Source organism: Xyrauchen texanus, chromosome 42 (genome assembly GCF_025860055.1).
Source record: "Xyrauchen texanus isolate HMW12.3.18 chromosome 42, RBS_HiC_50CHRs, whole genome shotgun sequence".
NCBI lineage: Eukaryota > Metazoa > Chordata > Actinopteri > Cypriniformes > Catostomidae > Xyrauchen > Xyrauchen texanus.
In genome coordinates this window covers 8,906,877-9,051,055 of record NC_068317.1, presented here as the reverse complement: position 1 = coordinate 9,051,055, position 144,179 = coordinate 8,906,877, and the positions used below count along the sequence as shown (strand labels likewise).

Sequence of the window (144,179 nt, the reverse complement as noted above, 5' to 3'; positions counted from 1 at the left end):
AAAATATCTACCAGTGCTGAAGAAGAAATTCAAAGTATTTAGAATACGTTACTGACCTTGAGTAATCTAACGGAATACATAACAAATTACATATTATAGCATGTATTCTGTAATCTGTATTGGAATACATTTCAAAAGTAACCCTCCCATCCCTGGTAGCTTGTAGAGTAGCTTGTTAGTTCTCTGAAGAGTAGCTTTTAGCTTAGCTTAACTTATTTTACTGTTGAGTATTTGGTAGCTTAGCATGCTAATTTTATTTAGTAGCTTGCCCAACACTGCAAAATGTATGTTTACATTTTATTTATGAACAACTACAAATAATAATGAGATCAGGCTGAACTGTAGCAAGAGTAGCTTTCAATGTGAATTAAAAATCCATGTTATCATACACACAATACATTTGGTATTTTCATACTGGTGTAGTGATGATATAAAAAAATGAAATTAATGCATTTAGATGAATAAATGCCACCTATAGATATGTATGGGATATTTCATTTATTTATTGGGCTACAATAATTTTTTCCCTTCAGTAAATTCCTCTTTTATCCCTTTTCAAGTTCCAATTCATTGGGGTGTGGTAAATTGAATAGAAACTCCAACTTGGCAAACTCAATTTTCAAATTTTCAAATTTTGGCTTGATGTGGAAACTTTGTGGTCCTGATGGGGTAAAATGGAAGAGCAGAAAGTGGCAGGGTGGAGGAAAGAGAAACAGCATAAACATTCCAATTATGCTTTTGGGACCATGAACTATTTTAACATTTAAACATTCCCTATCCACTTCGGCCTCACTGTCCACAACTCTTTGCCATGTTGCTTCAAGTTCTAAATGTATTACTAACACAAAGCAGTTTCTAAAATCTTGCTTGTCTCATGCAGGCCTTACAAAGTGATTTGCTAACTCAGAGAAGCTCTAGAACAAGCCTGCTCGGACATCTCATAGAGCAACACTGAGGAAGAATTGCCCTTTTAATTCACTATATAACGGATAAAAGGGGTTCACCGGAGGGACAAAGGGTCAATTTGTAATGTCAAGTGCTGCATTTGTAAATGCGAGAGAGGAACAAGGCTGCCAAATTAGCTCTCACTGCTACAGCTTGTTTGTGTATGAGTCTACAGTGTTTCTGGACAGGTTTGCAAATGGTTTATAACTTTTCATTGTGGGATGCGGGAAGTACTCATATCTGTAAACAAATGAGAATTATTTGCTTGATTCTCATCAATTTTAACCTAAAATAATGATGTTGATAAAACCACACACATGGACGCATTATGCATCAGCCACTCATATGCAAAATGACAATCTCCATTAAAGGAAGTCAGGAGAAATGTAAAGTGTCAGAAATTAGGTAGACATTGAACTGGAAATAAGTATGCTTTGCAAAAAAAAAAAAATATTTCAGAGATCTATGGTAGATTTAAAAGAAATATCAAAACTACCATAAGAAATAACTCTTTTGCAATCCCATATGACCCACATCCATTCATAGATCTGCATCTATTATCTTACCTTGTCTCTGTTAAGACAGGAGAAGATGGATCACTGTAACAATTTCTCTAAATCTTTCTCTTCTGCACACACACACACACACACACACACACACACACACACACACACACACACACACACACACACACACACACACACACACACACACACAGGACAGGACATAGAAGTGGAGGCAGATGTCAGTCCTTGGAATCCCTAACAAAGGCAAAATCAGATTTGACAGGTGGAAGAACCAAAGGAAGATTTGCAAACTCACAGACACCTACACAGTTAAAGATAAACTCACTATGCAAGACACTTTCCATGAATGGAGCACGAAATCAGGCCTGAAACAAATGATTACATTTTTTTTTTTATTAAACAAACGGTCAGTGAAAGCTGGTGCTTTATCTTTGGAAATTGTTAAACTTCAATCTCAGGAGGTCAGACTAATTATAATCCGAGTTTTTATTATTATTATTATTATTATTATTATATATATGAGGTTTGCAATTTCTGCAGTCATGTTACCAAAATCTGGGACATATTTAAATTAGGGCTGTCGATTTAAAAAAATTAACACAATTAATCGCACCATAATAAGAAAGATTCCTGAGAAATGCAAGCTTGTAATACCACCTGTTTACTCCAGAGGGCAGTAAGTGAAATTTCAGCTGTATGAGCAACACACAGTTTATACAGTGAAGAAAACAACCCACAACACAGACATGCGTTACGTTCTTGCTTTCAAAACACTTGAAGGAGCGCAAATACGAACTAAGGGATCTCAAGATGTGTTTAAATATTGAGTATTAAACTATATTTAACTTGAAACAGTGAACAAAACATTTTATGTTTATGATGCAACTCACCGGAGACGCTACACAAGCATGTCTGACGCAGGTGTAGATTGACGGGCTCTTAAACAAGCCCTCATAATAAATCTCCAACTGATTGACAAATTCACTTGTGAAATGGATTGCTGTGAACTGTGTGCCAATGATTGAATTATGATCAATAATATGGTAGTAAACAATACATTGTATTCTAAAGCCGCTTTTTGTATTGTCTTATCAACGATTAACTCTTCTGCTACAAGAATGTAATGCACTTTAATTATCTGAATATTTTTTGTTATATAAATACAGGTGAAACTCGAAAAATTAGAATATCGTGCAAAAGTTCATTAATTTCAGTAATTCAACTTAAAAGGTTAAACTAATATATTATATAGACTCATTACAAGCAAATTAAGATATTTAAAGCCTTTATTTGATATAATTTTGATGATTATGGCTTACAGCTTATGAAAACCCCAAATTCAGAATCTCAGAAAATTAGAATTTTGTGAAAAGGTTCAGTATTGTAGGCTCAAAGTGTCACACTCTAATCAGCTAAACACCTGCAAAGGGTTCCTGAGCCTTTAAATGTTCTCTCAGTCTGATTCAGTTGAATTCACAATCATGGGGAAGACTGCTGACCTGACAGTTGTGCAGAAAACCATCATTGACACCCTCCACAAGAAGGGAAAGCCTAAAAAGGTAATTGCAAAAGAAGTTGGATGTTCTCAAAGTGCTGTATCAAAGCACATTAATAGAAAGTTAAGTGGAAGGGAAAAGTGTGGAAGAAAAAGGTGCACAAGCAGCAGGGATGACCGTAGCCTGGAGAGGATTGTCAGGAAAAGGCCATTCAAATGTGTGGGGAGCTTCACAAGGAGTGGACTGAGGCTGGAGTTACTGCATCAAGAGCCACCACACACAGAGGGGTCCTGGACATGGGCTTCAAATGTCAAACGTCTTACCTGGGCTAAAGAAAAAAAGAACTGGTCTGTTGCTCAGTGGTCCAAAGTCCTCTTTTCTGATGAGAGCAAATTTTGCATCTCATTTGGAAACCAAGGTCCCAGAGTCTGGAGGAAGAATGGAGAGGCACACAATCCAAGATGCTTGAAGTCCAGTGTGAAGTTTCCACAGTCTGTGTTGGTTTGGGGAGCCATGTCATCGGCTGGTGTTGGTCCACAGTGCTTTATTAAGTCCAGAGTCAACGCAGCCGTCTACTGGGACATTTTAGAGCACTTCATGCTTCCTTCAGCAGACAAGCTTTATGGAGATGCTGACTTCATTTTCCAGCAGGACTTGGCACCTGCCCACACTGCCAAAAGTACCAAAACCTGGTTCAGTGACCATGGTATTACTGTGCTTGATTGGCCAGCAAACTCGCCTGACCTGAACCCCATAGAGAATCTATGGGGCATTGCCAAGAGAAAGATGAGAGACATGAGACCAAACAATGCAGAAGAGCTGAAGGCCGCTATTGAAGCATCTTGGTCTTCCATAACACCTCAGCAGTGCCACAGGCTGATAGCATCCATGCCACGCCGCATTGAGGCAGTAATTAATGCAAAAGGGGCCCAAACCAAGTACTGAGTACATATGCATGATTATACTTTTCAGAGGGCCGACATTTCTGTATTTAAAATCCTTTTTTTTATTGATTTCATGTAATATTCTAATTTTCTGAGATTCTGAATTTGGGGTTTTCATAAGCTGTAAGCCATAATCATCAAAATTATATCAAATAAAGGCTTGAAATATCTTACTTTGCTTGTAATGAGTCTATATAATATATTAGTTTTACCTTTTAAGTTGAATTACTGAAATTAATGAACTTTTGCACGATATTCTAATTTTTCGAGTTTCACCTGTATATAATTTTTTAATATTTAAAGATGACTATGTATAATTTATATATTGATATAAATATGTATAATCTTTATATATTGAATTATTGTTATATTGTCTTATGGAAAGGAACTGGTACTTTTATTAAACAAAGTGTCAATCAACTGATCTCAAAGTATAGTCAGGACATTAATAATGTGAAAAATTACTATTACAATTTGAAAAACAAAATGATCAGAACTACTTCAAAGAGTTCTCATCAAAAATTCCTCCACGTGCAGCAATGACAGCTTTGCAGATCCTTGGCATTCTAGCTGTCAGTTTGTCCAGATACTCAGGTGACATTTCACCCCACTTTTCCTGTAGCACTTGCCATAGATGTGTCTATCTTGTCTGGCACTATTCACTAACCTTAAAGTCTAGCTGATCCCACAAAAGCTCAATGGGGTTAAGATCCATAACACTCTTTTCCAATTATCTGTTTTCCAATGTCTGTGTTTCTTTGCCCACTCTAACATTTTCTTTTAGTTTTTCTGTTTCAAAAGTGGCTTTTTCTTTGCAATTCTTCCCATATGGCCTGCACCCCTGAGTCTTCTCTTTACTGTTGTATATTAAACTGGTGTTGAACGTCCAGAGCCAGTGCTGTAGCAGTCTCATATGCATCAACCCGAGCGGCGTGACCGTCGCTTAGGATGCAATATGCCCCAGGAGCCTCTGATAGTACTTCAGTGGGAATGACATTTGGTGCCTGGATAAGTTCAGGCAGTTCAGCACTGACTGCGCACGCTCATTTGTGAGGCGCGCTATCATTGACACCAAGTCTAACTCCATGCCGAGAAAAGATATGCTCTGAACCAGGGAGAGCTTGCTCTTTTCCCAGCTGACCTGAACCACTAAACGACTGAGGTGCGTGAGCACTAGGTCCCTGTTTGCACACAGTAACTCTCGAGAGTGTGCTAGAATCAGCCAGTCGTAGAGGTTGCTCAGTATGTGTATGCCCACTTCCCTTAGCGGGGCAAGGGCAGCCTCCGTGACCTTCGTGAAGATGCGGGGGGGCAATATCCTCCCGAAGGGGAGGATATTGTACTGATACGCCCGACCATCGAACACATTAGTTCTGTGACAGAATCTTGAACGGGAGCCCAGTTCAGGACTCGCAGGTCCAGTATTGGGCACAACCCACTGCCCCTCTTGGGAACAATGAAGTAAGGGCTGTAAAAGCTGCTCTTCATCTTGGCTGGAGGGACAGGCTCTCCGCATGCAGACCGGCGGTGCTCTCGTTCTTCACCGATGTGAAGAGAACTCCGTGGAACCGGGGTGGACGCCTGGCCGAGTCGATGGTTCTGGCCAGCCAGCTCGACGGGTTGGGAAGCGATAACAGTGCGCCCAAGCTCCGGGCGAGGGGCACTAAGGAAAGGATTGCATCCAATGGTCCTGGGGTTGGGGCCTCAAGGCAGGAGCACTGAGGGGAACCTCCAAGCACTTACATTGCTTCGCACATTCGGCACAAGGCGTGGCGGCGACTGAGGAGGAGGACCTCTCGTGGAGTCCTCGAAACTCATCACTGATGGCCGGCCAATGATGTGGTTTGTGTGGTGCAGCCGGGCACGAGAAGGCGGGTGGGCGCATTCGTGATGACAGGGCTGTAATCGCCCGGTGTTCAGTGGCCGCAGGGGCTGCGACCGGGAACGCCGGCGATTTAACTTGAGGAGAGAGGAGACTGCTCTTTTCTTGACAATGTGGGTACTGAGGCAAACAGAAATGAAGGGAACAAAAGACTTACCTCCCGGTCCTCCACCTGGGAAGGAAGTAGTTTGTATAACAGTTCCTGGGTTCCTGCAGTCAGCTCCTTCCTGAGGTGGCCCATCTCAGGGACTCTTGGGAGCCCTTTTAGGGGTCTTGGTGGCCGGCCGAGAAGCGGGGGGCATGCAGGGGAACGCCCTCGGCGAACAGACGGGGTGCACGCGCTGGGGCAAGATGTGCTGTATGGCCTCCGTCTTTTACTTCACCGCCAAGAACTGCTGGGCGAAGTCCTCGCCGGTGTCGCCGAACAGGCCAGCCTGGGAGATGGGGGCATTAAGGAAGCATGCCTTGTCTGCCTTCCTCATCTCAGCCAGGTTCAGCCATTGATAGTGCTCCTTGACCACGAGTGTGGACATCGTCTGCCCGATGGCTTGTGCTGTGACCTTCAATCGGAGGGCGAGATTGCTCGCCGTTTGCAGTTCTTGCAGCACATCAGGATCAGAACTACCCTCGTGCAGATCTCTTAGCACCTTGGTCTGATGAACTTGTAAATTCTGCCACACGAAGGCAGTCCGGTCGAATCTTCAGCATCCAACACCGCTAGGAAGCCCTCCTATTCAGTGAACGACATCTCATCCGGGTCTCGGGCTCCGGAAGAGACATCATCCCAGAGATGGATGGAGGCCAGCGAGCGTGCTGCGGGGTGGGTGGCCCACGGGGAATTACCCGGCAGGACTTTACCCAGTGAAGCCCACAAATGTCTCCAGCGTCAGTCACATCGGCGCCGTACCAGTAGGTAGGAGGGTCAGGAAGGGGGATGGCTGAAGAAGCTCGTAAAGTGGCCATGGCATGTTCTCGCAGTGAGAAAATGAACCATCCACGAACGCTTCCTCAACGTGACATTGGCCCAGATACGTGAGGCAGTGTTCGTGACCATCAGAGGCAGAGAGGTAACAACCACATCCAGGAACTGCACAGAGATGAAATGGCATCTTTAAAAAGACTTGTCTTTAAAAAGACGTTCAATGTCACTGTGCACACTCTTTTAGAGAAAATAAAACTCTTTTAGAAGCGCTGTTGAAGCCTAGGTGTAGTCTGCAGTGGAGTGCAGAGTGGAGAGAGACCACTGGAAAGCACAGTAGATCCAAGAGCAATGCTCTGAGAGGGAAGGTGAACGAGTGAGCAGACGACTTCAGCTTGCTGTAGTGTGACCACTTGACTCCGAAGAAGAAATCTGAATGAACTTGACTGCTGGAATCCCTTTTTATACAATATATAATACCCGTATGTCAGGGGGAGTGGCATGCAAATTCAACTCGCCAATTCTCATTGGCATTTTCTCAAAGATGTGAAGGTGTTTCGGGCTCTCAAGAACAACCCCTAGTGTCACTTCATCGACACAACGTCGAGTGAGTGACAGAAGGGGAACTTGTACTATGTATATTCTCTCTCTCTCTCTCTCTCTCTCTCTCTCTCTCTCTCTCTCTCTCTCTCTCTATATATATATATATATATATATATATATATATATATATATACAGTGGGTACGGAAAGTATTCAGACCCCCTTAAATTTTTCACTCTTTGTTATATTGCAGCCATTTGCTAAAATCATTTTTCATTTTTTTCCTCATTATTGTACACACAGCACCCCATATTGACAGAAAAACACAGAATTGTTGACATTTTTGCACATTTATTAAAAAAGAAAAACTGAAATATCACATGGTCCTAAGTATTCAGACCCTTTGTTCAGTATTTAGTAGAAGCACCCTTTTGATCTAATACAGCCATGAGTCTTTTTGGGAAAGATGCAACAAGTTTTTCACATCTGGATTTGGGTATCCTCTGCCATTCCTCCTTGCAGATCCTCTCCAGTTCTGTCAGGTTGGATGGTAAACGTTGGTGGACAGCCATTTTCAGGTCTCTCCAGAGATGCTCAATTGGGTTTAAGTCAGGGCTCTGGCTGGGCCATTCAAGAACAGTCACGGAGTTGTTGTGAAGCCACTCCTTCGTTATTTTAGCGGTATTCTTAGGGTCATTGTCTTGTTGGAAGGTGAACCTTCGGCCCAGTCTGAGGTCCAGAGCACTCTGGAGAAGGTTTTTGTCCAGGATATCCCTGTACTTGGCCGCATTCATCTTTCCCTCGATTGCAACCAGTCGTCCTGTCCCTGCAGCTGAAAAACACCCCCACAGCATGATGCTGCCACCACCATGCTTCACTGTTGAGACTGTATTGGACAGGTGATGAGCAGTGCCTGGTTTTCTCCACACATACCGCTTAGAATTAAGGCCAAAAAGTTCTATCTTGGTCTCATCAGACCAGAGAATCTTATTTATCACCATCTTGGAGTCCTTCAGGTGTTTTTTAGCAAACTCTATGCAGGCTTTCATGTGTCTTGCACTGAGGAGAGGCTTCCGTCGGGCCCCTCTGCCATAAAGCCCCGACTGGTGGATGGCTGCAGTGATGGTTGACTTACTACAACTTTCTCCCATCTCCCGACTGCATCTCTGGAGCTCAGCCACAGTGATCTTTGGGTTCTTCTTTACCTCTCTCACCAAGGCTCTTCTCCCCCAATAGCGCAGTTTGGCTGAACGGCCAGCTCTTGGAAGGGTTCTGGTCGTCCCAAACGTCTTCTATTTAAGGATTATGGAGGCCACTGTGCTCTTATGAACCTTAAGGGCAGCAGACATTTTTTTGTAACCTTGGCCAGATCTGTGCCTTGCCACAATTCTGTCTCTGAGCTCTTCAGGCAGTTCCTTTGACCTCATGAGTCTCATTTGCTCTGACATGCACTGTGAGCTGTAAGGTCTTATATAGATAGGTGTGTGGCTTTCCTAATCAAGTCCAATCAGTATAATCAAACACAGCTAGACTCAATTGAAGGTGTAGAACCATCTCAAGGATGATCAGAAGAAATGGACAACACCTGAGTTAAATATATGCGTGTCACAGCAAAGGGTCTGAATGCTTAGGACCATGTGATATTTCAGTTTTTCTTTTTTAATAAATGTGCAAAAATGTCAACAATTCTGTGTTTTTCTGTCAATATGGGGTGCTGTGTTTACAATAATGAGGAAAACAAATGAACTTAAATGATTTTAGCAAATGGCTGCAATATAACAAAGAGTGAAAAATTTAAGGGGGTCTGAATACATTCCGTACCCACTGTATATATGCACACACTATACATACAATTAATGACATTATTGTCATTGTCATGTTGTAGAAAGTGTCCAAATTATGTTACTATATAACATTTTTGTTAAAGAGGGAAAATAGTCTGGTAACAGACAAGTTGATCTAAATTGTCTTGAATATCAATTCAACAGAATATGTAAAAAATGTGGATATAATTTTTTTTTTTAATAGTTGAAAGCAGTTTAACATATCTAATAGTTCTAACAATAAAAAAGGGATTTGTGGCTCTAATACTTTAAAAACCAGGACTCCAAACTGTACCCAAGGTGCCACAAACACACATGAGAAAGTGAGATAGGTAGAAATTGAGAGAGCAAAGAGCAATTTCAATTCAAAACTTCATAAAATGTATCTTATCAAAGATGAAACCCCACCGGTTGTGACGCACATGAGCAAAACAAAGCCAAAAGCAATTGAGTAGAATTGGACAATGAAATCTAGTTATGAGTCACTTACTGGTATAGCAGTTCCCATGCCAGGATACCTAGGGATAACAGGAAAGAAACATGTTCAATCTATGTCGCATTTCCCTTGCAAAGTATTATAAGTGATGTCTTTGTTTTCAATGACACGTATTATCTGCCCTTAGAAGAGACAGTGAATAATATCATGAATATCTCTAGAGCTCCTTACTCTAGAAACATCACTTAAAAAAGGCAAAAGGGTAAATTGTCTGTATTTAATGCTATCTGATTGAGCTTTGATTTTAAGAATAATCTTTGCAGAGTAAAGCATTGAACCATTTCTTGCCCTTTTTACCTTCAATCCATGGTTTCACCTTTATGGTGTTGCGACATATACCAATTGATTTAAAGGCCAGTTTATTAAGATATTCTTCAGCAAAATAAATAATTTTAATAATAAACCATTCAAATTCAAATCAGTCCCTCAGCTTGAAAAAAACCAAACAAAAAAAGCAAATTTACAGTTACATGATTACAATGCATATATTGTATTTAACACAGGGCATTCCTGTAACTAGATTATCTAGTTGATTCTTTAAAAATTATTCACTGCTTTGACTTAGACACATATAAAAATACAAATTTGAACAACTTTCACTACTTTTACATTACAACAAACCTGTAGCATGTCAACAAACAGAGTATTTGAATATTTTTTTTTCAGTATTTCCTGTGCTGTATATTTCTACAAAAGTCTGTTTTACCACATTGTTTTCTAGTAAGTTGATAAATGGTATGGCAGGTACCTCCCTCAGGTCCTGTTTGGCCATGGATTCAATGCAGGTGCTGATATCTTCATTGACTCTCTGTTTCATAGAATTTAGATGTTGAGATGCAGAATGTCTGATAGCTGTATGTCAGCAGTTGCTCAACACCGCTGCCATAAAATATATAATTGCAATGCTTTGTGTCAGAGATTGCAGACACTGTATTGTTATTTGAACGTGTGGTCTCTTTTTTGTGTGCAATGGCTTGAGAATGAATAAAGAGCCTCTGAGACCATATAATATATATTTTCATTAGTAACATACAAACCAATGCAGGGCTCAACATAATTTTTTTGGCTGGCAGTTTTGCTAGTTGTTCAGATTTGTACTGGCCCTGGCGACATTTTCACTGGTACTGAATTGTTGATATTTTTGCTATTGTTAAATGTGTTATAATGTTATAAAGTGTTTATAATTTGCAATAATTGCTTTAAATTAAACAGCTACTGTTTCCATGCCACCACTATACATCTCAAGAACCTTCTGTTCTGTTCCATTCAATGGCGATTGTTCTAACTGTTTTTGAACACAAGAATATTGTGTTGCATAAACCCTGCTGAAAAAATAAACAAAAAAACAAAAGAAGCCTAAGCTGGTTTTCTGGTCTCAACTGGTTTAAATGGTAAATGGTCTGCACTTATATAGTGCCTTTTTAACCTTAGTGGTATTCAAAGCACTTTACACTGCATCTCAGTGTCTGACAATACCTCTAAAACCAGCAGACTAGCATGACAAGACTGGTAGACCAGCAGACCAGCTTAGGCTAGTTAAAGAAGTTTTATTTCAGCAGGGTAATACAGGAATGGCCGATTGGGCAAATGATAGTTCTGAAAACTGGCCAGCACTGGCCCCCAACCATTGGGCTATCCTTATTGTCAAGCTTTGCCCTTGGGAAACCTTTCAGCTGACTTGTAATGAAATGCATTGTTTAAAAAAAATACACATTGACAGTTTTGATTTACAAATGAATGCTTGAAAAAGACAAAAAGAGAAAAGAGTAAGGGAGAGAAAGGGAGAAACAGCTCTGCATTAATTAAAACTGACAAGAAAATCACCACAAATGCTGGAGTGCTTGTGTCAAAAATAAACGAGGAGGTCTTATTGTTTTGAGAGTTCATGGAAGTTCTTCACACCTGCGTTGCCGCTGTCTTTGGTTTGCCTTCCTGTAAGAGGTCAAAAGGGTTTGAATCTTATAGCTTTATGAGTCATGGACCCCTTAGACCACTTTCATCACCAGGGGAAAATGAACGACAATACACAAAGAGCTTGTCTTGTTTTTCCCCGTTTCTTTGTGCTGCACTCCCCTCAGTGAGATCAAGGAGTTCTTTTCATCTCTACTCTTCACCTTCCGTTTCACACTTTATATAACCTTGCAGCATCACCGCTTTCTCTTTGCTCTGTCAGTTTGTTTGGCCTTTGTGTACATGTGAAATGCGCCCATCTAGAAAGATCTCCTGTGTGCATGCATAGGTGTATGCGCCCCTGTGTGCATCCGTGCCTGTTTCAATGTACACCAGCCAACGAAACCTATAACCCCGCTCTCTCTTTCTAGTACCATATTGGTTACACTGACAAAGAAACAGCTCATTCAGTTCTCTACTTCCTTTACAGTATGCTTAGAACTGTGAAAGGTCTTCTACAACAGCCTTTCACCTGCTAATTAGCTAATTAGGGGGTCGCACAAGTCGGCCATAATGATTTGAATAATTTTCATAGGGCTGCAACAAAGGGCTATGCGCAGAACGTGTTCTGCAAATTAGCTCTCCGAGCTGCACTATGTGGCATGTATGTGTGGGTCACACACGTTAGACTCACCGTTCACTGTGGAGAGAGAGAGAGATAATTCAGAGTTAGCGTGTAATGAGGTTTGCTAGGAGAGGATGGCCGTGTCATGGCTAAATGAGTTTCATTCATGACATACACATATATGAATGTGGCCATGCCTAATAAATCCCTTCGCCAAACAGTGAACTTAACCTTGACCTTAAAGGGCCCTGTAGCAATTTTCAAGGGACATCTGATTGGCATTAATCAGAGTGTATGTGCATGATGGGTCATGGTGTTTGGGGGGGATAGATGGTGTGTTTTAGACAGCTTCTGCTTCAATGCGCAAAGAGGAAGCCCTTGAATTTCCTTCATTGAAACTCTCCTGAGACTGTCTCATGCATGGGTGAACCTCTCCTCAGCTACAAGTGATAAATGACAGCAGTCGCAAGAGGAGTAAGGGATGACTTAGGATTCCACATACACACTAATCTGTTTTTGCTTAAAAACTTTAACCCATCAGCTGCATCCCAAATCAAATATTTCTGCTCTACTGTACGCCATTTTGAAGTGTAAGTAGTGCGGGTAGTGTGTTCACACTGAAAATGCAATTAAAAGAAAGAGCAGTCCAAGTACCCGAATGACGTACTCCTTCAAGTGAAATAATGGTGAGTGGAATGTTGGACACTTCATGCACTCAGTGCTCATGGCTTGCCCTACGTAGCAGGAAAAATTTACCTGGCCGAGATGCTGGTCTGACAAAACAATTGTAATTAATATTAAATGTGGCAACTAGTGAAACTTCTTTGAAGGCAAAACCATACAAATGTTAGTTGAATGTTTTACCACCCAATGCTGTGTGAATATATATGTTATTTGATATAAGTGTTGAAACTGAGATTGAATTACATGTTAAATGTAGCAGCAACATATCGCATGCCTTTGAAACATCACTTCTGGCATTGAAATAACGGTGAATGCTTCTGTGTAGTAAAACAATTTTAATGTTACATTTGGATGTTCCATCTATGCTCCTGTTGAGCTACCTACTTGCACAGTTCCGGTCCATCCCGGCGTGTGTTTGATTAGGGTTGGGACACATCTATAGTTTTCCTTAGTACTATAAGTGAAGGTGGTAATGGAGAGCGTTGTTTCAAAATACTCCAAAATCCTTGTTAGAGGAATAAGCTTTTGTAGTGTGGATGTGAGACATAAATGTAGCAAAATTAATGTGTTTTCAAATTAAAAGTTATTAGTGTGGACGTGCCCAGGAGTGTTCTATAGATGGCCACAGAGTCAACTGACTTGTCTTGAAAGGGACATTAGTGTGACCAGGAATATGCAAATATGCAAATTATAAATCATCAATAGAGGTTCACTTTCAAAAATTAGAACAGATTGCTTTCATACCATTTGACAAATGGATTCGGGTCTGAGCCCAAACCTGTAATGTGAAAGCACCTGTAAAATCAGAGGAGAAAGACTGGAAAGTTGATAGCCAAATGTCCACTGAAACTAACGAGAAGCGCTTCCTTTGACATAACTGCACAACACAAGGGTCCTGTGTTTTTCCAATCAGAAATGGAAGACCAAATGGGAAGTAAACCGGACATCCCCTGAGCACAGTAACAGAGGAAAAGACAACAGGGGATTGAGTAATTTTGTCAGATACTGACACTTCCTATGAGCACTTTTATTACTTCTGGTACCACGTATGGAACCTGTCTTCTCAGTGTTTTTTTTTACCTTTGCAGTCCTGATGGCTCTTATGGTGATACAAACTGTCCCTGTAGCTTTAGTTCTTTTTTTCAAGGTTCACATTGTGGCTATTTTGTTTACATAAGATACTCTTAAGATTCCTGGATAGATCTTACCAGCAGCCACTGCAATAGAAGATATTTTTCTACAAAACTTAAAATGTGAATGCATGATATATTTCAAGAGGTGAGCTTTTGCTGTTTCATTGCACATTTACATATTTTTAAGAATACTGACAAACTCCAGAATGTTTTTCAATCAAACATTGGCTAATCTCTTCAGGTCATCTTTTACTCCAGATTCGATCTTGACATCTTGACAAAAGAGTTGAACAAACATTCACCTTGTTGTCCCACCCATCATAGGTCAATTTCTCAAAGTCACGACACATTATTGATGTGGTTTTCTTTGTGTACTCAAACTGAGTTCCTCTCTGCACAACAAGGGCTAATAATGAGCACCTCGAATGAACCACTTGTTAATTGATTCTACAAAGGCTTCCAGACCTGTCCAAGTAAAGCATTAATGCCTGCTAAACAGGGGATGCACCTCCTGATATATTTGGGGATGCATTGGAAAGAGATTTATTTAATAACTATTGAAATAGTGACATTTTCTGAGAGCACCATATAAAATGGAGGTTGTATGGTATCCTGTAATTGTTTAAAAAGTTGGTGGGTAATTGGACAGTTTCTGGTTTGATTGACGCAACAAGCAAGCCATGAACTATTACCATTGGTCCCTTAGGAAAGTCACTTAACCCCAGGCTCCTCCAGATGGATTGCCCCTGCTTTGGATTAGCATGTCTGCCAAATGGCTACTTCTTTCCTGCAGAAAAATGTATGCTTTTAGGCAAGAGACAAACAAGTTCTTGTTACGTAATATTTGCTTTTTTTCAGTATGTTGCCTGGCTGTGTGAATGTAGCCAGAAATATGTAACATTTCATTTTAAATTCAGTGACATATCATGTAATTAGTTGAATGCAACAATTACTGTAAACTTCATATCCAGCATTTCATTTGTTTTTAGCTGACTAAGCTTCAAACCTGTGACAAATTGACTGCCACTCCACACAGCATAGTGCTACACCACTGGCAGCATGCGATGTGGCTCTCCTTATGTCAGTGGAACCAGTCACTACTGCCAGAGTGCCGGGCCTCCATTTTCATACTTTATTCAGGATGAAGAACAGCTCGATATGTATCACTGCGCAGCCGTTTGTTATTTTTATTGCATAGAGTAGCAAAATTTAGTTTACTGCCTACTGTCTACAAGGACGATAGCCACGTCCACACTTTTTTCTATTTTTATAAGCGGCATAAAAGTATTAAAATGGTTGGTCTAGTAATAATAATGATTAAATAACTTTTTAAATCAGCAATTCTGACAACAACCATATCATAAATTGGGCTTATTTAGCTCAGATCACGCTAATGCACCTAATGCACATGCACGTTATCCAGTTGACTGAAAGGCAATGTTACGTCAACATATTGGGTGTACCAATTTCTATCATTCATTTTAATACAAGTAGTCCACCTCTGGCTAAATAGTCTCTGGTCACATTTACTATAGTGTAATGCCTTTTTCATAGCAACTTGTTTCAGAATAAATTGGCTTTGGAGAGCAGGTTGCGTTCTTCACATCTCTTGCAATGCATTAGCAGTTTTGGTAGTAAATCCAAATTGACAAATACTTCAATAACTCATTGAAACCAGCATCTTCTCCTCCTTACCTGTTGGTTATCTGGTATTAGTTGGTCTCTCATCTGGTCAGGCTTAGGGCAGACTCATAAGGAAGGCATCACCATATCGACTTTTTGCCTGCATCATTAAAATGTCCTTGTCATTCCTTTCTCAACTCAGTTCATAGGATTCCATCATGGGCTTGGCAATCTTTGGATTTATAGTTTGTGTTTTGACCACATTGTTTTATTACAGTGAATCCCAACCAGGGGTATGTAAGTAGGTTCCAGGGGAAATGCGAAAATAATTGAATTTAGCTTTATTTAACCTATTAATAAAATGTGACTTAAAAATAATAGAGATTAGAGCTTGATCTTTTAATATACAAAGTTAAGCACCAAGATCCTTTCACTGAATGTTGGGAATAAAAGTTGTATCGTTCCATGAAACGTGTGTCCAATGCAATCCATTTGTCAGTGAATAATGTATTTTTTCATACCCTTTCTGTTCTTTACAGCCAGTTGTTGATCAAAAACACATTGTGATTATGAACATAACCAGCCCACAAACATACACAGCAAATAACGGTCTTTGTTTATAATGAGGCAGAGCCGTTGTGCCAATACAGATGAATGAGAAACAAGTGACTAAAAAAACAATATATCCATGTTTTCAATCACAACACACCAAACATAAAAAAAATAAATATATATATATATATTTTATATATATATATATATATATATATATATATATATATATATATATATATATATATATACTTTATATATATTTTACAATTATATAAAAAAATTGAACATAAATCAACTCCAGCCACTTGTCCTCACCAAGTGTGAATTATCTAATATTCCTCCTCAAAATGTAAAACTTCAAGCCTGCAGGCACGCAAACAGGATAGTTTGGTCAGTCTTCAAAGTTTGGTCTGCATCACAGGAACTGTGCTTGGCTCAGGTTGGTCTTTCAAGGTCATCTGGAGATGTGGGGGGTCCAAGTCCCATAAGCTACTTAATGGGGTATCTCAGGGCTCAGTGCTTGGCCCACTTTACTTCTGGATTAACACAACATCACTGGGGCCCATCATTCAAGAATACAGGTTTTCTCACAACTGCTACGTAGATGACACCCAGCTCTACTTTCAGTAATTCCGGCCTGATGACCCCACCGTGATTGCTCAGATGTCAGCCTGACTGGCAGACATCTCAGTCTGAATGAAAGAACAAAATTTTAAACTCAATTTAGCAAAGACTGAGCTTCTCATCTTTCGAGCCAAACCTGCTATTGAGCTCAACATCATTGTTCATCTGGGTTCATCTGCAATAACACCATCTAAAATGATCAGAAACCTAGGGGTAACCATCAACAAATAGCTCAACCTCACCGATCACATCTCAAAAACAGCTTGATCATGTAGATTTGCACTCTTCAAAATTAGGAAGATAAGACCCTTCCTCTCTGAACATGCCACACAACTCCTTGTCATATATAGACTGGATGCACAATTATACCTCTGAAAATGATCCAGAATGCGGCAGCATGGCTAGTCTTAAACAAACCAAAGAGAGCATGTTACACCCCTCATTGTCTCTCTTCACTGCCTGCCGGTTCCTGCATGTATCAAGTTCAAGACTCTGATGCTGGCACACAGAACAGTCACTTTGTCTGTGCCAGCTTACTTAAAATCATTCAATATTAGGCCTAAAGGTACAGTATATATATATATATATATATATATATATATACACTCACATAAAGGATTATTAGGAACACCATACTAATACTGTGTTTGACCCCCTTTCGCCTTCAGAACTGCCTTAATTCTACGTGGCATTGATTCAACAAGGTGCTGAAAGCATTCTTTAGAAATGTCGGCCCATATTGATAGGAGAGCATCTTGCAGTTGATGGAGATTTGTGGGATGCACATCCAGGGCACGAAGCTCCCATTCCACCACATCCCAAAGATGCTCTATTGGGTTGAGATCTGGTGACTGTGGGGGCCATTTTAGTACAGTGAACTCATTGTCATGTTCAAGAAACCAATTTGAAATGATTTGAGCTTTGTGACATGGTGCATTATCCTGCTAGAAGTAGCCATCAGAGGATGGGTACATGGTGGCCATAAAGGGATGGACATGGTCAGACACAATGCTCAGGTAGGCCGTGGCATTTAAACGATGCCCAATTGGCACTAAGGGGCCTAAAGTGTGCCAAGAAAACATCCCCCACATCATTACACCACCACCGCCAGCCTGCACAGTGGTAACAAGGCATGATGGATCCATGTTCTCATTCTGTTTACGCCAAATTCTGACTCTACCATCTGAATGTCTCAACAGAAATCGAGACTCATCAGACCAGGCAACATTTTTCCAGTCTTCAACTGTCCAATTTTGGAGAGCTCTTGCAAATTGTAGCCTCTTTTTCCTATTTGTAGTGGAGATGAGTGGTACCCTGTGGGGTCTTCTGCTGTTGTAGCCCATCCGCCTCAAGGTTGTGCATGTTGTGGCTTCATAACTGCTTTGCTGCATACCTCGGTTGTAACGAGTGGTTATTTCAGGCAAAGTTGCTCTTCTATCAGCTTGAATCAGTCGGCCCATTCTCCTCTGACCTCTAGCATCAACCAGGCATTTTCGCCCACAGGACTGCCGCATACTGGATGTTTTTCCCTTTTCACACCATTCTTTGTAAACCCTAGAAATGGTTGTGCGTGAAAATCCCAGTAACTGAGCAGACTGTGAAATACTCAGACCGGCCCGTCTAGCACCAACAACCATGCCACGCTCAAAATTGCTTAAATCACCTTTTTTCCCCATTCTGACATTCAGTTTGGAGTTCAGGAGATTGTCTTGACCAGGACCACACCCCTAAATGCATTGAAGCAACTGCTATGTGATTGGTTGATTAGATAATTGCATTAATGAGAAATTGAACAGGTGTTCCTAATAATCCTTTAGGTGAGTGTATATACATGTTTTTATATATATATATATATATATATATATATATATATATATATATATATATATATATATATATATATATACATACACTCACCTAAAGGATTATTAGGAACACCATACTAATACTGTGTTTGACCGCCTTCAGAACCGCCTTAATTCTACATGGCATTGATTCAACAAGGTACTGAAAGCATTCTTTAGAAATGTTGGCCCATATTGATAGGATAGCATCTTGCAGTTGATGGAGATTTGTGGGATGCACATCCAGGGCACGAAGCTCCCATTCCACCACATCCCAAAGATGCTCTATTGGGTTGAGATCTGGTGACTGTGGGGGCCATTTTAGTACAGTGAACTCATTGTCATGTTCAAGAAACCAATTTGAAATGATTTGAGCTTTGTGACATGGTGCATTATCCTGCTGGAAGTAGCCATCAGAGGATGGGTAGATGGTGGCCATAAAAGGATGGACAGAAACAATGCTCAGGTAGGCCGTGGCATTTAAACGATGCCCAATTGGCACTAAGGGGCCTAAAGTGTGCCAAGAAAACATCCCCCACACCATTACACCACCAGCCTGCACAGTGGTAACAAGGCATGATGGATCCATGTTCTCATTCTGTTTACGCCAAATTCTGACTGTACCATCTGAATGTCTCAACAGAAATCGAGACTCATCAGACCAGGCAACATTTTTCCAGTCTTCAACTGTCCAATTTTGGTGAGCTCATTGTAGCCTCTTTTTCCTGTTTGTAGTGGAGATGAGTGGTACCCGGTGGGGTCTTCTGCTGTTGTAGCCCATCCGCCTCAAGGTTGTGCGTGTTGTGGCTTCACAAATGCTTTGCTGCATACCTCGGTTGTAACGAGTGGTTATTTCAGGCAAAGTTGCTCTTCTATCAGCTTGAATCAGTCGGCCCATTCTCCTCTGACCTCTAGCATCAACAAGGCATTTTCACCCACAGGACTGGATGTTTTTCCCTTTTCACACCATTCTTTGTAAACCCTAGAAATGGTTGTGCGTGAAAATCCCAGTAACTGAGCAGATTGTAAAATACTCAGACCGGCCCGTCTGGCACCAACAACCATGCCACGCTCAAAATTGCTTAAATCACCTTTCTTTCCCATTCTGACATTCAGTTTGGAGTTCAGGAGATTGTCTTGACCAGGACCACACCCCTAAATGCATTGAAGCAACTGCCATGTGATTGGTTGATTAGATAATTGCATTAATGAGAAATTGAACAGGTGTTCCTAATAATCCTTTTATTTTTTATTAGATGTACTTTTATTTGCTAGTCTACACTAGTTCCTCGCTTTTGCCACGTTCAGCTTCGCCTGTCATACCTAGTGCTTCATGCTTGGCACGAAATTTGGCCATCGCCTCTCTGCTTCTTTCTCTTTTCTTTTTTGTGTCCCTGATTTTAGCCTTTGGTGAGGAACCATTTTCACAATAATAGCGGGGAGATGGGGTATCAGAATCAGATGACAAGTTTTTTAATGATAAAGAATTATGCATTTATCATGTGAATACATATGCATTCTATTTTCGGTGATATAAGTCAGTAAGTAAATTGTTGTACTTGATCCCATTAAGGGTCAACTATAGACCTTTGGATGGGCCCACCCCTGGGCCCGGGGTCATCCGGCAGGCCTGCTCATGGAATTCAAATTGAAGTCGCAAACATCATGGTGTTCAGTACCAAATCATAAATTGAGACAAGTTGAAGAAACATTTTATACTTATTCTGATCCTACACTGCACTGGGTGTGACCTTAAGGGTCCCACATTCACCTCACTGACCAAAATTGGCTTTGCCACCTCTGGAACAGAACAGACAATGACTCCAGAACAATATCTTATAGCACCCTGCAATCCTTCATGACCCCAGTAGACAAATATTTGCATAGTTTCTGTTGTTACACACAGTGAAGTGAGTGAGAAGTGTCAGCATGTGCAGCCATGGGAGCCTGGACAATTAAATATGATGTAACATGGAGAGCGTTGCATTCTCTGGCCCATGCAGCAGTCCAGAGCAGCTGGACTGGGTGTTTAGACAGCAGCAACTCCCCCTCCTCCAAGAACAATTTCCCCACTCCGGTTCCACCCCTCATTTCCCACTGCTCCCAGTAAACAGAACACACCCATGGCAGGACTTCAGACACTGCAAACAGACAGTCGAACTTCCAGGACTGGCTTGCAGACTTACATATATACACACACACGTGTGTGGGAGTGAGAGAATGGAGAGACATAGCTGCAGTGTGAGGTCTGGTTGGACACAGATTGCGGCAGTAAAACCATCTATCTTTCCCGAGCGTACTTTGTCACTTGTAGAGGCAAAGCCGAAAAGAGTAAGATCTAGGACGTTGGGCAGTTTATCATCCTCAAATGCTACAGCACTTTTGCACTAATGTAAGCACTGGATATCTTCTACATTAGTACAGACAGTAGGGAATTTACAACGTTTACAGAACATGGTGTAGGAGTTTTTGTGGAGCCACCTTCAGAGTGATGCTTTGGTTGATGTTGTGAGATCAGAAAGGGTGTTAATCTTGTAAATTAAATTACTGGAAAAAAGTTAATTGACTAAGGGTTTATTTTTATTTTGTCAATGATAACAAAGACAAATTAATATGCATCATGATGGTAATTAAACGATTATAATAAAAAAATTCTATAGACGAAGTATGACAAAACAATGATTCCAAGATATTAACAATGCTTTAAAGGGCACCTATTATGGCATTTAAAATGTTCCTAATATTGTTTTGGGAGTCCCCAACAACAGTTTTACATGCATGCAATGACAAAAAACACTTTTGTTGTCTTATAATATGCATTTATGTTTACCTGATTTGCTCACCGACTCCCAAATGATTCGTCCAATGACTCATTTTTCCAAACCCCTCCTTTGCGTGACGCTAATCTGCGGTGATTGGTCAATGACCCAGTCAGTTGTGATTGGTATACTCTGCAGAGATTGTCGGAAACGGAACGCCCATCACCGCTTTGTAGTAAAAAAATCAAAATCAGAGAAGGAATTTGAGTTGATTTATGTTAACACTCAATCAGTTATTCTTTGCGTTAGCCCAACGCATAAACATATTGGTAAAGCACTGCATTACTACAAGTTATTGCTCTATTCTTTATGACAACTCCAATAACATCGACAAACATTTCACATATTTCAAAAAAATTGACATTGGAAACCTAGAAGCTGCGCTGAGCGTAACTTACACAACACACACAAATACTTATTAAGCATGCTAAAAAACACATAAAAGCAACAATTATTAATAATACTTACAGGTTGTGATTCGGAGGAGGAAGCTGATCCAAATAAACTTGGTACTGAACCTTCCTTCAGTATCAACCGCTCGCTGAATCCACACTTGAAAGCATTCATGTTCATAAAGCAATCGTCATTAAAATGACGCGAACACAGCACAAGGTTCGGGCTATACTTGTGTGGTATAGTTGTAAATATAAACTCTAGCCACTGATTCTTCACATGCTCGTCCCTGGGCAGTGAAAAAAGGTCGCTTTTGATATGCACTTCAGAACACAGCGTCTTGTTGTCGACAAGATGTTTTCAAGTTTTCCCTGGTGTCTGCGCGCGCAATGAGTGGACGCGGCCAATTTGATAATTTTTCGTCTTGACGTCACAACGAAAAGGAAAATGACTCATTGGAAAATCGATTCATTACATTGACTCAGAGTCGACTCCTACTTTTGAGAGACAATAACTTTTTTTACGGTGAACTTTCATATATAAAACTTTGCAGGATGTTTTTGTTCACTTAAATCTATGTTACACACTACATGAAAGGTAATTTTCAAAATTCCATAATAGGTGCCCTTTAAGAAAAAGTTTAAAAAGTTGGTTTTTTGTTTTGGTTTTTTTTTTTATCTAGAAAATTTACTCAAATAATCAAGTGCATCACATTATTGTGGATTATTTAGCTAATTTAAAAGTATCATACACAGTACAATACTGTGCAAAAGCCTTAGGCGCATTATATTTTAAAATGGTTATTTTATATATTCTGCTTTTAGAGTATCAGCAATTAGCTTGGAACATCTTATCTGCCAACTACTAAAACGTCCCAGCCTTGCTGGTGCCTGTGTGTGTGTGTGAGTGCATTTGTGTGTGTGTGTGTGTGTGTGTGTGTGTGTGTGTGTGTGTGTGTGGTTGTTTTAGGTATAGTTCGGGCTGTGAGGGGCATGGCTGACAATCCTGACACTTGTGAGTGGGAGCTTTAAATATCCTCTGATATGTTCATGATGCGGCAGGCAAGTTCTTTGATGGCGACGGCGTCCTTGCAGGCATCGCTCCAAGTCATGGAACCGATCTGAGAGATTCATTCTAGTGCCCAGATTTTGCTTTGTGTTTTTTACTTTATTTGCTGTGTTACACATTCAGATATACAGCATTACATTTACCCCACACACTTGCAGACATGACTGATTGCATCGTGTAACAAATGTTTTGTTTTTGGGGGGTTCCTGGATAGTAAGTGTTATTTCTTAATTACTTATGCCTCAAAAGTATAGACAATGGCTATTATCCCCCACAAACTTTGCTTCTGTGACCAGGACAGTGATATTTTAAAGTTGACCTATTTTCCAGAACATTCCAGATAGATTCGGTGCTGAGTAAACTTGGAGTAACTTCTAGAACTTTCTAGTAATGTAAATAATAGTTTAAATACAGGGGCCTTAAGCCCACCAGTTCAGTTTAGTTGCATATCAGCTGCCTGATATTAATGTTATAAGGTTGCTTCATTGCCTGACGGAAATGTGTACAGACGTGACTGACATAAAAATTCTATATCCTTATTTACGTGTTGTATCGATAACATTGGATCATTGGATATTGGATCGTTGCATCGATCCAGATTGATGAATCGTTACCCCCCTTTTGTCAAGTTGCCTCTTATTAATGTTGTACTTTATACCCTAGGAGAGTGAAGAAATAAAGAAACTCACCACTTAAATTATTAAATGATACATTGTGAACAGAGCTGTTCAGATTGTAGTAAAAAAAAAAAAACTGGAAGAGAATTAGCATTTTCCAGCCATGAGCTACCTCTGGATTTTCCTGTGGGTTTTTATAATGGCACATTTGAATGTAAGAGTAAAATAATGTCTGTGATAAACATAACCTGAAGATCCTTGGACATGTTTAACATAAATGACACACACTCATACCTCAAACCTGAATTTTAAAGGTGCCGTATTAAAAAAAAATTATCATAATTTAAAAGTCGGCAACAAGTTGCTAAAACGTTTGTCATACTTGTACACTCACATGCTTGTGGTAGTTGTAGTCCTTGTTAATTTAAGTTATTTTTTTACCAAAGACATTCTTTTACTCATAAATCTAAAATATCTGCCATTATTTATATATATATATATATATATATATATATATATATATATATATATATATATATATATATATATATATAAAACGTCTCAGGTTACGACTGTAACCCTAGTTCCCTTACGAGGGAACTCGCGATGCGTCGATGACGCTTTGGGAACGCCTTTGCGTGTTTACCCCTGAAGCACGTATGTCAACTAGTCAATGGAATGAATGAACGCCACGGGCGGGTGACGTCATGACCAGGAAAGGATATAAGCACATCCGGTGCGTTACTCGTGTTAGCTTTTAGAGCCGAAGCAAAGTCGATCGCAGGGATGCAGGAAGTATGGCAGGGCGACGCATCGCCTCGTTCCTTCTCAGGGAACTAGGGTTACAGTCGTAACCTGAGACGTTCCCTTACGAGGGAACTCGCGATGCGTCGATGACGCTTTGGGAACGATAATACCCAATCCGCCATAATTACAAAATGCCAGATGATAAAAACTGTCGGCAAATTAAGTAAAAAGCACCTGGGATCCTGGGGCAGCTTCCAGGTCCAGGCTATAAAACCTCACAAAAGTTAGCGGCGAGGACCAACCTGCCGCATCACACACCTCCTGGAGGGCTTTAGGGGCCGCCATACTTCGAGTAGAGTGAGCTCTGACCACCAAAGGGCACGGCTGGCCAGAGGACTCATATGCAAGAGAAATAGCCTCAACTATCCACTTACTGATTGTCTGTTTAGAAGCAGGAAGACCTTTCTTAGGTGAACCAAAACAGACAAACAACTGATCAGATCTCCTCCACGGGGCAGCCCTGTGGACATAAGAGATTCAGTTTTTCCTGGTCCGAAGATGTAAACGGAGGAGGACAGAATGCCTGCAGTACAATAGGCCTTGGAATATTGGTTATGCCGGGACCCTAGTTCGAACCGCAGGCCTCAGCCTCAAGGTGCCACGAAGGAAACGAATAACCAGGGGGTCTCGACCCAAAGATGTACTACCCACAGGGGCGCGGAAAGCCGCAATGGCCGCCACGTAAACCTTTAAGGTAGAAGGACATGAACCTGATGTAAAACGATACTGGAGAAACTCAAGTACTGTGTGACTGAACAGTTAACTGGATCTCGCTGATGCTGGTGACACCAAGACGTGAAAACTTTCCACTTAAGTGTATATAATTTCCTCGTGGCTGGAGCTCTGGAGCTAAGAATGGTCTCAACAACCAACCCCAATTTCTTCATATGAGCGAGAACGACATCTCGATGCCGACCCGCTGACTGCTCTGATTCCGCCAGAATCAGCCAGTCGTCGATGTAGTTCAGAATGCGTATGCCCTGCAGCCTGAGTGGGGCCAGAGCTGCATCTACGCACTTCGTGAACGTGCGTGGTGACAGAGCTAGACCGAATGGAAGCACCCGATATTGGTATTCTTTGCCCCCGAAAGAAAACCTCAGGAACTTCCTGTGTTGAGGGAGGATGGAGACATGGAATTAAGCATCCTTCAAATCTATCGTGACAAACCAGTCCTCGGATCTGATTTGAGTCACTATCTGTTTGAGTGTGAGCATCTTGAATTTCAATTTCATGACTGCACGATTCAGCAAACGGAGATCTAAAATTGGACGCAACCCCCCATCCTTTTTCGGAACAATGAAGTATCGGCTGTAAAACCCAGATTCTCTGTCGGGGGAGTACACCTGTTCTATAGCACCCTTTGCTAAGAGAGACTCTACTTCTTGCTCTATTACCAGAGCCTGCTCGGGATGTACTACCGTGAGTAACACCCCATTGTAACGAGGCGGAGGAGAACCGAATTGGATTCTGTAACCTTCCTCTATTATCTGCAGGACCCAAGGAGATATATTCGTCAGATTCTTCCACTCTGTCAGAAAATCTACTAAGGGTACCAGTCTCTCAAGACTGGCCTCTGGTGTTAAAGGAACAGCCACTTCGGCGACCTGAAGCATATTGGCAGGAAACGACCGAACTGACTGTTTTTGAACCCCCCTCAGAGGGCTCACGTCCGACGCAACGTCGAGTCGACATTGCGCCGAACTTTCGCTGGATACCACTGCGCCCCGAAGCACCAAGGGTGGCGGGGTTGGCAGACCGGTCCCATGAGGACCCTGAAGTGGAGCGGGCACCGTATTCTGAGGTGTACACCGCTCCACCCCGGTTGGGGCTGTCCTCGATGGTCTGACGTGCATAGCGTCAGGACCTTTTCTGAGCCGAAGCCTTCTTAGCCGTAAGTACGGTTCTCAGATCCGGCTTAGACCTAGCCGACTTTGGCCTAGAGCGTTGGCTCGGTCCCCAAGATTTATTCGGGGGAGCACGAGGCGCAACACTTATTTTCTGTTGCACACGGTGCGAGGAACTTGGCTGGGGATGCTCACGCCCAGCATCCCCAGGGGGGTGGACTTGGCCAGGAAGGAATTTTTTTTTTTAAAAGCCTCAGATTGTTTTTTATTTTCTTGAAACCTTTCAACAACCGTATTCACAGAGTCACCGAAAAGACCAGAGGGAGACATAGGGGCATCTAAAAGAAAAGCCCGCTCTTTAAATCTCTGCAAGATTTAACCAAAGATGTCTCTCAGTAGCTACGAGGGCTGCCATAGACCGCCCAATACCGTATAAGCCTTACCCACTAAATTGGATGTGGTTTTTAGTGGTTTATTTGGCAACACGGGATCCTTCAGGGACGACGCTGACCCAGGAGACAGATAGCTCGCGAGCGTCTGTTCCGCTGGGGGCATCGACCCATAACCAAAATCTTTCAGCCCCTTTATATTTACTTATGAATATGTGTGAACATGGGGACTAAATGACGAATATGGTTTATTCCATGATCTACATAGCTCACTATGTAGATCAGGAAAAAATGGAAGGGCCCGTGGTTGAGATGAATCATTAGATGTGAGAAAATGCTCGTCTAATTTGCTTTTAGGACGAGTATCTCTTTTTTCTGCTGGCCAGTCAATATTTAATTTATTAACAACACGAGTTATCACCTCAATAAGCTCCTCTGCTGGGGAGAGGGATGGCCTCTCCCCTTATTGTGTTAGTGTTTGTGTCACTCTCATAAATGCTCAGTAACTCTACCTCCTCAGAGCTAGAGCACCGAAGCGTCGGGCTCTCTTCCCGGGCGGAAGAAGCCGCAGCGCGGGCTTCCGACACCGGCAAGAGAGCAATGGATCCCTCGGGTAAAGGAGGAGATAAGGCAGAGCCCGCCTCCAACCCCGCCGAGAGATCCATTTGCGAACCCCAAGTGAGTTTTCTCCCACTTCTTTCTGCGGATTTTATACCTTTATAGAAAATAAATGTTTCTAATTTTAGAATGTGCCATGTCTGGAGTGTGCCATATCTGGAGTACACCCCCCAACTACAATGTTGCTCAACTGCAAATGTGTCTGTCAAAGTTCAACAAACTTGAACCCCTCACAAAATTTGCATTGGTCAATTTATTTTGCCACAGGAAGTCCATCAGGCGAAATTTCTGATGTGAGGATTCCCATTGAGATTACTATATTTTGTCCACAGCCTAAAAGCATGTTATTTTTGTTGACTAAAATTATATGGCATATTTGTTAGAAAAAAATTAACTGACTGTTATAGTAGTTTTGCCAAAAGACAAAAATTAGGACTAAAATAAAAACAGTTGTAGGATTTGCTTTTCCTACGAAACCTTCAACCACATAAAAGAGTCGAACACCTTCTTTTACTCCATTCAAATTAACTGCAGTTCATGCGGTTGTGCAGCACTTCAAATGAAGCGTGCCATTACCAACCACTATAATCTCATAGTAAACTACAGGTGAATGAACTGCTGATGAACTACCCCATCACTCTTTCGAGGAGATCACACGTGGAGTAAGTCATGACAGTCTTGAAGACCACCCAGCTCAAGCAGTCTTCAGCTAAATTAATGATGACACGCACAGGTAATAAAACATGTGTGGACTAAATTAAGTGCCTCATCCATGGGCCCATGTCATGAAGAATATCAAAGGATCTAAAGAAGAGTTAAAAACATGATAGGAAATGTTTGGGGCTCTGGATCTGAACTCCTTAAACAATCTGTCAATGCTGCCCATCCTGAGCCCATCACCAAACTCCCATCTTGCTCGAGGTGCAGTCCAACATGTAAAACATTTTTGGATGAAGGGAAGCTGGATTATCCCATTACTCTGGACATGTTCATGTCATCTGTATTTAGATTAAAAAAACACTGGTTGTTTTATTTTAAGATGGCACTCCAGAGATACATACATAGTGCATAGAAACAAACATTATGTCAAGTGGAGAGAGGGAAGAAATATAAGGCTGATAAATCACCCGAAAATTAAATATCACATCACCAGACGTCATGAAAACCAGTGGGGTTTGTAAGAATAGATGTAGCCGCCATATTTGATTTAAACACTTGATTTGATTTTAGAGTGAATAACGGATTAAATGTAATTCTGTTTAGCACACAAAGTGATGAAATATAGTGCATTAGTTGTATCGACTACTTTTATAGTGGTTTTATTGTGCTTTTAGTCCTTTTTCAAGATTGACAGATTTACGTCACTATTCATTTGCATAATGGCATATAAACCCTATGAAAATTCACCTTTTGTGTTCCATGGAAGCAACAAACGTCCACATATAAAGGAGTAAGGAAACGTTTCCTGACTTGTGCTCTCCAAATGCTTTGAATTTGGCCATTCTGTTTTTAGTTACATATCGTAAAACTCATGGAGATGTTGGCAAGGAAGGGTTAATCATTAACAAAGTTTGTCTGTAAAATGAATTCCTCTTCTAAGGACAAAGGGCCATTTAACAATCAGTCAGGAACCCATGAGAGCACCTGTGTATAATTCCATTTTGAAATAACATTGATTCATTCATATCCATTTTCTCCATGTGTGACAACATTGTGGTGGTGGAAGCACAGCTGGAAAAAATGTACTAGAAGTCAGTTTTGCTTCAAGTCTTTTATGTATATGCAAGACTTAAGACCAGATGTTTGTGCCAGGGTCTTACTGAGGATCTGTGTGTAAGGAGTTTTGGGCGTATAGTTGGTTTACCATGTGTTACGGTGTTCACAATGGGGAAGAAGCACAAGGGTACAATTTTCAGAGTGATAAACAGAAAATAGGCTGTGGCGCTTTTTGAAGTGGACAGTCGGCGAGGCTTTATCTCATGAGTATCAGTTAGGCCATGAGATGTTAGGTAACCTTCCTGAACTGCCCAGTCACATCATCTAATTAATATTTATGAGTTAAGCCTTCACCATAGTAGGATTGGAAAGTTCACATGCTGTGCTGACATGCATGAGTTTTATAGGTCACACCACCTTGACACTTTTAGTTCAGTTCAGTCTTTATTAGGATCCCTTATGGGCAATTTGTTTGCAGTATAACAGTCAGACATATAAACAACAACAACGCATAATACATAGCACACACACACACACAATACCATTTTTGAGCAACAACATCAAACCATGCAGCTACAATATCTTCCTATACTTATACACAATTTTTTATGCATTTATATGATTGTATTTTACCTAGTCTTACTTTGCGCCATGCAGATTTTCTAAATTGTGGCAGATCCAATTTGCACAGCAGTGAAACAAAGTGTATTCTAAAACAGAATGTAATACAACAACTTATCCAATGCACATAGTATTGTGACAGAAATGGAAGCGGAGCGCAGTTATAGCGGGAAGACCAGCAGGTGTACATCATCACATCATTAGCTGGGTAACTCCTAGCCAATCGCACGTAAGCCATTGCTTTATAAGTCCGCACACAATCTATCACATTGCTGTTTCGGTGTGCTAACACTGCAACCTCCACCTCCCCACCACCACCAGTTGAGCCCTGTCCCGCAGGGGGGTAGGCTCCTCGCCCCTGCCTCCTATCTCCGGCAGGACATGACGGTTCTGGGTACAACTCCCTCAGACTGCCGGACGGGGCCTACACCAAAGAGAGAGACATTACCTCCCGTTTTACATCTATCAAATAAATGGCATCTCAAACTTCACTCAAGCCTGCGTGTCTTCCCGATAGAACTTAAATACATTGCTCGCATAGGGACAAAACGCACATTATTTGCTACACTGAGCTAATGCTAAAGGGCCCCCTGGTGGTTGCTGTGGCCCTATGCAGCCACTTATTAGGCTTATTAGGTAGGGTCGGCACTGCCTAACTCACATCTCCAAGACGTTTTCATCTGGAACCCGAACTGAAGCATTTGGTCTTCAACAATATCAAATTTGTAATGTCCAGCATGATCTCATGAAAATGACATTGGAAATGCAAAATTACATTTCATAGTTCTTTACACGTATAACAGCAGTTCCGAAGTGTTATGTCCACTGAGTACCTTTAACAGTTTGAAATATCAGGTGTTAAAACTCTAGCGAAGTATGGTCTACACCAGGAAAATTCATCTAATGCGACCCAACAGATTTTAATATCTGCCAAGAAAGTTTGCTTGAGTGGTTCCAGTGCCATGGGGATAGGAAACAAATGTTTGGAGACTTTGCAATCGCATTTGTTAGTTGTTTTTGTCAAATTGTGGCCTTCTACACAGGTCAATACTACAGCTCCCTTGGGACTTACGACACATTCGTTAACATACTTTAAGATGATGAAGTGTGCTGGGGCACTGAAGAGACAAAAGATGATGTGCAAATGGAAGTGGGGTTAATTCAACTGGAATCAGTGTCGGCACCCTTGTGGGTGTCTGTTTTTGAACAGAGTTGTGAAAGGAAAACCTAAACCTTTCCCAAACTAAAGTTATAGTCTTAAAACTATGTTGGGGAAGCTACTTTTAATCGGTAGCTAGTAAAGTTAGGCATTCATAAATGTAAGTAGTTCAATGACAGTCAGTACTGTAATTACTTAAACAAATGTTAACTGCACTACAAGTTACTAAAAAGTAAACTATAGTTTATAATTTAAAATATGGCATTTTATGGCACGAATCGAACATGCAAAACTAACAAAAAAACGTATCTTTATACTTAATACAACGATAACTAAAAAATAAATGAATAAATGTGGTGATAACCAGCATTGTTTAATAAAATATTTTTTATACACTCAGGGACTTTTTTAACACTTTTAAGAGATAGGTAAAATAAATCAGCAACACTATTTTCATTTAAATAAAGACTTTGAACCGATTCACTAAAAAAAAAACATCTGAACTTACTATTTCTCTGAAATGTGCTACCTGTAATCAAACAGGTTTCCCAAACACTTCCTGTCTGCCAGACAGCCCATCCCAAAACTCACCATTCGTCGAGCCACTGTTGGTGGTAGGAAGGATTAAATAAACAGGTCAATGTTTTGATAGCCAGCAGAGTTTGTGGATTATCGTGTCTCTGCATATTAAGCTTGGATAGTAAAGTATGTTAAAATGGGGAAAAATAATATACATCTCCTTGAAGTACCATATTTCAGGATCATTGTTTTTTAAATAGGAATATGCATGGTCAAAAAGTGATGTTAAGTTGTTTCACCTCTTCTATTGACTACCTCCCTTGTTGATGAAAATGACTGATACACACAAGATACTTGCACAAGATGAATTTTAAAGTGTGCATGCTTCATGGATTGGTATGCCTCATCCACTGTGATTGTTTCCATGAGATCTGGCACTACCAAGCATCGTTTTGCATTTACTTTCCAGTACTTTCAAATTCCTGCTTGCCAGAGACATTGTAAAGAGCGCCTTTTGCTTTCATTGCATGCCAGTTAAATTATGTATTTTCATTGCCTTAGAATTTATTGTGTCCTTCTTGTGGCTTCTCCCTTCACTGTGTAATTAAACAGACATGTTGTTTTGCACTGGCTTTTGCATGCTGTCCCAGTATGTATATTTGCATCCTCTCTTGCACTGGTCACTCTGAACTCAAACAAACACCCTCCAATAAAAGGTCCCAACATCCCCTGAGCATCTTTGGTGGTACTCTTTCCTGCTTGTCTGTTGATGGGAGTTATCGCTTGATTTCGTAAACAAAAGAACTTGACTTCTGACATCTCTGTATGCCCTGGGGTACTGAGTGGCTGGGTTATATGTATATATATATAAATTATTGCCAAAAAAGGTTTTAAGGATGCAGAGGGGACTTCATCCTGTTAGAGGTTATGTTTTTATAAGAGATCACAGGCAGTTCTCTGATTACCTTTAAGTGGAAACATTATGAACACGGACATACTGTAATCTGACTAGCTCAAGTGGAAACATTAAGAAGACTGACATTGTATTGTGATTTAATCCACTCACCTTGGCTCACAATGGTCAAATGTCATAACCACTCAATGAGTCACAAAATGACTATAACCGATCTTAAGAAACCTGGAATCTCACCTGGAAAAGTTTACAAATGTACACAAGCAAAGCACAAGAAAGGGTCTTTGTTGGGTAGATTAGATACATGCAATCTCTTGATATCTTAATTGACTCTAACTGACTTTAGCTAACAATTGAATCATTCCAGCTTCTTTTCACAAACTGTCTGTAACAGCTGTACTGAAGAAAAGATTTTTAACCAGCCATAGGTGGTTTGCTAGTCTGAGCTGGTTTAAGATGGTCTCCTAGCCCAGGGAATCTTATCTTTAGCTGGTCTAGCTAGTCTCCCTGCCTGGTCAAACTGGTTTTAAGATGGTCTAGTTCGTCTCCCAGCCTGGTAGAGCTGGTCTCCTAGTCTGGCCAAGCTGGTGTTCAGCTTGTCTAACTGGTCTCCATTAACTTTCTGGAACTGCCCTACTGAAGAAAGCAGTTTAGCCAGCCAGAGGTGGTTTGCTGGTCTTAGTTCATTTAAGCTGGTTTAGCTGGAATCCCAGCCTGGCCAAGCTGGTCTCTCTGCCTGGCCACACTGGTATTTAGCTGGTCTCCCAGCCTGGCTAAACTAGTTTTATGCTGGTCTAATAGTTCTCCTAGTCTGACCAAGCTGGTCTTCTAGCCCAGCCAAGCTGATCTTTAGCTAACAGGTCTTCCAACCTTTCCAGACTGGTTTATATGTCTAATTGGTCTCCTAGCCCAGCCAAGCTGGTCTCCCTGTCTGGCCATGCTGGTGTTTAAGTGGTCTCCCAGCCTGGCAAAATTGGTTTTAAGCTGGTCTAGTTGGTCTCCCAGCCTAGCTAAACCGGTTTTAAGCTGGTGTAGTTGGTCTCCCAGCCTGGCCAAGCTTGTCTTTAGCTGATCTATTTCCCAGCCAAGCTAAACTGTTTTTAAATTGGGCTAGTTGGTATAGGAGCCTGTCCACGCTGAAGTAGCTGGTCTCCTGCTCAGCCAAGCTTGTATTTAGCTCGGTTAGCTGGGCTCCTAGCCCAGCCCAGCTTGGCTAGCTTTTCTCCAAGCACAGCCATTCTGGTCTTTAGCTGGTCTCCTAGCCATGCCAAATTGATTTTAATCTGGTATAATTGGTCTTCTAACCTAGCCATGTTGGTGTTTAACTGGTCTAAACGGTCTTCCAGTCTAGCCAAACTGGTTTTAAGTTGGTCCAGTTGATCTATTAGCCTGGCCAAACTGGTTTTAAGATGGACTAGTTGGTCTCCCAGCCTGATGTAGATGGTCGAGGTGGTCTCCCAGCCTCGTCAATCTGGTCGAGCTGGTCTCCTAGCCTGGCCAAGCTAGTGTTTAGCTGGTCTAACTGGTCTCCATGAACTCTCTGGAACAAAAAAGTTGTATTAAAAGGTTTTATTAAAAGGTTTGTTGGTCTTTGCTCATTTAAAATATTTAAGCTGGTCTCCCAGACTGGCCAAACTGATTTTAAGAAAGTTTTTGAAAGACTCCCAACCTGGCAAGACTGGAATTCAGTTGGCCTAGCTGGTCTCCCTTCCTGGCCAAACTGGTTTTAAGGTGGTCTAATAGTTCTCCCCTTCTGGCCAAGTGGGGCTCCTAGCCCAATCAGACTGGTCTTTAGCTGGTCTAGCTGGTCTCTTAGCTTAGCCAAGCAGGTCTTTAACTGGTCTTGAATGCCTCCCAGCCTGACCAGATTGTTTATAGTTGGTATAATTGGTCTCCCAGCCCAGCCAAGCTGCTCTCTGTTAGCCTGGCCAAGCTGGTGTTGAGCTGGTCTACCAGCCTGGGCAAGCTGGTCTAATTGGTTTTCTATCTTAGCCATACATGTCTTTAGCTGGTCTCCTAGCCTGGCCAAACTGGTTTGAAGCTGGCCTAGTTGGTCTCTCAGCTTATCCAAACTGGTTTTAAGCTGTTCGAGTTGGCTTCCTATTTCTTGCCAAGATGGTCTTTAGCTGGTCAATCACTCAGCCTGGACAAACTGGTTTTAGGCTGGTTTAGCTGGTCTCCCAGCCTGGCCAAGTTGGTCTTTAGCTGGCATATCTCGTAGCCTGGCCAAACTGATTTTAAGCTGGTCTAGCTGGTCTCCCAGTATGGCCATTCTGGTGTTTAGCTGGTTTAGTTGGTATCGCAGCTTGTCCAATTTGGTCTAGCTGTTCTCCTAGCCCAGCTAAGATGGTCTTTAGCTGGTCTAGTTGGTCCCCCAAACTTGCCAAGCTGTTCTGCTGGTCTGGTCTAGATCATGATCAGCTGGTCTATCTGCTCTCCCAGCTTACAAGTGCCTAAAACCCCTCTAAAACCAACACATTAGACCAGCCTAACCTGGTCGCATAGCCATGGAGACCAGCTAACCACCTTCGAATGGTTTAAGTTTTTTCACCAGAGCGATTACATCTTTTAGCACACTGCAACTAGGAATTTCTTCTGCTGTCTTCCCTCTCCAATAGAGGACAGACTCTCCTGAGTGTCTTCTGCTGTGTGTGTGAGATTGTCATCAATTGAGCTTTAGTGCAAACAGGGCCAAAGCTATTTCCTCTCAGCACTCCCACATTCTCCATTTGAAATCACATACAGACACACACTCCCACAACTTATTCATTTTATAACCTCAAGGATACCCATACTTTCACATTCATTTAGTCTCTAAAGACTTAAAGTAGAGGGATTCATAGATTATTAGGTTTTTAAAATCCTTCTGTAGTGATTTTTGTCTCCATTAAGCCTCTTTTCTACTGTTCTCTTACTAGTCATCTAGTTATCATACTACTACTCTAGCAAGTCTACTACACTGCCTGGCCCAACAAAATTGTATACTCTATATTTAGTTGGACTGCCTTTAGATTTGATTGTGGTGCACATTGTTTGTGGCATTGTTTCAACAGCCTTATGCAACGTCATAACATTTATTGCATTAATTTAGTTGCATACATAACCTGGTCATTAAGTACATTCAGGTAGTCAGCTGACAAAATTTTATAGCCACAGACCTGACAAACTGAAGCAACAACAGATCATTACACTGCCTTAAATCCAAATGGCAACTTTTTATTTTTGGCCAGGCAGTGTATTTCACAGATTTCTTAAATAGATCAATTCTGTCTTAGACCATAGAAAATGACAAATTGGCCAAAAACAATCCTGCCATATATCTTATTGAAGAAAACAACAACAATGCTTTTTGTAACTTTACATTAAACTTATATATATAATTTAATATATATTGTTGCAATGCACAGTTTGTTGTTTTGTTCTAAACCCCTTAAATTTGGCATGAAACTCACCCTGCACTCTTTATGCTATGGGCGTGAATGGTACCTCAAATTGTGTGGTAAGTGATTAATTCTGTAAACAATGAGTCTTATCATTTTAAATTAAATGTAAATGCTGAAACTCACTTAACTTGGGAGTTGCCCCTTTTGAATTGGGCCAGTAAGCAACCACCCAGAACAGCCTAGTATCCACCTCACAATGCCCACCCACAACATACATGCAACCGCAACCAGTAGCAACATGCTAAAAAACACTCATAAGCAACTGCATAACAATGCCCTACTTTAGCAACCATCCATAACACCCTAACATTTTAGCAGCAAATTTTTAATAGGCAAGCATCACTTGCATTTTATACAGAAAATGTAAAAATCTAGTTACAGTAGTATGTCTATTTTCATTAGGATGCATTGGGGATAGTTTATCAAACACTGGAAAAGTTACAATTATTCTGTAGGTGATTTCTGTCCTCTTCAACTTGAGGGAAGCCCTCATTACGGTTACAATTCCACCAGATTTATCTTAGCTAACAGAAAATAGAAGGGAGTGTAGTCAGCTATGCTCTGAGACTGTTCTTTCATCTAAACTCAAGTGCCCAAGGCACCAGTATGGTTCACGGAAGAAGCTCATGATTCTCCGGCTGCCTTGCAGATGGTTTTCCAATTCTTATCTTCAATTTATTTTTCCTCCTTTTCTTTTTGCATCTCTAAAACCACAGGTTCACTCTAGGTCTGCTTAGTTCATTGCTTTGCTCGCCGATTGCTCCGGAAACCGTATGTCGGCATAGCAACGGCCTGCTCATGCAAAACTGGAAGTGATGGCGGCATGGGTCACCTCCCATTGGCTGAGACTGGAGAGGTGTAGCGTGGGATGCAGGGAGGGGGCTAATGTCATGTGCAGCTGGTCAGGCTGGATAAACAGTTTCCTTCTCCGAACGTGTCAGCGGAACACAAACTAAAAACAGGAAAGCACAACCCAACACTCTCCCTGGACCTCATATCCGGGCATCCTGAGATTCTTTGCAGAGAAAAAATGCAGACAAACGGCAAACATAAACAAACAATGGTTTCGAGGAGATTGAGAAAAGATTGAGTATAGTTATCTTAAAAACCTCACACCTACAAACCCAGTCAAGGGGAGTAATTGGCATTTTATTTCCAGATTGATTAAAGTACTTCCTAGTTTTTCAAGCAGTCTCATGGGATACCATTTGAAGACATGCCATCTTCTGCATCATGTGCCTTGTATAGAGAGAACCGGTCAAAAACGCTGAGGGATGACATGAGCTGACCTTTGCCAAGTTCTGACCTTTACCAATCCTGACACCATCCTTGGACACAAACATAAGTTGGAAAGTCTTCCTCAGCACAGCTTCGGAGAGCTGACATCTGTTTCTTCATAGACATTATGGGATTAGATCACACAATTATTACATCAGAAAAGGTTATTGGTTAGAATCTTAATTGTCTATTCTACCTAAATGTAGGGATCTTAGAGCTGAGAACATGACCTTGTGCAGATTATGATTTGAGCATTATTTTATCCAAGGGACTTATTTTAAAAAGTCTCCAGTGAAACAAACTGGAACAGTATAAACAGATGAGTCATTCAGGAAAACTCTCTTTAACTCTGCATTAAGCTGGAGAGCTTCTCACGATTTCTACAGAATGAGGCTCAGTTTGATGCTTTAAAACCAGAAGAAGTTGTCAAAAATCCCTGAATACTGAGTAAAGTGTCATATGAGAGAATGTGGTCTTAGTACACATGGTGTTTATAATAAGTGTGTAATTTCTGTGTAATTTAGTGTCACCAAATTTAACTGCAAAAAAAAATAAAATAATAATAATTTCAGGTTTCCCGAACATTTCCATCTGCTATTTGTGGACCTAAATGTTTAGCCTCGCCCAAACTCACATCATTGATTAAGCCAATGTTACCATGTAAGGCTGGATGTGCCACTCAGACCAGCAGAGGAATGTTTTGGAAGTGCCACAGTCACATCGTTACACTTTTAAGAGGAATTGACCTATGATTGGCTTACTTGTAGTTGTCACTGCATATCGAGCTAGAATATAATATATTTGAACACAGAAAAAATGACACACTCCATATTTAAGAAATAACATTTCAAACCATCAGAAGCTATTGCACATCTGTGTTCACCCTCATTGCAGTGCTTTGCCTTGAGTCTGTGTCCCACTTTGCAGGAAATCAGACATGAAAGATTTGGCAGTTATAGACGTCAGAAATTGTGCTTATTCCTCTGCACTGCCAAACAACCGGAATATGTGTTAGTGCTGAGCCAAAAACTGTCATAGGAATTTGAAGTGACATTTGAACTCGCACCTGCAAGGGCTCAAAACATATTATGACTATAAGATACTCAATGGCAGATAACAGAAGTCTTAGATACAGAAGATTTTATTGAACATCTGATATTTTCATGACAATACAATGATGTTATTGAGAGAATTATTTAAACCTTTAAACAAAGGGCAATGTATTTTGTTTTAAGTTGTAACTTATCTTCTTATATACATTTTGTTCTCTGGTTTTAAAATGTTAGTGAGAAATATGAAGCTGTGATTGTTTGTTTATTATTTGAAATCATGAGAAAGTTTATTTACAGCAACTTCCACCTCTTCAAAAAAATTATAATAATAAAATAATGAAAATTTATAAGACACACCACAGACATTGATTGATTTGTTAACAAAATTAAAATACAAATAATTTTGAAATTATTTTAGGTCCATGTTAAGGATATTAAGGCCTCCTATTTATATATGCAGCTCAAAAATCTCAATCTTTTTTTATTTATTTATTTATTGAGGATGAAGTACTTAATTAGTTCTTAAGATATTCACCCAGGTAGTGTTCTGTTATGGGGATTTTCCACTGCACGGTACAACTCGTTTTCTGTTGAGAGCGCCCTGGATTCAGCCATGGCTGGAGTCCACGATGGATGATTGTACATTTTGTTATGTTAACTCTATACTCTGCATCAAAGCTTCACTTTATTTAGTTGACCAGCTACTGGAAGCTTGCTTCTAAAACCACTTGTGTAAAATCACCATGCAACAACTGCTTTATGCAGCAGAATGAGCTAGCAGCTAACAGCTAGCAGTCGTGTTATTGTTTTGGTCAGTTTGTGTCATGTTTAAGATGATGTCACGGCAGTAGAGGCGGCGCAACTTTGACGATCAGCCTATAATCCCACCCACGTTGAGGCGGCACTAAATTGCAGTGGAAAAGTGCCATTAGTTTAATTACACTGAACACACAGTACGTAGGTGAATCGTGTGTTAAAGTGATAGTTTAACCATAAAATTACATTTCTGTCATCATTTACCCACCTTCACTGTGTTCCATAAACATATTACTTTTTTCCAAGGAACCCAAAAGGAGATGTTAGCAGAATGTTAGTCTCAGGCACCATTCATTTGATATCATATTTTTTTCTATACAATGAAAGTGAATGGTGACTGAGTCTCCTTTTGTCATACGCTTTGAAACAACATGAGGGTGAAATATTACTTTAAGGGTGTGCATATTATTGATCATTCAGACAGTGAAAATATTTGTGTTTACTTTACGGATAGTGTAAAATAAAAATTATGCTCGAAAGGACGTGTCATTTGGCAGCGGGGATTCTTGAATGTGAACTGAATGCGTCATTATGTCATTATTTTCACATTTGCAGTTTCCTCTCTGATGGACATTCATATGATTAATCACACTATTATTACCGCAGAGTCAAGAGGGAAGGCAGTGCTTATGTTATTGGCATGCTGATCGATCATTAGAGGCCTGTGTGGTTCCGCAGTATTTATCACAGCCTGAGGTGTTTCCCATCCCATATTCTGTCATCAGTGCACATCGTTATGAGTGACAGTCTGTGAGGCCAGAAGATGCTTTATGACATCATCGCTGTATCCCAGGGTGTCTCTGAGAACCTGAACAATGTGCTGGCCAGTCACAGTGGGAGAAATCGGCTTGCTGAATTAAAAACTGTTAAACTGCACTGCAGGGCCTGAGTGGAAACAACAAGAACAAATAAAACCAACAAAAACAATTTGCAGTGATTTTGTAGTAGTTTCTAAAATTTAACTTGATATTGTTCAAAGACTTTTGGTTTGATAGTATCCAAATACTTCCGGGGCCTCTGTATAAATATCAGTAATGGGGGTGCACTGGGTTTAATTTTATTTTGTGATTTATTTAGAAAGGAGAGAGGGCTGTGAATGAATGATAGAGTTGTGGGCTGTGTGCCTTAGAGTTGGGTGTCCCATGCTGCTCTAGGAGAATGCCTATGTAACCTATGCCAGAGTTTGTCACTGACTAGAGAGGAGCATAATACTTAATGTTATGAATTCAAAGCAAATTAAAGTATAATTAAAAACTAATTAAACAATCAATGGAGATGAAATGTATGCTCTGAAACAACAGAAAAGTGGAGCATGCACATACAAAATAGAATGAATTGACAAACAAACAAACAGATTTATTTATCATTATTTCTTTCATGGAACTCCAGTCCCAATCGTTTCTGCCCAATTTAACCAGAGATTATTTAGCAGAGATGGACCACTTCTATTAAAATGAATGGGAGAAACTGGAATGCCCAATCAAGAAGCTCTAGCACCCAGTGGCCAATGAATGTAGAAAGGAAGTGTGACTTACAGGCTAAAGAGCCAATCAACCATCAGAATGGGGAAAAAATTTTGGTCTTAGTGATTTGGACCTTGGCATGATTGTTGTTGCCAGATGGGCTGGTTTGAGTATTTCTGTAACTGCTGATCTCCTGAGATTTTCACACACAACAGTCTCTAGAATTTACTCAGTATTGTGCCAAAAAAAAAAAAACTACATTGAGGGGCAGAATGCTGTTCTGAGATGCATGTTGGTGCTGTTTTGGCGGCACGAGGGGGACCTACACAGTATTAGGCAGGTGAATTTGCATGTGGCTGATCAGTATGTGTATATACAGTATATATATATATATATATATATATATATATATATATATATATATATATATATATATATACATATAACACACTCCATATAATATGCATATTTTCTATAATCAATTAGAAAAATAACGTATCGGTTACCTAACGTAACTTCGGTTCTCACTAGATGAGGGAACGAGTATTGCGTAAGCTAGCTTACGCTACGGGAAAGATTAATCTTTTCTGAGATATTGAAGCCAAAAAATTATCCTTAATTTTTGTATCCATTGTCAACGCAGTGTGGCAGCTGCAGACCTTGAGCGGGCTAGCTAGCGAGCTCATAGGTTGCTCTGCGGCAACTGCTGCAGCCTCTAGACGAGCTTGGGCGAACTCGCATCCAATGAGAGGCGTCCGCGCGCTCACTGCAACAAAGCCCGCCAAAATGGGCGTGACTAGAGTGCATATAAGCGTAGTTCGTGAGGCTGGAACCCTGGTTTTCATTGACTGAAGCGAAAAGTCGCTTGTGGCGTGAGCACGGCCGGCTACGCAATACTGTTCCCTCATCTAGAGAGAACCGAGGTTACGTTAGGTAACCGATACGTTCTCTTACGAGAGGTTCTCTCGATATGCGTAAGCTAGCTTACGCTATGGGAACCCATTGTCAACGCCGTCGCGCCAAGCATCCACTGTATGAGCCCCAGGGAATTAAGGGGGACCCGGGGAGCCCTTATGAGTGGGGAAATAATATTTGGCCGGCAAGAATGCGGGTCATTGATTGTGTAATACATAAGCACATAGTGGGAAGGGAACGACAGAGCGGCGGTGCCGGTCTGTGTGGAATGTGTCCCATCAGTGCAGCTCACCAGGGGAGCTGTAGCGTATTAAACCGCTAGTAGTTTTGCCTGCAGAGCGGGCACTTCCATATTGTAAAATCTGACAAAGTTGGAGGGGGAAGTCCATCCCGCTGCCACACATATGTCGTGAATGGAAATCCCGCTGGACCATGCCCACGAGGATGCCATGCCTCTAGTGGAGTGAGCCCTAATGCCCAACGGGCATGGCAGGTCTTTTGACACATATGCAGCAGCAATAGCGTCCACTATCCATCTAGATAGTGTCTGTTTCGAGGCGGCGAGACCTTTGGTGCGCCCTCCGAACGAAACGAAAAGCTGCTCAGAGCATCTGAAAGCGGCGGAGCGCGCAGTATACAATCTCAGTGCTCTGACCGGGCAAAGGAGATTGGTGTCGCGTTCGCTATCGGGTGCTGGCAGCGCCGATAGGGAAATGACCTGTGCTCTGAAAGGAGTACCGATCACCTTGGGAACATAGCCGTGTCTAGGCTTTAAAATGACCTTGGAGTCACTTGGTCCAAACTCAAGACACGCAGCGCTGACAGACAGTGCGTGAAGGTCTCCCACACGTTTGACTGATGTCAGGGCAGTCAGAAAAACGGTTTTGAGTGAAAGGTATTTCAAATCCACGGATTGAAGTGGTTTGAAAGGGGGGGCATTCATAGTTTCAAGAACTATAGAAAGATCCCAGATAGGAACCGATGGGGGGCGCGGGGGGGTTCATCCTTCTAGCTCCCCTGAGGAAGCGGATGACCAGCTCGTTTTTACCCCATGACTGGCCGTACAGGGGTTCAGCGAACGCCGCAACGGCCGCCACATACACTTTGAGCGTGGATGGGGATCTGCCCTTATCCAGCAGCTCTTGTAGAAATACGAGCAGCGACGACACCCCACATGTCCGCGGGTCCAGGTCTCGGTCGGTGCACCATTTTGAGAACACAGACCATTTTGACGCATAGAGTCTTCTCGTGGAAGGGGCTCTAGCGTGTATGATGGTGTTTATTACTCCTTCTGGCAGAGCGACGGGTAGTCGTTGATCACCCATGCATGCAGCGCCCAGCGCTCTGGGTGGGAATGCCAGATTGTGCCGCGAGCTTGAGAGAGGAAATCTGCTCTCACTGGGATGGGCCACGGCGCTGTCAGTGACAGCTGCGTAAGCTCCGGGAACCATGTCTGATTCTCCCAACGTGGGGCTATGAGGAGCACCGAGTGACGCGTTTCCCTGATCCTCTGCATTACCTGTGGCAATAGCGAGACAGGAGGGAAGGCGTAAAGCGGGCGTCTGGGCCAGTCCTGGGCCAGCGCGTCCTCGCTTTTCGAGAAAAATATTGGGCTGTGAGAGTTCTCTTTGGACGCAAAGAGGTCTATCTCCGCTCTGCCGAATAGGTGCCATAACGTCTGGACTGTTTGAGCGTGCAGGGACCATTCCCTGGGGAATATTGTCTCTGGACAGTCTGTCCGGGCCGTCGTTCAGGTGGCCTGGCACGTGCATCGCCCTCAGCGAGCGCAGGTGGCACTGGGACCAACTCAGTATGCGTTTCGGTCAGATGGAAGAGGTTCCTGGATCTGACACCGCCCTGACGGTTTAGGTAGGATACCACAGATCTGTTGTCCGAACGGACCAGAACGTGGTGACCCTGAATGACCGGGAGAAAGCGCAGCGGCGTACTCGACCGCTATCATTTCCAGACAATTTATGTGAAGGAGCTTTTCCTGAACTGACCATAGGCCGAAAACCGGAGAGCCCTCGCAGACCGCGCTCCAACCCGTGTTGGACGCGTCTGTCGAGATGACTTTTCGGCGAGATACAGCTCCCATTGTCACTCCCCGCTGATACCATTCGGCCACTGTCCAGGGCTGCAGAGCTGAAATACAGGTCTGAGTCACCTTGATGGGCTGGCGGCCTGTGGCCCAAGCCCGGCGAGACGCGCGGTGTTTAGCCAATGCTGAAGCAGGCGATGTGCAGTAAACCCAGCTGAAGTACTGCTGCGGCTGAGGCCATGTAGCCTAGCACTCTCTGACATTTCTTCAGAGGTGTGAGGCTGTTCATCTGAAATGACGCGGCTAGTCGCTGCACACGGCGCAGCTGTGTAGATAAGCGAGCCGTCATTGCCACTGAGTCTAGTTCTATTCCAAGGAAGGAAATTGCCTGACTGGGCTGTAGTGAGCTCTTGGTCCAATTGACTGCAAGGCCCAAACTGTTCAGATGACTGAGGAGAACTGTCCTGTGAGACAGAAGCTCCATATGTGATTGTGCCAAAATCAGCCAATCGTCCAAATAGTTCAGAATTCGCAAACCCTGACTCCGCAGGGGTGCGAGCGCCACGTCCATGCACTTCGTGAAAGTACGGGGTGCTAAGGACAGGCCGAACGGAAGGACGGTGTATTGATAAACCTGGCCGTCGAAGGTGAATCTCAAGAATGGCCTGTGACGGGGATTTATCTGTATCTGAAAGTATGCATTTTTCAGATTGAGAGAAATAAACCAGTCCCCCTGGCGCACATGCGCGAGGAGTTTGCTGGTTGTAAGCATTTTGAACGGTCTTTTTGCAAGCGCTTTGTTCAAAACCCTGAGATCTAATATTGGTCTGAGGCCGCCATCTTTCTTGGGGACAAGAAAATAACGGCTGTAAAACCCCGACTCGCTCAGGGGAGGCGGCACTCTCTCTATGGCCATTTTGCACAGAAGGTTTGCTATTTCTGAACGAAGCATGCACGCTGCTTCCGTGTTCAAAGTAGTTTCGAGCACGCTCTGAAGCAAGGAGGACGGCGATCGAACTGTAGCAAATAGCCCTGTTTTATTGTGCTTAACACCCATTCGGATATCCCTGGAATATCTTCCCACGCTTTGAAGCGTAATGTTAGAGGGTGAATGGCCAAATCGCTCTGATTGCCGCACACAGCAGCTGAACAGAATGTGTGAGCCGCTTACTGTGCTTATGCTGGACTGCTCGCAGACAGCATGGACAGGCTGTTCTGTGAGTGACTTCCGATTGAGGTGAATGGGGAAAGAGTCACGTCTGTTAAGTGATGCGCAAGCATAGCCACGGGCACGGGACTAACATACAGAGAAGTGTTTGCTGGCCGTGTGACAGAGCGGGCAGAGAATGGGCGCGCGCACGTATTCGTGAGCGCATTTATTGACTCTAACACTCGAGTGGTTCGTAACCGCTTTTGAGTGTGCTCTGATGGGGACACGGAACATGTAATGCTTGTGTGTAGAGGTGAACACTAGATTGTGGGCACATTTTCTACACATAAGGCTTGTCGTGTGACAGAGCGGCCAGAGAATGGGCGCGCGCGTGGATTCGTGAGCGCATTTATTGACTCTAACACTCGAGCGGGTCGTAACCGCTTTATGTGTGTGTGCTCTGATAGGGACACGGGACGTGTAATGCTTGTGTGTAGGGGTGAACACTGAATTGTGGGCACATTTTCTACACATAAGGCTTTATTTTGGGTCGCCGTGGAAACGGCGTTTGAGTGCAGGCAAGCGGGTAATATCACCGGCTTGTTGGCTGCTGAATCCACCACTGCAGTAGCCTGAGAGAAGGGGACTGACAGGGGGCGTACGGGACTTACATACAGCTGGCCGTGTGACAGAGCGGGCAGAGGAGGGAGCGCGACGGGCTTGTGGGCGCGTTTATTAACTCACACTCGAGCGGGTCGTAACCGCTTATGCGAGTGTGCTCTGATAGGGACACGGGATGTGTAATGCTTGTGTGTAGGGGTGAGCACTGGATTGTGGGCACATTTTCTACACATAAGGCATGTTTACTCTTTACAAGATTTCTTTGGGTCGCCGCGAAAACAGCGTTTGAGTGCAGGCAAACGGGTAGTATCACCGGCTTGTTGGCTGCTGAATCCACCACTGCAGTAGCCTGAGAGAAGGGGACTGACAGGGGGCGAAGCTTTGACGGTGGTCCGGCCGTGGCGGGACTGAGCCGTCGTTTTCTCAACAACGCTAGGAGGACTTCGGTTGCTCAGGTTTCAGTACAATCTTAGGCCGAGGCCCGCAGGAGGCGGCGGTCTGCGGCGGCTGTCTGAGCCGATCGAAGGCGGCCGCCTTTCGACGCTGAGAAGTCTGGCTTGTTGAGCTGGGCGCTGTGAAGAGGCTCGTGCAGGAGGCTGGTCACGTGGGCGGCCTGCAGAGGAGCTTAGCGCGACGAGGCAGAAAGAGATTCATGGCTTGGGCTTCGAGAAACGGTCAACAATGCCACTCACCGCAGAACCGAAGAGACCGGACAGAGAGAGCGGCGCGTAGTGCATTCAGCTTCTCCCAAGTCGGCTAGTCAGATCTGAAACAGCCTCTGTCTGTAAGACGGCCATGGAATGCAGAGCAGATGCGGCTTGGCCGGCGGCGGTATAGGCGCGGCCAACACAGGCGGAAGTAGTTCTGCAGGCCTTAGACGGGAGCACCAGCTTAGACCGCCATCTCGCGGAGGGCGGGCAAAGGTGCAGCGTGGAGTCTGTTGGGAGCCTGCTCAGGAGGCGGTGACCACTCGAGCCCGAGGCGGTCGACGGCCTGTGTGAGGAGGCGCGTGTGAGCCTGACCACTCCTCGCTGTCCGAAGCCATGATGGAACAGCCCTTATCCTCCGCTTCTTCGTCCGAGATGGCAGCAGAGCAGCCGCTCGGCGGCAACTGCGGCGTCCGGTGGGCGGGAGGGTGAAGGCGATGCTCGAGGGAGGGGCTCCGGCGAGGCAATCGCTTCTACCACTGGTTCCGGCAGCCTTTGAGAGCGGCGCTTTTACTGCGCGGCTGAATGGAAGGCGCTGGCGGCTTCGGTCCTGAGCGCTGAGTCGAGCCCGCAGGGTCGACATCGAAGCTCCTCGCAGAGATCGCATCCGCCTTCAGCGAGGGCGAGCTCTGCATGCCCCAGTCCCAGGCAGAGAGCGCAGATGGCGTGGCGGTCTCCGGTGCTGAGAGAGGCGCGGCATGAGGCGCAAGTGGAGCGAGGCATCTTTAAAAAGACGCTCGTACTCTTTTGTGAAGTTCATAAGAACTAGCTTGCTTTAAAAGGATACGTCGCCGGATGGCGTAGCTCGCAGGACGGCTGAAGGTGGCGAAGACGGCCGGCTTCTTCGGCGCTGTCCACGCTTGCTTGATGCCCCTCGAACGGCGACGCGGCTTCCAGTTCAGAGATGTGAAGAGCTTCGCTGAAGAGATGAAAATCAGGGTTCCAGCCTACGAACTACGCTTATATGCACTCTAGTCACGCCCATTTTGGCGGGCTTTGTTGCAGTGAGCGTGCGGACGCCTCTCATTGGATGCGAGTTCGCCCAAGCTCGTCTATAGGCTGCAGCAGTTGCCGCAGAGCAACCTATGAGCTCGCTAGCTAGCCCGCTCAAGGTCTGCAGCTGCCGCACTGCGTTGACAATGGATACAAAAATTAAGGATAATTTTTTGGCTTCAATATCTCAGAAACGATGAATCTTTCCCGTAGCGTAAGCTAGCTTACGCAATACGAGAGAACCTCTCGTAAGAGAACTTGCTAACAAAGAATCACTGTCCCCAATAGAAAGCAACAGTTTTACAGCCACCATGGTTCCGGAAGTATTTGGATTTATAAAACCTCCATAAAAAAAGTTCTAAGCAAAGAACTATACCAAACAGCTGAGGTAAATCACAACATTACAAACTTTTATTTAACAAATAAATGAAATAATTAATTAAAAACAACAAGAAAAAAAGAAAACTGGACACAGTGACAAAGGTTCAAGACTCTGTATTTTATATGTTTAAAGAGGGAATTAACTACAATCCCATGAGGCATTACGAATGACGAATAATTGAATTAAAAACAATGAAAAATAATTAAAAGTTGTTGATATTCAGTATTAAAACTGAATGTATTTTAAGTTCATTGCAAAATATTCAGTTATTTGCATACCAGTAAGTATAAGTAAGTGAGAGTATAGGAAGACCGACTTGCATCATTCACAGTGTGACGTGAGTGGGCGGTCGCTGCAGAGCTCTTTTGCTGCAGTTTGTTCTCTGATTGGTGGATCTTTGTACCTCATAGGTAGTGTAGTTCTTGACCAGGATTAAACACGATATTTAATAGCTTATTTGTATCTAAAAATCTTATTTTTAGAATATTTTTTAACAACCTCTAAGCTCTCAGTAAGTCTGTATTTAAAGATTTAGAAGCTATCAATTCAATAAATAATCAATTTCCCTATGGAGCAAATGAATATTTCTAGAACCACATTGTGTTTTATACTGCTGAAATTACCAACAAACCAAGCATTTTAGAGAACAATTGATTTTTAAATCTCTATTTTTGGATCTGATAGAAACAAGAAGTGACGGGAACACAACTCTGCAGAAGAGTGTCACTATGAAGGTCAAAACTGTCATTGATTTTAAGATCTTATAGTAACTTTATTAGGTTTTATTACCAAACTGGTAATTATTTGTGAATTACATTTCTATAAATTCAAAGTTAACTGACTACTAGCAAACTTATAACATTACCAAATTTGAGCTTATCCAACTTTTTCTCCAAAAACTGAAAAATCTATTAATTTCATCATGTCAAAGTTGGTTAACCAATATACCATGACCAGATCTTAATTCCAGGACATGTTATGTTTTAACGCAGACAAAACATAGTTTGAAGGCAAAAGTGAAAATAATAAATAAATACAAAATACAAAACTTTTTTCAATTCATTTTAAATATATACAGTGTAGGAGGGCCTACATCGAAACGACTAAAGGCTTTCACATGTACTCATACGCAACACTTGTGGAAAAGCACATAAGACAACTGACCTAACTTTTGTTAAATAATAATATGCCCTAAATATCCACGTGGCATTTACAGAAGGATGATGTGAAAATGGATGACTGTTCTTAGAGTAGTTTAAATGGATGAGTCACTTCCTAGAAGCTCAGATATTGCTATCATTAGGCAGTATTAACACATACTTCACTTTTCTTACTTCTCATTTCTTCTGCAATCCCCATTCATTTCATGGAAACTAATTTCTTGTCCTCCCCCACGATTCTACGATAATATAACCGACGCTTGTTCAATAAAAAAAAAGGAAAAGGTAAAGGTAATGTGACAACTGACATTCATAAATCGTTTTACACAATAAGAGACTTACACCTTCATACTGAGCTAATACACAGAGCTGGCTCCACAAAGTTCTTATTCATTGCTTTGAATGAGATTTTTTTTATAAATCAAAATTGCATCTAAACTTGACAGTCAGTGATTGTCATGCATTTTCATCATATGGAAAAGCAAATTATCTGCAGAAGGTGCAACCTTGAAATAACCAAATTTAAACATGTGAATGTGTGATTTCTGCCACAATGTCACAATTTAAATCTACAACGTAATTATCAAAGTTGTTTTTTTTTTTCCTGAAAACCCACTTATTTCTTAAAATTGATTGAGCATGACACTTCTGCCTAAAGTTCACATTCCTGACAACTGCTGTAGACAAAGACATCTCATAAATGCGTTTTGATTACTTAACTTCCTCCATTCACCATTGAAATTTTTTTAAGGGACCTGACATAAGAACATGGTGTTTTCAAAACAGAGATGGTGCGTGTCGACCAGCAGCGAGGCCTGTCATTTGTTATTAATTACATTTTGGAAAGTATCATGTTTCAAATGGATTGGAGTGAGACATGGATGACAACTGCAAAGGGTAGCTTGAGTTAAAGAAGCCATTTGAAGTGAAGGGGCAAAGTCACTTTCTTTGTAGTCAGATTTTGTCTCTAGTCAGGCTATACATAACCATTTCCATATGTTCTCTTTGATTCAGAGTGCCTCTGATGTGACAAAGATGAGCAGGCATTACAGACTAGCTTTTACAAGTCGAACTTCTGTGCTGTTAAGTGTCAGCCATAGATGCAGTGGCCCAAAATGTGTTTGAACGCGTAAGCTGCACTTGAAACTTTATGAACGTCATTGCTTTAGATAATAAACATAAAATATCAAATCAAATTGCATCAGCAAACAAATTATGCTAGGGACTTTGTCTTTTCGAAGCCATTTTTCCCCAGTTACATTTCAAAAGAGTTCTAGCAGAGTAACCACCTGTATACAGTAGTTCATCACATTAACTATGGATAAGGGCTATAACATTTTTTTTTTATCAAATTAGTAACATGATATGCCAATTCATTAATCAAATTAATTACATATACATGTATCAATATTTCCTCAAAAATGGCCACCAAATAAAATAATTAAATATATAAATGTAAGTAATTATAAATATATTATATAACAAACACTTCATAATTCAGATAATTTAAAGACATTACATTACTGTGGCAGACGAGTAAAGCATTGAATAGACCAAGGGTTTTGAAAGATTTTCATGGCATGGACCCCCAAATATGCTAATATCCTTGTGAGGGACCCCCTTCCAAAAATGTAAAAGCAGCTATGTAGGGTGAAGAACACAGTTACAGCTGTCATTGATTTTTTTTACAGTGCACATTTTGACTGGAAGGATACAAATAATCAATTTGTCTATGGGGTCATTAGATCTAGATTTCTGCCTGTTCTAAATCAGACAGGCTAAAATAGTGATAAAGTAGTAGTGCTATGCAGACTTTGACCTCTGAAACACTGATATGGTATCCATTAAGGTTGCACGATTGATTGAATTAATAATAAAATTGCAATGTGGCCATGCACGATTATTTCACCGCAAAGGCTGCGTGTCATGAAACAGTCACCATTTAGAGCCTCAGTCAGCAATGTGTGAGTGTCTATCTTGCCAGACAGTGAAAGACACATTTAATGTTCTAGGTTACTGTAACGTCTGAATAATGAGGCTGACGAGGAGATGCGGATCCAAACGCAGTTTGAGTTTATTAGATAACAGAAACACTAAATGAACAAAAGAACAACCCACGATGGGGAAAAGAAACATAAACTAGATAAGGTAACCACGGTAGAGACAAACAGGGAACAAGGGAGAGACGCAAACATCAGGCAAACATCAAACAAGATAACAAGGTGATTAACAGAAACCAAAGGCAAATTAACAAGGGCAGGTGTAAACAATGAACAGTGAACACGAACGCTAACAAGGACTATGGAATTACATAAGGGACTAAAGTGAAAACTAAGAAGTGAAAAGTGACAAGGTGGAAAACAAAGGGCAACAGAGGGACAAGAGAGGGTAACCGTTACATAGCCCCCCCTTTAAAGATCGGATTCCAGACGATCCTAACAAACACACAACAAAAGACAAAAGTCCATAAGAACAACATGAGGGCACCAGGGGCAAACGGACAGTACAAGTGGGCACAAAGGTAGACAGGCAGACCAGGGGGGGGAACACTGGGCAGGCAGGAATTCCGGGGGCAGACAGGCAGACCAGGGGGGGCACAAGAACAAGGAGGCAGTCCGAGGGGCACAGAGGGACAGGTTTGGGAGGCCGGGGTGGTATCGACCGGGCGGGGACAGGTTTCAGTGGTCTGGGAGCTGGCCACAGGGCAAGGACAGGTTTGGGGGACCAGGAAAGAGGCCACGGGACTGGGACTAGGTCAGGAGGTCTGGGGAGAGGCCACAGGACAGAGGCTGGCAGAGCCGTGTGAGGCGGAGCCATAGAAGACTTAGGAGGCGGCGCCAAAGGAGGCTTAGGCAGGGCCATGGCAGACTCAAGTGGTAAGGCCTTGGGCAGGTCAGGAGGCGGAACAGTGTTGGGCGGAGCCAAGGGAGGCGATGGTGTAGAAGGCTCAGAAGGCGGAGCCACTGGAGGTGGAGCCGAAGGTGGCGTGGGCGAAGAAGGCTCTGAAGACGGAGCCAATGGAGGCTTCGGAGGCGGAGCCGGGAGAGGCTCGGGAGGAGGAATTCAAGGAGGCGGAGCCGAAGGAGGCGAGGGCGATGAAGGCTCTGAAAGACGGAGCCAAGGGAGGCTCGAGGCGGAGCCAGGAGAGGCTCGGGAGGTGGAGCTGAAAGAGGCTCAGGATGCTGGAGCCGAGGTAGGCGGCACCGTGGGAGGCTCTAGGAGCGGAGACCAGGAAGACTCTGGAGTCTCTGGGGGTAGAGACGTAGGAGGCTCTGAGGGTGGAGCCGCCAAAGGCTTGAGTGGCTTGAGAGGCGGTGCCGGAGGAGGCTCGGGAGGCGGAGCCATAGGAGGCTCTGAGGGCGGAGCCATTGAAGGCTTGAGTGGCTCGAGAGGCGAGCCGGGGAGTCTCGGGAGGCGGAGCCATAGGAGGCTCGGGAGGCTCTGAGGGCGGAGCCGTCGAAGGCTTGAGTGGCTCGAGAGGCGGAGCAGTAGGAGGCTCAAGAGGCTCTGGGGGCGGAGCCGTCAAAGGCTTGAGTGGATCGAGAGGCGGAGCAATCGGAGGCTCTGGAGGCGGAGTCGTAGGAGGCCCGTGAGGAAGAGCTGCAGGAGGCTCGAGAGGCTCTGGGGGCGGAGCCGTAGGAGACTCGGGGCGGAGCCCTGGAAGGCTCGAGAGGTTCAGGAGGCGGAGCCCTGGCAGGCTTCGAGAGGTTCGGGGCGGAGCCCTGGCAGGCTCGAGAGGCTTGAGGGGCGGAGCCCTGGCAGGCTCGAGAGGCTTGAGGGCGGAGCCCTGGCAGGCTCGAGAGGCTTGAGGGCGGAGCCCTGGCAGGTTCGAGGCGGAGTTCTGGAAAGCTTGGGAGGCTCGAGAGACGGAGTCCTGGAAGACTCGAGAGACTTGAGGGGCGGAGCCCTGGAAGGCTCGAGGGACTTGAGGGGCGGAGCCCTGGTAGGCTCAAGAGGGCTGAGAGGCGGAGCCCTGGAAGGCTCGAGAGGCTTGAGAGGCGGAGCTCTGGGAAGCTCGGAGGGCGGAGCTCTGGAAAGCTCAGGAGGCTTGAGAGACGGAGCCCTGGAAGACTCGAGAGACTTGAGAGGCGGAGCCCTAGGAGGCTCGAGGGGCTTAAGGGGCGGACCCCTGGTAGGCTCGAGAGGCTTGAAGGGCGGAGCCCTGGAAGGCTCGAGAGGCGGAGCTCTGGAAAGCTCGGGAGGCGGAGCTCTGGAAAGCTCGGGAGGCGGAGCTCTGGAAAGCTCGGGAGGCGGAGCTCTGGAAAGCTCGGGAGGCTTGAGAGACGGAGCCCTGGAAGACTCAAGAGGCTTGAGAGGCGGAGCCCTAGGAGGCTCGAGAGGCTTGAGGGGCGGGCCCCTCGTAGGCTCGAGAGGCTTGAGAGGCGGAGCCCTGGTAGGCTCGAGAGGCGGAGCTCTGGAAAGCTCGGGAAACTCGGATGGCTGAGCTCTGGAAAGCTCGGGAAACTTGGATGGCTGAGCTCTGGAAAGCTCGGGAAACTCGGATGGCTGAGCTCTGGAAAGCTCGGGAAACTCGGATGGCTGAGCTCTGGAAAGCTCGGGAAACTCGGATGGCTGAGCTCTGGAAAGCTCGGGAGGAGGAGCCCTGGAAGGCTCGAGAGACTTGAGAGACTTGGGAGGCGGAACCCTAGGGGGCTCGAGAGGCGCTGGCTCTTGGGCAGTCACGGCCATTGGCACTGGCACTGGCTCTTGGGCGGTCATGGCTACTGGCACTGGCTCTTGGACGGTCAAGGCTTCTGGCACTGGCTCTTGGGCGGTCATGGCTACTGGCACTGGCTCTTGGACGGTCAAGGCTTCTGGCACTGGCTCTTGGACGGTCACGGCTACTGGCACTGGCTCTTGGATGGTCACGGCTACTGGCACTGGCTCTTGGACGGTCAAGGCTTCTGGCACTGGCTCTTGGACGGTCATGGCTACTGGCACTGGCTCTTGGACGGTCAAGGCTTCTGGCACTGGCTCTTGGACGGTCACGGCTACTGGCACTGGCTCTTGGACGGTCACGGCTACTGGCACTGGCTCTTGGACGGTCGTGGCTTTGGGCACTGGCTCTTGGACGGTCATGGCTACTGGCGCTGGCTCAGGGACGGTCGAGGCCACAGGCGCTGGCTCAGGGACGGTCGAGGCCACAGGCGCTGGCTCAGGGACGGTCGAGGCTACAGGCGCTGGCTCAGGGACGGTCGAGGCTACAGGCGCTGGCTCAGGGACGGTCGAGGCTACAGGCGCTGGCTCATTGACGTTTGAGGCTTGCGGCACTGGCTCATTGACGGTTGAGGCTAGCGGCACTGGCTCACTGACGTCTGAGGCTTGCGGCACTGGCTCATTGACGGTTGAGGCTAGCGGCAATGGCTCACTGACGTCTGAGGCTACAGGCTCTGGCTGGGTTACCGTGGTTGACGAGGATTCGGGCTCGCTCACGGTGACATGCGTGGGCTCTAGCTCGCTCACCGTGGCAGGCGCAGGCCGGGAGGCGGAAGCCCGTCTTCTCTCCCTCCTCCGAGCAGACGCAGTGGGCGCGCTGGCTCGTGGAAGGCGACTGGCGTGGGGACGGGCTCGCTGACAGGGGCGGCATGGGCCGGAGGCGAAGCTTGTCTTCTCCTCCTTCTCGGGCTGACGAAGAGGACCGGCTGGCTCGTTGACCGCGCGAAAGGACGAACCACGGGTGAATGGAGGGTCAATTCTGCGGAGGCGCTACGGGGTTCTCCTCGATGATGTCCACTGTTAAATGAGAACCGCAGATCTGTAGGGTCTCCTCAGCGAGCAGCGTGAAGCGTCCAGTCGCTGCGTTGCGGTGGCAGCCGCTCCTTCAGCCCGTCATTCAGGTTGCCTCGGAAGAAGACCACGAGGGAGTAATTAGGAAAGTCTGAAACGTTTGCCAGAGCCAGAAAGTCGTGGATGTGGTCTTCTATAGGTCGGTCCCCTTGCTTCAGGCTGAGCAGATCGTAATTCGCTCGAAAAACTGCTGGATCCATTGTGTGGGTCGATCGTTCTGTAACGTCTGAATAATGAGGCTGACGAGGAGATGCGGATCCAAACGCAGTTTGAGTTTATTAGATAACAGAAACACTAAATGAACAAAAGAACAACCCACGATGGGGAAAAGAAACATAAACTAGATAAGGTAACCACGGTAGAGACAAACAGGGAACAAGGGAGAGACGCAAACATCAGGCAAACATCAAACAAGATAACAAGGTGATTAACAGAAACCAAAGGCAAATTAACAAGGGCAGGTGTAAACAATGAACAGTGAACACGAACGCTAACAAGGACTATGGAATTACATAAGGGACTAAAGTGAAAACTAAGAAGTGAAAAGTGACAAGGTGGAAAACAAAGGGCAACAGAGGGACAAGAGAGGGTAACCGTTACAGTTACCTTCTTTACCCCTCCATGCCAAACAGCTGATGTCAAACAATACTTTCCTAACAATCGCTTTGAGTGAGTAAGATGGGACTGATGAACACTGTTGTCTTTTCCATGTTCCCTGTAGCATTTCACAGTTGATTTTAAGATAGCACTGCATGACTTGATGATGTTGTTTTATGATGGGACAGATAATCACAACTCTGAGACTATTTTCATGTCCGACGGTCATTTGAACAGAGGCATAATACATTCATAATGTCTCATTAATACAGAACAGTGATTAAAATTGACTGCAACTACCTGTGCTTTAAATGGATTAACGCATGCATTCCATCCAAACAGAATAAAGTATTCAAACAGACCATGGTGTGTATATATATATATATATATATATATATATATATATATAAATCACTGAGATCACATTTTCCCCATTCTGATATAGAGCTCCTGACCTGTATCTGCATGATTGTATGCACTGACCTGCTTCCACATGATTGGCTGATTAGATATTCATATGGTTGATTGTTGGTGCCAGCCCTGGTTTGAGAATTTCTGTAACTGCTGATCTCCTGGGATTTTCATATACTCTGTCTCTAGAGTTTACTCCGAATGGTGCCAAAAACAAAAACAAAAAACATCCAGTGATGGGCAGTTCTGTGGAATGAAATGCCTTATTGATGAGAGAGGTCAAGAGAGAATGGCCAGATTGGTTAGAACTGACAAAGTCTACGGTAACTCACTTTGTACAATTGTGGTGAGAAGAATAGCATCTCAGTGTTGATGCTGTTTTGGTGGCACGAGGGGAACCTACACAATATTAGGCACAATATGTTGTGGCTGATTGGTGTAATATATATTTAATTAGTCAGTAATTATGCCTTATGTATTTGCTGTTGGTCTTCCGCAAAAACAGAGCAGACACGCTGAGACATGGACTCTACAAGACCCCTAAAGCTGTACCTGGTCTGCAACAATGATTAGGTTGGTGGCATGTGTTAAATTGATGTCTCCATGAATGACCGGAACCAGGGTTTCCCAGTAGAACATTGTCCAGAGCATCACACTCCCTCCACCGGCTTGTCATCTTCCCACAGTGCATCCTGGTGCCATCACTTCCACAGGTAAACGGTGCACAAGTACATGGCCGTCCACGAGATGTAATAGAAACCTGACTCATTGGACTAGGAGACCTTCTAACACTGCTCCTAGGTCCAGTTCTGACACTCACGTGCCCATTGCAGGCGCTTTAATGGTGGACAGGGGTCATTATGGATGACTACGCAACCCCATACGCAACAAGGTGCGATGCACTGTGTGTTGTGACATTCCTCCTGTAACCCTCATTAAAATTTTCAGTGACCCTCATGCAACAATAAGCCTTGGGTGCCCAACACCCTGTCACCGGTTTGTGGTTTTTTTCCCTCCTCTGACCACTGTAGGTAGGTACTCACCACTGCTGACTGGGAGCACCACAAAAGCCTTGCTGTTTCAGAGATTCTCAGACCCAGTCGTCTGGCCATAACAATTTGGCCCTAGTCAAAGTCGCTCAGGTCTGTACTCCTGCCCATTTCTCCTGCATCCAACATGTTGACTATGAGAACTAATTTTTCGCTTACCATCTAATCTACCCAGGCCTTGACATGCATTTAGTGGTTTAATTATCAATTGCCACTGTCTTTTTCTGTAACTTAAGTCAAATATTTTATAGCCACAAAAGAAAGAGGATGCTCAGGAGACTTAATAGAGTCAATTCAGATAATTTGGTCTTGAAAGAATTTGAAGAGGAATGTTTGAGTTTATCATGGAATTTTAGCAATTCTGAGAAAAGTGATTGAGATCTCTTTTGAGACAAGTGAGATTTCTGGGGTCTTTTTGTCAATAGAAATCACAGAGCAGCAATACAGTCTATTTAATCTCATTGCTGAGAAGCAATTGAGAAATGAATCTCCTATCGGTATCTTCTCCAGTTGGGTCATGGACATTATGAATCTTTCAAATATGTTCTTCTGTTCACTTTTGTCAAACATTATAACAATGACATCAAATGATAACATAATAGACAATGTAATAATGTAAACAGGTACTGGTGGTCCAACTTTTTACATTAAGATAAGACATTCCATACCAGAATAAGGAATAATCGGCACAGGAAATGTGGTAATGAGGCAAAGAGGACAACATGACGAGTCAAATGGACATTTAAAGAAAAGAAACATCCAAAAAAGGAGGGAACAACAGATTCCCAACATGATTGTGCGTGTGTGTGGTTTCGCAGCCTCAGCAGTTAGAAGCAATGGCTTAACCACATCCTCTATCTTCTCCCTCCCTCTCTTCCTCTCTCCCTTGCTTCTGATCGGCTGGCCGCAGGCTCTTAATTGTCTCTCGCTCCCACATCTGCTTCTCCTCAGGCGTTACTGTGGCGAACGAGGGAGCAGGACACCCCTCTCCTCCGCAGGCACGGTCCAAGGTTTTCCTCTCGCTCTACCGCAGCAAAGCGCACTGTGTTCTCTCCTCCTATTCTGAACTTTTTTCATTCACAGTTCGTTCTAGACTTGAGAAGTGTCTGTTGATCATACCTTTTAGACACTTCAAATAAAAGGGCCTAGTTCACCCAAAAATTTATATTTCAATGCTGCCTTTAATCTGTGAAGCAGCCAAAAGTCAAAACACATATTTAGGCTGGAACAGCTTGAGATAAGTTACATGCTGAATGTTCAAGTGAGATCTTAAACATTTCACTTTCTCCCTTATGGGCCATTTACACAACAACATTTTGACAACTTTTTATGCGTTTTGGCTTTTAGATTACACGACAACGGTTTCACAACACAGTACACGCAAGAAGTGATACGAGATACGAAAATAAATGCATGATCATATGTTATGCATTTCAGAATATAATGTGTATGTTTTTAATCACCTGAAGGCATCATATATTTTATTGGTTACAATATGAAAAAGTACCTTGTACTGTAAAATCTAACTATTTGCTTACCTGATTGTCCAAGAGATTTGGCATTTTCTCTCCAACTCTTCTCTTTCTCCACCTGGTTGTGGTACAGTTCAGATGAAACATCAAATAGGCGCTGGTGCTCCTGCCAATGTTCCACAAATTGTTCGTCCATTTCTTCGGTCAAATGAGACTTTCTTGATACCACAGCCATGATTGTTGATATTCTGTTGCAGGTACATCACGACTCCTCCCACTGAAATTTCCCATGCCCCGTTTCTTGCGCTCTCATTGGCTGTAGGTCAACGTTGCAGTTGTATTCAGTGAAAACATATTTCACACTTCACAATTTGGAATCACAGACAGGTCCAGATATTTAACATTCTAGATATCACACTGACATTGGCGACACGTTGGTGCTTCTCTCAAATCGCGTCTTTGATAGTTCATACATTGTGATCATCACTCACAGGAACAAGCTCCGATTTGCCTGTGATTTTAGGCTTATGTCAGCAAACAAAACTGTCGTTGAGCGAAAACCGGGCTTAAAATCTTGTAGTATAATTTCTGCATTAGTCTCTGTGTCAGAAAGAATTGAAAGATTACGGTAAGCCATGCTGACAAGCTAAATATACATTTGTACTGCTGAGCTAAATCGCTTCTGTCTTTTTCTATGTGATATGGATGCATGCAACCTGTAATTGCATGTAAATATCATCATTCAACCATAAAGCACATTTCCTCCCTGATTGAAAATTAGATTGAGCGTCATTTTCCGGAATTTCCACGATGATTCCACATAATACTGGAAAACCCTGAGCTGGACTTCTTTCCGTGGAGCAATTATCAGTGACCATTGGATTCTGTCATGGTCACCTCATTTACATTCCCTCAGAGAGACAATTTTCCTTGCTTCAAGACAACCTGTTATAACTGGATAGTCTTGTCCAGTTCAGATTAGTTTCAGTAATCTATATCTAATCTACACCAATTTATCAGAGACATACAGAAATGTATAAAACAGATCTGTTTGGGCCACATCTGAAGCCGCTGTTAAATAGACGATATTTCCACCTGTGACTGCACAATAATTTAATTGTATATAAAGGAGGCTACCAAGTTGCTAAGCAACCTCAAACAGCCTACACTCAGTTAATGAACCTGGTGGAAGAATTGTATGAACTGTAATACTCAGCCTTTTGTAGCTTATTTTTACAAACGCACAGTCCCTCTTGAATAAAAGTATAGTGTCCCTAGTTAGCGCTTAAGTAATTGAAGAGAGCAAACTGCATACAGAGGCAAACTGCAAATGAAGTCAAGGCAAACTAATAAACAACTTAATTATTATGTAAGGGATAATGTATAGTCACCCAGTTGTTATTGCAAATTAAACCACGATAGAGAGAATCGCTGTGTGTGCAACGTGCAGTTTATACAGTGAAGAAAACGACCCTTCAGCAGATACACAACACAAACATGCGTTACATTCTTGGATTCAAAACACTTGATTGAGCGCAAATTCAAAATAACTGATCTGAAGTATTAAACTATATTTAACTTGACACAGTGACCTAAAAATTTTATGTTTAGGACGCAACGCACCCGAGACGCTACACAAGCATGTCTGACGCAGATGTACATTGACGGGTCCTTAAACAAGCCCTCATAATAAATCTCCAACTGATTGACAAATTCACTTGTGAAATGGATTGCTGTGAACTGTGTGCCAATGATTGACTTATGTTCAATAATATGGTAGTAAACAATACATTGTATTCTAAAGCCGATTTTTGTATTGCCTTATCAATGATTAACTCTTCTGCCACAAGAATGTAATGCATTTTAATTATCTGAATATTTATATATATATATATATATATATATATATATATATATATATATATATATATATATGCGGATCAGCGATGTCAGAGCTCCTACCTGTCCCGGTGTTCAGCCTATCAATGCAGAACAACGATCAACATAGGCAGGAAAAGCTGTAATATCTGCTTGTTTAGGGTGACAATACGTCCTACCCCCAAATGGGACTTTAAAAATGTCAGACCAGGATTTCTAAATCACCTTATATGAACAGGATTTGCTTGTTTTCATATTGAAGTGCTCTCTTTAGCTACTATATATCTTGCTGCCATACGCCTGTCTGCTGTCGTGTTGTGACTCTACAGTACCTCGTTGGTTTTACGCCTGTAGAGTATTTGGGTCCCTTTGCCATCCAAGGGTCTGCTGTTGAGTCTGACATTTTCTGGTGGTTGGAGTTATCAGTATGGAGTTTGTCATCTGTCTGGCTTTTTGCCATGGTCTGGGTCTTGTCTGCTGCCGATATGTTCGTGCGCCTGTGCTCCATCTCTGGCTTGCCATTGATGCTTGGCTATTCAGCTGTGGTGTTGCTAGCATTTGACCATGCAGATCATCCAGGTGCAAGTGGATTATTATATTTTCCACCGTCATTGGTGCAGTTCCTTAGCTGATATACTCAGGAGCTCAAAGTCCACTTTGTCCAAGACCCTGTCTTTTACTGTATCGATTGATGACTGTCCAGTTCACATTACTCCCCAAATAAAAGGCCTTGGTGTCATCCTTGACAGTACACTTTCCTTTGGTCCTCACCTACGCAATATCGCCAGAGTACGTCCATCCCTCTCTCAGAAAAGCACTCAAGTTCTGATTCATGCCCTGGTGACATCCTGCATTGATTGGTGTAATGCCATCCTCTGTGGCGTTCCTGAGAATCTTATTCACCAGTTACAAATCATCCAAAACTCTACTGCAAAGGATTATCACCTGCACCAAGCCTGTGGATCACATCACTCCTTACCTCATCCAACTTCACTGGCTTCCTCTGCAACAGCAGATCCAATCATCACTTTCAAAGCCATCCATAATCTGGCCCCTTCATACATTTTAGATCTTCTTCACACATACATGCGTGTGACAGAGGGAGAGAGAGAGAGAGTGCGCTCTTAATCAAGTGACCACGAGAAAAAGACACTTTTTGATGAAAACATAAAACAAGTAACTTCAATGCTCACAATAAATAAGTCTTAAAATGTCTGTTTGTATCTTACCTCAGTTTCAGTGAACTTGTTTACATTCAGCTGATCTGTTTGCAGATGAATTTTGTTTGTGGTGGATACTGTTTGATATAGATACACATAACTCACTCGTGGTTTTCAAGAAACAGGAAAAATCCTCCTTTTCACATTTTTCTAATTTTTTTAAGTATAAACATGTATTAAAAATATTATAGTTATTTTTCACCACAATTACAAAGTACAAAAAAATACATCATATATTTGAAGTTTTGGGAAGAAGAAAGTTGTAAGCGCTAAATCTTTTTATAAATGAAAACATCCTGTGCGCGGCACGACGGAAGCCCTGCAGGGGTAGCAGCTTGCATAAACTGCCGCTAGTGTCCTCTCTTCTCTAGTTTATCCAAGACTCCAAGTCCTTTCTGTCATGTTTATTCTGTTGGTTCCTGTTTTTCATGTCTCTTATTTTGAAAAGTTCATGTCATGTGTTTCCCTAGTCATGTGATTTCCTGTTTTCCCTCGATGTTCATGTGTCTTGTTTTCATTGTTTGATTACTTTGTTATTAGTTCTAGTTTGTAATTGGTTTTAGATTATTAGTCTTGCTATCTTGTTTAGTGTTCTGTTTGATCATTGGTTTATGTTCCCCCATGTCTGTGTATTTAAGCCCTCATATTTGCCATTGGCTTGTCTAGTACTGATGTTTGTTTGGTAGCACTTTCGAAGTTCATGTCATATTTAATCCATGCTAAGTCTAGTTTATGTCAAGCCACGTTTATGTCTAGCCATGTTTTAGTCATGTTCATGATTTTTTCCCCGCAATCCGGTTGCTCTCGCCATCGCGTGCATAGACGAGCTCTGTGCAACTATAAATCTGCATCAGTTCAATATTGTACTCCCACGTTAAATTCCATAAATATTCGCCCCTCTTGTTCAAAATAAACTGTCATAGCATGTAACACTCTCGCTCACGGTGCTGTACTGTACTTTCCTGTATTTGTCTAAAAAGCCTCACCGACTAGAGGCCAAAAGTGCACAAGTGATAAAACATAATGTAAACAAATGCTACAATTTACTTAATAATAATATCTCCATATGTTAAATAACCATAATGTTAATTAAGACTTTATTATTACAACTGGAATACAATAATACATATACAGAACAACCGATTTTCATGTTTGAACAATCATATCTCTCACTAAAACACTGAGTGAAATGTTTATTTTTGGCTAATTTTATTCAGTTGGCATGTAGAAGTTGATAACAGCATATACTACTGTATACATTATAATTTTCAAGTAACTTGAAATGTAATTACTTAAGTACTTTTTTGGAAAAATCCTTTTTTTACATAATTCTCAGTACTTCTGCTTGTACTCAAGTGAAATTTTTTTTCAGTAGCAGTACTTTTACTTAAAAGTAAAAAAAAAAAAAAAAATCAGTCCTCTTTCCACCACTGGTTTCAAGTGTCTTTTATAGCTACTCTGTCACTCTCTTCTCAAACACTGAAATTACTGTATGATTTAAGTTTGTATCCTTGTAATAAGTGGGATAATCCACAGTCAGCCAGTCATTATCGCAAAAAAACCTTCCTTTAGGGTGATACAAAACCATCAGGCTTTACTATGCGATAACAACCCACAGACTAACATTATCCCTTACATATGAGCTTTAATGCAAGCATTTTCCTTTAACAATACATACTCCAAGTGACCTGTAAACGGCTTCACACAAGCTATTATTTATGAAAATCCTATTATCATGACTAAAACATCTTCTATTCATGCCAAAACTTCTTTCATCACTCTCTTTCGCTTTTTCAAATTTTAAATGGAGGGACAGGAGAAGATGATAGGAAAAGAGTAGGTTAGACTCTCTCATGCCTCTTGGACCAGCAGGCTCGAGCTGTCAACCAAAAGATGAACATCTTCATCTGAGGAGCTTTGAGCCCACGCAACAAGTAGCACCTCGCACATCTTTTTGATTACACACTGCATCTTTAATGGGCAAGTGAGATAGAGAGATGATGACTGAAGGAAGAAAAACGAAAGTGGTGTCAGATAAAAGTGGCTCATGTGAAACATACATAAGAGCAAGAGTGGGAAACCTCATTATATTTTGGCATAAGGAAAGTCAAGAAAGGATTTCACAATAACTGGAAAGTAATCTAACGTGAATATGAATAAAATAATGTATTTATACATCAAAGCAGCAAAGAGCTCTGGAGATGGTGAGGTTGTTAGTTAGAGCCCGATGAATTCATTCACAAACTTTGGAAACAGTGAGTCACAGTTGATTCTTTTTTAAAAGGCAGAAATAAACTTCCATTCATCCTCGCTTTGGTTTGTGTGCAGTGACTCCTTTGTGCACCAAAAAAAAAAAAAAGAGAGAGAGAGAATCTGGGTGGTAAAATGAATCATATAACATTATGTGCTCTCTCACTTTCCAAGTCCACATCCAGGGAAACCCAAAACCGAGAGCCAAAATTCATTTCTGACATAAAACTACAAAACTGGCATACTAAGACATGTACTAAGCCATGCTCTATAAAAAAATTTCAGGTTCAGTACAAGTTAGACTCTATTGACAACATTTGTGGCTTAATGTCGATTAGCACAGAAAATCATTTTGACTTGTCCATAGAAGTCTATGGGGCCTGCATTTTGAAAGGGTTTAAAAGCAGAAATGTAAAAGTTATGTTTTTTAAAGCACTTACTCTACATTAATTATTCAGTAATAACCTGTTCATTATTTGAGATGTAGAGGTGGGACTATTTTCTAGGTAGATTCACTTAATTTGTAATTCTTTTAGAAATGTGTAAAATCTAGCTGATTTTACCAGCTTTATGTGGCCAAGACATTGAAATTGACATATTGGATATAACTTTGAACAGACAAGGTTGGTAAGCAATTTTATTGCACTAGTCTCATGCCAACATGTATACAATTATTGTAGCTATACTTTCAATAGTGTATTTCAATTTGTATTTTTTGTAATTTTATAGTGAAAAATAATTTTAAAGGGCACCTATTATGGAATTTTGAAAATTACCTTTCATGTAGTGAGTAACATAGATTTAAGTGAACAAAAACATCCTGCAAAATTGTATATATGAAAGTTCACCGTAAAAAAGTTATTGTCTCTCAAAAGTAGGAGTCGACTCCGAGTCAATGTAATGAATAGTTTTTCCAATGAGTCATTTTCCTTTTCGTTGTTACGCGCGCAGACACCAGGGAAAACTTTAAAACATCTTGTCGACAACAAGACGCTGTGTTCTGAAGTGCATATCAAAAGCGACCTTTTTTCACTGCCCAGGGACGAGCATGTGAAGAATCAGTGGCTAGAGTTTATATTTACAACTATACCACACAAGTATAGCCCGAACCTTGTGCTGTGTTCGCGTCATTTTAATGACGATTGCTTTACGAACATGAATGCTTTCAAGTGTGGATTCATGAGTCGGTTGATACTGAAGGAAGGTTCAGTACCAAGTTTATTTGGATCAGCTTCCTCCTCCGAATCACAACCTGTAAGTATTATTAATAATTGTTGCTTTTATGTGTTTTTTAGCATGCTTAATAAGTATTTGTGTGTGTTGTGTAAGTTACGCTCAGCGCAGCTTCTAGGTCTCCAATGTCGATTTTTTGGAAATATGTGAAATGTTTGTCGATGTTATTGGAGTTGTCATAAAGAATAGAGCAATAACTTGTAGTAATGCAGTGCTTTACCAATATGTTTATGCGTTGGGCTAAAGCAAACAATAACTCATTGGTTGTTTACCACCGAACTTTGGGCTATGATCGCTAACATAAATCAACTCAAATTCCTTCTCTGATTTTGCTTTGTTTACTACAAAGCGGTGATGGGCGTTCCGTTTCCGACAATCTCTGCACAGAGTATACCAATCACAACTGACTGGGTCATTGACCAATCACCGCAGATTAGCGTCACGCAAAGGAGGGGTTTGGAAAAATGAGTCGTTGAACGAATCATTTGGGAGTCGGTGAGCAAATCAGGTAAACATAAATGCATATTATAAGACAACAAAAGTGTTTTTTGTCATTGCATGCATGTAAAACTGTTATTGGGGACTCCCAAAACAATATTAGGAACATTTTAAATGCCATAATAGGTGCCCTTTAAGTCAAAATTATTTTTTATAGCAATTATTGGTATTCTGCAAAATTACAATATGTCGGTACCTAAAAAAATTATCCACATAGAAACGTAGTCCCAGCTGAAAATTTTTAATTTATCTTTACAGCTCAAATAATAAACGTGCAAGTGCTTTAAAGAGCAACATGCAGGTTGGACACCCCTACATAGCATAGCGTATGTTGATGATAAAACAACTAGATTTTCTGAACTGGAGTAATATATATTTAGCCATTAACGATATTTTGAGATAAATTGTGATAAAATAACTTCCGCGTCTATAAAGCACTAACCGGAAGTGACGATGGGCTGAGGAGTCTGGTCAAGTTCAAGCTCAGGTTACAATGGATGCGAATGAAGAAACCGAGTTCTCCGGTGTGGACGAACATGCCTATGATGGCCCACAGGCCTATAATTATGAGCAAATTAAGAGTTAAAATAATTAAAAGTAAGACTTACTCTGCTAAGTCCTCGTTTTCGTTGCACAGAATGTCTGCTAACGTTAGCACTTTGTCCTCCAGTCCAGCCCGCGCCAAAATCCGGTGTACACTTTGACGGTGGACTTGATTCCATCGAGTGCACCGAGGGAACAGCATCAGTAATCAGCCTCACGTGGTCCTTACTCCGAAATCCCATCCGAGACTCCAACAAATCTCCAGGTCGATAATTCTCCGGAGTGAAATGTGCACCACAAACGACCGAGTGTGTGGTAACAGACGCGGCAGTGAAGTCTGCTCTCTTCACCTGCACAAAACACACTCAAGACCGAAAAGCCTTCTTTTTTCTAGAAGGAAAATGATGGACACGATGTCCTGACAGGCTGGAATTCGTGCAACCAGCACAAACACAATAATTTACCATTATGGCTTCTCTAAAACTTTCTGTACTGCTCTAACTACATCAACACCCAACAATGAGAGAGCTGACCGCGAGCTCTTTTGTTAGCCTCGCCCTACGTCATATGACGCGTTGATAGCGGGAAAGGCGTATTCCAGAGCCTAGCACATTTTCATCAAAATCTCTACATCAAATGAGATTTCATTAGTAATTTCTACATATGTGTTTTTAAAAGACCTCTGCAGACAATATAAAGTATTAATTCAGTTATAAATTCAACCTGCATGTTGCTCTTTAACTAATATACAAGCTTTACATTTCTAATCTTCACTCGTTCAAACCCTCCGGAACGCTGACACTGTTAACTTGCACTGTATGTCCATTACTGTCACTGCGATTAAAATATATATATATATATAAGGGACTAAGGGACGAGTCAAAAATTTTCTGTGGTCATAGACATTTAGCCACAAAAGCTGTTTAGCTGAGCTTAACCTGTTTTGGACCTGGAATAATAAAGGAAAATTATTCTGTAGAAGTGTGGCAATGGCATTTTGATGTTTAAAACCCTACAAAACAGCACTGTAAAAAGCAAACTTGAACACAAAAGTTAGACAATGGTGTATTATTGAACACTGAAGACCTTGCCAAATGACTCATAGATTTTCTGTGAGGAGTGGAAGGTGACCTAAATGCTCCTAAAATGAAAACAGCCTGCGGGAAAACTGAGCTTCAAACAAAGAAAAGTGAAGCTTTATGATTTGAATGTCTGTAGTGCATATTTCGTGAAGTCTACAGGGGGCATCAGGACGATATCAGCGCTAACAACCCTAGATAGCTGGCTCAGGGTGACGTCAAAGCCGCTCCATGTTGCAGGGTGATCTGACAGACTGTGGATGTAAATGCTCTCATTCACACAAACTCTGGCCCCAGAGAAGTCTAAAACAACTTTGATGTGAAAAGGATATTTTTTTTTCGCAACTTTACTGATCTACAAGTCATGTTGTCAGAAAGTCTTCACGTCCAACGGGAGACAGTGTTTCCCTCTTGAATTTGTTTCTGAAGAGTCAGTTCATGTCTTCTTGCTGTGTGAAAGCACCGAATGTATATAAAAGCGGTAGAGCTTAAAGCAACACTAAATGCAGGACGGGATGTGACTGCTTTCATCTATCTTTAACAAATGAATAATATTATTATGATTATTTCATGGATAAACTGTTTATCTGTGAAGATAACACCTCTACGTCTTCTCTTGCAGTTGATGGTGGTTTCTAGATTATGTCTGAATCTATTAGAAACAGGCACTTAAAGCTGAAATGTGTCATTTCTACACCATTATCGCCACTAAACAGAATAAAAAAAATAAACAATTATTTCAAACAGCGAATCCTTTCCACAAATCCTTTTCCTGTCTGACATTGGTCGAACAAACAGTTTGTGCCACCCAAAACTCATGTGAACGGTTGAGTCAATGTTTCTGTTTTGGGTGGACGAGACACTAAAACAAACAGCTAAAACAAAAGAGCATTATCGAAATTCAGTGATATCATCAGGAAAATTGGCCATTTTCTTCATGCTATTCCATAAAAAAACAACAAAAAAAAAACTCTTACAGCAGTTTTAAACAGCTAACAAAAAATCACATAAAATGCTGCAGTGTCACAACACAGCAAACAGTGAATAGCTGATTAGGACATAAAACTGCTTCTTTTTTGGGCCTTTCTGGATCAAAAACTTCACCTGTCAGTTTGTATGACATCTAAACATGGACCAAAGGAGAGTGCCAAGGGCACCTGGGAATCTGACGTCAAAGGAGATGCACTTCGCCATCGGCCTTTCCCATCATTTCACGTCAGTACCTTTTCATTCGTAAAATTTCCCTCAGGAACACATTCTTTCTATCTGTATGAACTTCTAAATAGAGGAGAGAGGGGGCGGCTCTTTTTGATTGAAGTGTCTTGTGTATGTTTCAATAAGGTTACAGATGACATGCACCAGGAGGACCTCACAAATCACCTAAAGGTCACTTCTCCAAATCAACCAGAGCCTGGGGCAAAAATTCCTCAGAAAGTGACAAAAATGTCCCAGATATTTAAAATGTGGGGGGCAAAAAATGCCCCTGCAGGTTTTTTTATTTTATTTAATTTTTTTACTTGTTTTTCTTCTAATATGTAATGCTGTATAAATATCACTATAGTGATCACTGTAATTAAGTGATTAAACTGAGATATTTGACATAAAACAAACCACACAAACACCCAATGTGTTATACAGCATGTTGGAAAATATCCCTGAAAATTATAAATATAATGCATACTGTAGTGTCTAAATCCAAAACAACATACGCATAGGATAGAATACTATAAAATAAATACTTAATGTACAATATATTATGAAATATTTGATTTTTGAAATCCCTTCTTAAAAAGCTGACACTGGTGGAAATGACTGTAAAACATAATAAAAAATGTAATAGCACGCTTGAAAAAGGTCATTTTGGAGTTCCCAGCCCAAACTGAGTGACGTACACACAACCTTTCTTTGCCCTTTAGAAAGTTCCACATTTATCCTTTGATTCAAACAGTCATTGATGGATGGAAGGATGGATAGATAGAAAGATCAACTCAACTTGCATCTCCATCTTCGTCTAACATTTGAATTGCTCAGTTCTGCAAATGAAACCCTTCCCTAAGATTTGCATTAAAAAACATTTCTGACCAATCCTGTCTTAGCAACTGTTGCCCCGTCGCCATTTCTCTGGAAAACCATTTTCCTTTTCACAGTGAGAGCCTATGGGAGTAATGTGTGTTAGAGTTGTTTCAACTGGGATTTTTTTAAATGATCCAAAAAATGTAATAAAAAAACGTTGTTGCCTGGCCATTTGTTATATAGACACGAGGAACCTAGAGAGGATAAACTCAGTGTTTTTTCTTTCTTAAATAAATAAACATCTTTAAATAAATATTGAGAAGAACATTCTATTGATCAAAGTGTGTTATTCCTCATTCCCAAATGAGCATGTATAACATCAGCGAGGACACCTACATTTTCTCCAATGTCATTTAAAGCTAACAACTTAACATTGATTCATTTACATATTGTTTCAGGTCTTAGTAAATGTGATAGTACATAAAGAGCTCACAGCATCACAATGAGTGTTATGAGATGTTATAAGCAGTTATTTTCAATTACACTAATGTTATAAGCTTTATAATAGCTATCAAGTGACATTTTTCTCTTTTTGTGACTGTGATGTTCGTTTGCCTTGATTCTGATTCACATTCTCCACAGTTTTCAATCAAATTACTGCGTAATTTAACAATTTATTTTACAAAAAATGTCAGATAAATATACTTTACAATATCACACTTCATTCCAGCCCACGTAATAATATTATCCATTCCGGTTATGAGATCATTTAGCCAAAAACCGTTTCGCTCACTGCAATCTCCCATTCATTCCTATGGGGAGATCTGCAGAGCTTGTCAGTGTGGGCGACCGTAACCAAGGGGGGTAGAGCTTAGCGAAGGTTCAATAACACAGCATCATGCTGTGAAACCCTCCATCTTTCTAGCACCACATGTCTAGATCTGTTACATGGGCATTGTATGTATGTCTAATCGTACAGCATGTCCACATGCTACCCTCACTGTGTCTGAATATCTATACTTCCCTACTATAACGTTTGCCAGAAACAGCATGCCAACGGAGTAGTATGTCCAAATCCTCAGTATTAATAAAGCAGTAAGAAAGAAATACCCAGATGACCTACTAATTCTGCCGACTATCGACTGGACACTTCACGATCACGTAATCCCTCGGGAGCTGTGGGGACAATTCGCTGGATTTAAAGGAAGGGTTGAGAACAGCGAGTCAGACGGCTCTTCTCTGGAAGTGATATACTGTACATTGCAAGAAAGTTGTTCCTTGTGCTTAAATGGTACTTGTTAAAAAAATCCAGAGCTTATTATATTCATGGTTGTTGTTGTTGTTACGTAATATATTCGGGTCACGGGTCGATACCCGCCTCCCCAGATGAAGTATATCAGAAATCTATTCATACTACTTCCATGTATACCTAAAGAATGTTCTGTTTTACCAGCCGAGAAGAGCATTCTTCATCAAATACAGTAAATACTGTGACAGTACATGTGTTTGGACACAGCAGCAGAGTAGTAGATCTTGTCCATCAATACCAATATCTTATCAATATGTCATACCCACATTCACATGCTAAATTTTTCAGAGAGTTGTCATGAATGAAATATTTTTTGTTATAACAGAGCTGCAATTAAAAAAAATTATAAAAAAAAATATTTTAACAATTATTTTACATGGGGCCTAGGTAGCTCAGCAAGTAAAGACGCTGACTACCACTCTGAGAGTCGCAAGTTTGAATCCAGGGCATGCTGAGTGACTCCAGTCAGGCTTCCACAGCAACTACTTGGCCCGGTTGCTAGGGTGAGTAGTGTCACGTTGAGGTAACCTCCTCGTGGTCGCTATAATGTGGTTCTCGAACTGAGATTCATCCTCCGCCACCCGGATTGAGGTCACTATGCCACCACAAGGACTTTGAGCACATTGGGAACTGGACATGCCAAATTGGGAAGAAAAGGGGAGAAAATCCAAAAAACAAACAAAAAAATTATTTTGCATTATATACTAAAGATACATGATCATTTCATTATGCCAGTAGTAAGTTATGGGGACATGAATGGCACCATTTTCTGACAACGAGTCACATTTTACTCATCGTATTTAGTAAAGAGTTTGTTAAGACATTCCATTTATGTAATTGCAAATAAGTAGAAATATTACAAACTATCATTTTTGCAGACAGCCACTATTAATAAATTCAATTTCAGTATAACATTCAAAGAAGTAAATGTTCAGTGAATCATTGTTCATGAATTTCTGATCATTGCGCAGTATTTCATTACTTCTCAATACACAGAAACATAAAACTGAATTATCTGATTCATAAATGTCATACCACATCAGAGAAACCACAGTATCTGCAGACTTCAGAAAGTTTATGTGTAGAACTGGCTAAAGGTTCTCTGGGTTTGACAGCTAAAGAGCACATAATGTGCATCAACATTTATGTGTTCTTGCGAAATAAACAGAGAATTACATTGTGTTCATGAAGATGGTAAAAATCAATGTGTTATTAGGAGAACATCAAACCTGCTAACACCAGAAAAAAACAAATCACAGCGCGGAGTGAACCCTAAGGGGTGGGCCATTTTACTGAAACGTCTATAAAACTAAATGCCAAGAAAGTATAGTAACAATTACAGAATTAGAGATGGTTAACTTTAATTGGACATGAATGGTAACTGTTTTCCAGCTCTTATTTGAAATACGTGCTTACTGCTACTGTAATATCCACAATTGGAGTTTCATGAATGTGGGTATTCTTTATAAGCTCCATTGTGTTCTATATATAATGTCTGCATTGTTTACACTACGTCAGTCATGATATGTGCAGGTATGTGTTCTAACTATCCTAAAGATGCACAAATTGTGCTTCCCTCTTACCTTTCTCACATACTCACATTTTCACCATAATTGGTCAAATTTTCAGTGGGCATCACAAGGAGCTGCAAACTCAGCTAACAAGAAGCTTCTGCCAAAAGTCTTTAGTTTAAATAAAGGAATTTATTTTGGGAAGTCCCTCACAATAAACTGTTCTGCACAATCGCTAATGAGGCAGCTTTTTGCAATCAACGGCACAAAAACATCCTCTGAGCCCCTTCGTTCTTACTCTCTGCTGCTTAAAACAAAACAAAAAAAAGTCTGACAATATTTCTTTTGTTCCTGTAGTTGCATTCTCAAAAACATCCCATCAAATGCCTGCTAATTTATTATTTTCATTCTGTGGTCATTAGCAACTTAGAATTGTTTTGTGAAACTATCTTGGTGTTATTCAACTGTGATGCGTGCATCCCTGACATCCTTACATAATAATAATTACTGTCAACAGCAGCTAATGGCCAATTTTGTGAGACAGATCAGAACTGCAGGCAGGCCAATCTAGCACCAATGCTCTCTGGTTACACAGCCATTCACGTTTAATCTGGGCTGTATGTGATTTGAAATTGTCCTGCTGAAAAATGCTGGGATGTCCCTGAAAAAAAGGTGCTAGATGGCAGTATATGTTGCTTCAAAATGTTTACACATCTGTCTGCATTAATGGTTTTCTCACAGATGTGAAATTTAGCCATGCAATTGGCACTGACACACCCCTGGCCCATACAGACACTGGCTTTTGGACCTGATGCTGATAACAGCTTGGATGGCCCTTTTCCTCTTTGGTCTAAATAACATGACGGCTTTGTTTTTCAAAAACTTTTGACCAAATGTTTCACTTTCCATCTCAGATGAGACCGAGCCCAGAGAAGTCTGCAGTGCTTCTGGACAGTGTTGATGTATGGCTTCTGCTTTACATAATAAAGACTTAACTTGCATCTGTGGATGTAGTGGTGTTGACTAACAAAGATTTACTAAAGTTATCCCAACCCCATGTTCATAATATCTATTATAGATGAATGATGTTTTTTAAGACAGTGATGTCAGAGGGATTGGAGATCACATGCATTCAGAAATGGTTTTTGTGTTGCAATGAAATTTGACCAGATTCCTTGAATTGTTTTACTTTATTTTGCAATCTAGAGGGTGAAATGCCCAAAATCCTTCCAATTTGTCTTTGGGGAACATTGTTCTCAAAGTTCTGATTATTTGCTGAAGCATCTGTTGGCAAATTGGCAAGTCTTGAGTGATCCTTGCTCTTGAAGGTCTAGGCTGTTTTTGGAGGCTCCTTATACAATGTACAGTACTATGACACAATTGCCTCACCTGTTTAACATCTCCTGTTTCACATTGCCTTGTTATTTCAACTCGTCAAATTGTTTTTAGACTTAAATTGCCCCTGTCTCAAAGGGTGTGTGTTGCAATTATCTGACTGGAAATTAATGCACATTTTAAAAACAAAATAAATAAATAAAATTCACAAGGTAAAACATCATATTATATGTAGCTGTGGTGAATACAATATTGCAAAGGGTGAATATAATTTACAAATCAGCCATTTTTGTTTTTATTAGCATTTTTCATACTGTCCCAACTTTTTCAGAATTGGGGTTGTAGTTACATTTGGTATTTCAGATTGTGACAGGGCAGAGGGCGGGGCCGGGTCGTGATCACACCCGGTCCCTTATCAGGCTAATCAAGCCTCCGAGAGGGGTAAAGAACGACTGCGGAGGATTGTGCGGGAGAGAGAGATAGTTTACGGACATATCCGTCGCGTGTGTGTGTGTGTTTGTCTTCTGTTTAAGTTTCATACTAAACCATTATTTATATTGAAAAGCCAGTTCTCGCCTCCTTCTTTCCATTGAACTGCTTTACAATGTGATTTTGACTTTCACTTATCAATAACACAGATTGTTTGAACAAAAATAAAGCGGCCACGTCTTTTTAAAATCATGTTACATGTGGTGACATTTTTGCAAAAATCTTGTGGCAGTTTCAAAGTAAAATGTCCACATGGTGGTGCTAAAAGCGAGTTAACTTTTTTTTAAACAGATTGTGTTTTCAAGGTTAATGCTCTACAGAGTTTCAAAACAACAAAACCTATCTACCTAAACATTAAACCTAATTCTAACTGATTATGTCATATAAATGTGTCGACTACGCATGCTCTTCAGGACTTGTTCATCGCAAGCGCAACACTCTTTCAGTTGAGTTGCACAATTTGATCACACTTGAATAAGCTTGTAATTGTAGTCGGTTATGTAATGCATTAAAAGTTAAAATGTATACCTTGAAGTCAAGCACTACAGTAGAAGTGATTTGTTGACAAAAGATAGCATTGTGTGAGGAACAGGGCGAAAAATAAGTGTTTGTGTGAAAGTAAAAAAAGTCATATTTTGCGGTCTTTATTTCACCAAGAAACTGAAGTGGTACGTACAAATGAGCCACATAAAAATATTTTTTGCAAATATTTAGGTACTGTATATGAATGTGATTCTATGAGACCAGGTCAAAATAATGTGTGGGCCAGAAGAAAACACATGAAGAGTGTTTGATAAGCATCACAAAAACTAATCAAAGGGAGGAAATGGTCCACATGTGCAGCTGGTGAGAAAAAAGGCAGAAAATACAGAATAGACAGTTTGGTCTTATGCAAATGACTATGGAAGATTAGAGGCCCTGTGCATTGTGGTCTAATATGTTAGTGAATGTATGGGTCAGAGAGAGTGGAATGAAGGTGTTTGTTGTGGTTTTTGGTCCTTTTCCGAGACATTTTTTACAATCATTCTTGATTTGGCTCAGATGGAGACAACAAATGTGCAAACAACGAAATGGTAAACAACAGTTTGAAGCCATCAAAGGACCTGACTGATTATGCTGGATATTACTCAAGAGATGGCTGACGCAGAATACATTTGTTTTGTGGTTTTGGAGGTTTTGCTAGAGCACTCTACATTAAACCATTCAAAGTGCATTTGTGGTGCACGCTGAGAAGATAAAAATAGGTAGAAGGTGAGGATGACTCTTTCATAGCCATTAATGTGGTGTTTGTAAAAAATACGGCTACGCTTCGCGATAAAGTGGAAGTAAACAGATCCTTTATGTCAATAGACAAAAGGGAATTTTTTTTAAAGGATTAGCCAACTAGCCATGACAAAACCATTAATGGTCCTTTCCTGCCAGTGTTTGCTTTTTAGTCACTGAAGGGACAAAGCATAGATCATTAGCAGGGGTTGGTCGGCGGTGTCCGTGTAAGTGCCGTGTATTTGTGTGTTTACAGAGTTGGAAACCACAGCTAAATTCGCCGTTAGTAAAACCACCTGTCTGGAGCGAGTCCATCAGAGTCTTACAATTGGAGCACTATTACTATAATCCCAAGAAAACAGCAGGAATCAATCCTCTGGGAGAAAGATTACTGTATTCATTCTTGTCAACGTTCAACATCTGCGTCTAACCTTCATTAAATGCTGTCTGCCCATTCAACGTTCTTTCTCACGGCAAAAAGCTCACCAAACCGCAGACCTGTCCATTCTGGAGATCAATGATAACTTGTCGGACACATGTGGACAATCAAAAGAAAAGACAAGTTCAAAATATGTCTCTCTGGGACTTTCATACCGAAGAATGACTTTCATGTTCATGGAGAAACTGTTTTATTTCATTGAACAGACAAAGACAAGTTAAACAAAAAGCACAACATCAAAACAAATGAGCCTCCATTGTTCGGAACATGTGAGTCGCAAAGGGAGGTAGTAGAAACCTCTTGAAGGTCTGAAGGCCCAGATGATGAGATGTATGATGACAACAATTGGCTGGGGACAACTGATGGGTGATTGTTGGACAGATTGTACAGAAATGCAATGGGGAAGTTCAAGTGTGCAGAGGTTAACAAAAAAGTAAAAAATTCTGTCCAACAAATGAAAATTCTATTATTTTTCCACAATCATGTTATTCCAAACCCTTATATTGTTAATTTAGTTAGTTTAGGGACTAAAAACTGTTCAAGGAACAAAAAACGAAAACGAACAAAATTTTTAGCTGGAACAAAGTGATTTAGTGACAGAGTAAAAATGTTATATTTAAATGCTAAATAACATGCTGATTGTATGGTTACTGTAGTAAAACCATGGTTATTTTTTCTACGGTAAGGTTAGGGTTAGGTTTAGGGGTAGGGTTTGGTGTAGGGTGTCTGTGGGACTCTATATACACTGCATGCCCAATTATTAGGCAAGTGAGTATTCTGATCATATTATTTTCATGCACATTTTCCAAATCCTAACCATATAAACTTGAATGCTAATTGGATTCAATCATTTTCAGGTGGTATGTATTTGTGTAATGAGGGAGGGTGTGGCGAAAGTGACTAACACCTTATATCAAGGTGTGCATAATTATTAGGCAGCTTCATTACGTCAGATGAAATGGGCCAAAAAAGTTATTTAACTGACACTGAAAAGTCAAATATTGTAAAATGCCTTTCAGATGGATTCAACACACTTGAAATAGCTAAACTATTGAGGCGTGACCAACGGACAATCAAATGTTTTGTTTTGTGAATAGTCAACTAGGGCACAAAAAAATGCATGGAGCAGAAAAGGCACAAATTAACTGCAATTAAAGAATTATATGAGAACTTACCAGGAACCCATTATCCTCCAGAGCCACCATATTCCAGAAGTACAAGGGATCAAGTGCTCAGAGACATGGCCAAGGTCAAGAAGGCTGAAACATGACCACAAATGAATAAGATTCACTAGTAGAAGCGTCAAGATTGGACAAAGAAATGCATGAAGACACATTTTTCAAAGGTTTTATGGACAGATGAAATGAGAGTGACTCTTGATGGACCAGATGGATGGGCCCGTGGCTGGATCACTAATGGACACAGGGAACCACTTCGAGTCAGGTGCAAGCAAGGTGGAGGAGTGGGGTACTGGTATAGGCTGCTATCTTTAAGGATGAAGTAGTTGGACCTTTTTGAGTTGAAGATGGACTGAAACTCAACTCTCAAACCTACTGCCAGTTTCTGGAAAGTACTTTCTTCAAGCAGTAGTACAGGAAGAATCCTCAGCATTCAAAAATGCCATGATCTTTATGCAGGACAATACTCCATCACATGCATCCAAGTACTCCACTGCTTGGCAAGCCAGCAAGGGCCTCAAAGATGGCCAAGTCATTATTTGCCCCCCTTATTCACCTGACTTAAATCCTACTGAGAACTTGTGGGCCCTTCTCAACATGAGATTCACAGTGAGGGAAGACAATACACCTCTTTGTAAACAGCATTTGGGAGGCTGTGGTTGCTGCTTCAGCTAAAGTTCATCGTGAACGGATCAAGAAATTAGAGAAATTATTTTTGTAATTTAGTTGCCTAATAATTGTGCACTCTTATATATTCCCTGTGAAAGACAAAACTCAGTTCCCTTTACAAAAAGCTTCACTTTGATGCTGCGCTTTTGCTAAGCGCTACGGGGAACAACTTTAGCTGTGAACCGAGCTGAATAATGTGTGAAACACGTCAATGAACATTGACCGGAATTTATAGCCTCGGCTGATGTAATCATTAGATGCACCTGCGGCCAGGCTATAAATGGATACGTCACCAGGTGTCGTCAGAAACTCTTTTTTCAGAGCGATTCTGTTTCTGTGTGTTTCACAAACCCTGTCAAAACTTTCTTTCCTCTGTTAGAAGTTAGAATCAGTTGTTCTCTTCTGTTTAGAAAAAGAGAGAATGACTGAAAGCCGCAAACGGTGCGTGTTCCCCTCTTCTCGCTCTATAGCTGAAGAGGACACACATCAGTTTTTGCTCTGTTTGTTTGGTGGTAAGAGCACGCTGCTCTCGCGTTGCAGCAGGGCGGGTGCGAGCACTGCGATTTGCTTTAACAGGCAGAGTGCGTCGTGCTCGCCTCGCTTGCTTCCGGGAGTCAGCACTCACGAAAAAAAAAAAGAAATCGTTCGTGGGGCTCTTGCATGGATTTGGCTGAGGAGCAAGAGACGGGTTGATCCCTTTCTCTCACTCTCTCCCCAAACCCAGCTGGTCCTTCACACATGATCTCGATGCTTCTTCGGATCATGAGGTGGATCGCGATTCTCTTTCCGCCTCCGAGCTTTCTGTCCGCGATAGAAAATCTACGGAGGAATTGCTCGATGTTGTTACTCGTGCGGTTGCCAGATTGGACTGACCACGCGAAAAAGAGACCCCCAAACGCTCCAAATTAGGGGATAGATTTTATCTTCCAGTCTAAGAAAGGGAAAGCCTCATGGGTCCGTTCCCTTCTTTGATAACCTCCATGAAGAGCTTTTTCGCTCATGGAGAACCCCTAAAAAAATATATATATATATATATATATTCTTCCCGTGTTCGCATACCCTCGACGTCATTATATTCGACTATCGTGGGTGTTGAGGCACGGCGGTATTCAGTGATGCCGCCGGTCGAAGAGACGCTTGCGGGCTATCTCTCGCCGGGCTCGGCATCGTCACTTAAGAAGCCCTCTCTCCCCTCAAAGCCTTGTAGGACAACCTCCACTTTAGTGGGAAGGGCTTATCAAGCAGCAGGTCAGGCTGGTGCTGCTCTGCACACTATGCTGTTTTACAGGCGTACCAGGCTGACCCCCTGGACGACCTGAGTGTGGGTTCTGCGCTTGACGAGCAAGCCGCAGACCTGCCTCGGTCCTGACTGAAGGGAGGCTCAAAAGCAAAGCGTGGCGAGTCGTGCTCCTCCTCCCAGGGATTGGGGACAGTCTCGCCGCCCTCGCCAGCCCCCGAAGCAAGACCCAAGAGAAAACCCTGCCGGTCTTGCACCTAGATTAGCGGGTAGCTCCCCTCGGGACGGGGCGCGTGCTTCACTTCACCCCTCCCGGTACCCCCTCGAAGCCCCTCCATTCCCGCCACCTCTTGGTGTTTTCGGGTTGCAGAGGCTTCCATCAAAATTGGGGGTTTTCGCTGTTCCTGCATTTTATTCAGGACGCGAAACACCCGACAACCCCTCAACAGGAAGTGTTAAAATATAATACCCATCTCAGAGATCCTGGCAGCGTGGAAACTCCTGCCGGATATATTCTTTTCTGTGGGTCTTATAAGGGCGTCAGGATTTAATTCACTTGCCGCTTTTCCGTGTTTCAACGGCGTGTTCTCACTACCGTAAACCGGATTTCTTTTTTTGTAAAAACAAAAGACTCAATCTCCTGGTTAAAGGGGCCATGGTATGTGTTCCCCTTCCAGAGAGAGAGTTAGGTTATTACACTAAATACTTCCCGTTACCCATGGAGGGTGAGGGGTGGCGTTTGGCTTAGATCTTAAAGCTTGAACTACCCGTGGGTGTTCAAGTCCAAGATGATGCCTGTCAAGACGGTCATGTCTCAAGCCCTACAACTCGTTTGGCTGGTCACCATCGATCTTATGACACACTTCTATACTTCATTTAGAAGTTCTGCCACAACATGGAAAGTTCCTGAGGTTCACTTCCGGGGGCGAAGCCTTCCAGGGTCAGGTTCTTTCACCCAGCCTAGCCCTTTTTACCCGCACATTCACAATGCATGATGTAGCGCTGGCTTCTTGCGACTCCGGGGCATCTGCATTCTGAATTATGTAGACGACTGGCTGATCCTAGCGCAGTTCCAGGAACTGGCAGTTCAGCACAGGGACGTCGTCTTAGCTCATCTGTTTCTCTGGGGTTGAGGCTCAACGCCAAGAAAAGCGTCCTCTCTCCCACTCAGAACACTGTCAATCGGGGCATCGTATGGAGTTCAATCACAATGCGGGCACAACTGTCTCCCGCTAGTATTGAGTCCATTCAGATCACCCTGAGCAAAGTCAGGCTAGGTCAAGGTTGCACTGTTATCAGTATCAACGATTTCCAGGTCTTAGGGCGAACGCGTCCTTGGTGATCCCTCTGGACCTTCTGCTCATGAGACCGTTTTTGTTGTGGCCAAAAGCCAGGGGATTTCTTCCAAGGGCCAAAACCCCTAGGCTAAATAGGGTTACGCACCTCAGGCTTCGTTCCCTTTCTATGTGGTTTAGACCCTGGTTTTCTGCCTTGGGTCCCACTCTAGGTGCGTCTTGTTGTCGCAGACTGCTAACGACAGACGCCTCCCTGACGGGCGGGGTAGCGGCCTTAAGTGGTCGTCCAGCTTAAGGGGATAGGAGGGTCATCAGCTCGGTTGTCACAGTCACTGTCTCGAGTTGAACTGCCAGGTTCTCGCTTAGCAAAAGCGCAGCATCAAAGTGAAGCTTTTTGTAAAGGGAACGTCTCGGGTTACATGTGTAACCCTTGTTCCCTGAAAAAAGTGGAATGAGATGCTGCGCTTCTTTGCCGCACTGGGACGTCCCAGGACTGCTCTTCAAAAAGAAGTATCTGACGACACCTGGTGACGTATCCATTTATAGCCTGGCCGCAGGTGCATCTAATGATTACATCAGCCGAGGCTATAAATTCCGGTCAATGTTCATTGACGTGTTTCACACATTATTCAGCTCGGTTCACAGCTAAAGTTGTTCCCCGTAGCGCTTAGCAAAAGCGCAGCATCTCGTTCCGCTTTTTTCAGGGAACAAGAGTTACACATGTAACCCAAGACGTTTTTCTTTGTTAAACATTCAGGTTTGTGGTTCAATAACATTTTGGATTGACTGAGAGCATTGGGTTTGTTCAACAATAAAATTAATCCTGAGGAATACAATTTGCCTAATAATTTTACACGCAGTGTAAATGCAATAAACACGCTGCAGTGATAAACCTATACTGTATGTTAGTTTTTAATTAGGGGAGAAAACACAGTAGAGTCTAACACATAGATTTGATGCAATTTATAATTAGTACAAATAGTATCTACTGTTATGTGTAAATGGCCTTTGTCTTAAAAAAAAAAAATATATATATTATTGATGCTAAATACCTTGGTTCTTGTGTGGAGTAAACGAATATTGTGATATTTTTTAATTCTGAATGCAGGTGAGATGCAGGATTCAACAAAGGAAATGATTAGCAGTGAAAAAGACTACAATTATGTCTGTTACTCACAAATATCCTAAACTATTTGGTTTAGTTTAGACTTAATCTGACTCCATTAGTAATTTGATTTGACTCCAATTTTTAGACCTCAAATTTAGACTATTTCCAATCAGTTTATTATCATGAACTATAATAATTTTGCTTAATTTACTGGAAATAATGAGTATAGAAAAATCCAGAATAATCAAAGTTTTTACAATTTATTTGCCAGGTAGGAATAACGCTTTACATCAGAGAATCAGTCAATACAAATTCAATCAAAGCCAATTCATAAATTATCAGAATGAACATACAATAGACTGCAAATCAGAGAAACATACCTGCAATAGAGTAGGGCTGGGCGATATTATCTCGATATTTTTTTAGCAAATTCACAATATTCGATATATACTCAATGCCAAAAATGCCGAATTTGCATGTCCCGCCCACAGACATACGGATATAAAAGGCGGGATGTGCCTCTGTTCAGTCAGATTCTTTCTTCGGAGCTGTGCGGTTGTGTGATCAGCGAGCTGAGATACTCACTACTGTTCCACTCACCTCTAAGAGCATTGCTATGGCGCATTACCAGCGGCTTTCTACGCCAGTGCAGTCCACGCCCCTGGGCGTTTCAACAGCGTTTCCTAAAAGAGTATATTTCCTCTAAAGAGTTTACACATTGGCGTTGAACTTCTTTTTAAAGATGCATCTTTTTCAAGATGCCTTTCCGGCTTTGTGTAGTTCCTGGATGCGGTTGATATCTCTCCGCTTCTGACGGTCATATATGCTGCCTTACGTGTATGGGCTGCGATCACAACGAGGCAGCATTTATGAATGGTTAATGTTCTCATTGCGAGAGCGTGACCATGGCAACATTGTGGGCACAGCTTTCCTTCCTTAAAGGAAATGCCACTCCAGCCTCCCCCCGCGTTGTGCCTTCTTTTTTCGGCGGCCATGATTTTGCCGGGTAATACAGCGCCACCGGACGGGCCGCTTACACTCTGCATGCCACGGCCCTCCTGCAAAACCACCAGGCCAAGGCACTTAAAGAACTGCACTTGGGTAGTCCTGATCCTGATGTGCTGCTGGAACTGCGCTCAGCTACCGCCCTCGCCCTCGGGGCTACGAAGGTCACAGCACGGGCACTCGGATAGGCGATGGCCACCCTTGTGCTCCAGGAACGTCATCTAAAGCTAAACTTGGTCGAGATGCGGGAAACCATCAAAGCCCGCTTTCTCAACACCCCCATCTCCCAGCTCGGTCTATTTGGCGACACCGTTGAAAACTTTGCCCAGCAGTTTTCAGATGTGAAAAAGCAGACACCATCCAACACTTATATTACCTCTGCGTAAGACACAGCCAAGCCCCATCTGCTTGGGGTGTCCGGTGCGTGCTTTGCGTACCTATTTTTGGACCGCACACAGAGCTCTAGATGATTCCGAGCAGCTCTTTGTTTGCTGTGGCGGACAGTGGAAAGGAACACTGTCCTCAGCAGAGGTTTGTCCATGAGGTCATCAATGCCCTTGCACCGCCCTTCTAAACCCAGGCCGTGCCCGCCCTCTTGCGGGTTCGAGCACAATCTATGAGGAGCTTGGCATCCCAATACCCTTGTGAGATCAATAGCCTCCAGAGGGTTGAGTTGGCCCTGGCCCGTGTTTCTTCAGGTCCGAGCATGTAGAACTCGGTAACACAGGACAGCTGACTGGGTGTACCGATTGCACATAGCGCCTTTCCCCTCCACTGAGGCTAACACGTGCACTTTTTCTCCCAGGTGAGTCCACTAAACTTGCACTCCCTGGATGTTTATCCTCCATAGACCTCTGGCTCATGGTACTAATTACTCTGTACTGGAATAGGTGCTTGTGGCAGCGGGGGCGTGGTCAAGCGCCCGTCCGGGAGAGAAAAGCGGTAAGGGCGCTCACACCTGAGCTAAATGATGACTAACACCTGTGTCTAATTTCAGTAACATGAGGAGAGCGGCATAAAAAGGGCAGCAGTGACAGAGCAGAGGAGAGAGAACCCGAGCAAGAAAAAGGAAAACCTACAATAGTGTTGTTACAAAGAGAAATAAACAAAAGCTTACCCCTTAAGCTGACACCTGTTTCCGTCTCTTCAATCGTTGCCTCACGTTACATTGGTGCCAAAACCGGGACATTTTTTTTTGTTGTTATGGAGCAAGGTCGTCCCATAGAGTCCTCCCAGCTGGCGGAAATCCTCCAGTCCCTCGCTACTCTCCATCAAGGCCACCAACAATCCCTGCTTGAGCTCCGGCAGGATCAAGATCGGCGGTTCTTCGAGGTCATGCGGGCTCAGGCAGAGGACCGACTCGCTATCCGGAGCCTCCTCAGCCAGGAGGCTGCGTCAGCCCCAGCCGCGACCCCGGACACCCACGCTGCGCTGCCCCCGCCCATGCTACAGAAGATGGGGGTGGCAGATGATCCTGAGGCCTTCCTCGACCTGTTTGAGAGGACGGCTGAAATCTGGGGCTGGCCGCCCGAACAGTGGGCAGCCCGTCTGATTCCTCTCCTGTCCGGGAAGCACAGCTCGCGGCACAACAACTACCAGCGACGAACCTCCTGGCTTACTCCGACCTGAAGAGGGCCATTCTGCAGCGGGTTGGTCGGAGCCCGGAAGAGAATCGCCAGCTCTTCCGAAGCATGAAGCTGGAGAAGTCCGACCGCCCGTTTGCGTTTGTTCAACGGCTCCGGGACGCTTGTCGGCGGTGGCTGCTCGCGGGGGACCGCGACGTCGAGGGAGTTATCGATCAGGTGGTACTGGAGCAATTTACGCAAAGACTGCCCAGGAGAACGGCGGAATGGGTCCAGTGCCACCGCCCGGCGTCGCTGGAGGCAGCTGTTCAGCTCGCGGAGGACCACCTGGCGGCGATGCCGAGGGCAGATGAGCCCTCCCCCCCTCTCTCTCTCTCCCCTTCCCCTGTGTCTTCCCCTGTTTCCCCCTGTTCCCTCTCGCTCTGCTCTCTCCCCAGGGCCCGTTCCTGCCCCCGCGAGGCGTGGAGGATACATCAGACCAACTTCCCGGCTGTGGGAGAACCCGCCTAACCCTTCCCCGTCCTTCAGCCGCTCTCCTCCTCAGGTGGTGGCGCCCGCCAGCACGGGTGCGGCCGTGGCGCCTGGGCCGGTCTGTTGGAGATGCGGAGACCCGGACCACTTCCGGGATCAGTGTCCGCTGATGGAGGTGGGGACGGTGGTGCGGGTCTCCGATGTCCCGCAGGCTGCCCCGGTCGGGCTGGAGCGTACCGGGTCCCGGTAAGGATCCAGGGGGTACATACCAAGCATTGATGGATACCGGCTGTAATCAGACCACCATCCACCAACGCTTGGTTCAACCCGGGCTTTGGGCACAGCTAAACGGGTGAGGGTGAGGTGTGTGCATGGGGATATTCACAAGTACCCCATGGTGACTTTAACAATCAAATTCGGGGAGAAAAACATAGTGTGGAGGCAGCGGTTAGTTCCCGCCTCACCCATCCGCTAATCTTGGGTACTGATTGGCCGAATTTTAGAAATGTGTTAGAGGGAGTTTGTGCGGATGGGTCCTGCATGAAAGTGAGGAGGTGTGTGATGTGCGATGCTCTGGCAGGGGAGGCGGAGCGGGGCCGCCCTCGGCTGCTCCGAGTGACGAGGGAAGGGGCTGAGGGGTCACCCCTCCTCTCAGGGAGTTCCCTGAGGGGACTTCCCCTTGGAGCAGTCGCGGGATGAAACCCTTAAGCACGCCTTTGACCAAGTGAGAGTAATCGATGGTCAACAACTCCGGCCGGGTGTCGCCATTTCATATCCGTATTTTTCAGCTATTAAAGATCGGTTATATAGAGTGACGCAGGACGCTCAAACAAAGGAGGAGGTGACACAATTGTTGATCCCACGGAGCCGCCGGAAATGGTTTTCCAGGCGGCTCACTATAATCCTATGGCCGGTCACCTAGGGGAACGGAAAACACTTTTCCGTCTAATAGCCCGTTTCTATTGGCCGGGCATTGGCGGCGACGTCCGCAGGTGGTGTGCGGCGTGCGCGAATGTCAGCTGGTAAACCCACCGGCCACCCCAAAAGCGCCTTTGCGCCCCTTCCATTGATCGAGGTTCCCTTCGAGAGAATTGGAATGGACCTCGTCGGGCCATTAGAACGGACGTCACACGGACATCGCTTTGTGTTAGTCCTGGTGGATTACGCAATGCGGTATCCGGAAGCAGTGCCTCTGAGCAACATCTCAGCACGCAGTGTTGCCGGGCACTCTTCAAGATAATCTCCGGGTGGGGTTCCGAAAGAAATCCTCACCGATCAAGGCACTACGTTTATGTCAACGAACACTTCGCGAACTTTATGAATTGTTGGGCATTAAGTCGATTCAGCACTAGCGTGTACCATCCGCGAGACGGATGGGCTGGTGGAAACGATTTAATAAAACATTAAAAAATATGATCCAGTAAATTGCGTGCACGAAGACGCTAGGAATTGGGATAAATGGCTGGACCCCTGTTATTCAGCGGTACGAGAGGTTCCGCAAGCCTCCACGGGATTTTCCCCATTTGAGCTGCTATACGGACGACGCCCACGCTGGGTCCTCGACGTCATCCGTGAAACTTGGGAGGAGGGGCCTTCCAATGCCAAAAATGAAATTCAATACGTTCTTGATCTTAGAGCAAAACTCCACACACTGGGGCAGTTAACACAGGAGAATTTGCTCCAGGCTCAAGAACGCCAACGCCGGCTGTATGACAGGGGTGCTCAGCTACGGGAATTTGCACCGGAGATAAAGTACTTGTATTACTCCCAACATCGAGCTCAAAATTACTCGCCAAGTGGCAAGGACCCTTTGAGGTCACACGACGAGTAGGGGACCTCGATTATGAAGTTAAACGTACCGATAGAGGGGCGCGCGTCAAATATATCACCTCAACCTCCTGAAATTGTGGAGGGAAGAGGCGGCCTCTGTGACGTTGGCAACGGTAGTTCCGGAGAGGGCGGAGCTCGGACCGGAGGTAAACAAAGCCTGCGATCCTAACACCCGGTTCCTTGTGGAGACCACCTCTCACCACGCCAACTCGCAGAGGTTTCCGAACTACAAAAGGAATTTGCAGACGTGTTCTCTCCTCTACCGGGCCGTACAGACATCATACAACACCACATCGAGACCGAGCCGGGTGTAGTGGTGCGTTGCCGCCCTTATCGCTTGCCCGAACATAAAAAGAAAATAGTTCGGAAGAATTGGACGCGATGCTGGACATGGGAGTAATAGAAGAGTCTCACAGCGATTGGTCCAGCCCGGTCGTCCTTGTTCCCAAGAACGACGGGTCTGTACGTTTCTGTGTAGATTATAGAAAAGTCAATGCGGTGTCTAAATTTGACGCGAACGCAATGCCCCGTGTTGATGAACTGCTCGATCGGTTAGGTTCTGCTCGGTTTTATTCGACCTTGGATCTAACGAAGGGCTATTGGCAGATCCCCCTGACACCAATTTCCCGTGAAAAAACGGCCTTCACCACGCCGTTCGGATTACATCAATTCGTGACGCTTCCTTTCGGTTTGTTCGGGGCACCAGCCACGTTTCAGCGACTCATGGATCGGATCCTCAGACCGCATACTGCGTACGCCGCTGCTTATCTAGATGATATCATCATTTATAGCAATGATTGGCAGCGGCACTTACAACATCTGAGGGCCGTCCTGAGATCGCTGCGGCGGGCGGGGCTCACGGCAAACCCGAAAAAGTGCGCGGTTGGGCGTGTGGAGGTACGGTATCTGGGGTTCCACTTGGGTCATGGCCAGGTGCGACCCCAAATTGACAAGACCGCGGCGATTGCGACTTGCTCTAGACCCAAGACCAAAAAGGGGGTGAGGCAGTTCCTGGGGCTGGCTGGCTATTACAGACGGTTTGTACCTAATTATTCGGATGTCACCAGCCCGCTGACTGACCTTACTAAAAATGGGGCTCCAGATCCGGTCCAGTGGTCAGAGCAGTGCCAACAGGCGTTTACAGAGATTAAAGCTGCACTTTGTGGGGGGCCGCTTTTGCATTCACCTGACTTCTCTCTCCCTTTTGTTTTGCAGACGGACGCTTCAGACAGAGGGCTGGGGGCGTGCTCTCGCAGGTGGTGGAGGGAGAGGAACGTCCGGTGCTGTACATTAGCCGGAAGCTCTCCTTGAGGGAGACTAAGTACAGCACCGTAGAGAAGGAGTGTTTGGCCATCAAGTGGGCGGTCCTCACCCTCCGATACTACCTGCTGGGGCGGGCCTTCACCCTCTGCTCGGATCATGCCCCACTGCAGTGGCTCCACCGCATGAAAGATACTAACGCCCGGATCACCCGTTGGTATCTCGCTCTCCAGCCTTTTAAGTTCAAGGTGGTCCACAGACCGGGGTGCAGATGGCTGCCGCCGACTTCCTCTCCAGAAATGGGGGAGTGGTAGGCAGGCCGGATGACGCCCGGCCTGTGTCGGGCGGTGGGGGTATGTGGCAGCGGGGCGTGGTCAAGCGCCCGTCCGGGAGAAAAGCGGTAAGGGCTCACACCTGAGCTAAATGATGACTAACACCTGTGTCTAATTTCAGTAACATGAGGAGAGCGGCATAAAAAGGGCCGCAGTGACAGAGCAGAGGAGAGAGAACCCGAGCAAGAAAAAGGAAAACCTACAATAGTGTTGTTACAAAGAGAAATAAACAAAAGCTTACCCCTTAAGCTGACACCTGTTTCCGTCTCTTCAATCGTTGCCTACGTTACAGTGCTCTACAGGGTTTGGCCATCATGGATTAATCCCCCTGTGCGTATTTTCTGCAGTACGGTCCCCCTACCGGCAAACCTGCGCCTCCCTTTGGCAGTCCCCTCTGCCTCCCAGTCGCTGTGCTTGTAGCAACACCTCCCTCTCAGCAAGTAGGATCTACCACTTCCACATGTGGCCTAAAAAAACCCATGTGAGGTATTCGCCACATTTAACCTCCACCAGCCTGGGCAGGATGTGGTCTCTGTGGGGTCTTTTCCCCCTGAAAGAATAGGAGTTGGAAAAGAACGCCTTCCCTGATGCGTTTTATAGCTAGATGGTCCCAGCCTCATCTAACACTCTATTAGGTGAAACATAGAGAAAAGGCTGGGGCTGGCACGGCCTGCTCCCATGCTTGCCATGTCGCTTGTTCCCACCCCCAAGGGAATCCTTGGCCGGATGCCAGGAACCTAATAAAAACAATATGACGTCTTAGTGGGGTGTCGGGGAGGGTTACGTGCAGTCTTGTGCTCATGCACGTTTGGCACGCTACAGCCTACTGCAGCAGCATCAGCAGATCACATAACACGGTCGTAGGTGGCGCTATTGAATGGGGACACCTTGTGTCACTACAATCGACACAGTGTCGAGTGAGTGACAGAAGGGGAAAGACTAGGTTACTAGTGTAACCCCCGTTCCCTGATGGAGGGAACAAGACGTTGTGTTAAACATTATTATTTTATTTTATTTTGACTGCATGCAGTCATGTTTATTTCATCTACACTAGGAGCTTTTATCATGAAACTGGGAATGCAATGTTTCGCTCCTTGTGAACCACTGTCAAACTCTCCATTACTATTCCGCATTTGTAGATTTGTATAATACATTTATAGCAGTTACTAATGTTTGGAATTGAGAGAATGCTTGAACCTGTAGTAGCTACTTCACAATGCATATGAACTGCACTAAAAACACGAGCCCCCGCACGTCCACACAGATCAGCGTATCACTGGTTCATTCTGAATTTAATCACAGCCTTTGGCAGTTCAATAATCCTACTGTATGATCATATATTAATTTATTTGGGTGTGAGGTGGTGTCTTTGCGAGAACATTTCTATGCTGGTTTTCTCAGAGATTACATGCTGATTGTCCAGAGAGTTTTAGTCCAGAGGAATTCAGCCCTTTAAATGCAAATACTAAACAACACATCTCAGCTCCATCACTGAACTACTTCCTTAAAAGCAATTGAAATGAAGGATTGCAGTTATAGAATGGTTTGCACTTCTGCAACAACATACAGCATTACATACAAACCTGGCACCACCATCCTTCCTGATTTTGGGTGGTCCATCTCCAAAAGAATGCCATTGTGAGCAACCTGGGAATGGAGACAAAAGAATGTGATCCAGAGATAATTATTACTGCCTGGTTTTTACACTGCTTTTCTTTATCCCCGAGAGTGGTTAAATGGACAAACTGAAGCTACTAATTCACCGTCTTGTGATAGACCACACAAATTTGCAATCTTAAAACGTTCCCAACAAAAACAAGTTTAAACTGCCAGAAATGACAGTTCAAGATTAACAAAAGGTAGCATTTGGTGTCATGGGCTTACATGCTGAAACTGATGTCTTACGTCAATTGCATTCATTTCTTTTATCCCTTACACTACCTCCTGTCGGTACCCCAGTTATACACTGTATATTAAAAGGCACATTTTAATAACAAATTTTTAGTCTTAAAGGAAAAGTTCACCCAGAACTTGAGTGATGCAATTCTGTTATGATTTACTTTTCCATTTGCTTGTTCTAGGGACAAGTAAAAGGATGAGTATGTTTCATACTCTTTGTACCATGGAACACAAAAGGTGAATTTTGAAAGATTATTCTGACCAGAACTATATTGACCCAAATGTCTCAGATGAAATATGATGCTTTTAGACACGTTGTGTCAGCTTATATGTCAATGAAATCAAACATCATTGGTACTTGCATGTCATGACCAAACTGCAATCAGCTGTAATGTTTATAACGTTAAAAGAAAAAAACAAGAATAACCAAAACTCCTGGCAACATAATAAACAATTTGATGAAAACAATCTGACTTTCTAAAGCCTGGTAATTTGTAAAATTTCACAACGTAGTCCTGCTGTCCACATATGTGGACATACATTAGTAGCAAAACTATTTGCGCTAGAAAAAAAAGCTTGTTTATTAGGTGATACTAGTTTTTCTACTTGGGAAATGGAAAATTCACACAGCAGTCACGCTCGGTTCTCTGCAGGTTAACCTATCAAATGCTCTGTGAATGAGAGTGAAAGCAAACTATTAATTTTCTGGTTCTACTGCATTGGGATTTAGAAACCTCATTGCATAGCAATGGCTCACATAAAGAGCAATATTTTACTAATTAAATATTTTAGAGATGAGGATGTATATAAAAAATATTAACAATAGAACTTTCCATAACTTTTTAAGATTCTAGATATTTTCATGTCTATTTTTCCGGGCCTGGAAATCATGATTAGAAATTCCCTGATATTTGCAGAGTTTGCAACAGATGATGTGCCTGAGTAGGTTTCCAAAGTTTTTTTGGTTCTGTTTTGCTTGCCACTCTATGGAGTCTGTCAAAGTGCATTCATGTCATTAGCACTATAGGTTCACTTGTCAGTGAACTGAAGCCAGACAGTTATGTAAGAAGAAGTCCAGACCACCAGACGTGATGACACCCTTGTACTCTACCTCCCTCCCTCGCTCAGTCTTTTCTTTTATTTTTCAACAACTCCTCCACATTGTTTTCCCTCCATAATCTGTGCACTTTTTTGATCCTTCTGGGGAGAGTTCCAGAATATGAGATAAAGCCGCTCTGGATGATATCATGCTTTATTTAGAGGCAGTTTGGATGTGTGGCACAAGCCCTGTGCTAAGCGTTTGGACTACGGTGTCTCTTTTAGGGCTGTCCGTGCACAGAGTGTTGCGTTCTATGGGTCATGAGTGTTGGGTCCCAGTTCTTCCAATCTCTATCTCTCTCATTGAATTGATAACCTATTCTTTCTATAAAGAACCCATGAAATGGCTTGACAAGCTGTTTTCTTTCCTTTGTTGATTTATTTTTATGTCCTTTTGATTATTATTGTTGGTCAATATTTAAGAGATAATCTACAGTCAGCTGGTCATTATCGCAAAATAAACCCCAACAGGGTGGTCAGGTCCCGAAGGGGTTTATTTTGCAATTATAACCTGCTGACTATAGATTATCCTAGTTAATATATGGTAACTTACCAAATAAATAATTAAATGGACATGAAATAATAATTTGAGTTAAAATTATATTATTATATAATTAACAGCTGAATTCCATGTCTTACAGAGTTCTGTAAGGTGTTACTAATGTGAAAATTACCATCTGACTGTTCATTATCTCGCTTATTATAAGACTACTTGCTAAATAAACAAATACATGGACATGAAACATGAATCTGAGTTGAAATTATTTTATTGGCTTACTTGTAGAGGTCACACAAGCTGAGAAATAGAAAAGATGACACAGAATACCTGGATGTATGCAGGTTTGGTTGGATTACTTTAAGAAAGTATTCTGGGCTGAATGCTAAATAAAAAAAGTAATGAATTCAGAATACTTATTATTAGTCATTATTATCTTAATTGGACTGATACATCTCCACTATTAATCTACTAGTGAATCTGAATGTTTCTTTAAATTAGATGTCAAGTTGGACACTAATATTTTTAGGGCAGAAGGCAAAGAGAAGGCAGTTTGAGGTCAACTACAATATGTTAATATGTTAATATGTTAACAAAATGTTAAGCTTCTTAAACCATTATTTGATTGGACTGACAAAGAATAATACATTTCGACAAAATAAGATGAGAAATGCAATAAAAGCATATTTATTATCAAGTGATAAATGGATGCCACTTGAAAAAATTTTACAAAATAATGAGGTCATTTGACTGCAATATAGTCTATTAATGCATTGAATTAGGCTTGCTTGCATTTTTCCATATTCCATATTTAGGCTATTATTTACTTTTATTTATTAATATAAAATTATTTTCTATCTCTTTTATTAAATTACACTTTTTTATTACATAACCTTTTTTGTGTGTTTTTGAAGTTGTACTTTTTTTTGTGAATCACTTTGTATGAGATGTTTTTTTTTTTTACTTTAAAAATGAGAAACAAATGTTAACAAATGCCTGTATGTTACAACACGTGTCACACTGAACTAGCGCTCATACATATATCAGCCACCCATTTTGCAGTAGCAAAATGTATGTTTTTCTGTCATTGTTTTGACTCTCAAATCTTCAAATAATTTTCTTTGCTGTACTTTCGCCCATATTTTACCTATTCATATTATTATAATTAATAACTGCTATTTCTCAACCGTTTTTTATTTTAGTACTGTTCATTCGGTTTTTATCCTCTTGGTGACCACGGTCCATTTTATTAAGTATCCCCAAAAAACACAACCCGCAATTTGATCATTTTAATTTGCTATTGTGTTTTCAAATTAGCAAAATTTGTTATGACAGTGGCAACGCTGCTCAAGCGCCGCAGCTCCTCTAAAGGAAGAGACAGCGAGTTTGTAGTGTGCACTTGTGTGTTAGAAATACAATTTCTTGTTTGATTGACAATAAATATATATTTTTCATATCTGCCCTACTTTGTGTTCATTATGAGAGAAGTATTTAAAAAGTACAAAATTGTATAAAGTAATTGTATTCTGAATACAGTCACATCATTTTGTATTCTGAATACGTAACATGTCTATTTTCACTTTACCCCCAGAAGTGTGGTCATTCCAAAAATTCATACCACTGGTTGGTACAATTGACCAATCAGAACTGAGTATTCCAGAGAGCGAATAATAAGACCATGCACATTATGACCAATGACATCTTGGTTTAAGCCCATGCAGATGTCAGTCAATGTTTTTTTTTTATGTTAGACTTTACATTATACATCTTTGCTAAGACTTTTGTCACTAATGATAGCGTTCCTTGGGTATTAATGTCATCATTCCATGTTGCATTCTAACATCTTCAGTGACACAAAAAGTTGAAACAAAACCAATCGTTTGTGCTTATTTTGGCTTTCTTGTTTTCTTTTAATTTTTATTTGCTTAGAAAAATCGGACTTTTTGACCTAGTTGCATGTTGATTATATAATCAATTCGGTGCTTCTATTGGTTCTTTATAAGACAAGTGTTGCATAAGCAGCGCAGGAATGTGGCCAAAAACCAACATAGGATGATTTCCAACATAGGAAATCAAAACGTTCTGGTATCCTTACATTGATCCCATTCTCCCGTGTTTCTCCCATCAGACATTGGGTTCTGGTCCCAAAGAAAACAAAAAGTAATCACGTTTGCATTATCAATTATTAGCATGATTTGGTATGTTGCATTTCCTTCTAAGAATACGCTTTTACTCCACCGACAGCTAGAATTAGTGTTGGGGTTTGGATTGGGGGGTAGAGTTAATAAAATATGCATTTATGTTCAATTTATTACATCAACTGGAGTTCAAAATGCCCATACATTTAACAACACTTCCTGCTTCGGGCACTGGGGGAAGTAATTTGAATTTCGGTAAGCACAGACTGATTTTAGCTGAAGAACTTTAGACCTACTGTCCCTGATTTCACAGTGAGATGACTGAAAATTCTGACAATACCAGAGGCCATGATTCATCGCAAAGCCAATTAATCAGCCATTGGTGAGCATGTCAAAGTGTCAAAGATGACTATAATGACCAAAATAATATACAAAATCTGCACAATTCATCTCAGACAGCAAAAACGTGGCAAAACTCTTGCAATGTGCATTCAGCTTTGGTCAACCCAGCTATTTTTCATCACATAGTGGCTAAGTAAAGGCATAAAAGAGTTCTGATAAAGGGTTTGCACATTTTTAGTATCAAGAGATGTAATATGGAAACAGTTAAGCCAAGCCGAATCATTGGGCTTTTGGCCATGTAGTCCTGTGCGCCTGCCCAGCAGCCATACATTTGTCTACCTTAGTCAATATGTGCATCATCCAACACATCCGCTGTTTGTTCATGCAGCCTTTGAAATGCAAATGGATCAACTGAGTATGGAGAAGTGGAGTAGATGTACAGCAGAGGAAGGGAATTTTGTAGGGAACGGGACTGGGCACAGAAGGTTTTGTGATGGAGTTAAGAAGGGGGGGGTAGAGTAAAGAGTAAAAAAAGAAGAGAAAGAAAAAAGGAGGGAAAGAAAATTATGATGCATTTTCCAGGGGAAACCTTCATAATGGATCCCACTAGCTAGTGGCATGTCTTTTTTCCAGGAAAGAAAAACAGAGGTTCTCTGCAGTCCCATGCTAACAAAGGCAACCCTAGATCCTGCCTGACCAATGCCAGAAAAAAAAGCCAAAGAGTCTTTCAACAAGGTTTAATCAGTCATAAGCTACAGCAGTTCTGCATCATTCATGTATGTGTGCACGTTTATGGTGCTTCTTGTTCAATACACATGGTGTAAATCTGTAATGGACTTTAAGATTATAATGTGTCACCATGTGCAAAGATGGCAGCAAGCAGGTTCCAAACTTTTGGACTTGTGCACCAGCCAAGCAACAACTATTTAAATGAATGGCCATGCTAATGTATAGCTCTCTTAAGGTATTACCAAAAAAAATTAAAAACAAACACAAAATAATTAATAGGCAGAGAGTGAATCAGCTAGTTTTCTGAAAGGCTATAAACATGTCTGACACTTTTTTGCTGTTTACAGAGTGTAGTGCTGTCAATGAGACAGGATGTTTCAGGACACATATTTCAGCTATATCTGTCAGGTAGAAACACTATATCGTGCATGGTATTTTAAAAAAAAATGCTTGTAGCACCTTTAGGCACAGATGCAAGTCTGTCACGGTTATAAAGACGTATTGTTGGAAACTTTCCTTCAGGCAAGTTGACGTTCCATCTACGCAGTCTTTGCTATGCATGTGCTAAACAAGACCTTTGGTTGCTACATCATCCCTTTGCAGATTAGGAGGAGTGAAGTCTGGGTAACTTATGGCTTTCCCTTCATATCACTGAATTATTCGGTCGTTGTGACTTTGCCTGAGAATATGATGACCTGCGTGGCATCAGAAGCTCTTAGGGTTGACATGTCAGTAAGAATAAAGAGCTGTACGTGAGATAACACCTCTCATGCACTCTACTCCTTCATAGTCATTAACTCCACAAGAGCATCTGGATTGAGCAGAGGCATATGACAGAAGGGGGAGTTCAGAGATTGATGGCTGATGGGTAAGAATACAGGGACAATGGAAGTGAAATATTTTAAACATTCAAGATCAAGAAAATCTTTTTTTTTCTCAGCAAAACCAGAACTGAAAAGAAACAATTCAGAAGAAATGTTGTGAAATGTGGTTGCCAGGGTTTTTTGGGTGTTTTGGGTGACAGACTAACAGCACATCTCTCCTCAACAAAATCTAAAAATGTTATGTATCGTACATGTCCATAGCACAATCTTTGCTGGACCAGTAATGTGGAAGTTTGATCCTTATAGAGTGTAACAGTGCCCGCCCACTTTTACAGCCGTCTTGGTTCTGGAAGTATTTTCCTCATTCATATTTGCTTAGGGATTTAATTAAATCCTTCATAAAAGTGTTCTAAGCCATAAAGTAAACCAACCAACTCCGAGGTGAATTACAACAGTCACACAACAGTCTCTAGAATTTACTCCAAATGGTGGCAAAAAAATATAAAAAAATATCCATTGAGGGGCAGTTCTGCAGACAGAAACGCATTGTTATTGAGAGAGGTCAACAGAGAATGGTCAGACTGGTTTGAATTGACAAAGTCTACAGTAACTCAGATAACCACTCTGTACAATTGTGGTGAGACAGAAAGCTATTCTGAGATGCAGGTTGGCCCTGTTTTGGCGGAATGAGGGGGACCTACACAATATTAGGATGGTTGTTTTAATGTTGTGGCTGATCGTTGTATATAGTACAAATATAGATGTAATTTGAGAGTGTCGGCAGACCACCTCGATTGCATCATAAAAAGGAGTAACATTTAGGTCTGTTCTCACCAAAAACCAACTGGATCACTTCATATCAATTAAACCACTTGAGTCATTCACTTGTAATCCGAGGATGAACAGAGCTGAAATATTATCCTAAAAAAGTCAATTGAAGTAAATGTGGACAACATATCAGGATATTCGGTGTAAACGAATTTGACAGATTTTTAATAACTAAATTACCATGATGAAAAATCTGCCATAACCACTAGGATACAATTACATTTCTCTGAACAGTAAAGTGGCTTTAACCTAAAAAAATAAAAATTCAAAATCAGCAGCCTTTGTACCCAAAAGTTATAAATCTGCAACTTCATCATAACTTAATATTAAATCTCACTTCCGTCTTCTTGGTGGATAGCACTAAATAATCAAATGAATCTGGCGGGACCACAAAGTAATTTACGAGTTTTGCGAGACATGTGGACACCAAATCTGCAGCCCGAAGCCTGCGACTGTCTGTCAAACTCTCATTCTGTTGTGCAATAAAGGCCCATGTGCCAGTGAGCGCCTGGCACATCATCTCCATATGTGTGCCCTGTTGCCCCTGCAGTGTGGTTTAAAACCAGACCACTGAGTCTGTGTGCTGTAAAATGCCTGTTTATTTGTGTTTCTCTCACTTTTAATGGCTGCCTCCAAGGCCTTCTTTCATTCAAAGAACCTCCTTTTTCTCTCCCGACGGTTGGCAATGCTGTGATGGTGTAGGAGTAATAAAAAAATAATAAGGCTCAAACAGTGATCGATGGCTTTAATTTAAACATCATAGATGTGTTATTTTTGGTCCATCAGAATTTATTACACTTGCACCTTCCGTTTTATAATGCATAGGCAACCTGACATGAAAGTTAAAGCTATGGGATCTTGCCTATAGATTGCAGGAGGCAGGAGCTATTACAAGAAGCCATTAAGTGTCATGTTCTCGAGCAACCAATAGTGAATGGTGTAGTTACTATTCAAAATGCATGAGATATGGATTCAGATTTTTAAGTTGATTATTGACAGCTAGAAAAACAAGACAATGTCCTCCACCAGGCAAAAGAAAAGTAACAGCATACCTCTGCCCAAAGCCTTTGATGCACACATCTGCAGCTTGACCTAAGATGGAACTTTGTACTTCATTTTGTTAAAACAATGTAATTGTAATGACGTAACATAGGCAAACAGTGATTCATAAATGAAGGATGGTTTGAAACAAATTTAGATCAAACGTTTGACATTTAATATGGAAGGTGTGGTATGGAATGTTTGCTTCAGAGGCGGCATGGAGAAACAATTAGCTAAACCACTGGTCTGCCAGCCCTGTCACTGGCAAGAGTTGAAATCAATGTTGTCAACCAGCACTGAGAAGATATTAAGATCACTACTGCTCTGGTTTATTTTGAACCGCAAAGTATAACAGTTTGAAATCAGCTCATTCTGACATCATAACAAGAAAGCCCATCATGACCCAAAAATAGGGATGTAATGAGATAAGTTAACAATCAAACACGTTGTTCACAACACAAGATGCATCACAGACAAAATCAGGTCATCAATAGAAGCTGTAACCTGCCATTATAAATAAAAGTGATACAAATTATGCCAGGTTAAAAAAAAGCCCCAGGGTCCAAACTAGCAGATTTAATCAGCTAGATTTAGATCCTTTAGCACTAGAGAATTAATCAGCATGTGTAAATATTGAAAACTTGCTAGCAGTTCTTGTTAAGGCATGTATCTCTATTATTATTGCTGATATATAAGATTAGGGATTTGAACAAACCCCTAAACCCAAGTATAACACTTTGGTATGTAACTTGTCTTTCAAGTTTTTGCAACAGACATAATGATGATACCTCAAACCGTGTTCAATTGAGAAAAAGTGTGCTATAACTTTTATAAACAATAAAGACAAATAAAGAAACTAATGAAAAATGTTCTTAATATTTTTACTATGTTTAAACCCTAACCCAAATCTAAACCTAACCATAAAGTGTAACCCCTTACCCATGTCCCTAAACCTATCCATTATTTTAAAAGGAAAATATCTTTTGAGTTTTGCGGAAGAAAAAAATGACGTGTTTGAAAGAGACACCTTCACGATTTCACCATCTTGTACTGAAACTATGTTGGTAAAATCACTGTACTGACTCACAATATACAAAAACTCAACTAACTATGGCCAGTTTTCATCATTGGCGAGTTCAGTACCAAGATAAGGAAACAGCGTTATTTCCAAACGAGGGTCTATTTGCAAATGATCCAGTGGTTGGTTCACTGGAAAATACAGGACCCACAACATTCCTATTCATGTACAACACTGATTCCATTCCATTGCAGGGAATACTCAGACTGTAGGTAAAATTGATAGATTTTGTCGATCCCTTTTCATTGTTTTTGACAATTATTTGTTTGTTTATTAGTTCATAAAATGATACCATAGAAGTGTAGTCAGAGGCCAGGTGTGGATTACAGTGCCACACTAAACTGTATTCAGAAAGGCCTATTTAACTAAAGACCTGAGACCATCAATTATTGGAATGAAAGCCTAATATAGACCAGATGTTCCCTCCTATTTTCCATAGAAGCTGTACTGAACAGATTTTTTTCATCCTTTCCAAGTCTCATATTGATTAGACTAGTTCTGGTTAATGATGGCAAGTTAAACTAAATTACAGGCAATGAAAAAGAAACACAAGACATTGCAATCAAACAATCTTTCATATAGATTATAAAATAAGACATTAAAGCCAAATCAAATCAAGTTAAATCCTGACGTGCCTGAAAGGTAATTAGGTATGGTTTACATTGGCCCCAAGAAGTATTTGGACACTTTTGGACATTTATGTCACACTTAAAAACACATGAATGTCATTGCAAAAGTTGAAGGGATAGTTCATCTAGGTGAATATCTCAACTCTGTTGGTCCATACAATGCAAGTGAATGGTGGCCAACATATCATCATAAAAGTAATCCATACAACTTTTTCATTGTACATCTTGCCATTGCAGTCTCTAGGCACAATCATGATTTCAATAACTGAAATGTTTTGCTTGAAAAGTGTTCTTGCTATATTCTGTATTTAAATGCCTCTTGCTTTATATTTTATTATGTAATGCAAGACATTCATACATTTTAAAGCATGACTTAAACGTCCAAACACTTTTTGGGGCCGGTGAATGTTAATGTTATTTCAATCCATATTTCATAAATCAACTCTGTAGAATGTTCTGACAGAAATGGAGATCTTAGATTACAGATGTCTTCATACAAATGTCTAGATTTCAGATAGACACATCATATTTAGGGATAAAAGGCCGCTTCACCATTTCCCCCTCCTTTCTTCTTCAGCGCAAATGTGACACTCTAATGAATACAATAAATCACATTTACAATAGTTTACAACTGTGATTGCACTGTAATCCACGTTGGAATTTGATCCAAATGCTTGTCTAAACTAACCTCATTATATTTCTTACAGATGGCCCACTTAAGCTCCTGTTACAACTAATAGCAACCATATGAATAAGGTGTCATGAATACATCTGTTCAAAGCTCTGGATTGTGACCTGCCAGGTGTTTTTTTATTTTTATTATTATTTAGATTTGGGCATTAACTGTATTAAATTATTCCAGTTTGGGCTTAGTATGGGCCAAAATGTATCATATCATATGCTCTTTTATGCCCTCATCAAAAGACAACGCGATGATGAGAGCATGATATTTTTGTGGCTTGGGCTACCATCCACATCTCAAACATCCACCTCTTTACATGTTCACAGTCTTTCCAAGTATGTCCCTGTTTTCCATTTCTTTCATTTTTCTTTTCCACACAAGTGTCAAACTAGCTTTCACTTTCTTTTGATATTTAGGCAGCTTATATGAAAGGATTAATCCGCATGGTCCAGAGAGCCTTAAAGATGGATATAATAAAAAATACATAAAGGCAGCTTGTCAGCATTCTATATAGTCATATTGAGCAGGGATTCTGAAGAGAGGTAGAAGGATTTCAAACACAGCACCTTCTTTTATGTTTTTTTTTTTAATTATTATTATTTTACCTTTATTTAACCAGGCAAGTCACATAAGAACAGGATTCTTATATACAACAACAGCCTGGCAAGATGTTTCTGCTCTATTAAACAATTAGGAATAACTAAACAATTACAACAGATTACATCAGAAGGTAAATGCTGTAAAAAGAAAATTACAAATTGCACATGTAGAGTACAGATTAATAAAAAAAAATTATATTAGCTCAGATAAAATGGATAAAGGAGTCTGTGGCGATATCAAAACAATTCTCTGTTTGTTTGATCGGCCGATGATTCATGTTGAATCTTGAATATCGCAATGATTTTAAAACCAAGTTGGGCCATTACGTATCCTAAAAGCATTTTAGGCATTTTAGGCATTTTTAAAGTTTTATTTAAACAGTTTGCAATCCATACTTGCAAATGAATTGTAAGTTTGAGATTGTTAAAATGAGATGTTTTAACAGCAAAAGGTAACGTAGAGTGGTGGGGTGAGCAAGAGATTGAGAGGCATTAAATTAAAAGTAATAATAAACATAAAATGTTCAGAAATGGGGGAAATAGTGTCCATGGGGAATAGTGTTCAAAAAAAGGGGTTTCTGGCATCCTCTCGGTGAAAGGGGTTTTTGTGTAAGATGGGAAGTGTCCAGAGGAGGATCCAGGACGTGAGCAGGGTCCGGATGAGCACTCGCTCCCCTACATGGTCTGTGGCACAAGGGGCGGCGGCTTCGTTGGCGGCCTGTCTTCCCTGGAGCCGCTGCGAGTGTGAGGGGAAGGCGGCATCCATTCCTGTCGGCCGCTACACATTCTCCAATCCCCCAGCATTGCATCTAATTCATGCTGGAGGTCCGAGAGAGTGGGTCCACGTATCAAACCCGGCCTGAAAAACACACCATGATTCATTTAAACTAGATTTTGCTATATTTTATTTATTTCATTTATCCATTTTGAATCTACTTGGCAACATATCGAGATATGTAATGAATATATTCAAAACACTTTAATATTAAGAAAATTGTTTAGCTATATTGCTCATTCATGTAAGCAACTCAGCCCTATTCATGTGCCAAACAAAATAAAAGCTTACAATAATTGTGTATTTTTATTGTAATATAAGTCTATATTTAATCTCAGTCTTATAGACACTAAATTAAAAGCAGCCACCTCCAGCAGACCTCATTTGTCCATCTGTGTGTGGTGTATGGCTTTGATTACATCTGTAGGTTCTCTAATGACGATGGTTTAACTTTAGGCTGAAAGTCTGACACCCCACTCTATGCTCAGGTCAGAAAAAAGCGTCTAGTGCACTCTGCTGGATGAAAGTGAATGGTAAATGAGCTTTTTCCAGGCCTGCAAGCTCATATTTGAGTTTAGCTAATTTCCACATGGGATGAACATTAGCCTTAAGCCTGGTGCACACTTCACGACTCAAGCTCGTCTCCTTTAATGTTGAGTCGCCGACTGGTCTGCAACGAGAAGTCACTGATCTCACATCCAATGGTTGTGTCGTGTGCGCACTCCTGTGACACTCCGAGACTAGTCGCAGAAGCTATGACTATGAGAGATTATAAACCAGCTTGAAATTTTGAATCATGTTGTCATGTGTGAGCACCGGCCTGACGAGCAAGAGACCAACAATGAGCCACAGCCAATTAGATATAGAGCACAAGAGGAGAGCATGGTATTGAGCATGGCATGTAAGGAGACAAAAAATATTTAGAAAATAAAATAAAAACACATATCACCCACATCTCATTTGATCAAATTATAATAACTCACATGGACACCAGAAAGTCATTTAATGCAAGAAACCTGCTTTAGACAGCAACATTTGCATTTCTATGCAAGAAAGTAGTGGCATTGCTGTTCAACAGTGGGGTTTCCCTCTTATGTCATACTATTGGGTTCCCCTGGTGCACTTGAGCACATACGCACAAATACATTCTTGATGCCTCTTTATGCAAAAAAAACAAAATAAGCCCTTTTCTTAAGTACATGAAAACGGGGTCAAATGTCTTGACAGAATCAAAAGATCAAGGCTGTTTCTATCCATAAGTGGTATAAGCCATCGCTTAGGGCCCCCGAGCCACCAGGGGGCCCCACAAAGCAAGGACTTTTTTCTGTGAGTAAGGCTCAGGCAGCTATTATAGCTTTATTAGACAATTGTAGCGGCCCCCTTGTGGCCCGAGAGGGAAGGCAGAATGTAACTTCAAGGAGAGAATTGTAGCTAGATGTTGGGTGCACACACTTAATGTTTTTTGTTTTTTTTTGTCATCACAATGAGCACCTACAATGGGTTTTCCAAGTAGGATTTCGATTAGGGGCCCCATACACTCAGAAATAGCCCTGCAAAAGATACATTTTGAATAAAATAAACTAACAAATACTATGCTTCTAATCACAAGTGAGTAGTTTTAGTTTTTTTCACCAAATCGTGGAACTATGTTGGTTAAGATGGAACACAGGTTGGTTAAGCCTGTGACCAGTCTCAGGGCAAAAATGCCACTGAAAATTTAAAATAAGTTGTTTTTTGTCTTTTTTTTCAATTATTATTATTATTATTACTAACTACTGATATGATTACAAATACACACATTGTGATCATCATTTGAATTTTGGCTGAACATACTGTAATTTGTAGCGCACCGTCCAATGTCTAATCATTGCACCACTGACGTGCACAGATGGACGTGTCTGCATCAGTTCGGTAGCGAGCTCCCGCGTTAAATTCTGTGACTGTCTGCTCCTCTCATTCAAAATAAACAGTCCTAGTGAGTCACGCTAAGCGCTCTCTGTGCATAAATGTGGTTATCTGATAGATACATTTAAATATTTAACTTAGACATTACTTTTGAATCATACAGTATGAAAGAAAACACAGTTTTGTTTTGTGTCATTACTCATGTCAGCAAGACTTACAGTGTGGAAAAGGCCAACCATGGACAGACCGAAAAGGCTTCCAAAGAAGCAGTTATGTGTATGGATGTCAACTCTGTGAAGAGAGCTTAAAGGTGCAATAAGTAACAATTTTCATGTAATCTTTTTGATAATATGTGAACGACTTGTAAAGCAACTTAAAAAATTAGCCCTTCCCGGACTTCCTTGGTTGCCTATATATGCCTATAAAGCCTGTATAATGAATTTCAAAACCTTCATTCGGTTTTGGGGTTCAAAACCGACCCTGAATTTGCATTCTTCTTATTGGACAGGTAAGCTTACATAACTGCAAAGCATCTGAAATTTAGTGCCATAAGTATTGATCTGTGTAATTTTAGCTAACTTGATCTTGCCTGCTAACGCTGATGAATTGCAAGCTACCTTGCTTCGTAACTGTCAAATAATTTCAACGATCTTCTCTTTATACTAAAAATCAGGTATACAGGATAAATTCAAGCAAATATGCTGGTTTCTTTTTTGTAGTACAACATATACAATAGTGTATATTGTATATTCTGTAACGATGTTAACAAACAGGCAGAGACGAAGGTGATGAAGTTGAGATGAACCCAAGTGCAGTTTTATTCTTCAAACGTGAAACCAGTATCCCAAACTATAAATGTGAATGAAACAAAAACAAGAAACCATGGATCTAACTAAACTTGACAAAACTAGACTTGGCGTAACATGTACACTGGCTTGACTAAACTAGAAAAAAACAACAAGTTTACATGTACACTGGCTTGACTAAACTAGAAAAAAACAAGGTTACATGTACACTGGCTAGACTAAACTTGAACAAAACAACAAGGTTACATGTACACTGGCTTGACTAAACTTGAACAAAACAACAAGGTTACATGTACACGGGCTTGACTAAACTTGAACAAAACAACAAGGTTACATGTACACTGGCTTGACTAAACTTGAACAAAACAACAAGGTTACATGTACACTGGCTTGACTAAACTAGAAAAAAGCAACAAGGTTACATGTACACTGGCTTGACTAAACTTGAACAAAACAACAAGGTTACATGTACACAGGCTAGACTAAACTTTGGTAAAACAACAAGGTTACACGTACAATACCTGACAACCGACAAAGGCAAACATTAGGGTTTAAGTACACAAGACATGGGTAACAAAGCCCAATGAACAAACATAACTCTAAAAAAAGATAACAAGACAATTAACTAAAACCAGTGATAAACTAGAACTGAATCAAAGTAATCAAACAATGAACCAATGAAAACCAGACACATGAACATGGAGGGAAAACAGGACATCACAAGACTAGGTAACAGGAACTTAACAGGAATTTCAAAATAAAAATACACAAACAAAAGACAACAGGGAATATGTCACACAATCATGAGCAACAGGTAGCTGGCTGCAGTTCACTTAATGGCCACATGTGTTATTAATAACAAGGGATTCTGAATCGTACATACTGCACCTTTAAATATCTGTCCAGTGGAAAAAGCTTCTCAAAAAAATTGGAAGTGCCTTCAATAAAACCAAAGCAAGTGTACCTGATACAAGTTATTTTTTTAAGAATGTAAAGATATCACAAACTGTGTATTTTTAGAAACTGCAGAAAGCCTTTCAAATATAAACCTCGAATTTGTATTGCAATAGCCCTGGCTGAGTTTTTTGGATGGACCACCCTCCTGTTTCCAAAGGCAGCAACTGATACTTCCTATTACATCTCCAAAGGCCTGCAAGCAACAGTCCTGGTTTGCGTAAAGTCCCAAAGAAACACCTGAGGTTAGGCCATACTGTTTAAATATCAAATATGCCACACACATTCTTGGGCCTTTCTTTTTAGAACCAATGAGTGTTCAACAGCTCACAGATTGCTGTGTTGACCTCAGCTGGGCTCAGATGGGAGTGAGGAAAGCTTAGGAACTCCAATTTCAGCCCTGATCAAATACTTCACAGGTTCTCACCTGTCACTACTGAAGTCAGAACTTGGATTATTTTATCTTAGCCAGCAACTGGATGTTTGTCTTGGAACGATACTCAGACTTTATGGATGCCTGGAAGACAGATGTCTACAGAAGCATCAGTGTAACAGCACTAGGCCAAGGGAACTAGCCTGGGTTAAGGTGAATTGAATAACGAAGCACTGGTCTTGATTAATGGCTGTCAAAACATCATTTGATATGGTTTCATATCTAAAAACTGTCCATCTTCAGGTAGGATGTACTAGGCTTAGACCCTCTGAGTCTGAACGATGGAAAGGAAATTCCTCTAGTAACCAGGTGGGCACATGTGCAATTTCACAATATAGTAGTCAGCAAAGTATGCATTTTACTATGTAAAGTTGGACTTGCATACAGTGAATCCATCCAGCATTAGAGGTATTAGAAGAATTCACAGTCTCTCATCATCAGCCAATTCCAGAAAGGCCTATAAACCCTTGAAGGCAGACATTATTGATGATATTTGTGAGGGAAGGATTTACATATGTACTTCTACAAGTGGACCAGGTACATTAGGTTAGTCATGAGCTAATCTGACTCCAACATAAAGTGGATTTTTTGCAACTATAAACAAATGTTGCTAAATAGGCACTGGAGAAAAGAGATGGCACATCAATTCTACTCCAATGAAACATGAAAATGAATGTCAATGTTGGAGTGACCATAAAGGCCTTAAATTAACAAAAGCCAGTGCAGCAAGTAAATTTCGAAAACTCAAAAAGGAACAAAACAAATGTTGCTCAGGGGAAAGGGAGGGAAACCCCTCTGTCAAGCTGAACTTCCTCAAGTCAATGTGCCCAAGAAAACAAAAATGGCTAAATGTGTCCAGGAGGCCAAAGCACAGACATGATCTACCTAATGTTTACACAGGTGGGCTTCTATTCAGCCATGTGGTTGGCAAAAAGAAAGGCAGACTGGGATAGAAAAATGTGATAAAAGTCAAACTGTGATAAAGAAGGGAGAGACAGAGCAAGCAAGAGACAGATAAAGGCAGAAAATGAAGACTGGGGAAGTGATGTTATAATAACAATAAATACAAAGAAGGGTGAGTAGTAGCAGTAACTGATTAATTGACAAGTCGTCCATGGGATTGTTTGGTTGTCTTTATTTCTCCACACATAAGTGCTTTTGGAAGCCAAAGCGGAAAACAAAATGTGTGGTTTTCTCCTTTTCTAAATTTTTAACCGTTAAACTGCAAAAAAGGACTGAAGATTCACATTGCGTCAGAGAGCGAGTTGATTTCAATGGGGATGGTTCGCCACAAGGACATGGACAAAAAACACATGGTCTGCTTTGTCATGCAACCAAAATGTGATAAAAAAAAATAATAACTCCAGAGCGTTGTAAAGTCCAAAAGTCAACATGTTTTGAAAAAAGATAGATGTAATAATTTCCAAAATTCACAACATGTTTTTATCTAACGAAATATTCCACCTCAATCCATGTTTGTTGGCGTTTAGACTTTCAAAACCCTTTTCACTGTGGTGAAAAAACTTGCTGGACACAAAGCGAGGCACGCACCTTCCGGGGCAGTCTAGCAGCTAATATATAATATATATAGGCCTATGTATGTGTATAGTCTAGCACTATTATATATTACAAAAAAATATTGTATTATGTAGGACTATCTATGTTCAGCTTAGCTCCATTTGATCCATATTATTCTATTTTATTCAATAAATTTTTAGGGTGATGACGTCATAAAATATGACGACAGACATTAGAAGCTTCATTCTAAAACCTCAATAGAAGTTTCGAATGTAAATATGACATGACATTTGGTACAGTCTAGTATGAACGGTCAGAATGACCGCTATGGCCATTCTAGTAGTTCTAGAATTTCGGTAGTTCTAGTGTTAAATGCAAGTACAAGTCTATTGCTTGATTAGTGTCCTTTGGAAGATCAAAGCGTGTCTCAGCCATGACAGTATTACAAATGTCATAGACAGTAATGTCTTTGTATTGAAGGCCAAGTTTAAAATATATATTTTGAGGGATCTCATTAATTCAGAAAAACAGAACAAAATATTTTTTTAATGAAAAATTATCTCATAATTCGGAGATAATTAACTCGTTAATTCAGAAAAACAGAGCAAAAACTTTTTTTTCCATGAAAAATTCTCTCGTAATTCTGAGATAATTAAGTCGTTAATTCAGAAAAACAGAGTCGATTTTTTTTCTCAAGTGAATGCAATACTCCGTACAAAACAATGTTTAGTTTATCTTATTATAATCTCAAATCCAGACCCCAGTATTTCATTTTAACTATGGTATGTCTTGATGCCTATTATGCAGCAAAATACTGGGGAATAATTTTTTTTAAGTTATTGGAGAGAAAAGACAATTCTTGACTGTTCTTATTTAATGGAGAGAAGCTGTTGTGTCTTATTTAGAAGGAAGAATATAATTTATGCAGACACACTGAGACAGCACAAAGTTAAATACAATGTACTCCATAACGTGACCCAAGAGTAAAGGTACACAATAGAAATCCAAATTATGTTATCTAAGTGTTTAACACTCAAGAAAGCATCAAAAAAGGGGTTTATGGTGTTGGGAGGGACCAAGACATTAATGGTGTAAACGTACAATGACATTGCTACACAAACTTAAGATCATCATGACTTTTGTTAGAGTATTAATTATGGGGTTGTATTTCCCAAACCAGCACATATAGGATGTGTTATGATGTAGCTATGTTAGATGATCTCTCTTTTAATGCTATACATGCTGTCTGTTATTATTGAATGTGATCATAAATATTACTGATTGCAGTAAGAGGGTCACTTACAGTGTTATAGTTGAGGGTCACTGAGCTCTTTGCTTTGCCTCATTTTACTGAAAATGTTTCTCTAAAGAGATTACATGGCTGAATGCTTGAGTTTATGCACCTGTTATTAAAGGGTGTAGCTGAAATAGCCAAACCTGTTGATTAGAAGCGGGTCTCCACATAATTTTGGCCATGTTGAGTATATGATTTATGCAGATAATAAATAGCTACAAGTCTTGTAAAAAAAACAGCTCTCAAAGATAATGCACCACTAACAATAATACTTAATGTTTCAGGAAAAAAGGTTAGGGACTTTATCAGATGGTGTTTCAAGAAATCAGTCCATGCTAAAGGGAAATTCTAAGCTGAAGCTATTGCTGACGTCAATCTCCATGCATAAATGTCACAGCTCTGCCTGAGATAAAGAAGGGAGAGAGAGAGAGAGCAAGCAAGAGACAGATAAAGGCGTAAAATTATGAGTGGGGAAGTTGTGTTATAATAACAACAATTACAAGGTAAGTAGTAGCAGTAATTGATTCATTGAGTCGTTCATGGGATTGTTTGTCATCTTTGTTTCCCCACACATAAGTGCTTTAGAAGCCAAAGCGGAAACTAAAATGTGTGTTTTGCTCCTTTTCTATGCTTTTAACTATGAAACTGCACAAAAGAACTGAAGATTCGCACTGCGTAACAGACTTGATTTCAATGGGGATAGTGCGTCACATGGACACAGAGGAAAAATGAATGGGTTGCTTTATCAAGCAACCAAAACTTGATAAAAAAAATTTGCACTAATTTGCCGTGATGCCGTGAAAGATTGTCAGGTGTGCCGTGGAAAATTATCAAATTCCACAAAATAAATAAATGCATAAAAAAAATATATGTATAATAATTTCAGGGATCCAAACCCCACTCCTTTCAGAGAAATTTGCCATTTTGAAACCATAATCGGTAACTTTTGTGATTGTGAAGAGCAATGAATAATGTGCAAAATGAGTGATATTAATAAGCATTAAAGGTCTTTCACATGAGTAACAAGTAACAAGAAATATTTAAAAACTGTCCAAATTTGTGGAGACATTGAATGTCTCATCATTTGTTTTAATTAAATATTACTTTATCATTTATGAATATCCGAGAGCCCAGTTATTGAACTAATTAAAATTCACCAAGAAAATGCTTAGACCTAAACATAAATGAGTCCTTTTATTACTTTCTGCTATTACATTAATTGCAAGCTTTTTTTCCCTCTTCCAAATACATGTTTTCAATGTTTATTGTGCACACCTCCCGCTTTTTTAAATGGCAAACTTGTAAAATCTCCCTCTGTGACGCTTTTTGCAACGCTTGTCATATGGAGGACAATGCGGTGCTTGACGCCGGTTACAGCCTCCAGAACCAAATTAAAACTGCAACGAGAAGTCGTCTGTCCGAGGCAAAGATGCAAAATCTAATGGCAATTGCCTCAGCATCAGTCTCCCTTGATGCGTTTGATTCGCACAAGCGAGCACCATTTTTAAGTCGATGCGGACCAGGAGGAAGGTTTGAGTTGTCGACTGAGTTCTGTTCAGTTCATTTTCTACGTGTTTTGTTCATATTTTAATCGTAGTATTTTTTTTGTAATATTGCGTTGTTCATATGTCGTGTTTTAGTTGCCTCTATTCATCTGCTTGGCGTGGTGTCTCTGTTTTTCATCTGTTTGCTTCATAAATAAATAAATGCATAATCTGCTATATGCTCGTCCTGTACGTTCATGCTTAAAAATGAAGATGTGAATGAATATAAAAGCTATTAAATGTCTTATTATCATTAAAATATGAAAATTAAAACTATGGATAATAATAGATTATGACAGAATTTTTAAGACCAGTCTGTCAAAATGACGGATGATGAGGAAATCTAACGCAAGCACTGTATGTGACTTGTATGCTGATTTGTTTTTTGCATAGCCAAATTTCAAACATTACAAGTAAACACGCTACTAAGGTGGACAGAAAACAAGTTCTTGAAAAGGAAAAATATTGAGGATGGTTAGCCAATGTAGGATAGTGGTGGGCCGTGTTTTAGTCGCAAGAGTGTGCCGTGGCGGAAAAAAGGTTGGGAAACACTGTTTTAGAGAGCATCAGAAATGGTTTGTTTATAATAAGTGTGGTAGCACTTAGCAGATTTCATCAAGTAGGACTGTTCCATTTTTTGCTGGTTTTAGGAGCAACATTTCTGCCAAACATAGTACTAACCCTATCCCCAACCCCGAACGTTAATTTCCCCTAAAACTATACAGAAATTATGTTGATAAGGCTGTTGTTCAAGCCCAAACCCCAGTCCATGCTAAAAGGAAATTCCAAGCTGCAGCTATTGCTGACCTCAACCTCTAAGGGTCAATGTCACAGCTCTGCCTTCAAGCAACTTATGTCCATACCTGTTTGGGACTCTATGTGTTAACATCTTTTCTCTATTATGTGGTCCGAAAGAAAATAAGTTATAAGTGATATATAGTTATCAGTGATAACTAATGCATCTTCAATGCAAGAAATCTGGCAGAATATTGACAAATTACTTTAGGGCAAATGACAAAGTCGACACGGGCTGCTAATGTGTTTAATTACAGTACAGTGAATGAATGAACATAATCCTTCCTATCCATCAACCATGCATCCTATATTAAAACAAAATCTACACCTAGTCAGTTTGTTCAACCGAAAGAATAAATGTATCGTGCACATGCCTGATTATATTTTGCTGTCAAGAATGAACAACTTTCTTGCTCATTCTGATTATTAATCTGCATGTAAACCCTTACAGCAGGTTTTTATTATGAGCTGATTTTTGATGGTTTCTGTTTAATTTTTTTAGCTTATTGTTTTACATGTAAATGCAGTCATTGTCTTAGTAGGGCTGCATTGACAGATTACTGTTCATGTAAACATACAGTTACATCCAATTAGCTCAATTTGACAGGCCAAACATGAAATCCCTTTAAGGGAATTACATGCTTATAATGGACGAAAGGTTCTCATGAACAAAAACAATGTTCCATTGACTATTTTATAAAATTGGATTTCTAGCTTTTCTTTGGGGCAATTAAAATGTGTGTATGAGCCATTTTATTCTGTAAATAATTCTTACAAAGCTTCTTAGGGGGAAGAATATGCAAGATCATCTGACTAAAGGAAAAGTGTAGGGCATATAACAGTTTCAACTCTTTAAATGCCACCCTCGCCCCCACCCATCCCCCACAATTATTCTTTTATTACAGCACAAACCACCTCTTTCTGTTGAAGTGGAACAATCTTGCATTTTAAAATGTAGGCTATTATGGGACAAGCCACAACATGTTGCTTCGATCAAAGAACAGAATAAAGCAATTGAAAAGTCATAATCACCTGAGACATGTTGTGCAATATTAGCCTAGACAATGAGACTTGCCATCCCTTTTATGGAGAACACCTACGGCTTGTGATATTGATACCTCTGTGAACAAAGCCATGTGCAAATCTTGATGTTTGATGTTTTGATTTTGATGTCAGATTGTATTTCTCTTTTTGAACAGAGATGACAGTTAAGATTGGGTCACACTATGGTTACATTTCATGTGCAATGACTCTGAATAATCATGATATAAGATAATAACGAAGGAATTTACCCAGAATGAATGGTGCCCACTGATCGTGTGGCTCATTTGCTTGCACCCTCTGTGTTGTTAATGGACAAAAATGTACTTCTGAATGAAATTTGCATAGCACAATTCAAAATCTTGCAGGTTGGTTTTGATCATTGTGGAGGATGTATAATGGTGCGATCACACCAGAGGCGCCGAGAGCGTCAAGCGTCTCTCGGTGGCGAGAAGAGGCACGGTGTGTCTTGGACGGTGTGGGCGTCAGAGGAATGTTCAAGTGCAGGCAACATTATTGTAATGAGCTTTGACACGGTTCGGCAGCAACCTATTTGAATACAGAAGTGCTCCGCTCTACCGCAGTCTAGAGAACACAACCGTGTAAACTTTGGTTCCCACCAAACATTAGTTCCGAAGACAAAATCGAGGAGAAACTGATTATTGCCGTGGTTTTCCCGTAATATTTGATCTGTCACTGTTTGCTTACAGGGATATAAAAAAAAATTTAAACGATGCGTGGACAAAGGTGTCTGAAATTGTTGGTGTGCCAGGTGAGTTGATGAAGTAGATATTATGGTTTATATAATATTATATAATAATATATTAAAAGATTTCATGAGGATATACGCTACTTGTGAAAAAGATACCGGTCGACATGTCTGGATGTTTTGTGGCCCCTTTAAATATAACAAAAAAACAAGCATTCTGAACGAACATTGCCACCTATTTCAACTTCGTCAGAGCATCCACGAATCTTCCATAGCGTTGTTGGTAGGGCAGCCAGAGCGAATTTTGACGCTCTCGCTGCCTCTGGTCTGAATTCATGGTAAGACCACAATCTGGCATACTTTGCTAGGACTGTACAGCATCACACCACCGCTAAGATCCACTGTGAGTTTTGGGTGAACTATCCCTTTAAGTTACCTGAGTGATGAAAGAGCAATAGAATATTCCTCTGGGCTGTGAGCTGGATTTTGGCAAAGGTGGGGAAGTCTTCTTGAGCAACTGGCAGTATATGAATGCACAGCAAGCCATGGAGGTGAGCTAAGGACAGGAGCCTGACCCAGATACTGGGTAATGCAGACAGTAGGGTAAGACAGATCTTTCTGTGAGCCTCTCCTGGAGTTTAACTGACTGGCCACAGCTCAATGAATGTGCAGTACAATGAGAAGAACAGATGTCTGTGGACTCCAATTTGTCATAATTTACTCGACGTCATGTCGGTCCAAACATAAATGATTTCCTTTCTTCTGTAGTACACAAAAGATGATCGATAGGCAGAATATGCATGCTGTTCTTTTTATACAATGAAAGCGAATGGGCACTGGCACTGTTAAGCTTCCAAAAAAAAGCAGTCCATATGATTTGTGCACTATATTCAAAGTCATTATTCCCTTAAAATATTCCTGTGTTGTAGCTCTCAAATCATATTCATATTCATTCAAATACTGCACAGCACATTTGACACATTTTGTTGCGGCAGGTTTGATGTCAATGACGCCTAATGTCATTGGTTTTCTCATGTCTCTTAACCTCATTTGAAGTTGTAGAAAATGCAAATGAGATTTGCGACCTATGGCGGAGGGCAAGACGCTCAGATTTAAGATTGGGTCTGTTCCTCACATACAGCTATTGAATGACTTTAAAAGTAATATAGTGATTAATCGCATATACAATAACAATAACTCAATATATAATGATGAAATAATTATACATAGTTATCTTTAAATATATATATATATAAAAATAAAAAAATAAAATATATATATATACACTCACCTAAAGGATTATTAGGAACACCATACTAATACTGTGTTTGACCCCCTTTCGCCTTCAGAACTGCCTTAATTCTACATGGCATTGATTCAACAAGGTGCTGAAAGCATTCTTTAGAAATGTTGGCCCATATTGATAGGATAGCATCTTGCAGCTGATGGAGATTTGTGGGATGCACATCCAGGACACGAAGCTCCCATTCCACCACATCCCAAAGATGCTCTATTGGGTTGAGATCTGGTGACTGTGGGGGCCATTTTAGTACAGTGAACTCATTGTCATGTTCAAGAAACCAATTTGAAATGATTGAGCTTTGTGACATGGTGCATTATCCTGCTGGAAGTAGCCATCAGAGGATGGGTACATGGTGGCATAAAGGGGTGGACATGGTCAGAAACAATGCTCAGGTAGGCCGTGGCATTTAAACGATGCCCAATTGGCACTAAGGGGCCAAAAGTGTGCCAAGAAAACATCCCCCACACCATTACACCACCACCACCAGCCTGCACAGTGGTAACAAGGCATGATGGATCCATGTTCTCATTCTGTTTACGCCAAATTCTGACTCTACCATCTGAATGTCTCAACAGAAATCGAGACTCATCAGACCAGGCAACATTTTTCCAGTCTTCAACTGTCCAATTTTGGTGAGCTCTTGCAAATTGTAGCCCCTTTTTCCTATTTGTAGTGGAGATGAGTGGTACCCGGTGGGGTCTTCTGCTGTTGTAGCCTATCCACCTCAAGGTTGTGCGTGTTGTGGCTTCACAAATGATTTGCTGCATACCTCAGTTGTAACGAGTGGTTATTTCAGGCAAAGTTGCTCTTCTATCAGCTTGAATCAGTCGGCCCATTCTCCTCTGACCTCTAGCATCAACAAGGCATTTTCAGCCCACAGGACTGCCGCGATACTGGATGTTTTTCCCTTTTCACACCATTTTTGTAAACCCTAGAAATGGTTGTGCGTGAAAATCCCAGTAACTGAGCAGATTGTGAAATACTCAGACCGGCCCGTCTGGCACCAACAACCATGCCACGCTCAAAATTGCTTAAATCACCTTTCTTTCCCATTCTGACATTCAGTTTGGAGTTCAGGAGATTGTCTTGACCAGGACCACACCCCTAAATGCATTGAAGCAACTGCTATGTGATTGGTTGATTAGATAATTGCATTAATGAGAAATTGAACAGGTGTTCCTAATAATCCTTTAGGTGAGTGTATATACATGTTTATATATATATATATATATATATATATATATATATATATATATATATATATATATATATATATATATATATATATATATATATTCACATAATTAAAATACATTACATTCTTGTAGCAGAAGAGTTCATCATTGATAAGACAACACAAAAAGCGGCTTTAGAATACAATGTATTGTTTACTAAGATATTATTGATCATAAGTCAATCATTGGCATACAGTTCACAGCAATCCATTTCACAAGTGAATTTGTCAATCAGTTTGAGATTTATTATGAGGGCTTGTTTAAGGACCCATCAATTTCAACAAGCGTCACACATGCTTGTGTACTTTCTCGGGTGCGTTGCGTCATAAACATAACATTTTAGGTCTCTGTGTCAAGTTAAATATAGCTTAACACTTAGAACACATCTTGAGATCCCCTAGTTTGAATTTGCGCTCCATCAAATGTTTTGAACGCAAGAATGTAACGAGTGTCTGTTTTGTGCTGTCTGGTTGTTTTCTTCACTGTATAAACTGCGTGTTGCCACACAGCTGAAATTTCTATGAAATTTGGTACTACAAGCTTGCATTTCTAAGGAATCTTCCTTATTACAATCCGGTGGCATTGCGATTAATTGTGTACATTTTTTTAACGCGTTCTTTTTAATTAAATTAATCGCACTGAATTAACGTGTTAAATCGACAGCCCTAATATATATATGTATGTATATTTTTATTTAGAAACTTTTTTATTTTTAAGAATTTGTGATTTTATTTGAAAAAGCAGAACAACTGAACTTTTAAAGAACATCAGCATTTTTTGTGATAGAACGTTAATAATTACAACAAATTTTGTTTTAATTAAAATGTTCATATTAAACTAAATAATTGTCATATAATTTAATTACTGGTCCAGTCAGTCAGAACCAAAGAATCAAAACACAAATAAAATTGTTAACATCCATGTCAAATATGATCTTACCTGAACAATTTCAGAAGCTTGAGTCACCTCTGTCTACAATGTTGACCTGGTTACTGATTGTTTTTCCTTTATTTTTTTTAAATAGATATGCCACAAAAATCTCCACTACCATTAATCTAAATTCAATATAATAGTCAAACAAAAAACATGTAAAAGTAAAAGAACAATATATAATTTAGAAATATACTATGACATTTTCTTTATTATTTGTTCACCATGGTCAAAAGTGGAGACCTGTGCAAGGAAGGGTTTTAAAGTGCCACTGGGGGTGCGCCATCCTCAGTAGCAATATCTTCACCATGATGGGATAAATCCAGTGGCAAGGGGGGCCCCTGGAGCAACTGTTTCCACATCTTGGCGGGTCCTTTGTTTGTTAAGGCTCACCTATTGCACACCGCCAGCACATTGCCTTTTTGTCAGGGTGTGCTCCCTCCTCCTTAGTCTCAATAGACTTACCACAAGGTAGTGGGGCTATTTACCCATAGCTGGGGAAGTGGTTGACGGGACACATGCCTCATATCTGGGGCCCACTGCTGATCTGAGATCCCCTGTAGTTTGGTCTGGGACCGTGAGATACCCAGTTTCCGTGTGTGGCCCCGGGGAGGCACTGCAGGAATCTTGGTGGTGGAGATGGTCTGTACTGGCAGGAAGAGACTTACACTCTGCTCCTCTTTTCACCTTCTATCAAGGAGGCTAGCCACAGTGGCGTACCAATGGCCGCACCACATGCAATTGCCATTGCACAGACTGATTGCTGGCCCCTGCCTGGCCACCCCTGTGAAAAACTCCTGGCTCTGCCCCTGGCTAGCCAGCGGCAATAGATGTAAGCAGAGAGTAGCAAGCATAGAGCACAATGCATCAAGCAGTACTACTACACTACAAAACTACTGCACTAGACGCTTTTAGATTATTGTTGTCACACACGACTCTATAGATAAAGAAATCAGAATGTTTGTCCCCTTTAGTTTTTTGGCTGTTGGTTGTACATGAGACATTATTGGTGTTTACAGTGTTTCAGTGAAAAAGATAAATAATGATAAATAACAATAAAGAGGTCAGAGATTTAAAACTCGCTGAAAATTACCAAAATGTGAAATGTTTTCATCTGTTTAACTACATCAATCTACAATATTGAAAGATGACTTCTCAGTTTTCTCACGTCTTATCTCATGTACAAGATTGCAGCTCAGCTGCCGCTGCTGGCAGGCTGTTTGGCTCATTATTTATTTATTTCTAAGAGTGAGGGGGACATGTCTCCCTCAGTTATAATGGTTCATATGCCTCTGTTTTCATGTGAATATTTGATCTATTCCAACTCTTACACCACAGTTAAACTACTATACCATGCTGGGGGCAGCTTTTCCCAGACTAAGATGGTTTGCTTGCCTTAGCTGGCCTCCCAGCATGGCCAAGTTAGAATCTAGCAGTAAAAAAAAAAAAAGAAATAGCTGCCTAACCAGTTTGGCTAGGTTGGGAGACCAGAAAACCCCCTTAGGCTGTTTTTTGCTGTTAATTTTTTAGCATCCCTGATTGTCCATCCTCTTCACTTTTTCTTTGACATTTTTGCATAGGGGTACATCCCATTAGTCAGATCGGAAGAGTAGAGCTCCCAACATAGAACAGCAATTAGTAATACATTTGGTAATGGTGGTTTCTGTAATCCCAGAGACAAACAAGAGAGAAACCAATGTGGTCTGTAGCCCACTGTGAACTCATGATCCAACACTCATATCTGCTACACAGAACAGCAGCAACCACGGGCACTGGCAAATAATTGCATAAATAGTGATTATCACTTTGATTCCATCGTGATTATCACTTTGATTCCATCGTGTTTCAGAGATCAGTCTGCATGGTCGTCGACATGATGAAATGTAACTCTGTAATACCCCCCGCTTTGGAATCTTTTGATCGATGAATAAATAATCATACAACCAAAATGTGTCTGTGAATCCAGTATTTATTTCTATAATGCCATCAATATCCGAAAACTTCACTATTGCATTCACACCAATAGTTATGAGTATCAAGTCAAAGACCTCTACTGTATTGACCAAATAGAAAAATTACTGAATGCACCTTTAACAGTTGTAGAGCTAGTTTCAGGAAAAGTTAAAAACAGATCAGTCATGTGAGGTCAGTCGAAAGAAGTCGTCAGAAACCTTGGAAAAAAATCGCCAGTTGTGTCCCAATTATGATACATCTGCAGTTAAGATTTGCCAGATGATGAATCCATTTGCAGAGATGCTTTAAAACATGTTGTAGTGGCATTTATCAAGGCATATTTGTGGTTTATGAAACCTGTGTGAAGAAAAACAAGGGTTTCTTTACAGCATGAGGAAAGAGCTCTTAAATTTTCAGTAAAATTGTTGAGCAACTTTAGGCCATTTTATAAAGACTTTCATTAAAAAGAGACAAAGTATACAATGATCAGGCAAACAGTGCTCTGCTTTAGTTTACAATCAGGTGGTTTCTGAGGTAGAATGAAAACGAAACTACTCTTAAACTCTATTTAACCTCCTGAAGAACAAAGACGTAACAAAAGAGGCACACAACTCCCAAAGAATTACACGTGTTTTTGACCCCCTGTGTTCAACACAGTGAATGCTGGTTTGAAGAGATGATGTAAAATACAGGACCGGGCCTCTTAATAGCACGTGGCCATCAAAGCATGAAGCCAAATAACTCAATATGATAATTAGAGCATGAACATGCTCTAAGTTCTGGGGGAAGTTTTGAGACAGTTTAAGTAAACATCTATTTTAATTTGCCTCGATTTGTCATCAATGACAGAGATGCCACCTGCCATTGGTTTAGTAATCATGTTTTCTGATTATATTATTATGCACCTGATCACCAGGGTGTGGAATTGAGCACATCATATTTAATTTACATCCCCCCTTTAATTTACTTTTGCACTTTTTGTGTGATAAGATCATGTCTAGGCTCAGTTGGCGCACCCACAGTTAATTTACTGATTGTCCGATGTTTCACACAAATAGGCTACGTTCACACAGTCAATGTTTGAGATTGACAAACGTATTTACTTACAGGTGTGAGTCTTGAAATGTCCTGAATATTCTGATGACAAGCAGCTACTTTCGAAACCCTTCATGAAACACACAAGACATGCTCATGTACAGTGCAGTGTCTCTCACATTAAATTACGTGACAGTCAACTAGTTGTCCAGTACGGTTCCGTTCACACAGCACTGAGAATGCGGTTGTGAGACCTGAGAATTTGTGGGTGTCAGTTCAGTTATAGAATGTGCCTCTCTTGTAAATAACTGAACTGTGTGTGAGCACAACCATATTAAGCACTCAAAACAGGACTGACAACTGTATTCTGCTGCTGTGTGAACGTGGCCCATATGGCAAGAGCTGAATGAAATTGCCAGTTCCAATGTTATTGGCACAGGTTTTTATCATTTCACAGGGAAAAAAAAGGTTGTAAGGTTTGTGGCATTAGATCACTGAAAGATATATTGAAAGGACTTTTGTCTGAGGCATATAGTAGCAAGTTAACTAGATTTCTATGCAAAGAACTGTATATTCTGCTATGTTTTCTGAGCACAATTTTGAAAAATAATCAGTACTTTTAGATGGTGCTGCACGATAATGGTGAAAATTATAGTCATGATTATTATGCTCGAAATTTTAATTACAATTATTAATCAAGATTATTCTGCAATTTCAATATATATATATATACTTATTTTATTATTACAGGGCTGCACAATTTGAAAAATAGAGCTTGGATATCAATTGTAAAATAATAACACAAATAAAATTACATTAATTGGCAGATTAATTAAATTATTCCTTTTGACCAAAATTAAGTCATGTTTTTCCCATGCTTTACTGACATTAAAAAGAGTTGCTCAGTGTTCACACTTGAGTTCTCTTAAGATCCATTCTTTAAATTATTATTACTATTAACATTTTTATAATATTCCAATACACAATAGTAATACTATATTTCTGTAATAATTTAGCATGCAACATTGATATAGAGTCTGAAGCCATCATTTTAAATGAAGCCTAATTTTTATCAAACCTTTTGTTTGAAGGAAGACAGTGTGTTGTTTCTGTTTTTCCAGCAGAGGTGACAATAACTGTTTTTCTATCCAAGGGCTTTTGTAACAAAAAGTGTAGCGCATCAAAAAGTTTACTGATATGCTGATGGAAACAAAAATGATTGCTAATTAGTGTTGTCATAATATTTTTTCCGTTTAACTCTAGTGCACAAACTCTATGTCGATTCTTCAAATGTCGCCAAAAACTGGTTTGGAAACACTTTTTGTCGAGAAATTTGCCATTTACGCAAAAAATATAGTGCCACGTGACAGAATTTACCCCAATTATTAGCCTATGTTAATCATGACGACAAGGTATACATCCTTGAAAGCCAATTTATTGTACGTGAAGCATTAATCGCACTGTTATGAATTGGTCTTAACGGCATACTTGCACAGATCCGATGCAGCAAACACATCTGCTTCCAGGAGTGCCAACACAAATATATCTCATGCACCTGTCATCAACAAGTGCACGGAGAACAAATGAATGGTGACTCTTTGCGATGAATCTAATCATGGTAGCATTCATTTATTTATTAAAGTTTATTTTCTACACCATTCAAATAATAGATGGCAGTCACGGAATTAGCCCACAATACTCTCAACATTATATAAAAATAAATACACAATAATTGGAGAAAAACATGAGTGTGCTTTTTTGGAACACTAACACATAGCCCAATTCTATAAAAATATTGTTTAGTTTACTTTGAAAAAAATGCCTGTATTAATTAATTAATTAAATAAATTGGCCTACCAAATAAATTCTGTAGGCGAAAAAAGTAGTCTGAATGACATTCTCAAAATGTTCTTCAAGACTATAAACTATCAGAACTATTTGTCAAATTCTGAGTTAACTTTCAGAAAACGAGCTTTTGAACATTTTAAAACTTTTAAATACTTTAAATCTAACCCTCTTTACCTTGGATCACTTTTGCTGAGTTTCTTCAGAAAATATTAATTTGCATTATGAAGCTAAAATTAATTTGAGATGACAATCAAGTTCAGTTGGTCATTAAAAGTTGCTGGACAAATATGCAGGACATAATGCAGTTGTGATGGAATGGGAATGTATCATATGTAAACCCTGATATTACACTGCATACATTTTTCTTAATAGTTGTGCACACAGCATACACATCGATGGATGGTCCTTATACTAAGATTTCCCCACTGCTTGATGCATGTTGCCTGCTTGAACAGGGCTATTGCGATTCGTTTTCGTGTCGGAACCGGTGTCAACCTGCGATAGGCGTAACATCAGGTCCAATATTACAGTCCTATCAGAAGGGCAACTCCTCTTCTGATTGCTTTTATTTGTGAAATTAAAATGACAGTAAGCTGGCTAATTTCAATTGTCTCAATACTCTCCCAAAAAATTAGGGACATCTGGGAGGTGAAAGGTAGCCTACACAATTAGCGATAAACACACATTTCTGTATGGAAACGGCTTAAGTGCAGAATAAACCAAAACTTAAGTGAATTTTTAAGCATGACGACCCCAGCGCCATGGGTTTATTTAAGATTTGTTTAGACACTTGTAATTGCCAAACATATTTGGAATTACGCAAATGTGCAACATAGGTAAATCTGAAAAACTTTGAATATAACGCGGTCAGCACACGTTAGTGACGTGCACAAACCAAACCAAAACTCAGAGCACAGCTGTTCAGTGCATATAATTAGAGTACGACATAGAATTAATTTCATGAACACCGAGTACAGAACCGCTTTTGAGAAAGCATACGATTATATGTAACACACTACAGATCAGAGCGGCACACATACGATACTCGTAAACATCTGCAGTTCTGTATTTCACCGCGTGCTCGAAAGTGAAACAGTGATTGATCAGTGCCGAATTTCTGAAAAGAGCATGAACGGTCAGTTTTGGTGAAAATGGACTTTGAAAGAACGTGATTTAGTATATCATCCATTAACACAGCCAATAATGAAAATTACCAACAATTTGCAACTTTACCTGGCTGAAAATTTCTGCTCGCTAGTTTACTAATACTGTAGATGTTATGCTTAAGGAATGTTCCAGGTTCAATACAAGCTATGCTCAATCGACAGCAGTTGTTGCATAATATTGATTACCACAAACATTTATTTTGACTTGCCACTACTTTTCATTAAAAAGCAAAAATCTGGGTTACAGTGAGACACTAAACATGGAAGTGAATAGGGGGCAATTTTTCAATGATAAAATTACATTTTACTAAAATAAAAAAATAAATATAAACGAATTCACCTTATTTAGCCCCACCCCTTTTCCACGCTCCGCTCTTTCGAATTTCTTGTTTGTATTAGAGTGTAATGAAAAGAGTCGATCAAAATGAATTATGTGAGAGAGCACAGAAAGTATTTTTCGCCAAGAGTTGATGGTGTGATGTTATACAAACCCTTTACAATGTGAAAATGCTGGTGTGGTAGTTTTTCTGTCACTGTAAATGTTCATGTTCAACACCCATGGAGGTAAATTGGACCTGCAGATCACATTCAGACAGCTGACACACTGCACTTATATATAGAAATATGTACATCACTATAAAAGTAATAACTTTGCTATTAAAATTCATACGAGGAGAGATGTTATGATATTGCTGCTTGAGTATTTTAATCATATGTGGATATCCCACATGAACACCCAAACATGTTTCATATCTGTCCGAATTAGCACTGGAAGGGAGTGTATACAATTTCGGCTCACCTACGGCTCTTTCCTTGGGTGATTTCGGCGTAAAAGATTAATCATGTATCAATGTATTACTATAACAACATCTTAATTCATTAATCAAAGCACATTTTTGATGCTTGCAATAGATTACAGCCGTGCCAAGAAACAGGAAGTACTTGCATGTGTGTATTAAATAAACCCTCACACGCATTACTGGCATATAATACCAGTATACGGCACTCTTGTCGAGCGATGTCTGCAAACGGTGCCTATTTAGTAAATGTCTTTTTACCATCGCTGTTGTAATTGACTGCAAAAAGAAAATGTTCCCAGAGAGGAGAAACGAAGGGGGCTTCTCTATCAGCGGCTCGTTTTCTCCACTTGCCGTTTTCAACTACACACAACGCTTGCAGAAGAGTGATGTCATCAAGCTGACCCACATGAAACACAGGCGGAGCAATACTTCTGAACCGTTGGTTTACCGAGAACCACTCCTATTTGCTTCCCTGCACACTGGCATTGGCATGCACCAAAGAGATCAACTTGGAGCTATAACCAAATCAACCAATCTTTTGCTGATTAAAATGCAAATTAACCAATCAGCATTGTTTAAAACTCCTAAGCTCATTTCTTCCCAATCTAAGAGAAGTTAGAGTATGTTGTGGTATAATTGTGACGGATGTTCTGCTCAAATTCCCACCGGATGCGCCTGGAACATATGACAAGCTTTGAAGTGCTTGGAGCTTGTGTAGGATTAATCTGTTAGATCACAAACATTTGGGACGGGGGACGGAATAAAACAGACAGATGTACATAAATCAGGAGAACTTTTAAAAATACCTATCTCTTGATAAGGGCTCTTTTCGTTGACTTATCCAAACTTAAACTAGATTTGTCACTATTGTTGATAGTGAAGATACAATACAGTATCAGCTTAAAAGTTTTGTGTTAGAAAGTTTATTCATAATCATATGATGGTGACTCAACACCACTATCTGGTTTGCTTCGATTTTTACACTGAGTGGGACCTTTAATATGTTTCCCACAGTGTGGCTTTGTCATAAAGTACCAATATGATCAGAGAAGCAGCCTGAAAGGGTCTTTTGTATATTTTAAGTGAAATGCTTATTTGCAAGCCAGAAAAAACTTCTGAATAACCTGAACTAAGAAAAAGAACCCTGCAGTCCATACGTCTGGCAAACCAAATAGCAACTTTAGATCTCTACAGACTGTTTTTTCTACAGTTACAGTTCAAGACCTCTAAATGTTTCTGTAAACTCCACAAATAACATAAAAATATCAGCATACTGCCAAACCAGTACTGTGTGTACATGGACACATATTTGTTATTGCCAGGTAGAAAAAAAAAATCATTTTTGTCAGTCTTAACAAATATCACAAAGGCTGAGAATACAGTTTGGTGTATTTGTTGTAAAGTAGACTTTCTTTAGGCTACCGTAAGACTGATCCCATCTTGACATGTTTTCTACTACTAGACTTATAAATATTTGCATATTGGCATCCAAGTCAGTCTCATGACAAGTTGTAATAATAGTATGAGATGGCAAAATTTTAAGAAACCATACAAGTTTACTTCCACAAAGAACAATAAACGAACCGATGAACAATGTTATTAGGATTTTTCCTAAGTTTAACCACAACCCCAAAGCTAAACCCAACCATAATTTTATAAGTAAAATTAATTTTGTCTCCCACAGTAGAAAGACAAACATTGGGGTTTAGAACGAGACGAGGGAAGCGTATCACAGGTTTATGGCAAACAACAGTCATTTGTGTTGAATAAATAAATATAGAATAAGTAACCAAATTTGTTCATTTCGTTGAATACAGTGTTGAATCAGAAGATGTTATGCTTGGACTGTATCAATTTGAAATTCTGTTGAATTGGTTGGTCTCTATGGGAATCAAAATTGTTTGATTGATTTGTTCTTACCATTTCATCATGTCCTATGATCTATTTCAAGTTGTCATAAAACTATGTTTGTTTATCCGGGATGAAATTACATGGTTCACATTAGCCGCTTTTCTCAATCGGGCTGAACAGTTCTCATCACAAAACCACACCGTTCTGTGCCAATCCGGGCCAGTTGACATGGTAACAGTTTCTTTTTTCAATGTAGTGCGGCGAAATCAGGAGAATATCCGTAACAGATCCATCTGTTGGTGACAGCGTGAGAGGTAAACATTGGAGTGAGTGAACAATAGAGAATGATCACATGTTCCAGTTTTTAGGACTGCATTATTCCCTGGATTTACTCTACTAATATGCATAAAAGACACGACCCATGATGCAAAAAGGAAAGCAAAGAGAAAAAAACTAGAGGTTTTCCTATACTATATTGACATAGTTTGAGTTTTAATGAGCTTGTAATTTACTTCCCTTATGAAAAAGGCATGTAGAAAAATAAATATAGGCTACAATACTAGTTAAACTATTATAATAAAATCATGAAGACACACTAAACAAGGTGCCATGTACTAAAGCCATTCCACCAGCACCATTAAGTATGATTAGCTAACTGTGCCTAGAGTTCTGGACCGAGAGCAGTTTATAATCTTCCGTGCTGAACCGTGCTCAAGTAGAAATGCTGCAACCATTCCGTTCTGTGCTCAGAAGCGTTCACCCCAATGGTGGAAGCTATTTACACCAATGTCAGGAAACATGTCTAGCTAGTATATCACATTGCATTGAAATGAATCTTTACATGTCAAACCTCATAAGTTTGGAATCTCAAACTCACATTAAATTGTTAGTGTTGCAGGTCAAAATGCATCACAGCAAGCTCATTGAGTTTGATTGTGAATGATTGGCAAACAATGGCCACACAGAGAGCAGTGTTCAAGAGCTGGCCCAACACTAACCAACAGACTGTTCTGAGCAACAAGCTGAACTGTTTCAAATCACAGCCAATCACCACACATAGCACTGAAAGGCACAAAAACCGTGATGGGAGATGAAAGGAATCCTTCCTCCCTGTGGGAAAATCAATATTGTGTTGAAATTTAAGGAATTCGAATGGACTAACAGCACACTCATCTCTAATTGTGAATGGGTGAAGACTCAACGCATGCCAGTTTAGCTCATTCTTTGAAATAAGCAAGAACAGTGTTCAAATATTTTAAGTATAAAATTGTATACTTTCTTTTTCACACCCACGTTTGTATTTGAGAGAGCTGCTTAAGACAAAACACTTTTCAACTTCTCACTTTTCCAGCAGAAGTGACTTATTGGAATTGTTAATAAATATAAAACTTCAAATGATCTTAAAACGGCTGTAGTATAGCATGGAAAAAGGGCACTGGTTGTACAGTGTACAAATGAAAACTGCTCAAATAAATGAATGATGTTAATTAAAAACTCTCAAAAGGAGCAAATGAGACCTCTACAGACAGAAAGACAGATTACACCTGCAGCCATGTACAGTACTAATTATATCCAGGTCCCTTTGTTCCTATATCCAGGAAATTAAAGAAAATTATAAACAAGAATTGAGAACCAAAAATGTCAAATTATGCAACTTTCACAAACTACGCAAAAGGCTTGCAGTTCCTGTTAACAATATTAAACAACATAGATGAGTTATGATTGTTGTAAAAATGAGTTGAATGACAGACTGTATTTGTGTACCACCCTCCATAGAGAGGCAGACACATATACAGAGTGATTGGAAAATACCTTTTTATGTCTGTTTTGACACAAATGCAGCATTAAAAAAAAAAAAAAAAAAAAACGATGGTGCTTTTACAGCTGAATCCACAAACACCAAATGAAAGATTTGGCCAAGTTGACCTCAAACAATGCAGCAGACAGATAGCGCTGGGATGTGCAACAAACCTGAGAATCTCCCCAAAACAGTCCTGTTGTTTTGATTTCCAAAGAGGATCAATGGAAATCAAATAGATGAGTAGATAAAGGAGGATAAAAAGAGGAGTTAAAAAAGTTTCAAAGATGTTTGTTGAAAAATGCAAATGTGTCCCAGGTGCCTTGAGAAGCTATTTTAAAAACAATTTTGCAGGGCAGAGAAAATTGGTCTTGAGAAAATAAGTATCAACCATGTGATTGCTGGGCAGATATGACAAATTAATTGATCATTTTTCATCAATGAAAATTAGATGGGGATGGTTACATTTTTAATTAGGAATTATGTGTAATAGCACAAGCAGCAATCTGTGAGAATTTTCTTTATTTATTGACTCTATAATTTAATTGTGCAATTTAAGTTATGTATATATAATGTAAATGTTAATATGATTTGCCAATAATATATATATATATATATATAATGTATATGGTTCATTTCTATATTAATTGTCTAGTTATTTTTATTTAAAGGTATAGTTCACCCCAAAATGAAAATTCTCTCATCGTTTACTCACAGTCATACAATTCTAGAATCACGGCTTTCTTTCTTTTGCAGAAGACAAATGCAGATTTTTAGAAGAATATCTTGGCTCTGTAGGCCCATAAAATGCAAGTGAATGTTGAGCAGAACTTTGAAACACCAAAAAGCACATTAAGGCGGCATATAAGTAATCTATAAGACTCAATTGTTTAAATCTATGTCTTCAGAAGCAATATGATAGGTGTGGGTGAGAAACATTCACATTCATTGGTGAGAACTTTCTAATGTGAAAGTGAAGATTTAGAGTAAAAAAAAAGGACTTAAATATTGGTCTGTGTCACTTCTGAAGATATGGATTTAACCACTGTCTTCTGTCTTCTGGACTCATTTTATGCTGCCTTTAAGTGATTTTTGGAGCTTCAAAATTCTGGCAAACATTCACTTGCATTGAACAGAACTACAAAGCTGAAATATTCTGCTAAAAATGTTCGCTTATGTTCAGGAAAAAGAACAAAGTCATACACACCTAGGGTGTCATGAGAGCAAGTAAATGATGTAACTTAGTATTTTCATTTTTGGGCGAACTATCCCTCTTATTTATTTTGTGTGTTAAAACATAGGTACACATTAAGATTACGATTAACCAAATACACAATTTTATGATGTTTTTTTGCGGGGGGGGGGTCATACTAAGGCCTTGTGAAATGCGATCACCATGATCCAGTCAAGCAGATCATATCATCACCTAGTCAGAACACAGCGCGTTTACATTTGTCCACATGAACAAGCTTAATATTCTTCTAAAAACCTACATTTGTGTTCTGCAGAATAAAGAAAGTCATACACATCTGGGATGGCATGAGGGTGAGTAAATGATGAGAGAATTCTAATTTTGGGTGAACTATCCCTTTAATTACAAATAAATCAAAATAGTCACACTGCACTAAATCAAATGAGTTGAGACCAAATTTAATAAATCATTATGCATCAGTCAAATTGTTTAGTAGTTTCATAGTCAAATGTGCAAACATGAACATTTCTACTTAGTGAGTGGAACATTCAAAATGGCTCATTAAGGGGAGTTAGTTCTGAGAAAAGGTTGAGCAACATTTGTAAAGTTTTAGATTAAACTTAATCTGATATTTCGTTACCTAAACCAGTGATAGTCACACAATTTAAGTGTCCAAATACTTTTTGGGACCACCATATGGCTGAATCCCTTGACAAAAATTTGAAAAAGATGATCCTATATTTATTGTATGTTGAATTCTGTATTAATGTAAAGACTTAGAAGATGCCAGGGGCCTGCTGAGAAAAAAAGGGGGGAAATCAAAGGAGTGCAGAAACAGCTGCTAAATATTGCTGCAGCTCTTGAACTCTTGAACCACTCTCTACCACAAATCCTCAAAAGGATGGAAGTGTCACTTTTCATGATGCCCAAAAACATTCTGGCAATTTGTTAACATAAAATATCAAACCCCATTTCTGCTGGGGCAACATTTGAATCATGACGAAGTTTATAAGATTCAACCTTAGGGCTGTTTTGATGTGCTCCTCACATGAAAAGACTTCTTCATGTTGTATTTAAGGTGACTATAATGGATTCACACTTTGGAGCTTTATGAAGGCTTTTAATTTGTTACATACAGATGGTTTGATGTCCAAAGAAGCAGATGAAAACAGGCATTTCAGAAGGATATGTGCAAGCAAATTGTTTTATGACTGACAGACATTCTCATATGCTGATTCATTACGCTTGGGCAGTTACTCCGGATCAGTCTCAAATGTGTCTGACACCTATTTCTCCTCTGCTCCTCACACCTAGGGGCCCCGTGGCCATGCAGGGCAGGTAACAGGAAGGACACTGCATAAATCAGCCCCCATTCTCAGTCTCTCCACATCTTCACAAGCTCAGGAGAAGATGTTCCATCATCCCACGCCTTAAATCTAAGTCTTTCCCACTCATCCCTAGTTTATTAGAAAAGTGTTTGCAAGAGGAACTGAATGGCTGTGAGGATTTTCACAATGAAACGCTGCCAGGCAGAAAGAAAGAGAAAAACTGGACACATTTTATTTGACATCACACAATCGTATGAGTATGTTTCAAGGTTTAGTGAAAAAAAAAAATGAATGTACATTTTTCAACATATAGTTCATCATATAGTGAAAAATAAGCATTGTAGACATGACATATTTGATTGGATATCTCAAAAGCTATATTGAAACTATAGTAAATCATTAGACATGATGTTAAGGTGCCTAAAAAGCGCAATGGGGTGAATTCATGAATGTTGTGCCACTTTTGCTTGTGGTATTTCAGTGCAAAAACTGGCATCTTAATTATTAACCACTTTCAATCTAGTATAAACAGGCGAAATTAACGCTGAAAAAGCACTGCATTTTGAGTATATAAATAGTCATAAAAGTAACTGTCATTCTTTTCTGCGCAAACACACCTCTTTTTAACGTTAATTAGGCTCATTTCTGACCGTGCATCATTCAAAAATCTCTATGCTGTTTACACACCACAATAAACATTGAGCTATAAGCAGGCGGTAAACAACATTTTATAAAAAAGAGATGTTTGTGTACATTTTCTATTAATCAAGGCAGTAATTCATCAAATAATTATCAAATCATGAAGAAGAGTGTTAAACCTGGCATATAACCAGGCATATATGCACACTTTCGGCTTGTTAAAGGGATGATTCAGGTGTCTGGATCACAGAAGTGGAGTGCTGCTGTACAGTTCCAGCAGTGTGTCAGATAACGGAGGCCTGTTGCATCCTCTGCCGATTATCTAATCAGCCAATCGTGATTAAATTAGATTTTTGATTGTTGGTGCCCAGATGGGCTGGTTTGAGTATTTCTGTAACTGCTGATCTCCTGGGATTTTCACAACACAGCCTCTAGAATTTACTAGATTTTCACGTTTTTTAAAGAAGATGGCAGCAATCTGCCCCCAATACGTGACACATTCTCATATTTTCAAACTGTAAAAGTATAGATAATTACTGTTGCAAAGTTACAAATTTTGCCTGTTTGCATTTGCAAATGTGTGGTGAAACTGAGAAATGTAAATAAATTATAATAGTGAGGCAGTGGTGGCTCAGTGGTTGAGGCTCAGGGTTACTGACCAGAAGGTAGGGGGTTCAAGCCCCAGCACCACCAAGATGTCACTGTTGGGCCCTTGAGCAAGGCACTTAACTCCAGGTTGCTCCGGGGGGATTGTCCCTGTAATAAGTGCACTGTAAGTCGCTTTGGATAAAGCGTCTGCCAAATGCATAAATGTAAATGTTATAAAATCCCAAAAGTGCATCATTTTATTGTGTGGCGGAATGACCTGCCCCTCCCTCTCGTCATCATCGCCCTGCCACTTAAGGCAGTCTTTCAGCCAGGCTCACAATGGGAGTGGGCTGGAAAGAGGAGAGATGCAACTTAATGAGCCTCATTGAGGCAGCGGTTGATGAGGTATACCTGATGTTAATAGAGCCTTATCACCACTGCCATTAAAACACAAAGCGCACCTCTCCTCGGGAAGCCAGCTCCTATCTCCTTGTGCACACACTGGTGTCCTTCGCAGTTCCAGGAGCAGATCAGGGTGGGTAACGATGAAAGATACGCAACAGACCCACACCATAAGTCCCCCCGGATCGAGTTAGATGCAACCCCGGGGGAATTGGAGCATGCATCGTGGCCGACGGGCAGATTCCTGTGATTCTTTACACTAATTCACCCATGGACACTTTACACCCCTTTTATGAACAGTTTCTTTATTTTTATTTTTCAAAAAATGCCTCTCTGAGGCTTGACGCCTAACCCATGGTGTCTGTCTCTTGCTCACCCCACCACAATTGTTTTTACTTCAAGGAAGAAGAAATGTTAACACATATTTCAAAAAAATTTATAAATTCATGATTACGGTCTTGTCAAATTTGACCAGGAATACAAAAATGTCAGCCTGTGATGAAGACTGAAAAGGGTTAAAAGGTCTCTTTACTTTCCTTTATATATGAGTGGGTACTTTATACAAAACTTGTAATAGGCAGAAATCTACATATGTGTGCCAATCTGTTTTGCTTAACCAGTTTATGGCATTGTCAGTTATTAAGAAAAATACATATAAGAACATGCATGCAAATGCACTAAGTCACTTTAAATAGACATCCAATAGGGAAATTGGAAAAAGCGCATACATACACATGCACAAGAAATTCCCAGAATTTCTTAATTAAGTCTGATATAAATATAAAGTGACAAAGATGAGATACTGAAGTGATTTAGTCATATGAGTAACCCCACAGATTTTTATTTGGGACCTATTCTCTAATCCTCATTTAAAGGTGTATTTATTTAGAAATACATATTTACTCCAAATAGTCATGAACGCTCCTCAGTTTAATATTTTTGCTAGTGTCACAATGTAGGCCATAGTCCACAATTCACTCCAACTGTATCCCATTAAGCTCAATAGCTGCTTAGTTTAATTGACTATGACCACCGGTGGATTCCATTGTGATCGCAATGTGAAAAATGCTCCACAATCACACTCTTCTCTTTCATTCACTCAGCTCATGGGAAGCTTAATCCTTGGTGAAGTAAAGCAAACATTCCAATTGCTGGTCAGAGTATTTAGCACAGGGATTCAAAATGATGAATAAAGAAGGACAGAGGTGAAGAGTTTAACTTGCTGCTGGACCTTAAAGGTATAGTTAACCCCCAAATTTAAATTCTGTAATAAAGGAATTGCCAATTGACAGGACTTTACCGTAGAAACTCGTAAAGATATGTAGAAACATTGTAGACGCTTGGAACTTCTGTTTCTCCAAGATATGCAAATAAAGGTTTAAGAAAAACAACTTGATAATCTATGATATTGTGTGCACCAAACATAGTGCCAAGAGTGCAGAGAAAGTTGTGGTTGTGGAAACAAGCTAATGCGTGAAAGGTTCCATAAAATATTTTCGGAGAAATCAAATTATTGTGTCTTGTTTGAATGACTTTGTTTGTTTGAATGACAGATTCACAATTACTTAGACCTATACTTATTCTTACTTATCAGCATAACTTTAAATCAACAGTTTAAGAGATCTTTTAACCCACAGACTGTTGCCCTATACAAAAATAGGAAAGTAGGGTGGACTTTGGTTGCAGACCATGGGAAAATCAGTGGCTTGGGAATTGTAATTCTAACCTGTTCTTTCCCTAACACTCATGCATTGCATCCAACAATTTCTATTACACCTGTTAATTCTTGTTAGCCAATTTATCCAAAAGCAATACCACCAACCATAAACCAACATCCCATGGATGCGTCGTCTAAGCTATTATCCTAACAATTATTGACTGCAAAACAAAGAAAATAGAACAACGATCTTGCCAAACACAAGAACAACTGAGGAGAAAAACAGTGGATGGTTGAACACATTGCATATCAGGGTAGGGGAAACCAGGGCCAGCTATGTTTGAGTCTATTTCTGCATGGCCACATACCTTGAAGTCTTGGCTACAAAAAAAAAAAAAAACAGTTAAACATTTTCACCTTTATTGCCCAGGAAAAATAAGATACAATTCATTAAATTTACATTGACCTTTTGTAACAACTTGCCCTGATGGCAGGGCATGTTGTCATGCTAAATGTGGTAAGTTATCCCTATGGAACAATGGAACATAAAAACATGCCTTCGTAATATAGTTGACCATGAACCGAGTGCATGCAAGTGTGGTTTTACTATGTATACCCAATAGCTAGAAAAAAAATATGATGATAGTTATAGTTAACTTTGGAGGGCAGAATCCACAGAAATTATTTTTAAGAGGGATTTGAACTAGACGTTAGAAGTCAACATACCAAACCTCTGCTAGATAAAACACAAATTTTCACAATGGACTTTTGACTCCAGATCTCATAATTTGTTGAGATATAGCCCTAACCCCAACCTCTAACCCCAACTTTCCCCTGTGACAACTAGCCCTGGTATCCCCTATCCATTACTTGCTGATGGCAATCCGTTTTTCAGTCTTTGCTTTCTTGAATATCTCTGCAACACAACTCAAGATGAAGTCGATATAAAATGTGTCAAGGCCTTTTGAGGGTTACTGAGGGTTTCCAATTGTTTTGATCCCACCCGAAAACAGCGGTGAACTTCTTTTCACCTGTTTGTGTGCTTAGTGTAAATACTGCTTCCAAGATGGACAAAATGTTAAGGAATTAGGTTTATCATGCGCACCAGGATTCAAGCTGTATATGCAGGTCAAATCGATCTAGTTACAGTGCACAGGTCATTCATTTTCACAAGAGATCTAGACCATAATAATGGCAAACATCCTTCTGTCTTCAGCCAGGAAAAGAACTACTGGAGCAAGTTTCAGAGCAAACTTTCATTACTCGCACAGATTAGAGTTAGGGAGCCGATTCAAATGCAATGAGCTAGTAGCAGGCACAGGTCATCTGGTAAAAAGCACACTGAGAAAGCTGATAGAATCTTTTGAAGTGGTCTTTGAGGTGCCAATGAAAAAAAAATCCATAAGAGTCTTCATTGAGTTTGACGAAGAAATTATTCAAGAAATCAATGAAAAATTCGGAATCAATCCAAACTTACTGGGTATTCTCAACCAATTACTGAAGCAACAGTGTTAGAACTCAACAAGAGACTGGGGGGCCTCCGCAACAGTGCTGTCTGCAACATCTGTTTAAGCTCCACTGCTTGGTCATTCACTCATTTGTGTGTATTTGAAGGTCCACAGGGCCCGGAAACATCCCTTTACTTGTAAACAGTCAATGGAAAACTTTGCCGTGAGACAACACCAAGGCCGGTAATTATCTGTTGTTGTGTGCAGCTGGTTCACTCCAAAATCTCCTAATCAACTTGCAGAAAATGATAGGGGGAATATTATAGGAAGTCTAGAAGCCATCATTCAATCCTCTGAGACACACTTAACATGTTTGTCAGCAAATAATGTTCTCGTTGACGTATTGCATTTATTTCTGTTCATAAAACTCATCTAATGTTTGTGGTTTGCAACATGCTGTATTTCGGCATGCAAAAGGCAAAGCATTGAGGAAGTTAAATGAAGCTATTCGGAACAGGAAGCTATTCACCGATGCTTAGCAATCACTTAGAGCTCCCAGTGAAGTCTGAAAAAGGAAGATCAACTGAAGGTTTCCAAAGAAAGTTTTCAAGGGATTTAAAAATTAATGCTTGGCTTTGTAAGCCACAAAGAGTTAGAGATCACGGTGGTGTGGATTTCACTCTGAGCCATCAATGGATTCTCAGGAACAAACTTCAGTTAAGAGGGACTTCGCAGTTCAAACAGGATTCAAACAAACAGGATAGCCCTGCAGCTTTTCAAGAGCGATGGAGAAGAACACTAGTCTAGACTATAAATTGAAGGTTTCATTCACTCGTGTACAGCCTCAAACACAACAATAACAATCAGATATTCATTGAAGTTTGGATGCTCAAAAAAGGAAGGGACTCTTCTTCAGAAATTCTTCTTTTCTTCATCCATGATATTACTTTACATTTAACCACGCTCACATCTGGGAGCCATTTTTGTCCAAGTCCAACATCTGTGCCTGGCACCTGAAACGACAGGGCTAATCCTTTGGAAATTCAACATTAATATTAATATTTTGCTGGACCTAATACAAGTGTTTGGCTCAACTGTGAAAGTTATGATGCACTTGTTTTTTTGTTTGTTAGTTTTTTTACATTCAAACAGCAACCAGGGATCAATAGTGACTTGCAGTAGATCAAGACCTAAATGCAATCATACTGTCATGGATGTGATTTATGGAAATTAAGTATGAGCAACCTGATACTGTTTGCATGCAGAACATAAAGGAAAAAGTCAATGCACGTCAAGCAAACATCACTGAAATTGTACACTGAGGCAATACATTCATGAAAAATATTCAATGGGAATCTTTCTTCAACTTGTTTGATGACAGATCTAGTGGAAAAGGTCTGACAAAAAATTAAGAAAGAAATTGAGGCCTCTACAATCAATCTGTAATGGCTAACAAATTCACCATTGCATTTTGTTTCAAGTTTCAAATGGGCTCCAAATTAAGTTGTTGTCATTAAGTGAACCCAAACATACTTCAAAGAACTGGTAGAAGATGAAGATGGAATAATGAGAGGCTCAACAAGAAATTGTCATTCATGCATGCCAGGATAATATCTTTGGATTCCACTTGGAATATAAAGAGCTCTGTGTGGTTTATTAGTTTCCATTGATGTAGAACATTTATTTCTGTTTATTTGTGTAACATAATCAAGTGAGAAATTTATAAAAGTTCAAAAGCTGTGAGCATTTAAAATGTTAAGAGTTGTTTATTCTACAGTGAAATATAGAAGTCCCTGCCAAGCTTTGGAGGCTTGATGTGACTTGTAGAGGCTACCAATGGTTCCACAAAAGACATTGAATAATGCTTGTTCTACAGGAGGATTCTTGATAGCATTTAACTTCACAAGATGTTTGGACAAGAAATACAGGATGAGTGTACTTTACGTTATGCTTCATGAAGAGTAACAACACTTAATTATAGTGCTTCAAAAGGCTGAAATTACTAAAGATACAGCTTTGAATGAAGGTCCCTCAAATAACAGCAGCAGTTCGAAGATTTATTTGTTGGTTATTGGTTTTCATCTCTAATTAAATTGCCAAACCTCTGTGATGTTCTTCTACATCAGTTCATCAAGCCACATTACCTGTTTGCAATGGAAACACAACGTGAATTTAATTGACTACCCTACCCATTGTCCATCTGCTTTCCTCATTTGTCTCGTCCAAAGTGCCCCTCCTCGTCCACTGATTCTTAATATCGTCTACTTCATCTTCCTCTGATACTAAACTCTCATCTCTTATCCTCTCCATCTGGTTTTCCACCTTTTACATGTGCAGCTGTCCATTCTTCGAAACATCTCCTCAGCTTGCTCTTCCCATCTGTCGACAAATTTCCTCCATGCACTCACAGCTACTGCTGATTTCTCCAGTTAACGCGGGATGTTTATGGTTTCCTCGCTAAAATAAAGAAGCAATGGCTAACAGGTTTGTACTGTGTCTTGTCAGATTGGATCTCTGGATGGATTCATCAGCCTCAGCTTTCAAAGCTGCAAGAACATAACTGAACAGGCATTGCCGGAGAAAGCTCAGGGGATGCAGATGCAGGATGTGTTTATGACACCAGACCGAAATCTAGACAAGCAATAATATCATTTAACTTGTTAAAGTTCTTTAAGATGGACTGACCAGAAATAGGCAATTATGATAAAAGAAATTTTGATTTTGCTCTTATGGATAGAAATTGGTACTTTTATTCACCAAAGTGGCATTCAACTCATCACAATGTATAGTCAGGACATTAATAACATGAAAAATTACTATTACAATTCTTTTTTCTTTTATTATTATTTCTTAAACTTCAAACAATCCTCCATGTGCAGCGATGACAGCTTTGCAGATCCTTGGCATTCTAGCTGTCAGTTTGTCCAGATACTCATGTATTGCGTACTCTTAGCACTTGTAATAGTTCTATGTTCTATGTTCGTACAATGTTCGTACAGTTGAGCTGATCCCACAAAATATCAATGGGGTTAAGATCCATAATACTCTTTTCCAATTATCTGTTGTCCAATGTCTGTGTTTCTTTGCCCACTCTAACCTTTTCTTTTTCTTTTTCTTTTTTAAAAGTGGCTTTTTCTTTGCATTTCTACCCATAAGGCCTGCACCCCTGAGTCTTCTCTTTACTGTTGTACATGAAACTGTGTTCAGCGGGTAGAATTCAATGAAGCTGTCAGCTGAGGACCTGTGAGGTGTCTATTTCTCAAACTAGAGACTCTGATGTACTTATCCTCTTGTTTAGTTGTACATCTGGCCTTTCATTTCTCTTTCTGTCCTTATTAGAGCCAGTTGTCCCTTGTCTTTGAACGCTGTAATGTACACTTTGTATGAAATCTTCAGTTTCAGTTTTTTGGCAATTTCTTCAAAACAATGATTGACAGATGAGTTTCTAGACAAAGCTGTTTCTTTTTTTTGCCATTTTTGACCCAATATTGATCTTAAGACATGCCAGTCTATTGCATACTGTGGCAACTCAAAAACAAACACAAAGACAATGTTAAGCTTCATTTAATGAATCAGATAACTTTCAACTGTGTTTGATATAATGCAAGCGATTTTCTAGTTCCAAATTATCAATTTAGGTGTTGGAGTGATGGCTGCTGGAAATGGGACCTGTCTAGATTTGATAAAAAAAATAAAATAAATTAAAATAGTGATGGTGCTGTTTTTTCCATCAGTAATGTCCTGAATATACTTTGTGATCAGTTGAATGCCAGTTGTTTAGATAATTAAAATGCATTACATTCTTGTGGCAGAAGAGTTCATCATTGATAAGAACATTCAAAAAGCGGCTTTAGAATACAATTTATTGTTTACTACTATATTATTGAACATAAGCCAATCATTGGCATACAGTTCACAGCAATCCATTTCACAAGTGAATTTGTCAATCAGTTGGAGATTTATTATGAGGGCTTGTTTAAGGACCCGTCAATCTACACCTGTGTCACACATTTAAATTTTTTTTTTAGAAACAAGCTAAAGGTATACATAGTACACAATACTACAGATATATTTTACAATAATGCCAAGACATTATATTCATTACATAGTGTAATGGTTTTCAATGCTTTGGAGTTGTTGGAGGTACAAAGAGTATTTCAATAATATTTCAAGTCTTTACAAAAAAGTGCAAATAGGGGCTTTATAGACATAAATTTACACTTATGTATTAAAAACTTGGCAAGAAAAATAAACAGATTAATCAGAAAATATTAACTTATCAAAACTGTGAAAACCAAATAAAACGTCTTTACAAAGCAAAGAAAAACTAGTTAAAATAGAGGTACGTACAAACAAACAAAATTTTCTCCAAAATACTACAGCGTGGACACATTCCCAAAAAAGGTGAGGGGCAGATTCATCTACAGCATTACAGGAGCAGCAAAGTGGATCTATTTCAGGGAGCATGTTTCTTAAATAAAGATTGACTGGGTAAAAACAGTGTAACAGTTTAAAGGATACCTCCTTAACCTCAATGGTAATTAAATATGTATGAGGTAAAGACCATACGACCTGCGTCAGACATGCTTGTGTTGCGTCTCGGGTGTGTTGCGTCATAAAAGTAAAACGTTTAGGTCACTGTGTCAAGTTAAATATAGTTTAATACTCAATCTTTAAACACATCTTGAGATCCCATTATTTCGCGCTCCAAGTGTTTTGAACGCAAGAACGTAACGCATGTTTGTGATGTGTGTCCTCTGATGGCTTGATAATGCGTGTTGCTAATACAGCTGAAATTTCACTTACTGCCCTCTGGAGTAAGTGGTACTACAAGCTTGCATTTCTCAGGAAAGCATTGCGATTAATTGCGTTTAATTTTTTTAATGCGTTATTTTTTGTAAAATTAATCGCACATTATTAACACGTTAAATTGACAGCCCTAATATATATATATATATTAAGGTTAGACAACTTGAGTTTAGTAAGGTTTGTTTCTGAACTGTGTACAAATACAGTTATAGTTACTTAATACATTTCCATGATTTTTCCATGACTTTTCCAGTCATTTGTGATACGTAGTATTTAAAAATAGGCATGCAGTGCCATTTTATAGGTACTAAACTCAAAGAGCAATCTCTAGACGACTAAATATTTTATAGCAGAGCAAAACTAGGAATATGTACAGTATATTTACAATAGATATTTTCCATGACTTTTTTTTTTAAAAGGAATATTCCAGGTTCAATACAAGTTAAGCTCAATTTACAGCATTTAAAATGTATTTCTACTCATCCATCTGTTTCTTTAAAAAAAGCAAAAATAGAGGATACAGTGAGGCACTTTCAATGGAAGTGAAGGTGGGCCAATTTTTGGAGGGTTTAAAGGAAGAAATTGTAAAAATGTGAAACTTATAGTTGTATAAAAGCACTTACATTCATTCTTCTGTTAAAACTCATGTATTATTTGAACTGAAGGCTGTTTAAATTTCATTGTCATTGCAACAAAGTTGTAAAATAAGCTATAACTATACACAGTAAAGGTTAATAAGCGATTGTATTACACTAAAATAATGTTAACACACATATTGTTTATGTCTTGTGGCCGTTTTAACAATTATGGATTTCCCCAATTCACTTCCAATTTAAGTGCCTCACATTTACCATGATTTAGCATAAAAAAAACAGGAATTCAAAATGTATTTTAATGGCAATTTATAGCATTAACATGACCACACACTTTGTCGGCTTATTAAGCATAATCGTCTAAGAACATGCATGTAAACATGCTCATTGTCCATCTGATTTAACATATGATATATTGTCCGTGTTCTCCTCTTGCTCTCGTGCAGTTCATTACGACTGCCAATAATATAAACTGCCTTTGATTATGTAACAATGAATGACTAAGATATTTTAACAGTCTTCATAAATAAAAGTGGTAGTGAAACCCTAAATATAGCAATCTGCAAGGGGAAAAATTAGACAATTATTGTCTCACTGGAGTGTTTTATTTCAAATTTTAAAGACACATGGATAAAATAATGTTTGTTTACGCTGATCATCTGATGTGCTAGAGTGAAGAACTTCCATTAATGGGACATCTGTGCAATGAAATCAGGCACTTTCTATACCAACATGTGTTTGGAATTAAACATTCAAATGTGTGTGTGCAGGGGAAACGGCATCTTTGGTGTACAAGAATGGGTTCAAATTCCAGCAGTGTTAAATTGCATGCTCTGAGGGCCTGTACATATGATAGTGTTTCACATTTGACTTTATTAGCTACTGATGTGGATCAAAGAAACAGACTTGAAGCTCACTTTTAACTAAGCTGAACACTGTTATCTGGACAGTACTAGTGGACACAGGTCATTCCATTAGTATAGAATATAACAAATTTGAAGGTGTAACTGTGGACGTGACCTCAAACTAACCTGTGTGCTGAATACTGTTGATAGGACCACAGGGGATGCCTGTGCCTTCAAAATGTCTCAGCCACTCCCCGGTCGTCACCTCCATGAACCTGAGGGAGGACAGAGGACTGATCGGAGGATTGGAAAGGAACAGAATGGAGGGGTGCTGGAAAACAGGACAAGGACATAATAACATGACCAAAAATGCAAGTCATATGTGATCACATCCTCTGCCTGCCCCAAAAGCACAAGAGCAAGCATTCTCAAACACCACAAACACCCTTTGAAAAAAGTTACTTAATGTATTTACCGTAATAGAAGTCCTCTTTTTTTCTTTTAATATTGTAAACATACAATTTTGCTCATATTGTTGACATAATTGATCTTTCTTGATCATTAGTTTTGATGCCGATTCATTCAAACAGAATGTGCCATTTTCATTTTGTACAGAATGGCTGTGCATGACACACATTGAAAATTCAATATGCGGGTTCATGGAATTATAATTAAATGCCTGAAGTAATTGATTTGTCTTCTTATTAGAAAGTTTCCCCAACCATTTGATCAGAAACCAGACCAGAATGGGCAGTCTTGGCTGAACGCTGGGGGTACAGACTTTAAGAACTGGCTCCCCTCCAAATCAGTTGAGATTCAAATTGAATTGGCCACATGCCACAGGATGTTGAACTTAAATGACAGGAAGAGGAAGTTTAATGAATTTGAAGAAATGCAATGCAGTCTCACAGCAAAATAATCTAGTTTGTCCAACACAAGTTTTGTGACAAGGCAAAAATAATGATATTATTAACTGTAACTTATTATTCCAGCACTACCAAAGTACCACCACGTCATTTTTAGAGAATTTCATAAAAATATCATTGAATTATTGATCATATAATAGGCTTATATTGACTAAATATAATTTAATTTAATAATAAACTAACATGAACTAACAATAAATAACTATTTTCATAAATTAACATTCTGTAAAAATAAATGTAATTTAATTTGTGACACTTAAAAATAAGGATGTATTTGTTAACACTAGTTAAATATCCATTACATAAACACAATGAAGAACACACAGCATTAATCTTGGCTTTGGTTCATTTGAAATTAAATGAAAATTCTTTCAATGGGATTTCAAACACTGATAATCATTTTAATTAGTACAGCTGTTCCCTATAAGCAGACTACACAGTCGGCTTAGGGCACCAACTCCCTAGGGGGGCACCAGAAAGTCCACCGGCTCGCACGTTATACGTACTTCAAAGACCCAAAAGCAGTTTCGGAACACAGATGATCGCTTCACGCTCATATCATGCGATATATCACTCGATCACACAAGTTCCACTTGGAACTCTTTACGGCATCAATTTGGCCCTGATTCTAATACTACTTCCTTAAATTCAAATTTAGAAACTGAATTGGTATTTGAAAGGCATTTTCAATACAATTCTGAATGGCTTTAATGAGTTTAAAAAGAAGGTGTGGCTTACCTCTCTGACAGAACCTGCAACCACTCTTTCCAATGCTGAACTCTTAAAGTGTTGCTTTTGTACTTTGGGCTCTCAGCCCGGTCATCCAAACTCAGAACCTTGGCAACACAGCCACATGTTAAGTGACAGAAATGTGTTAGGAAATGTGAAGCCTTTTCTATCTGTCAAAACAATTGTATACAGCTGTAAAATATGGCTGTGACTGAAATGTACAAATAAAGTGTGGCTAGATTTATTAATACGTGTCCTTTTGAGTACACAATAAAATATCTTTGCTTACTTTGCACACTTTCATAAATTGCTGGTCATTCCCTGTTGCCACAACAAGATATCCATCTTTGGTCTTGAAACTCTGCAAACACAGTGATTTAACATATAATACATACACAGAACACACTGAAAGCTAAATTGTGTAAGTAATAAAGAAAACTCCTGACACACAGCCTGCTATAAACAGAAACAGCGACAATATTAGAAACTTACAAGCATCTAGATGTATAGTTGAACAAAAGACACACATATCTGTATTGTAAACCTGCATCAGGCCCACAGTTAGCTTCTACCACAAATTTTTCAGGTTGAATTTTGCAGATTTCAGCCACCAATACTTAAACAACCCTTCACTGAAACCGGCTGCTCACTGGCATCTGCTAATAGTTCTATGTTCACAAAGCAGCCAGACTGTTAGCAACAATTTCACAAAGTTTCACAGGCGATCTGTTCTCGGTTGGGTTTATTGGTCACAGAGGTAGGATTATCAATAATCCACAACAAAACAGCACAAAACAACAAAACTGCTGAGAAGCAGAGAACTGCAGTAACCAAAACCGAGCACCACCTCTGGGACGATCTTCCAGTGCCAGTGAGGCCACATTCAATGCGAATCAAACGGTAAAATATGTCAAATGAAATAATTTCTCTCACTGACATTGTAAGAGAAAATACCTTAACAAGAGCAATCAGACAAGGGATAGGTCAAAATGGTCGACTTGTTGCAACCACCAAATAGTTCAGATGTTTTCAAACTGTAGTCTGAGAACCCCCAGGGGCAGGGCCGTAAACCCCCCTCAATCCTGAATATGTGGTTACATCCTTGCCCAGGGGGGCACAAGAGGGGGCAAGGGGATCAGTGGAAAACTTTCAACATGATCACACAGAAACGATATGTTGCTTCCGAAAGTTTATGTACCCTGACATCAACCTCAGAACTGTCAGACATTTTGGCATCAATTCAAAAGTGTTTGGGTCATTCCTATAATTCGCTGACATTTAAGTCTCCAGACCAAATCAGTTTCACTCAATGATAATTTTAACAGGCTTAATAAAACAATAAAAGAGTATTTATATGTTACACACTGCTGTGGGCCAAGAGTTATTGTTAAATAATTGAATTCATTTTGAATTATTGTGCTATTGTGTCCCCAGAGTTGCATGAAAAAATATATTTGATAAAAAAGCTAACATGACCAGTATGACAGATCAAATCAGTGTAATCCGGAAGTTATGCATTTGCTCTATAATTACATTTTTACTTAAAAGGATAGTTCACCCAAAAATGAAAATTCTCTTATCATTTACTCACTGTCATGCCATCTCAGATGTGTATGACTGTCATTCTTCAGCAGAAAACAAACAAATATTTTTCGAAGTATATCTAAACTCTGTAGGTCCTCACAATTCAAGTGAATTGTGGCCAGAAATTTGAAGCTCCAAAAAGCATATAAAGGAAACATAAAATTAATCCATAAGATTCCAGTGTTTAAATCCATGTCTTCAGAAGCTATATAATAGGTGTTGGTGAGAAACAGGACAATATTTAAAGTCCTTTTTACTCTAAATATCCACTTTAACTTTAACTTTCAAATTTGAATGCAATTGAAATAGTTTGTATTTGTTTTTTGGCAAAATGGCAAAAAAGAAATGGCTTTCTCTAGAAACGAATCAGTCAATCACAGATTTCATACAAATGTTACACTACAGTCTTCAAAGACAAGGGACAACTGGCTCTAACAAGGACAGAAAGAGATGTGGAAGACCAGATGTACAACTAAACAAGAGGATAAGTACATCAGAGTCTCTAGTTTGAGAAATAGACACCTCACATGTCCTCAGCTGACAGCTTCATTGAATTCTACCCGCTCAACACAGTTTCATGTACAACAGTAAAGAGAAGACTCAGGGGTGCTGCCTTATGGGAAGACTTGCAAAGAAAAAGCCACTTTTGAAACAGAAAAACTAAAATAAATGTTTAGAGTGGACAAAGAAACAGACGCTGGACAACAGATAATTGGAAAAGAGCATTATGGATCTTAACCCCATTGAGTTTTGTGGGATCAGATAGACTGTAAGGTGCGTGAGAAGTGCCGATTAAGACAGCCACATCTATGGCAAGTGCTACAGGAAGTGTGGGGTGAAATGTCACCTGAGTATCTGGACAATCTGACAGCTAGAATGTCAAGAATCTGCAAAGCTGTTTTTATATGAGAATTATTTGAAGTAGTTTAAGAATAAAAAAATAAATAAAAAAATTGTAATAGTAATTTTTCATGTTATTAATGTCCTGACTATAAATTGTGATCAGTTGAATGTCACTTTGGTGAATAAAAGAGCAAAATCTGTACATTATTCCAAACTTTTGGCTACTCATGTATATATGTATATACAGTATATACATATATTATTATCATTATTATTATTATTTGGCACAACAGTAGTAGACCTCAAAGGAGTGCCGTAATTGACAATTTTCAAGATTAGTTCATTGTGACATCTACAAATGTAATCTTAATTATTTATTCGATTAATTTTGAAGCCCTATTGGTTAATACATCTAACATAACTATAAGATAGGTAGAAATAAATATCCAATTTTTACTTTATACAAAGTAAATCTTTTCCAGGTAATATTTTAACCATTTCTTTTAGTTTTAGTACACTGACAACATAAAAGTAAATCGTTACATTTTGCAAACACATACATTTTGCATCTTATATCACCCTCACTATTTTAACACACAGTATTAGTGGGTCTTTATATGGTATACTTTCTATGCATTTTAAGAATCTTATGTCAATAGTGGGGTCAGATAAACTGGAAACCAGCCTATAAAATGACTATTTGCTCAGGCAACCCGACTACTAGATTTTGAAAATATGTAATTTTGCACATCCCTCCCACAGATAGACCCAAAGTTCAACTAAATTGACCTTCTCAGATGCAATCCACTAGCTTCCATTGGACCATCTGCAAGAGTAAATACATCGCTAATCGTCTTTTGGCCACAGCAGCACACCTTTAAACAAAGTGTGCATTCATCGCGCTAGCCTCTCTTAGCACAACGGCATTTGCTCTGTGTGTTTATTCTGGTGCCCCCCTGGCAGTACAATAGATTGAATGAGAAACAAAGAAATAAACCACAGTTAATGAGACAGTGTTTTGACAAAATGGAGCCCATCAGATTAAATGATTTCAAATGAATAAATAAAGCATGGGCCACGAGGTTACATGCCTGGAGATGCAGTCCAGGAAGCAGCAGGATGGCACACACAAAGCAGGCATACAATATACACACAAACACACTTCATCTCAATACGGCTCCTTTTGATTTGTAAAGCAACAGTACTCTAACCCAAACTGTCCTCCCACCAGGATGTTTCCAAACTTGTGCAAAACACCAAGGGGCTTGCTAAATGGCTTTGATGAACCTTACATCAAATCCTGTTGTGTGGCTGTACGCAGGGTCCAAAATTAACACTCACAGAGAGCCAAATGCGAGTGAAATTTGGCTTTGGCAAGATATTTGCCAGCTGGCCGGTAACTTCATTAGGTACAGCAACATAATACATGGTTTTGATCACAATGTAACAACAATACTGTGAGCCTCACAGCTGTAACTAACATCCGCAATTCAAATCAAAGGAGCTATCTACTAGAAAACATCGGAAGTGATTTGGGTGTTGTCAGACAACTTTTACCTCAGTAGAAGATTAAGAACACTATGGTCCTAATAATGTGCCCAACATGGTCTTCTGCTGTTGTAGCCCGTCCACCTCAAGGTTCGACATGTTGTGAATTCTGAGATGCTATTCTGCTCACTACAATTGTACAGAAGGGTTATCGGAGTTGCTATAGCCTTTCTGTCAGCCTGAACCAGTCTGGCCATTCACCGCTGACCTCTCTCATCAACAATGTGTTCCCGTTCACATAACTGCCCCTCAATCGATGTTTTTTGTTTTTGGCATTCGGCGTAAATTCTAGAGACTGTAGTGTGAAAATCCCAGGAGATCAGCAGTTACAGAAATACTCAAACCGGTCCATCTGGCACCAACAATACATGCATTATTTTATGCACTGTAGCCACACAATTGGCTGATTGGATAATTGAATGGATAAGTAGGTGTACAGATGTTCCCAATAAAGTGGTTGGTGAGTGTATATTTATATGTGGAAAAAAATAAAACAAATACATCTTTATGATCAATACAATTTCTCCACCCTTGGCAGAGGTAGCAAAAAGTAAATTGTGGGCCCTTTATGC

General features: G+C 40.6%; 1 pseudogene; it reads right to left on the bottom strand.

The window, feature by feature from the left end:
* Positions 1-39,345: 39,345 nt before the first annotated feature.
* On the bottom strand, positions 39,346-140,860 carry LOC127634810 (succinate--hydroxymethylglutarate CoA-transferase-like; annotated as a pseudogene).
* Between the last annotated feature and the right edge of the window lie 3,319 nt (positions 140,861-144,179).